General features: G+C 39.2%; 2 protein-coding genes across 4 annotated transcripts in view; one reads left to right on the top strand and one right to left on the bottom strand.

Annotated features, from left to right (window-relative positions):
- The window catches only part of KCNJ6 (potassium inwardly rectifying channel subfamily J member 6), a 150,924-nt gene extending 115,251 nt beyond the window's left edge, over positions 1-35,673 (top strand). For both annotated transcript variants that reach the window (XM_072341145.1, XM_072341135.1), the window contains one exon: positions 32,433-35,673. In XM_072341145.1, the coding sequence (XP_072197246.1) occupies positions 32,433-32,758 (326 nt within the window). In that variant the 3' untranslated portion in view covers positions 32,759-35,673. The remainder of the gene's footprint in view (positions 1-32,432) is intronic.
- A 25,412-nt stretch (positions 35,674-61,085) lies between these two features.
- DYRK1A (dual specificity tyrosine phosphorylation regulated kinase 1A) lies at positions 61,086-143,243 on the bottom strand. 2 transcript variants are annotated; one of them, XM_072349965.1, is made up of 12 exons: positions 142,533-143,243; positions 115,596-115,674; positions 85,851-86,050; positions 74,681-74,773; positions 73,563-73,751; positions 73,239-73,386; positions 69,640-69,926; positions 67,993-68,139; positions 67,473-67,613; positions 66,892-67,198; positions 66,464-66,588; positions 61,086-65,855 (listed from the first exon to the last, which is right to left on the bottom strand). In XM_072349965.1, exons 2-12 carry the CDS (start codon positions 115,603-115,605, stop codon positions 65,232-65,234), a joined length of 2,271 nt encoding a protein of 756 aa, XP_072206066.1. In that variant the 5' UTR covers positions 115,606-115,674; positions 142,533-143,243; the 3' UTR covers positions 61,086-65,231. The 2 variants fall into 2 exon arrangements, with proteins under 2 accessions (XP_072206066.1, XP_072206077.1); XM_072349976.1 differs by lacking the exon at positions 142,533-143,243 and adding an exon at positions 142,145-142,473.
- Between the last annotated feature and the right edge of the window lie 936 nt (positions 143,244-144,179).

Raw genomic sequence — 144,179 nt, 5'->3', positions numbered from 1 at the left:
GCTGTGTTGAATAATATTGATTCGTAGCTGAGAATATGCTCTATCAAATAAAGCAATAACGCTCTTTGTATCATTTGTAGTTTCCATGGAAATATTCAGGAGGCATTACTTTCAGAGCAATCTCTGTAAATGGCATCTCACTGAAAATATGTGAAAGATCAAAACACAGTATACTCTGTATGCATACTTCTGAGGTACATCAAATGTAGTTTGGTTGTCTTGAGCCTTTTCACTATTTAACCTTCCCATCCCTACCTCCTCTTGAACCTTGCACACTTACACTGCCCTCTGTTCCCTCCTTTGCTGCTCTAATATTGATATAGTGATCCCATCTTCCACTCCGTCATTATCAGCTTCCACCAATGAGGTCTATATCTCAGACTGTTTGAGCTGACAAGATTATGTAAATATTCTAGAATAATTGTGGAATAAGCCCATAGTAATAGAAAGACTGGATGTAACTATTTGCAAACCCACCGAAGCTGCCCAGGATAAAGGTGTTTCCCTGACACATTTTCAGCTGCTCCATTTCATTCTCTTGGGGACATCTCTTTAGCATGCAGCTGCACGAGATATGAGGGGAGGAAATCATAAAATACCACTTAACTGCATCATCAAGAATAGTAATGTCATAATTACTAGTACAGTTTCTGTTTGAGTGGTAGTCCGTATGCATTGGATTACTCCTGCTGAAGATGCAACCAGACCAACATTCTACCATAAGTAGACATTTTCTTTTTTTTTTTTTCCTACGGATTTTTTTTAATTTATTTACATTCTTGCAAATATTGAAAGAAAATTTAGGCCATCATATATTCAGTTTTCCTTCGTACACCAAATGTAAAGTGAGAGCAGCAAGAGAAGCTGCTTAATGCAGAAATCTCCAGCACACTACTCATCATACCTTTTATTTCTGCTGGAAGTCATGGGATAGAAAAATACTGGCAATTAAGCTAAGAAACAGTGTTCTTAGCTATAGCAGCAGCATCACTCAGTATCACTTTGCATGCATCAAACACAGATGGGTAGCATTATCTTCTGTACATCAGAAAAGGTCACTCCAAATTCTGACCACATAAGAAAATTCTTTCTAAAATTTCAGAGCTTCTCTACTCTTACATTTCTCCTTTTAGTGAGAAGTAACATAGTGCAAAGTGCTAAATATGAACATTTGCTATTATTTTTATCAAATATTGTTATTATTCTGTTGAAAGTTCTATTGAGAAAATGATATCACTTTATATAACAGTTTCCACCTTAAGGGATTCAAGAGCTCAGCTACTTCTAGTATAAAACATAACTGCTTATGTAGCATCATGTAAACTTTGCACTGTGTGTTATGAGAGAAAATGAAGAATAAAAGATCTTAGGAAAGGAAATGAAAATTAATAGCCAAATCAAAATTTAGAATATCAAATCAAGGACACTCAAATTCCCCTTGGAAGCATCACTATAGTTTCTGAGATACAAAATGGAGTAGATATGCCTGCCAAGGAAGATATCAAAATGTCAGCCAAAAAAAATAACACTAAACCTTTACTATTCACATTAATTCTACCATAAGGGTTATTCTGAGGGCAGAAGATTCATAAAGGCAGTTCCAACAAAATGTGATGTCAATCTGACTCCTTCATATTGTATCAGCTAGAACTGAAAATAACAGTGGTTTTATAAATGTTATCGATCCTTTCAATATGCAGCTTTCCTTATTTGTTTACTCAACAATCCTTCTGTGTTCAAAGGATAACACTCTCACAAAGGTTCACTCTTATGGCCTTCTTAATACCAACACACATATCTCAAGCACCCAAAAAGGAAATGGTGAGTGAGCGTATCTGAACTTGTTCTGTAGTACTCATAGCAGATACGTTACTGCAACCCCAACCACAACAGCTGGTGACTCAGCTGAAGATGCAGCATCTCACACTTCTAATTTTGGTGGGCCTTGCGGCTACTCCTCAAGGTGGAGTGAGATCAGCTCTGCATAGCCCTAAACAGTGAAGTACGTTGAGCTGTTGTGAAGCAAATGACGATCCTTCAGTGGGGGGGGCAAAAGTCCAACCAAAAATAACCCCATCTAAAGGACATATCCATTACTTCCAGCTTTTACAGACACTGTTCTGCTTCCCACTTTGCTAATAGCAGGTAAGAGAGCAGAAAGATGCAAAAATCAATACAATTCAGCAATAACAAAAATAACATCCACCTTTAATAGGGAAGTGGTTTCTGAGGCACTTTTGCATCTTTTAGTGTCAGAATACAGCTGTGGCATTGAAACAGCAGGATTCCACCATCCTTTCCCTCCTTATGGGATAGCTACAACACTACATGTAAATCTACTAGTGGAAAAGAGCAAGACCAATGCACCAATCTCAGTTCCTCAACATTTGAAATCTGCCATTGAAAACACTTGGTTTATATTAAAGTGCCGTCACTACTTTCATACATACATATACATATCATTTATTTACTTACTTATTTATTCTGGAGATCAATTAAGGTATTTGTTAGACTATGCAGTTTTATTGCAGTGGAATTTAAGAAAATAATTTTTATCCTTTGATCCATGAAAAGGGAACACAGAGGCTCAAAGATCTTCAGCCCTGTCTCCCCTAAATAGTATGCACAAAAGTTTGGATCTGAAGGATTATGTATTTCCCTCAAATTTATAAAAGAAATGAGAAACCTGGTCTAGTGGGAGGTGACCCTGCCTACTGCATGGGGGATGGAACTAGGTGATCTTAAAGGTTCCTTCCAACATAAATGGTCCTATGATTCTGTGATTAAGTCTACAATTAACCAATTTTATGGCAAATTAATTGCCACCTTTCCTACAATAGACTTGACCGTTTTAAGCCTTTTTCTCCAAGTGAAGTCTGTTTTTAAGGGAGATCTAATAAACATAAAAGAACCTGACGCTTGAAAAATAATAATAATAGTAATAAAGATGATACTTTCAGAGTTCAAATTCTAATACAAAGGAAAAAAGAAAAAAAAAAAAAAGAATAAGAATAAAAATAAAAAAAAAAAAAGAACAAAAAAGAAAAAAAAAAAAAAAAAAAAAAAAAACAAGATAAAATCATTGCAAATCATTTGAAACTGAGGAGGTGAATTGGGACAGTGAGATAAATGAGATGGGGGAGAAACCAAGAGGGAGAAACAGAAAAATTCAGAGGAATTTTCAAAAAGGAGAGGGAGAAATAAGAGTGTCCCTAACAGCCTTGGTGTTAATGTGGTTTCTGAATTGTAAACAATGGGGTTTAAAATCTAAATTTGCATTAAATTACAAAATAATAATAATTTTAATAACATTTTTTGTCTCAGAAAAGTATTACAAAGGATTTCAACCTACTTTAGCTAGAAAGACCTTCAAAGCTGGTGGAGTTGTGTCCGGCCAGTAGGGTGCACTAGATGACACTCTGGGAATTCCCTCTGTGCATAAAAGCAAAACATGAAACACTATCAAAGAAAATAATAATAATAATAAATAAATAAATAAATAGTACATTTATGATTGTCAAGAAAATAAGCTACAAAGCTAGGCATAGAACTTCAGGCTTATATAGAAAATTTTATGAATAAAGTTGTGATAGGGTGCATTTATAATTCTAATACACGGGCTGCTTGAGAGCAGTATTTGCAGAATGGCTCATCCATACATAAACAAACACGCTTTCCAGCTGTGGAAAATCTGTGCAGAAAACAATAAAATGTTCACACTGATGGTTATTTATATAGTAAATGATGCTATCGACTAGACAAACATTGTATAAAGCTGATACCACTCTCCACTACAGCCCCTTTGATTGACCAGTTTATTGTCTTTTTGCTTTCACTCTACTGAATTGCAAAATTTACCTCTTATCCTTGCCCAGTCCTAACATAAACCTCCCTTTGATATGTATGTTAGCAGATCCAACCTTTCAAAACATCTCAGCAGACTTTGCACTCTCTCTCTCTGAATAAACCTTGCTCAGGTTACAGTTTTGCACCAGAATTTCTTATTGCTCTTCCAAGAAGAGATGCTTATGCTCTCAAATTACTTCTTAAGGGGATGTAGATGAAAGGCAGAAAAGGAATCAGGATTTCTCACACCCAAGTGTTTCTGCAAGGCAACTGGTTAGAGTAGATTAGATTTTTGTGCTCCAGGATGCAACAAACATACATTGACTGACATGCAGTTTAAACAGGTTTAAGAATAAACGGCTTCAATTTACACTGTATCATCACCGTTTCAGGAATGGTTAGAACACAACAGCATTTCAGCTCTTAGGCTGTATTTTTTTTTCTCTCTGTTTTAGTATCGTTTGGGTGATAGGTGTTAGGCTTAGACACCTGAGTTCACCTACACCTCTACCTCATTTCCCTAGCATTTGCCAGCAGTCTCTTTCACATATGTTCCTTGCTTGTCTTTACACTTTTTTTTTAATTCTACCAATATTTTTTATTGTTATTAATTTTAACAGAGAGAGTTAGGGTAATTAGCAGAAGGTATTGCGGTCATGAGCTGGAGCTCTGAATGCTCGCACAGAATATCACTCCAATTTCATTGCAAAGTTTCTTTTCAGGAAGCTTGCTGAAGGTGAAGGTGAAATACAAGACTTAAATGGAGCAGTTACAATTTCACAGTAGGAGTCAAAACAACACACAAGATGACAAGAAGTCAAGGAGCAGAATTCATGAGAAAAAAAAAAGTGAAATTTGGAGCAAGTGCCTATATCAGTTTCAGGGATGGAGGGGAGAAGGAATTACATGTTTTCTCTAGCAGATTTGTTCACTGAATAATGAAACTATACAAACATTTTACATAGTTTGATAACCACCTATTAACCGTCCTTTATGTCTTTCTTACCAATTCATTGCTCAGTTCTTCACAACAGCAGCTGCTCCCTCACCCCTAAACCCTTAGATATTCAGATTCAAACAGTAAGTCAGACACTAAAAAGTAAGCTACCTAAAAGGCAGGTTTCAGATCCTGCTATATTGAAGTAATAAATAAATCCTTATCACAAATTAGATATTATTAAAAAATAATAATAATCTGCATTGAACACAAGTCAAACTTTCAACAGAAGACCTTCCTTTTGCACATTGTACTCTTGCAAACTGCATTAAGGAACAAGAAAGGGGCAAATTCCAAGTTCTGTGCATGCTCTCATAGACCTCCACTGTCAGCACTGTTCCTTTCCTAGCAGTGTCTAGCAGAAATTGACGCATACTACTTTTTTTGCACTCATTATTCTTTCTTAATTATGAGCCTGTAACAATTATGATCTTCTTGGACAGAGGAATTACAGGATCACAAAACTGTGGTGTAACACTGGCCATGCTGCTGCATTTCTAGAAGAAGGGCAATTAACGATGACACTTTCAGCAAATCTTCAAGCAACACTGTATTGCAGTATTTGAACAGAAAAGCAAGGAACCTGCAACTGTGTCCAGATGTGGAGTTCTCAGTACAAGAGAGACATGGACCTGTCAAAGTGCATCTGAAGGAGAGACACGAAAATGGTCTAAGAGATGAAATGCATCTCCTATGAGAACAGGCTGAGAGAGCTGGGACTGTTCAGCCTGGAGAAGAGAAGGCACCAGGGAGACACAAAAGCAGCCTTTCTGTATCTAAAGGGGGTCTATGAGAAAGAAAGGAACAGACTTTTTAGCATGGTCTGTTGGGATAGGACAAAGGGAATTAGTTTCAAACTAAAAGAGGGAAGATTTAGATTGGATATAAGGAAGAAGATTTTTACAGTAAGAGTGGTGAGACACTGGTACAGGTTGCCCATAGAGGTGGCAGATGCCCCATCCGTGGAGACCACTCAAGGTCAGGCTACATGGGGTTCTGAGCACCTGATGGAGCTGTAGGTGTCCCTGTTTGTGGCATAGAAGTTGGACCAGCAGGCCTTTACGTCCCTTCCAAGTCAAACAACTCTATGATTCTATGATGCTGTGGAGTTCTTGGGTCTCCAGACCAGTATCAGACCCCAAAGTATGTGCATCAGGGGACTAAGCAAGCATGTGATGAGCTGCACTGTACTGCATTTGATGTCCCCTGTGTCCTCAAATCTTGACCAGAAAGATCTCTGCTTGCTGAAAAATAAATAAATAAATAAATGAAAGGTGATGCTAGACAAAGAGCAAAAGAGCACAGCAGCCATTCAGCCATTTATTTGGGTCAAAGAATTCCCAAAACAAAATTAGCTGACTGAACACCCCTCGTGCTTCCAAAGAGTGGAGACATCATTTCTGAATGTTCCTAAGAATTGCTTCAGTACTATGAAGAGCCTTCTGCATTTTTGAGCACATTTAAAGATAATGGCTATTAATTTGTGCTTGTTCAGATTGTCCATTTGGCCTTGGAATTATGTAAATGAGAAGTCAGCACAGAAGCAGATGATTTGGAAAAGAAATAGCATAACTATCATTTCTAATTTTAGAGTTTTACTTTTGATCATCTGAGGTAGTTATCAACTGGAAAACAAAGGCTGCTAAGCACCATGATGAAATCCTAGGCACACACTGATTTGAATTAGGGCAGTATCTCAACCCTGGAACTTTTTCTGGAGTGAACTGATTCTTTCATGTTGATCACCTTGTTCTCTTGTGTTTGATCTCCAGATATGAAGCATATTTAAGTAGTCTGTGGCAAAGTCTGATTTTGCCTATACCCCTAAAAGGATTTTTTGCTTTTCCCTTTGGTGCCTATTTATTCCCAGCTGTATAATATTGTTTTCTCTTGTTCAGTCTCACTGAATTATAACAAAGAATAAATGTGTTACATTACATCTCTTGACAACAGTAAGATCACTTTAAATTTATAGATGTTTATATCAGTTTGTGATGGATGTGAGCCAATTGGTTATTCAACAGAAAGTTTTCACATAATTGAATAGAGTGGTAACTGCAAAGTCCTAAAAGACCAATGAACAAGCAGGGCTGATTTGGAAAAAAAATAAAAGAAAAGAAAAGAAAAAGAAAAATATTTCTTCCTTTGACAACATGCATGACTGCCAGGCAAGCCATGTTCACTTTTCTTGTACTCCTCTCCAGATCTACTGCAATGCTAAAAGAGATAGAAAAGGAGAAAACATATTTTAAGAATGATGGCAGCCACTATGACAACGAATGTGAAAGGCAGAAAGAGCTTGTGTGATCAGCCTTGTGGTTATGCTTGCTCTCTCATTCCTGCCATTCCTGAGGGAATAATAAAATTTCCTGAGGGGAAATAATAAAATAAAATAAAATAAAATAAAATAAAATAAAATAAAATAAAATAAAATAAAATAAAATAAAATAAAATAAAATAAAATAAAATAAAATAAAATAAAATAAAATAAAATAAAATAAAATAAAATAAAATAAAATAGAAATAAAAGCTTTCCAAGATTTCTGTTCTTTCAGATTTGGACAATTTTCATTTGCTGGTATTTCTGTGGAATGGAATACTTTTGTTTAAAAATATAGGATTCTAATAAAAAGAGAGTTACTGAATATATTCCAGATATTCCATTCTAACAACTCATTCCAACAAAGAAAATTGATTTAAGAAATATTCAAAATGTGAAAATGCATTAAATATCCAAGAAATTTATTTATCAGAAGCCTCTTTATGATTTCTGAGAGACAATAAAAATGTAGTTAATGACAATACTTAGAGGGAATGTTTGGATCAGCTCCACTGATGAGAAATAAATAGTGGGAAGGGTGAGACACGCTCCAGGGGATTTCCTGTCCTGCAAATGATGCCAGGCTGTAGCTTTCCAATCTCTTCCCAGCAGTTCGCTGCCACAAAGCCAGGAACTGTACAAATAGGTTCCCAAGACAGAACTGATTATCACTATATCTTACACACTGGGTACTAGAGGAGGGCAGTGTCATGCAGTTATGACAGTGTGAATGTCATCCTCTGTCATAGCAAGAGAAGGGAGCACTGAAGCCATGTTATCTACTTCAGGACTGCTCACAGCAATGGTCAAATTAAGGGATACAAAGATCCAGGGATTTGGCACTGAATTTATACCTGCTAATAAAAAGTGCTGGAAAAGCTGGCACATCCTTGACATCACCAAAGTTATGATAAGTATAAAAGAAAAAAAAAAAAAGGCAACATGAGGAAGGAAGCTGTCAAACACATCTGCTTACCTCAGCCCTCAGGTGCAGGTTTCCCCAGGAGGTGAATGGGCTCAGGTTCACACATACAGCGAATGTTGCTGACCGTACTAAATTCACTGAAGTAAAATGAATAAAAGTCTCTATTAGGTACAGTGCTAAGCAATTTATTAAACTACAGCTTTTAGCACAGGCTGTTAGAAAAGTGGATGGCACACTCTGAAATAAGTCCTTATCACAAAGAAAGCCCACTGCTTACTGAGCTGTGTTAGTGAAAATACACACAGCAGCTTGAGGAAAGTAATTGGTCTTCTCTATTTAGCTACTGGGATGCCATCTCTGGTATTCTTTGTCCTGTTCAAGATTCTCCAGTACAAGAAAGACTTGGACATACTGGGGCAAGTTCAGAATAGGGCCACCAAGATGGTGGGGAGCCTGAGTACAGAATATAGAATCATAGAATCATTAAGCTTGGAAAAGACTTCAAAGATCATTTAGTCTAACTGTTGACCCATCACTACCATGTCCACTAAACATGTCCCCTACGTCTGTATATTTCTTGACACACTCCAGAGTTGGTGAGTGTGTCTTCCTTCCTTCCTTCCTTCCTTCCTTCCTTCCTTCCTTCCTTCCTTCCTTCCTTCCTTCCTTCCTTCCTTCCTTCCTTCCTTCCTTCCTTCCTTCCTTCCTTCCTTCCTTCCTTCCTTCCTTCCTCTCTCTCCCTTTCTTTCTTTCTTTCTTTCTTTCTTTCTTTCTTTCTTTCTTTCTTTCTTTCTTTCTTTCTTTCTTTCTTTCTTTCTTTCTTTCTTTCTTTCTTTCTTTCTTTCTTTCTTTCTTTCTTTCTTTCTTTCTTTCTTTCTTTCTTTCTTTCTCTTTCTCTCTTTCTCTCTTTCTCTCTTTCTCTCTTTCTCTCTTTCTCTCTTTCTCTCTTTCTCTCTTTCTTTTCTCAGACTTCTGCCTGGTCAAAAACCTTCTCTGAGCACACTACCCATGTCTACACAGCTGTGAAGTGAATGAGGTTTAGCTTTGGCAGTCTGAGGAAAATGTCTTTCTCCTACTACAGATCAAGAGCAGGATCTCCTGGGAGGAGAAAAGCCAGCATCTATCTTTGCATCACAGCAGTTTTATACTTCACCAGCACCTAATTAATCATGTTCAGTGCTTTTCATGTGACATTTGTGGATCTGGCCTATGATATACACTCTTACTGCAGCAACTCAAGCTTTTCCACATCTTTCTGCAGTGTATTCCATTTAGAGATGAAGGCTGTAAGAAGCATGAGAGTTCTGTGTAAAGGCCAATGCAAAATATTCATTTGCAGCACTTCCATTAAAATTTGCAGTGTGAAAAAGGGCAGGAAGTAGGGCCAGCAACAATGTACATCATCCTTCAGGGAGACATCAGAGAAGCAGATGCAGAAAGATTACAAGCCCATCATTCACAAATGGCCTTCTGCACCTCTTTCCTTGAAGAAGAACAAATGGTCCAAATTTTACAATGAAATTGTTGGGATTTTTTTCTTTCTGTAGCAAAGAATAATGAGGCAATGGCCTAACTCATTTCAAAAACAAAATAGATCCAGGAGTAATTTTCCAACTTGGAAATGAATTAGGAACAGTTGAATGAAAATTCCACGTTTGTGCTCCAAGACTACAGTGGTGCTCAGTCTCAACTTTAAAACTCTCACTTCAGGGGTTGAACACAGCTACAATAGAGTTTTAAAACCATGTTAAATTAGTAAAAACCCAGAGACAGAAAAACACACAAAATTAATATTAACCTTACCACATTTACACTCCTTTATGCTTGGAGGAGATATAAAACGGTAAAAGAAAATTCAAAAGCCATCAGTGATAGAAATTCAGTGCAGAAATACCCCTTACTAATGTGTATCAAATATTTATCATACAAACTTGAGCCTGTTCCAAAGTTCCACCAAGTTCATGGAGTAGGTCTCAGTCTCTGGTGGCCTTTGAATTAGGACCCCAAAGGAATAAACTGAGCCGTGCGATGTCCGTCAGTTCTCTAATGGCCTCAAAGAAGAAGCAATTAATACTCCACTTAAAAGATAAATGAAAGATTAAAAGCAGATAAATCTTTATAATCTAGATTAAGTGCCCATATGAAAACTTTGGTCTATTAAAAGGGGACATTATGACACTCAAGAACACCATACTTATGGGAGGAATGGTGCTTTCAGGCAGGATATTTTCCCTGCAGGCACTCTGCTTTGAAACAATCCTACAGTCACTCTGTTCTCCACAGTCACTTTTCTTTCTGCATATGCGTGGAACAAGCTGTTCTACAAAGACAGCCTGAACAAATCTTGAATATTTTATCATACAAACTGTTCACAGTAAATACAAACACTACTACATATGAAAACACTTGATCCATGAAAGTACACCTTACCCTATCTCCCTTTTCTTATGTACCCAAATACCTCCTACCAAGCTTTCCATCTGCCATACACAGTTCAGTACATAATCTGTTGAAAGAAAAAAAAAAAAAAAAAAAAAAAAAAAGAAAGAAACCAAGAGCCAAAATCTCACCAGATATTGCAGGCCCATTAAAAGATGTGCTAATGATTTCATTTAAATTATAACAGAACTAGAATAGAGAGCTACAGACTCTTGTAAACACACACAGCTCTCAAGGCTGATCCCCTTTACGGCAGCCAAGACCAAGATTAGATCCCTCCTGAAACTCTTTTCTTTACATTAGATAAGTATCATACCAAGTAGAACAAAAGAACATTAAGAATAAAATTTAAATTTAAAGAATAAATAATTTTTAAATAATTAAATAATTTTTTAAAATTTAGATTTAAGAATAAAACCAAAACACCTCCAGGAGTTTCCATGGAACCCTTTTTTTTCTTCATAAAGCCCTTCTCACTTCAGCAGCAAGGAGGTTCCTTGGTCACAAAACTTGTTTAAGATATAAGGCCATGTTCCTCATCTCCTCCTCCTTTTTTTATATATCCTTTTTTTTTTTTTTTTTTTTTTTTGTGTGTGTTAAGGATCCAACTGGCCAAACAATCTGTACATTTCAAAATAGTCCTCTGGTTAACAGTGTGTTCCCAACAGCCCAATCTGTGATGCTAAAAAGACAGCAGACAAGACTTTTTGATGACTGCAAAGCAACCAAAATAAAATACACAGGGAAAAAAAAAAAAAAAAAAGCAATCATTTATATCCATAAATGCATACAGCACCTTCCACCTGAGCACAGCAGAGTGGAAAGTATGTGCTGTGGTCTTATGTTCCCATATTCTCTGGCTTTATGCAATGCATCATTGTGACATAGAAAACCATATGGAGGTCACACAAAATGACCACACGTACCTTTCAGGGGATATTTTTCAGTAATGAAAATCTCTAGTGATGCAGTATCAGCAGCCACCTAAATGTGAACAAGTATAAGCTATCTTCACTGCTGCAAGGGGATTTGTGTGACTGAGAAAGACTGGTTGATGAGGAATTACAGGAAAGTGGCTCTTGGCACTTGACAGGCACTTAAGCATCAGTTAGAAGTGATATCTTTAACTTTTTTGGGCAAAGCCACATCTAATCCACTAGTACAGTTAAAGTATACATATCCAAAACATGTGGTTGAAAATATAGGCAAAATATTAAGTTAAGTATCAATGTCCGTCCCTGAGAATGATGAGAAAGCTGCTCAACTAAATTGGCTACTGGTACATGCTGTTTATTCTGCTGTCTCAGCAGTTATTTATGCCAAGCCTACCTCAGAGCCCACAAATCTTGGAATAATAAAGACAGATTAAAAATTCACAACTCAAAACCAAATAAAAAAATACCCAGTGTTCTTTAGGCCACATAAGAGCTACTGCTCAGAATGTTTGATTGATGCATGAGAGACTGTTCAGTGTATTAGTGTCAAAAGATACCCAGCTCAGAGAGTTTCCTTGCCATGCTGCAGTTACTCAAAGATTGATGGCTTGGAACCTGAGAGGAAAGAGTTTAGATACTGAGCAAGGCAGGGTATAGCAGTACTGGTATGAGAATAAAGGCTCAAATTGTCAAGCTCTCTAGTTCTGGTTTGCCTCTCAGCAGTTTATTCAATAGAACATCGCTGTACTCAGCACAGATCCGTGGTAGCACATTGTGTTCCTCCCCAGGCAATTGTGAGGAAATGAGGACAACAAGAAATGTGAGCTGTCCCACAGGGGTGAGACCCCACAGAGGATCAGGCAGTTCCAAGACAGCTGGGTCTGCCCCTGACTGTGATCTGGTAGGGTACCACCCTACCACATGAATAACAGCTCAGCCCCCACACAGGACTCTCTTTCCAGTTCAGTATGGCCACTTCTATAGGGGCTCTGGTGATGTCAGGCAAGCCAAGATACTTTTTCTTATCCATCCCACTCCTGAGCCAGCAGGGAAAGGAGAGCAAGAAAAGGAGTCTGGTTGTACTGCCATCATCTGCTAAGCATGAACTGAGCCAGCTTATTAGGGTGTCTCTGGGAGCCATAGAAGACTGTGTAATCCTGAGGTTGCTTCATTTTAAACCACTGAACAAGGAATATCCTCATTTCCCTGAGAAAGCCTGCACCAGGTTATCACTGGCCACTTCAGACGGATATCTTTCAGGTAAAAACAGTACAATACATACCAGAATGCTTTATCTCCATTACTCTAGCTATGCAGGATTCAAGAAGAAAATGACAAAACCATTTTTAAATAATCTAATATTTAATTGAAGGATGGATGTAACTTACATAAATGGGCAAAATATGTAACACACCCATATGCTGTTTAACAACAGGACAAGAAAATAGCATTGAGCACTGGCAGAAGATTAGCATTTAGTGTATAACTGATGCTATGAAAATAAACATTGCAGGTTAATGCATAAGCCCTTATTAGCATTTACAATATGTTTAAGTACATCACCACGTGGCATAATGCCTTCATCATGAAATGCTTTAGCATCACACAACAGTTGAATAATGAACCATGCTGATACAAGGAAGGTATTCCAAGCGAGTGGTGCTAATGTGAAGCAATAGTATTTTCAATATACTCCTTGTAATTACAGTGATCTCATTCTAGAAAACATTGTAAAAGTAAAATCTGTGCTGGGGTAGTAACCTTCTGCACCCCAGACTATAAAAGCTTCAGCTTTCACCACCATGAGTCTGAAGGGTTGGTGCTAAAGGGATCCTGAAAGTAATTGTAATCTGACAAGGAGAAAAACAAAATTTTCCCAAGGGATTCTTAAAAAACACTGAGTTTATAACGGTGCAATAAATAGCAGGGACGTGCCTGGGCAGAGGCCACTCCAATGTATGTGATCACTGAAATCCCAAGCAAAGTGAAAAATGAGTAGCAAGGTCTTCTAACTCATTTGTGGATTGAGAAAAGTGGAGGAATTCATGCAAATCAAAACATACTCGCTAAAGCAGAACATCTTGTGTGCTCAGAGGATGAGCTGTAACCATTCCGGCTACAGCTCAGGGTCAACGAGCTTCTCCACTCAGAGGGAAGATCTGCATTCCAAAACGTGATGTAAAGAATCAAGAGCAGAGAGCATTTTATGGTAAATTTCTATCAGCTTTAAATTGTTTAAGTTTCTACTCCAAGGAGGAAAGCAAAAAGTTTTATTGTGGAAAAGGTTTCCTTACAAGACACACCAAAAAAAAATTAGTTCAGAATGGTATTGTTGTGAGCTTCTATGCTATGAACTGCTACTCAAAAGGCACCTCTTTGTATCAAAATGGTAAAACTCCCAATATGAACCACAGAATCATGGCATGGCTTAGGTTGGAAGGAACCTTAAAGTGTGAGAATACCCTGAGTTTACTTAAGTCAGCTGAAAGATTGACATGGCTTTGAGTGAAGACCAACCACACCATTACAAGGGCTCATTACTTTTTCATAATCACTATGCTGAGATTTTATTGAATCTAGAACACAAAATATTACACTAAATCTATCTCAAATGCCATATTGATTAGCTTTTCAGTGCAGGTTTTCTACTTCCAGCCCTCTTTCTCCAGCTTAGTGTAAATGAATGCAAGACCAAGGGGTAGAAAAGGTACCATGTGAATGGATCAGAAAGTAGATCTCCAGCATTACAGACAGGCAGACACTAGTATGGCTGAATGAAAGAGCAACTCTTTCTCACTGCATCCTTTGCATCTTTGTCTCTACATCTGAAAAAGGGAGCACACAATTCCCCTAGACTATATCTGCACTACGCAGTAACAACTCGTTTTTTAAGCTATTTGCATGGATGTGAACGATTACAGAGAAGACATATCAACAGAGAATAAAACCCTGCATCTAATGTTGATAATGCACTTAATAGTAACATCCCCACTTTCCTGGAAGAGAACATTAAACCTGTTCAAAACACAGTATTTTTTTTCCAAATGATAGTATTTCTTACCTCCTACATCGTATCTACCTTAATCATCTGACTCCCACATAACTGGCTCAACTTCAATGACAGTCTCCTCTACTTGTTTAAAAGTCATGTTATTTCCACTGCCATCAAACAGGCAAGATTTTCAAGTGAAGTTATTAAGTTTCTAATACAAGGAATATTGTGTAGGTGCTACTAAAGTAGGCACTTAGGAATAAAAAAGAGATTCTCCCCTTCCAACAGAGGGTTGGATTTTCCTAGGAGAGGAGTAGCCTTCATTTATTAGGTTTTGGCTGTCTCCAAAGAAGAGAAGCCTGTGTCCCTTTGTCATCCCAGTGATCTACTCCTGGTAACAGCAGAAAAAAACGGGAGCCCTTTCCTCTGAGGATGAAGAACAGAAAAATACTACATCATTTTAATCAGATTACTTTCACCTGAAGACCTAAACATTAAAGACAATGGGCAGCATACAAACCCAGCTTTCTCCTGGAGGTTCCATAATGCCAGTCCATCAGCCTGTATGCAAACTAGAGTCCAAGTGAACCTGATTTGTCAGAGCAAAGAGCAATTAGATCTGACTCACACTCTTTATTTCCACCCAGCTACCAAGTTGTTCATACAGGACACAGTAAAATAATTCTGGAATAATCCCTGAGGAAGTGCAAATGAAAAATCTCTTCAGTTCTGGCCTACAGCTTTTCACCTCGAGCTTTGTGTCTGTGCTGTCAGCACCACAGACTTTAATCAACTTTACTGAGCTGTAACTAGTTTTATACCCACCCCCACATGTAAGAACAGACTTTGTCGAAAGACACCAATTTATTAATTTTGTGACGCTGAGTTGAACTGAGAGCTGCGAAATTAATCTCAAACCAATTATGTGTTTTGTGAGAGCTTCAGTTTCTTTTCCACACAGCTCTCTCAGCAGCCATTGAATCACCACAAGTCTTCATTTGCTGAATCCAACCTCCCTGAAGTTTCACTTCATTACCTGTCTGTTCCCCTAGATCTTTCATCTCTGCTCAGTCCCTCTGAAATCAGCAGGAGGAGTAGACAGAGGGATGTTCCAGCCACTGCAATATGAAAGGTTTATGAAAATTGTGTTATGCAGCACCTACACTATTAATGAACAAAATCCTCCTGGCTCAGTCTTAAAACTTGCATTGTTTCAAAACCTGTCAGATCCCTTTAAAAAAAAATTACAGCCTTCGTTCAGCTCAAGATTATGCTTGACAGTGTGTCAGTTCAACGTGCAGGCATCTGTCATGCCCTGACAAGGAGAGAAATAGAAAATAATAGACAATGGGAAAAATGAAGTTTTCTTATCTTCTTCCACTGTCCTCCCTTACGACAGATTCACCTCTCGGGGCACAGTATCACATCCATCTGGGGTTCACCTGAACTGAATACCTCAAAATGCTGAATCATACATCTGTGCTATTCTGTCATCCAGATTTCCCAGTGCTGTCTCCCTTCACACATGCCTTTTCTGGCTGCTCTCGCAAACAGAAGTCCTTTCGTAAGTGATGCTTTTCCCAGGAAGAAGTGTTCCTTGTCGATCTCATTACTCTCTACCCAGGGAGCTCATTTTTGTCCCATTCTCAGGCAGATCCCTGTTGTTTCAGTGCCTGAAGACTTTATGCAACACCACTGAAATGTATCAGAAGTGGTCACTCCCATCCCTGCACCAAGGGAAACATGTCAGATGCCATGGCTGCTATTCTGCATTTCTATCAAAAAGACAAGGTCAAAATTTTTTGTCTTGCTCTTCAAATGAAAACTACTGAGTTTTAGGAACATATTCAGTCATTGCTGCGGTCTGTTCTCCATTCTCTTGCTTTTGTTAAAGCAGAAAATTTCCAGCTCGACTGTTCTTACCCAAGATGGAAGTAGTCCACAGTTACTCTGTTCTCAAGTAATGACTGTCTTGAAAATACGCACATTTTTATTCTTGCTGTGCAGATCAAATGACAGGTCCCATGCTTCTGTGCAGGGAAATGGACTTCCCAGAGGCAAGCACAGGCAGGCCTGGAGGTACAAATCTCTCCTCACGAAAGAAACAGTGGGATGTTTAACAGAAAGAGACAGTGCACAAATTGGTTTCTCTGTGGCATATTCTGCTGTCTGCATGACAAACACAAAATGAAAGACTCACCTGATATCCCTGTATTTATACTCACTGAGCACACACAGTACAAATGCAAGGCTTAGGCAGATGTACCAGATGATGTGCAGATAGCATTTGTGTGACATACAGCACCATTGGAGGGTTCACAATCATTTTAGAGGAGACAATGTTTTTCCTGCTCATCATTAGCTTCAGGTAGGTTGTTGCTTCAGATAAATGTGTGTGGGTATAGGCTTAATGGAGCCTGTCCTATCCTCATGCTGCATTTATCTGTAATGGAGGAGAACCAACAGTTGTGCTTTAGACCTGTTCACATCTTCAGCTTTGGACTAGTTTCACTGAGTTCATTCAAGCTGGACTTGGTCTTTGTAGGTCACTTTCAAGTGACCTCTCCTCTCTTCTCCTCTCCTCTCCTCTCCTCTCCTTTCCTCTCCTCTCCTCTCCTCTCCTCTCCTCTCCTCTCCTCTCCTCTCCTCTCCTCTCCTCTCCTCTCCTCTCCTCTCCTCTCCTCTCCTCTCCTCTCCTCTCCTCTCCTCTCCTCTCCTCTCCTCTCCTCTCCTCTCCTCTCCTCTCCTCTCCTCTCCTCTCCTCTCCTCTCCTCTCCTCTCCTCTCCCTCCTCCTCTTCTCTGCTCTGCTCCCCTCCTCTTCTATTCCATTCCATTCCATTCCTTCAGCTAAAAATCAGCAACAGCAACTTTCTCCACTTATGAAGTAAATTACCAGTCTGAAAAAGAAGACATGGTTGCCTGTCTAGCCATCTGTATTATACCAGAATTAAGTTGCAGGAAGTTTTAAGCATGGCTAAATGATGGCACCAAGTTGTAACAGTAACCAATTTGGTTGCCTATTCACTGTTGTTACTTTTTGTAGATGCCCTGCTCAGATTGGTTTACTGTGAACTTGTGTTTTATCAGAATGCTGAGGCAAACAGAGAGCAGCTTTGTGAATACAATCAGCCCGTTTCAGTGTCTCTCCCTGAGCTGGAGTCAAACTGACTTAAGAGAGAAGATTAAAACTGGCCAGCTAAAGTTGTTACTGCTCCCTGCCAGCCTCCTCTTTCTGACAAACATTGTCTCAGCTGGGGTTGCTTTAATGCACATCATCTCTCCTGCACCCTGTGGTTTTCCAAATCTTTACAAGACCTTCCAAAAACCATGGGTTGAATCATGTAAGAGCAGAGTTATTAAGCGGGTGCATTGCTGGATGTGGTAGATGTTTCAGCACACAGCACTAACCTTTAGACTCCGTACAGTGGATGTGTAGATGCTACCCCTGATCAGCATCACCTCACTGATCCCAGAGCTTAACTCAGTGCAGCATGCATCAAGCATTGACAGGTGCCAGAGTGCCGAGTGGGTATTTGCTGTTTAGTCAGCACAGCTAAGAGAAAAAGGGAAAGAGTTGCAAGGAATAATTTATCTGTTGCTATTTTCCTGCCTTTTTCCAAATATGTAGTCAAAAATTACATGGGCACACATTTACTCTACATTGGATAGAGGAGGAAAAACATGGCAATTTACTTCTTGGAGGCTTTCAGCACTCATGCAGTCCTGGAATTATCTGCTCTATCAGTAGCCTCTAAAATGTTTATTTGTACTCCAAATTGGGTATATGACTACTTCTATCGCCTCAGTTCTTCCCCAGTAGCATTTGCTCCAGACGTACCAGGGCTCAAGGATGACTTCTTAGGGCTGACCCATACTGTCCATCAGTTCCTTGGAATAGGGGAAAAACTCCAGCAATGGGAGAAGATTTCTGTAGTGGTTTTTTGCACCACTGAAGCAGTACAATGCAGAATTAACATGTTGAAGGATCTAGTCCATTAACTTTTAAAATTAGCCTACCAAGGGAGATGGAAGCAGTTGTGAGAAAACAAGACATTTAAAGCTTCTTGCAAATCCAAACTGTCCTCCTCTAAATCATCATACCTCAGTAGTTATATTTGTAACTTTATCTCTTAAATATGATAATGTAAAAAGGCTGCAAAGTGAATTTCTCTGTGCAGCTGCCATCTTAATCTTCATCTATATCCTGTTAGCAACAGAGCTGCAAGCTACAGCATTATTCAGGAGTTATGCCGAATCAGGGTCCTGATTATGCTCCTTCTTTTGAGATGTTTGCTCACAGCAATTTAGTTCAGGATACAACAATAAGCTAAACAGCAGGCCAGCCTGATCTGGTATGAATGTGGCACCGTATGTGATAGAAATCAGTTGAGATATTGTTGCTAGGTATCGCAAAAAAGCTCATGAAGCAGAATTATACCTTTTTGTGCACTAAGGGACATATGGGACTCAAGTTGATGGCCTTGAAGGTCTATTGATGATTCCGGGGTTCTATGATATGTGCAACTCAGGTCATGACACCCTCCTTATCTTGGGATGATTTCATTTGAATGAGCTCTTTTGTCGTCCTTGCCTATGTATTATGACTGATTGATTCACAGATATTCCTAGTATTCAGCAGTCACATGAAAAACTGGGGAACGTTCCCAAAGCCTGGAGTTCCTGAAGCACAGTGCCATTCCTATGGAGAAATCATGTCCTATCTGGACTTAAATCCACTCCATTCCAAAAGCCAAAATACAGCATGAAGTTACTTGTTTTTTGGGATGCTTAGATCAGACCTTTACTTTGGATTGGAAAGCCTGTAGAAATGGCACCACTGATAAGCACAAAGGTATATATTACAGCTAGAGCTGTCAGTTCACTAGAGGACTGCATCATATTCCTCTTTTTCATTATCAGTTGGGAACATGAGCAAGATATTAATCAGCTTCCTCTTCCCTCATGGACACACTTCAGTACGCAAACAACCTGGCCATGTTCACAATGGGATTTGTTAAATGAAAACCTTCAGTCTTAACCAAATTTTAAGGAATACTCTGTGAATTACAGGGCCTGAAACCCAGACATGGAAGCAGCAAATGATTAGCTGTGCTTCTATCCCTGTACTGGCCTTTGAGAATATGACAGGCTTTTTTACATGCCTGGTGAAGTCAGAGCAACCATTTTGCTCTGTGATTAACAATGTGTAAAGCCACAGTTTCAAATTATTTCAGCTTTTCAATGATTATAGGAATACTTACAAGACTGATGGTTGGACCACATACTGCTAAAAGCTATCATTTACTAGGGGACTTTCTTGCAGCCAAGTTGTGTAATTCTACCCCAATAAACTGTGCAGAATAGGAATTATGATTTGTGCTACAGCATTTCCACAAAGTAGAAATGAAGTGAAACTTTCTGCACTACAAATGTTTTTGTGGAGGGCAGCAAGTGTGGGAAAAGGCAGGAAATGCCATCAAACATTTCTAAATGTGTTGAACACAAACATTTCCATGCCATGATGGCACAGTGGCATTTTGCTCACTGTCATCTGATTTAATCCCATCGTAGACTTTGGTGTTCTGGGGTGGCTTGTGGTGCATTCTCACCACATGCTTTAAATAGCCTGATCTATGACTCTAGAATTCACATTCCTTGCCTGGATCCATCTCATCAGGCTTCTGCATCCAAAACAATCACCTCCTCAGTTCTGCCATTTATACAATTCTCTGCTTAAAGCAAAGGGAAGAAATGGTATTTTAAAAGAGTCTGAGCTCTGCTGAGTATCCAGAAATGAGCAGAAGTTTGCTTTGTGTTGAAATGACAGGATCAGAAAAAGAATGCTGTTCCAAAACATTAACCCTTCATGAAAACTGCTTTGGTGCTTCAGCCAAAAACATCGTCCTAGTCCACATCAAAGGACAGCAGATATCCTGCATGTCCCCACATGGCTGTCAAAACATGTGTATTCTCACTACAGCAGTATTTCTTTACTATACACCCTCCTGGAGGCCTTGGAGTTCACTGCCTCAGTTTTCTCATTTGTAAAACAAAAGCAATGTTTTCCCTTCCTTTGAGACTTTCAGATAAAAGGTCATTGAAAATAATATCCAAATGCTACTACTTCTTACTGTTTCTGAGCCTCAATAATTCATTCCCTTCTGAGCTTCTGGGTTGTAATGCAAATTGACTGGTGTATTACATTCGTCACTTGTCTTATTGTATTTGCATTGGCCTCCATTTTCAGTAAAATCAGAATAAAACGTGATTTTAAAATTGATAGGAAACACAGGCAGCAAATCATCCTGGTTGTACCAAGAAAATAACATCTAATGCTCTAAGCATATACACACAGCTTGTGCCTGTTCTGCAGTGACTTCTTCAGGAAATGTTTGGGCTTGGACTTCAGATTCAACAGTCAGGAGCTCAGCCTGAGGTGGTGATGAGCACCTACCCACATCAAGGCCCAGATCCACAGTGGTACTCAGAAGAGAGGCAAGAGAAAGGAGCCAAGATGGCACTAGTAAAGTACCATCTATTCCAGGAGAAGGACTTTGCTTCTTTTATCTCTCTTTTAAAAAGTAAAGCTCTTCCTGGAGTATGAAGTGAAAGCAGTTGCACTGTACTTCATTAGACATCCAGGGAAAGCGTTCATCATGGAGTGAAGGGAGAGAAGGACACAGCATAGGTCTGGTTAGACACAGCATTCCTCCATTTCTTTCTTAAACTCCCCAACACATGTCCCTTTTTCTAGCCTGCTTTATCTCCAAACTCTTTCATTTTCCTCCCAGGTTTTGTGGTTTACATTTTTTAAAGGAAGCATAAGTGGGTTTAACATCATTCCTGTGCTCCCCTAGTACCCAAATCAGGTTCACTGCAAGTGTAAGGAGTGAAGGGGTCAGTAGGTTTTTACAAGGACTGTGCTAAATGTTATTTCTCTTTTCCATCCTAGAGGTTAAACATCTCTTAGGTACTCAGTAAGAGCCCAGGGCTTATGGCTCACGAACAGGCATCTACTTTGTTGCTTGGGTCTTAGGAAGGATCATATGGATGTCTGTAACTAGAGATGTGAGTCATGTCTGCAGTCTGGAACATCAGTACCTTGGTGGAAGCTGTTCCTGATTTGAACTTCTTCTGAGATTAGAATCTGGCTTTGTGTTTTCCACTCGCTGAAGCATACGTTTTTTTAAAGCTTCATGTTAAGCACTCGTACAAGACATCAGAGATTAAACTCTTTAGTCAGCAAGGCCCAGGCTTTATTTTTTTCCCTTTTGCCACTGAAACTCAGAGCCTGTTCTAGCTTATTTTTGGGAGGCAGGACATGATCAGAGTGAAGGATGTCCAGTTTCAGCCAAGCACTCATTATACAAACCATATATCAGTGAAGTGCTCCAAATTAGCAGTGGTCTGGCAGCAGTAAAAAAAAGCTGCAAGAAGGAGACTGTGTAATTGTGCTTGTCATGAAGAAGAATATAGTCTGCAGCTGGTGCACAGAAATGCCTCAAATCTATATGGGAGTCAGAAGAAAATTGAGTAGGCTGATAACCTCTAGCTCAACTAGAAGTTAGCAAGATTCCTCCTCCAACTACTACATTCCTGCCACAAACACACGCCATCCTGCTGATACGTCAGCTGCCTGCCTGCCCAAACATTTCAAAAAGATCTTTGGCAATAACCTCTTAACAACATCTTCCAGGCATTGCATGTTTTTCTTCATTTAGATATATGCATACAACATAATCCTTGTGAGCTATCTCTTCTGGTAAGAGAGTGCCACCTCATGACTGCTAGAGAGGAATGAAACAACCCACAGAGGTAAAGCAGAAAGCATTCATGTGCCCATGATCAGGGAGGGCTGCAATAGCCCATCCTCTCTTTTCCTATCAGCTTTCATACAGCAGCACAGCATCCTGAGGCAAGTATCCCTTGCCAAAGATGTGCTTTGCAACCATTGTTCTCACAGAAAAAGCTTAGTATCTTTGCTCAACACCAAGCCTAACCTCAGCATTAGACAAAATTTAATCCCTCAGTAGAACCATGTGAAATTATGCAGGCCATTAGACCAGGTGCTTCAAAAGCCTGTTCACTATTTTGATCCTGCCCTGCAGGATTTTAGGTACCTCTCCTCTGAGAACAGCAAAATTTTGGGTGCAAACACCATCTTCTCCTTACTTGCTCAGACAGCTTACCCATTCCTAGGCATCTCTTCTCAAGCTCACTAATTTCCCTGTCCTGACACAACTAACTTTTCTCAGTAGCTTAGATAAATATACTTTAGACTATGGAGAATTTTTGTGGCAGTAGAAAGTCCTAAGGACTCTTCATTTCTTCCATAAATGAGGTATGAAAGTTAAAGAAACTACATTTTTCATGCTCCATCATCAGTTTGAAATATTTGCCCCAAAATCAGGCAAAGCACTTGGATTGATCTGTCTGCGCCTCACTCAGAGACGGTTTAAATATTTAAAACACGTGAACAGGGAATGGAGCAAAATACCCTTTTGCTGGGTTCTGCTTTATTTTAAAATCCTTTTAAATGAATTCAGGCACTGAGGAAAGTGCTGGATTGAAAACCCTGGAGCCTGAAATGTATGGTTCCTGCTTTTTTTTCCCAGAATAAAAGTATCAGGAGAGTAGTACCAAAGCTTCCCTAAAATCCTAGTTTTACTGCTGCTATCCTCCTTTATTGGACTCAATGCTAAATTCTAGGCAGTAATTAAAGATCTGATTCAGCTCCATCCTTGCCATCTCTAACAAAACCAAAGCAATTAAAGCCAAATGAAATATTAATTTTTCTAAAACGATTATTGATCTTCTAGCAGGTACCTTAATAGCACCTATTACAAGACAGGATGCCACACTGCTAAAATATGGATACAGGTTTTGACATAACTTGAATATTAAACAGTGCTTCAGAAGTGAAAGGTTTTGCATCTCATTCCCTAAGGCAGCCAGTTTTTGCTCAGGACTGCAGTTCAAAATATGCTGCTAAAGTTGACAGATATCCGACATTATTAACCTGAAAGCATCAACTTATCTTATGTCTCATCCTATGAACTGAAGAAAAAATAGAAAAAAATCAAAATGCACTTGAGATTCAGTGGGAGGATTTTAACAGCACAGATGATTTTCTTCACATAACAGCCAGAAGGGCAAATAACAGCAAAAGTTCATCAAAAATCTGGACTGCTTTCAGTCTGGGATCGGTTGTTTCCTTTGTTATGATAATGGTAACAACTGAATCCATATATATAATTTAAGCCTTAATTAAAAATCATCATTATTACAGGTGAATTTTTAAGGTTAACTTATTTGACAGTTTCCCTCTAAAAGATTCTTAGAGAGGAGATAACCTGTCCTAAATAATAGTATGAACAACAGCTTAATTGCTTTAGCTCTTTCCCATGGTGTAAATGAAAAGACTGAAGGTCCATATTAACAAAACTAACTCGGGTGTTTCTCCTCCTCCTCCTGAAGCAAACACATTAGCTCGTTATTTGCTTGCTTACTTACAGTAGGAACAAGAAAGCAGTTGTGCTGTTATTAACCAGAGTGCAGAGCTGGACCATTCCAGCTTTCTGTTCCTCATATCCCCATTCCCATTTGGCTTTCTCATGTATGTGTGACAGTTCCTGTGGTGCTGTCAAGAGCCAGAGCTTTCTTCTGAGCACCTCTGAATCTGTACAAGTCCTGTTGGGACTCTTTCTGGTAAAATACAAATCAAAATTACCGTCTCTGAAACTGAGATATTTTTAGGAAATTGATTTCTTCAAGCTGTCTCTGCTAAAAGCAAGTACCACCTACCCATGTTTAGCTTATTTTCCAGCCCACCTAAAAGGATGCACTGTTACAAAACCACTCAGTCAATCCTACCAGCAAATTTTGTTGCTTACCAAAAATCCAAGTGATGTTTAATCATTTATTTTTTCTTTTCTTTCTTTCTTTCTTTTTCTTCTTCTTTTTTATTTTTTTTTTTTTAATGATGCATTTACAGACATCAGATCTCACCAACATCTGCCTGGCAGGAACAAGTGCTTTACCCCAACCTCTCTTTCATCTCCTCCTCCTACTTCACAACAGCTAAACCAGGCTTCAGCAATGCCATTAGCCACAAATCTAGAAACAGCCACCAAATACTTCATGGGTGACTCATATTTTGCTGTCAAAAAGCTAGTGATCTTTCTTGTTTCCTACATTTTACAGCATACCAAGCTGCGTGCTCACACTGTTTTGTCTGTAATCCTGGGTTCAGAAACATTTCCACAGTAAAATGTGACATTTTTATAAAAAGCTCTAAGTCGCTAATCTTTAGCACAGAGCAAAGAGTGGATGTCCTATTCTTTTTTAAGTACCATTCTAAGAAGAGAAACAAAAAACATCCAGACACATAAACTGAAATTATATGTTTAAGAAGTCTGTGTTGCAAGAGGTGAGAAAGTTCACTTACATTTTAACAGAATTCTTGTCTTGCAGGCATGACAGCACAAATGTGCAGCAAGTACAAGCCATTATAAAAATGCTGTTTTCACAGAAATCACCATTCTTACTGTAGTTTTTTTTTTTTATTATCATTACTATTTTTCTCAGCCATCCCTTGGCATAATGGCATAATTTTTATTTTCTTTCCTGGGATCTATATCCATCCCATATCCATCTTCTACCTCCCCAGCAAGGGGTGGAGAGACAGGAACCCTCAGTTGAGGAAGTGATCTCATTCAGTTCTCGAGTCTTTGCAGATCAGTGAGGAACATGAGGTAGTCTACCTCTTTGTTCCCCAAGATGAGTAATGCAACAGCTCAGACAGTGGCTTCTTCAGCTTCCTGTTATCCAAATCTAGCTTTTCCTAGTGTCCTTTGAGAGATGAGAACAGGGGACTCAGAGTTCTTAGAGGAAGAGAGACTCCCTTTTGCTTCTCCCAGCCAGAGGCCACACTGCAGGTAACCAGCTGTGGCATGGCATCGCAACACACTGGCAGAATGATGCTTGAGTGGGATCTCCTCTCCTATAGAATCATTTTTGGTAGGGAGGGACTTCAAAGCCCACAGAAAAGGAAAGCCGTGGGCAGGGCAGCTGCCCACCAGCTCAGACTGCCTAGGGCCCCATCCAACCTGGCCTTGAGTGTCTCCACAGATGGAGCATCTTGACAAGAAAGGTGCTCCAGCCCTCTGATCATCTTTGTTGCACTCCTCTGGACCCAACATCTTCCTTGTGCTGGGGGCCTCAGGCCTGGGCTCAGTATTCCAAATGAGGCCTCATGAGGGCAGAGTAGGAGGGAGAAATCTGAGATCTATCTTTGCCATGCATTTTTCCCCATGGTTAGATGCTGCATTATTTGATATACCGAATTTCCCAGATTCAGTCAGCAGAAAAAAATGCAATCATCGTCCATTTGAAAAGACACGGCTGAAAAAAATGATTTAAATTCATACATATCAGGAAGCTTGATTTGCTGGGCATGGCCTGAATATAAGGCTAAATGAAGGTTAAATATTGGCTGAATGGTAATTGTACTGTGTCTCTGAGAAGCTGTTTATTGAGAATGTATGCGGGTACTGTAGCTAAAAATGGCAGCACATTTGGAGACCGACTGGGATAATCTTTTCTACCTTCCTCAGACTAAGCTACATGTAACCAGAAAGCAAGGAATTAGACACAAAATATTCAGTAAATTTCATGTACTCATTGATCCTTGCAGGTCCCTTCCAAATCAAGATATCCTATGATATAATTCTTTATAATTCTTGAAAGGAGAAATATTAACTAAGTTAAATATTTTGAATGGAGCATTTAACCATTGGAAAATATCGTCTCAGTGGCAATGAAATCTCTGCCAGGGGAAACAAATGTGTGCATTTTTTTAATATTTTGAAAAAGACCAAAATATGGTCATCTTATACTAATTTGTGTTCCATTAATACATCAATTTTGGAAAAGTCAGAATGAAAGCAGGATGCTTTGACTGATCCAAGATGAACTGCGTATAGAATTTAGAATCAAGGAATCTCTCTTTGTAGTACACTGCTGGTACTTAATAAACACAGGAGCATTGTTCAAGCACAAGCACAGAAAGTCACTGTGCCATTCCAGAGTTTAAGAGATAAGGTGAGCATTCATCTAGTTACCTCAATATCGATGCCATCAAGGTGTTTAAGCAAAATACACCCATTTTCTGACCTGTGCAGAAGGTGAGGTGTGAAAGTTGGCTCTGATGCTGTGAGTCAGAATCCCCTTTTTCTTCATAACTCCTACAGCAATAGTGTCATCATGAGTGCTGTTATAGAGGTTACAGAAAATAATCTCCAGGAGTAGAGAATTATATAATGTTTGTGTTTGGTTGTAAAAGGTTCTTGCTTTACAAATGAACTTTTAGACAAAGTAAATTGAAATCTCTACAGGAATACTCAGAAGAGGATGTTACAACTAAAGAGAGGCTGAAGTTAGTGTGCTCCCACACACACCTGGAAGTCTCAGCTTCCAGCTGAGACATTGTACAAAATTCACTACTCACATGAAAGAGCAAAACTCTCCTTACCCCAGAAATGGGGATACCCTACGGCCTTCTGTGGCCACTCCACTCTTCTGTTGCTGAGATCTCACTCTGGGCTGAATCGTGAAGCAAACTTTCCATGCAAAGACTGAATCTGGTTCAATCTTTTGCAGCAGGAAGCCTGCTTCAGAGGAAATCCACATTAAGTTGGACCTTACAATCCATTTGACATTGTGACCATCAGCCAAGATGATGCAGTCAAAAATTGGCTGCAATAATTGCAACCTCCCCCATTTCATTTAATCATGTCTCTTACAAGATATTTTTTATCACAGGAGCAGAATTTGAAAATAAAATGTTCTGTTGTCTTGAAAACTACCCCAAATAGCACAAAAGCTGAGGGAGGCTGATCCCATGGTTAATCTGCAGTACACTGACCAAGAGCTGAACAACACAGATTTTTAGACCAAATGTATATTTGACTCTGATTCTTATTCCTCTAACGTTTTATTACTCCCATCGCAAAGTGAAATAATACATGGCAAGTGTACATGACACAACAAATCATTGCATAAGTGATCACAAAATCTTAAATTAAGAGTGCTGTGAGGATAGGCACCAAGTCACTCTGGGTTACCACAGCAAACCTTTATACCACTGCGAGACAGTGGCAAGCAAAAGCCTAAATAGCAGCAGACAGCACAAACAGTCTGTAACCTCAAAATAAATGCACAGGGCAACTTTACAAGAGTAATGAATGTGGAGGTGTCATCAATTTTGTCATTAACTATAGGCAGTCAAAGGTGGGGTTATAACCTTGCCCTCATATCAGCAACAGCTTTGAGGGAATTATTTTGTCATTCTCATAGACTCTCTTGCAAATAATAAGCTTGATAAAACCTCACATCCTAGCTGCAAGAAAAATTACTGATGGGATGCACAGAAACTGAGCCAGTCCATGGAATCATAGAATCACCAAGGTTGGAAAAGACCTCTAAGATCATCCAGTCCAACCATCCACCTATCACCAGTATTCCCCACTAAACTGTGTCCCTCAGTACAATAGGTGTCCCTGCCTATAGCAGGAGGTTGGAACTGGATGATCTTAAAGGTCCCTACCAACCCAAATCGTTCTATGATTCTATTATAAATACACAGCATCCACACCCTGGAATAGATACCTTGGGGCCACAGCTGTGTGTCAACTTTAAGGTGGTCAGAAAGATGCTCAGCAGGCCACCTTCTGCTCACAAGACACTCCTCACTTCGCAGAGCAGCTCAAGGCTCCGTGCTGTTCGGCTCCTTACCTGTTGAACAAGAATAATAAGCACTTAGGGAATAAATGAAATGTTAGGTGAATTGGCTGTATGGTAATAGGATTATCCAAAATAGTAACTAACGTCTGATTTCAGATACATGGAACTAATCCCAGCTCTGTCAGCAGGATCTTTTTGTTCCTGTTAGAAAGCTAAACTGTGAAAATGCTGCAGTGTTAGCTTATATACTTAAAAAACAAAAAACAAAAAATCTCCTTCACCAAAACCCATAATTTATTTTGCCGTCTATAATGTAAAAGGACCAAAATTCAGTTGTGACATTCTGCATAGTTCTGACCCAGGAAATGAGACAAGGAATGGTATCCACAACAGTGCAATTCTTTCAGGATAAAATGGCAGTTTTTATGACTGTGGCTACAGCTCACCAAGTTATAACTGCATTACGCATAATTAAATAATAACCATCATAATAATGTAATATGGCTATTAATTTTACTTCAGAGGTAATTTGCCCAACAACACTTAGTTATGATGTTGCAGCCCGTGTAAACATAAAATAGAAAGACCAAAACACTGTTATTAAGTAAGACCTAAGAGAAAACTACCACATATACTAGGGCCAATTATTTGAGTTTAGAGGAGTGAGAGAGCCAAGGGGAACCATCAGGTCAGCTCACAGTGTGCTGAAAGACCAACATGCAGCTAGATGAACAGGTGCAAGATAAAGCCCACAGCAGTGCAACCTAATCCTGCTTCTGCCTTTCTAGAGTGCCAGGGAGCTGAGACAGATGGAGCAGGAGGCTGTGGAGCTTCTTCACAAGGATTTACGGGGCTGGCAGCTGCCCCACACAACCGAGATTGTCCTTCGGTCACCACCAGGCACCTGGGCTTCACTTGACACCCCTCAGCTATGGGGACTTAGCAGGGCCTGAGCATCCAGTCTCAAGGTCTTCACTGGACTGCAATGCTCCTGCTTGAACAGACCGCTCCCTCCAGTCAGAGTTTTAATTAATCTAAGATGAATTATTCGAGTCTTCTAATTTCTCTGCCAATTTTGAAGAAGTCCAATTAATGCTGAGCTAAGAGGCTCCAAAATTTCCTTATCCAGTTTTCATCTGCCCAGAAGGGATCCAGTTGAAGTGAAACACTAGTCAAAATGTCAAACCACAGTTATTTTTAAAGCCATTGTACAGCAGATCTCTGGCTACACGTAAACCAAATGATTTCTGACTAAACCACACAATACTTGTAAACCCGAAGTCCTAAACACCCTCACACAAAATGTAGCCTCATCCATAAACTTCAGAATTTAGAGCAAACAATGAGAGCCACATTTCTTTTTTTAGGACAATTTAAAACGATAATGTAAAATTAAAAATGTATGTATTAGACAAAATATGATAGAGGAACAAGTTTATGGAACCCTGGGCCAGCATAGACACAAGCTGGTAACCCCATGAAATATAGCCTTGCAGTAATCTTTCTGTTCTGCCTCCAGATGCCTGCAGGTTCACTGGCAATCACTTCAAGGGTCTCTGCAACTGTGGGACATTTTATTCTGGAATCACTGTGGTCCACTCAGAGACTTTTTAATGTATCAGCAATCTAAGCCTTTAAAGTCTTTTCACATACACACACACCTTGACAGATTCAGTTTTTTCTTGATTTGAAATTGTTTGCTTCAGAAGTCCTGATTTGTTCATTCCGGCTCTGAAATTATTTTGTCTAGCTACAGAAAATGAACAGGTATTAAATCTCTGTGGGAATGGAAGACTAAATTAAAATGCAGAGATGGATCAAAATTTCAAATTCAGCTAGATTTTAATGAACAGTAACTCAAGCATATTTTGATTAATCTTCTTGACTTCTGCAGAAAATTGCTCCCTTCTTTTCCAGTGGTCAAATTAATGTTTCCTAAGCAAAACAGCAGGAACAGTGTGTACTTGGTTAGAACGCAGGAAAGTAATACTCTTTTGAAGGCACTTCGGTATTTTTTAATTTAATCTTATTGCCTTTTTAATGAAACTTTCAGATTTGCTGCTCATTTTAAAGTTAAATTTCTCCAGTAAAGGAATTAAACACATAAGTGTCAGGGATGACACGCTCCATCAGGACAACCCATCCAGGTGTAACTGGTCTCATCATGCCAAAGAATCTGATTGGAAGCCAGACCAGAGACAGATCTGAGACAACAGGAATACATCAGTACTGGCTGCTCCCAGCCCTCTCTGCCTCCAGTCTGGTGATGCCACCATCTCTGAAGCAGGGAGGTCCTATCAAACATCTATTCCAGATTTCTGCACAGGGACATTACTAGTGGGCATGGTGATGATAGGTTGATGGGTGGACTGGATGACCTTAGAGGTCTTTTCCAATCTTAACAATTCTATGAAAGGAAATGGTGCTTTGGGAAGGTGCTGCACATCTAGCGCATTTGTCTCTTGTGTAGTGCTCTGTGAGCTGTCAAGCTCCTCTGTTGTTTTGTGTGGAAGATGATCTCCTTTAGTCTAAAAATCTTACAGGAAATCTCGCAATGAACAATTTTGTCATATGACATCCGGTGTCACTTCTTCCTTCACACCTCTGAAATGAACAGTAAAATGGTAAGATTTTTATATTTCTGCTTGTGTGTTACTTGAGAAGTGAAATGCAAATATGACCTATGCTGCAAAAGCAAGAAAAATGAAGGCCTGAGTAGCCCAGCCAGGGAAACAGAAGACTGGTAAGCATAGCAGAAGTATGTTTGCTTTTCTAGCAAGTAGAAAAAGTGAGACAGTTTTCATGCTAAAGCTTCAGTCACCACTCCTGAGTGTCTGTGATGCGGAGAGAAGTACTGGAGAAGTACCACAGCATGGGAAAAGCCAGCAAATAATTTTGTAAATGTAACAGTATAAATGCAAAAGTTTGAGTACCAAGCACAGCAGCTTTCACCTGTCAGAAATGAGTTACCTTAGACTAAAGAAAAGGTTCAAGAGAATAAGGGGAGAATTATCAAGAGCAGTTAGTACAGTCCTGAAAAAGATCAGAAACATTAAGCTATCCACGTTTGCTCTTCTTGAAACTCTCCATGTCACATCATACAGTAGAGAAACATCCATTTCCATAGGATGTCATTTGTACTCCCAGAATGAAAGATTTTGTTCTTCTAAATAGCTGATGTGTTGGAGACTTATCTGGAGATTATATATCAGTATTTAATAAGTATTTGGCATACAGCATTTAGCTGAGGTTTGCTTAGGAATACGTAGCTAATAATGTACAAATAATTAAAGTCATCACACCCTCTCCATGTAAACACATTTTGTTGGGAATATGCATTTGCTTCATAAACTCCTTTCTCCTTATCTTTTTCCTAGTCTGCTGAGTTTCCACTTCCATTACTGAGCAACAGCATTTTATTGTTTCCCTGAGTATTCTGCTTCAGATGGGACATGTTCTCCAAGTCACAGCTCCCCACCACATCCAGACTTTTTTCAGCCAGAGGACACCCTGAATTAGACCCTGAACTCAGAATTATCTCTATGTCTCTTAATGCAATCTAGTAAATTACAGATTTGTTGCACTACAGCAGTTCCCAGAGCGATGTTCAGCAGAGCTGTGAAAGGAAGGTAACAAAGAAGATAGCCCCCCTAATCTAAATTCAACCCCACACACTATTACAACATTCCCCAGGAACTCTGCTGTTGTTTGTACAGCCCTAAAGTCAAAGTAGAGTAATTAAAAGGTGAATCCCTTGGGAAACCAAGCCAACCTGTGGATCATAAGCTCAGGACTTAGCTCCAAAAGAGAAAAGATTTTACGGAAGTTCCTCAGCTTTGGCAACTGCTGAGTGTGGTGATGTGGGTTTGTTACACAAGTCATCTGTCAGGGAACAAAAGGGTCACAAAAGGAAATCATACACATTCTCAACAAGCAGTCTGAAACTCAGCAGTAGGTGAGCCATTCACTGATTAAACACAGGAAGAAGAACTGCATTTAATAAAGAATATTAAGACTTTGGTCACGGATGTACTGTGTGCTAATATACATACACATAGAAGAAGGCTACACACCATAAAATTACTTTCTAAGCTAAACCTCGTGTGAGGTCAAGCCTATTACTTTTCTGGCATGTGTCATTTTACATACACTTCTCCGCCTATTTGAAAAAATAATTAAGGTTTTGGGAAAGCAGTGGGTTGTTATAACAGCATTTCTTCCTTCTCTGTTACAGGAATGACATGCCAAGCTCGAAGTTCATATGTTACAAGTGAGATCCTATGGGGTTATCGATTCACCCCTGTCCTCACTCTGGAGGATGGATTTTACGAAGTTGACTACAATAGTTTTCATGAAACATATGAGACCAACACCCCAGTTTACAGTGCCAAAGAGCTGGCAGAGATGGCCAGCCGAGCAGAACTGCCCCTGACTTGGTCTGTTTCCAGCAAGCTGGACCAGCATGCTGAGCTGGAAACTGAAGAGGAAGAGAAGAATCAAGAAGACCAAAATGAAAGAAATGGTGATGTGGCAAACCTAGAGAATGAGTCCAAAGTGTAGAACCAGAGGTGTAAGGGCCACATGACCTTCCTTATCTTTTCCCTTTATGTTCCCGTTTTATTTCTTCCACATGCTTTTATTTTTCTTCCTTGTCATTATTCATTCTGGGAAAATAAATACTTCAGATGCGAAATATCTACCTGCCCAGTTCAAACTCAAGAGTTTCACAGACTAAGCTAAGATGTAGGTTAAAGCTGCAATACCCATTACTTTCACTGGAATCTCCATCCCCACCCTGATAAGGACTACTGGCTTCCTCTGCACTTCTCTGAGTTCAGACCTCCAGGTTTCTTCAAAGTATCAAAAAAGCCAATGGAATACAAACAAGGTAAATAAAAAGGAGAGACTAATTGATGTTCATCAAAGCAATGGGCCTTGGATCCAGGATTTTTTTATGCATTTCAGGACAGCTTTGCAAACTGGATGACAAGCCTCTGTAAAATGGGCCTTGCAGCTTTAAGAGAATGGTGAGCAGAGGGATCTGCACCCCAACATGATACTGTACATATGCCTTATGTAATTACTTTCTCTTTACATTTAGTAATAAACAACGCATGTACAAAAGTACTGTAGTAAAGAACTTCTAAATAATGTACATAGATGTGTAATTTACATAGGTTTAGAAAACGAGTTCTAGAAATATTGGGATGCAAAAACATGCTACCCTTTGAGTAAGCTCTTCTAATATCCAGAGTGTCATATTGATTCCCCCCATATATCTACGGCTCTTTTAGTGCATGACATCCTTCTTCAGCATACCAGACTGGCAGCTATTTTAGAGTACCTCACTGTTTCCCAAACAGGTCATTTTATTGACTCTAAAAAGCCATAAGTCTGGGAGAGGGCAGGGTAGAAAAATTGTAACATACTTACTGATATACTGTGAAAATGTTTACAAACAAGGCAAATCATTCCTGGGTATTTTCTCAGCAGTTGGACCTAAATTTAGACTGTGGCAAACAAGAATTTCCTGCATACTCCTAATCTAGCAAGCATGTTTCATGCGGAGGTACCAGCCTTTATGTGCAATATCTAGGGAAGCACCTCCCTTCTCCCCAGTCAAACCATGGGATTTCAATTAAGTAGTTCGATGCACGAACAGCACAGGCCTCTGGAAACCAAGTGGGCCTGTTGTGTGCAGATAGCAACTACCAGGCCAGGAAGGAAACAGCTGACGCTGCATTGGAAGAATTTCACTTGCCAGCAGCACCGGTGCTTAATGGGTCCCAAAAAATCACAAAATGCATGCCATCTTTGGGTGACAGGCTTCAACAGGGCTTCTCAGAAAAACACACAGATCCTGCCACCTCTGCTCAGGAGAGGGGGGTCCCTACATCAGCTCCTTGGCTGCCATAAACCACTACAAATCCTGTATACCCTAACATAATGACTTCAGAATTGACGGGGCAGGGTCAGCTTGCATAGCTCACACTCCAATGACTGCATCCAGAGCAGAGCCAACCCACTCGGTGGGTCATGCCAGGCCTGGGTGTGCTAAATGCCACATGCTCAGCACAGGTCATGTTGCTCTCAGTTGGCTTTCTCTAGGCCCATCCACTACTACATTTCTGTCAGTGAAGGAAAGGGAAGCTGCAGCCTTCATTTGTTGTGTTTTTCTGTTTTTGTTGCTTTTTTTTACTCTTATACCTGCCTACTCTGGAAAGAAGGAGCACATTGAAGGGAGTCCAAAGCATCTTTTGTACAGAAACATTTACACTGAAATTGAAAGAATTTTTATTTATTTATTTATTTTAAAAAAGAAACCCTCAGGAGAAACTCAGTGGGCAAGTGGAAATTTTGCACTGTGATATAGCTTTCACTTCAAGTAATTACCTATTTCTTGCTGAAACAACCGCCCCTTGAAAATTTTCACCAGGTGTGGCTAATCCATGGAGTTGTGCAGGTCTTCCCGCTGTGCTTAATGCCAAGGAGGAAGAGCAAGGGGTGGGGATAGGTTTGCACGCTGGGGATGGTTAATGCAGGCTGGATAGGAAGTCTTGCTTCAGCTCTGAGCATCTTTTCTAAAGGCTTCCACAGAGCAGGATGATACAAGCAACGGTTCAGAATGGCTGATTTTATCAACTCTGTAAAGGTTATTTACACTGAGGTTTCACGAGATACAACTCCTTTTGCTGCAGACATTTTAAAGCTTGGTCATTTGCCCAGAATAAGAACAAGTCAAGTCCTCCTGTTGACCCATCACAACCCATCTGTAATGTCACCTAGCACTTGTAAGGCAGGATCACCTCAAAGCTCTGCTGGAGGACAGAAGCTCTACAGCAGAGAACCTAGTGATAGCATATGGGTAGCCAAGAGCCTATCTGTGTCAGTCTGCAGTCCTGGCAAAAGGTGCATGAGCTGAAAGCAAACCATTCCTCTGAGGATAAACCTGCTTTTTGCTCTTGGAATATACTGGGCCCCTCCATAACTCATTGCTGCAGTTTAAGAAAAGTTTGTGTTACTTAGAACAGCAGCTCAGGGCCCTATTGAAACCTTTTTTGTGTCCTTTAGCACAAAAAAAAATAGACTTTAAGCCACTGGGGCATGCGCATGTGTAAGCTATATTTTTGTGAATAGGGCACTTCAAGCTTAAGGTGTGTGTGTTTGTCTTTTTCTCTCTCCCCTTCTGTATTTTATTGTCTTTGGTATTCATGTAGCACGGACTGTAAAGTTTATGAAATCTCATTTTTGTAACATAAGCTTAAAAAAATAGAAGCCTCCAAAGCTTTCAATGGGGAAGCTTCACGTAAACTTTGTACTAGAATGTCCCTATCAAACACCTCTATTTTTCTACAATGATTGATTAATCAGTTTACCAATGTATTTTGTGTCAATGATTTCAACTGAACTGGTAAAAAGACAATTAAGAATTGAATGCTGTTAATTAACAATGGATTTTCAAGCCGTATATGCTGAGTGGCGTTTTCATTATAACAACCTGAGAATTTCATCACCTGACCCTAAACAATATCCTATGAAATATCAGTGCCCTACGGGAATATTGTTGGCAAATCACATTTAAGGAACATTAGTAACGCAATATTTTTATTTAATTGGCTACAGAATTTATAGAGATCCATTATGTCTCCATATACTTCACTAATACATGTTTGATGTCTTTGTCTCAGTGTATCTTGTAATTTGCAGGATCAAAAGAATTTCCAGAGATAAATGTAGACTTTCAGTCATCTACTTCAGCACTCATTTCCTTCTGCAAACAAAAATGCTGCAGATATTCATACAGACTTCATGCACAGAAGTCTTCACTGCAGAGTCATCTCTTGCTTCCTCTCACTCTCTCTAGATCTTTGTTCTACAGAACTACAGCCATTGATGTGAGACATCCCAACAAATGTAACTTTGCTTGTCAAACGTGAAATGTCTGCTTCTGTGAATGGCCTTGCTATAAGCTTGTATGTCTCTATGCCCGCAGCACACACAGAGCAGACTACACAGCCCTGAGTTAGCAGAGCTCTGAACATATTTTGCCACATGGAGGAAGGAGGTGTTATGCCATAGAAGGGTTCCCAGCAGGCAGATGCTAAATCAAGCAGTACAGTGTGCTTGCAAAAAGGGAAAATGCTTGGTGGACTGTTTGAAGTTACCTCATGACAGGCTCTGGATTTACATACCCAGCTTTCGTGCACAGAGGTGCCTAGTTCTGGCATTGCCCGTACTCTGCTGAAGGTAAAGAAGAAGCTGAGGCCTTCTAAAAACAGGGAATAAATCCATCTTCTTTTCAACAGCGGGGCACAAGTTTCTGTTTTGCTCAACTGTGTGGCATTAGACTACTGAGGAAAGGGAAGACCTATCATCTACATCTCCCAAGAAACAAACATAGCCATAATAATAACAAGATTCCCAACACTCACACCAAGGTCAGATGGATATTTGAATTCTTTTGCTAGACCAAAGAAACTTTAAATCCTTCCTTCCATAAATTTGTAACGAAAGGATGGAAAATTCCTCAGTCCCTATGAGGCTCTATCCTATTGACTAGGGCAATCCCCGGCTGCGTGGCAGATACAGGTACAACCCTCATGCTAGAGGAGACACACAATTCACTTGTCTCACCTTGTCCAGGAGTCAGCTGTTCTCTGCAGTGGTGCATCACCACAGCCTTTGCCTACGCTTCCGAATGTGAGTAGTTTGCATGTCTCCTGGGGCCCCAAATCCAGCAAGGTCTGGGCTTGATACGTTCTGAACACCACTTTCTCAAGCAGCCTTCCTGGGAGCTGGAAGAAAGCCAAGTCATTTTATGTCACACCAGCTTCACTGTGAGACTGGTGCAGAGCTGAAAGCATGTTCTGCCTAGAATGGATGGATGTACTACCTTCGTGGCAGAAATAGGGGCTACCTGGGATTTCCAGCTTGTGGAGATCCGAATGGTGAATTTCTACCACTTGCTCTAAATACTTGAAATTGAAGTGAATTAGAGGCTTAAAGCTGAAAACGACAATGAGAGGGTAGGACATTTCTTCAGCTAACAGCATAGATTCTCACTGAGAAACATCCACTTCTTACTATTGCTGTAATTTCTGTCTGCCAAAATCTGCTTCTTTTCGGAATATCAGCCCCGTTAACAACCACATTACCTCATTCAGATACTACTTCGGCTATAAATCAGACCTAACTAAACAAGAACAAACATTGGCTTCTCTTACACACTTGTTCCTTCAGCTCATAAATGTGTTGTTTGGAAATGACTTGGAAAGCAGCATTCCACTATCCAATTCATAAGGACAAGACAGGAAATCTATTTATTACTTACAATAAATGATTGTCTTTTACGCTTCCTGAGTTAATTTTAAACTTCTGCGATTAGCCCGTTGGACAGGAGGGGTGTTGCTGCACATTCTAGAGTACATTACATTTTGTGTATTTGGTTCAACATTACTTCCACTCATTTCCATTTTCTCAGCTTCCCTGGATTTTCAGAAACCTTAATCTTGTGGTAGCTTCAGTGTAACAGAGTATGTGTTTCACACTTGCCATTCTTCCATTTATTGCCCACAAGCCGATGCTGTAATGCAGTTTCGTGTAGAAAGCACACAGAAATCATACGCAAAGATAGTATTCCAAAGAGACCTGCGTATCTTGCTACTTCATCTCAAGTGTGAGATCTGTTTTCTATTTCAAGCGAATTCACAAGTATAAACCACAGCTCTTCTTTCATCCCCTCTAACACGTGTCATCCATACAGTATAAAAATTCGGGACTTGCAGATAATACCAGCTGCTTTGAGGTTTCTTTCTTGGAGTAAAACTGTAAGAACCCTCCCCAACTTCTTTTTATTTTTAATTCTTCTTCTTTTTCTTCTTTTTATTTTAGAAAGCAGCAGGAGATCAAATCTACTGCTATTGATCTTGTGTACCCCACTGGAAATTACGAGCACCATCTTGCTATCAGTTTGCACTGAAATCTCCTCAAACTATTATAAGTAGTCACTTGCACTAGCATTTCTGGAAGTTTTAAACTGGAAGGACTGGTGGAGAGTTGTTACTTCACTAGTTTCCCCCATGTGCTTTTCAAGCTTGGACTGGAGTCCTCTGCATTTCTTCCAGCTCAGGCAGGAACACATGGTGACACATGAGCACAAAACCTCTCAGCCACCCACACTGCCTGCTTCCCCACCATAGAAACCTGAAGGACCCAAATTTCTCCCTGAAATATTAAAGGATGAACAATGTGGTGGATGAGGTGGTACTTCAGGAAGGATGGCAGTGCAGCATAGAGTGCTGGATCCACTTCATTGGATCCACTTTGATCCACATCAGGCAGAACCTTCTGCTGAGCTGAAGAAGTGGAGATGAACCATTGCACCATTAGCAGAGCTCATCAAATACCAAAGAAATCTTCCCAAGAACATAACTCTAATCAAATAAAACTCACAGTAAAATAATAATAATAATGATAATTGTAATAATAATAATAATAATAATTCTGGAAAAAAATTAAGATACCTTACTAAGAAATCTCTAATCTGAAAATATCAGTAATATTGGAGTTGGGGAACACAACCTGCTACATTTTGAAATCATGGTAATGCATCAAGCTCAGACCATAACAGAAGTCACTTTACTATCTCAGAAATATCTTTGGTTTAAGTGGATGGGATGCTACAGCTAATTTCCTAAGTCTCTAAATGTATTTTTCAGCAATGTTGAACGTATATCAGTTCTTACCAAAATCAGTATAAATGAGGAGGCATCTCTGGAAAATAAAAAAAGAAAGGAAAAAAAAGAGAGACCATCTGCTGAGATGAATGTATGAGAACTTTGTGCTGCCTTTTGTTCCAGCTTTTGGGCTCCCTAGGAGATGATGGAGTCAGGCAAGGTCTTTCATCTCAGTGATGTGCCATTAGCATCAAATACATGCCAAAGCCTTAAGAGAGCCACAGGAAGAGCATTTAGAACCTTCCATTTTGCAGTAGGTTTTAGGCACATGTTTTTAGGCAAATTAGGTATCACTAAAGCACTGCCAAATGTGATAAAGTACAGTGTGACTCTCACAAAGGCAGTTTACTAGAAAAGGTGTTAAGGCGCAGCAGTGAGGCAAGAAAAGTAAGCTGCAGTTTGCAGTCATCCTGCAGCTTCTGTAGGGAAAGCTGTAGTTCACCTGTTAGCAGATGGGTCAGCAATCCTTCCTCATTTCTAATGAGTTCATCTTTAGAACAACAGAAAATAATCTGTGTTTTTTAGAAAGTTAATGCTTTTTAATCAAAAGGCTGAAGATGTTCATAGCAAATACGAAAGGTCCCTGGAAAGGGAATGGAAGAAATACAAATAAGTATAAAGTCTACAGAAGAAACCTAAGAAAAGTATTGGCCAATGGGAAGGAATCACATGTTGAAAACTAAGTGATACTACTGGCCATTTTTTTATTTTTTATACATGCACATCTATTTTTTTTTTCACATTCAGGCACTTACGTATATATAAAAATAAAAAATATCTGTCATAAAGCAATGTATAACCAAAACCACAGCTTTTAAAGCTTCACGATTTTTTAAACTACTCATCTCATCAAAATGAAATCTGTATAATGAGAAAAGACAAGGGAAAGAATTCATCACTTGAATCACATTTAGCACTTGCTTCCTGAGAAATACAATATACAAGCAAATGACAATATTCCTTTTAAACTTACTGAATTCAAAAGAAAGAGGGAAAACATTCTATGAAAAAAAAAAAAAATCAAGACTTTGTTTAGGATCTTTGGCCTTCATTTATGTGACAAGGAAGAAATCAGCTGTGTGCTGATGTACTTACAGTATTGATTCTAGAAAAGCTTTTAGCCCTTGGAGATATTAAATCAGAATGAACATCATAAAAAATCCCCTAAAGATCACATAATATGAAAACCATTACATCACGACTTCTACATTACTATTACTAATAAGTCAAACTTTGCTTTGTCTCATTTGCCAGAGAAGAAATGGAAGGAAAGAAAAACTGCAAAGAAATTTTCCTGAACAATGGCAGAGAGACGTGGTTTAATTTCAAATACTTAAGATTTTCCTTTTCCTTTCTTAATGACAGTGTATTCTCTCTTTGTGTCAACACTCAGATTTGCTAAAAACAAATGAAAATCCTATGGCCACAAAAAAAAAAAAAAAAAAGACCTCTCAAAAAGAAGCCATTAGAACTAGATCAAAACAGTAAACTACTTCATAGAAAAATCTTGTGAATCTTAAAAAAAGACTTCTTGATAAATTATCTTTTCACAGTTCTTTCCCCTTGCACTTCCAAAACAGCACAGCAAAGCATTCAGATACTGGAACAAAATGTTTTGTTCAGGTTGATATTTTCTGGAAATAGGTTAAAAAAAAAAAAAAAAAAAAGATTTTTGACATCTTCGCAGATAATGAACAAATTCAGATCATCACATTAATGTCCATTTACCTAAAGATGATTAAGTAAGAGATTTTTAAAAGCAAAAATAAAACAGTGCTGGAGATATCTAGCAGTGCAGTAATCTACCATCGTCTTTACCCTTGCAATATGAGTCAGTTATTGCTATGACTTCAATTACAGATAAAATAAAGCTGTTCCCAATATGCCATTCTGAACATTTCCAGAGAAACTGACTCGTGAAAGGTTCATACCAAAATGTCATGGGCCCACCTGGGATTTGGTAACTGTAGACTCAACTTTCTTCTCTAACTGACTCTAACAATTTTTTTTTAATCTCAGATGATCTCAAATATGGAACTGCAAAAGCACTACCCAGATCTCCTTCCTCCCTCTACGGTTTCTGCCCATCAGGTTATGAATTCTCAGTTCAATCTGTTGTGAACTCACAAAAGCTCTTAACTATACGTATCTCTTTTATATATATATCTTACATACACAGAGGGGAAGAGGTGAGTTGAAAAACTGTGCATTATTACCACCAAATTCACACTGAAAAACAAAGTAATTTGCTGAAATCGTAGCTGTGCCTGAGAAAGTGTCCACCTGAAATAACTGAATAGCTGATGAAGAAATGAATGATTAATACATCATCAGAGCTGACAGCCTGTGAGCAGCAGGTTGAAAGGAGAAGGTTACCTGAATGTAGATACAGAAACACCCAGGTGTTCCAGAAATCACACCTCTGATTCACATCCAAAACACCAGAAAGAATGAGCAGCTTGCAAATGGAAGAACGCAAATTAATATTATTTTTAGATAAACATGACTGAATATTTTGACTTAATTGCTTCACCAGTAGCTAAAAATTAGCTCTCAAATCTGAAATATAATTTCCAGTAGAGTAAGAAATGCTACTGTAGTCAGAACTTCAGCTGCGTGCTGTCAGTGGAAACTTTATTCAGTGAATAAACTGAAGTGAAAACTGTCCCACATCTCTTCTTTTCAAGACACCCGTAACCTTCAAAAGTGTTGCACTCCTGCTACTAAGCAAAATAAACAGCTAAAGAGCTTTTGTCCAAAGCACTTCAAGGCATGGCTGTGTTGTTTTATTGAAATATCAAACAATTCTTGTCTGCATTTCTGCATGTCATTCTGCAGTTTTGTAGAATGTTAGATTATGATTTAATTTAAGATTTAAATGATAACACAATTGAGTTAGTAAATAAGAAATGTATATCTACCCTAAAATAATTACATATAATGTTACGAATAAATCAGTAACATTGCATAAGTGCATGCAGCACAAATCATCCTAGCCAGTAAATAAAGAGAAATCAGGAAAACAACCTTTAGGAAGTGCAATTACCTGCTTGTTCTCATAATCACATCTACTTTGTTATTCTGTCAGTAAGAGAAGATAGGAGGTAGGTATGAAAAAGTGATAGTTTGGCTTATTAGCCTACCTTTAAGTCTTCATTATTTCCCTAGAAATAAATTCAATACACCTGTGAATGGATAACGATGAAAGCATATTTGCTAAGGAAACACAAGAAAATTTTGTATTCAGACAACTAATTTAATTTTTAAATAATATATATGAGAAATTACTGTTAAAGGAAAACTATTGACCTAATTTAATTTTTAATTTAATTTTTTTTTAAAAAAAAAGAAGGATGCTAATAAATAAATTCCTCTGAAACAAAAAAACAACTTTGAACATTGTCTTGACTTTATTTGCTCATGTTTAATCCACTCAAGTACAAGTGCACAGCCGGGTATTGGCTGGAGCTTAGTAAAGACCTGGAGTCCTTAGTTCATAGCCTGGAGTTCAGGCTCCATTTTTCCATCTTTGGTTTTCCAGAGTACTTCTTGTACAATTCTACAATTCCAGGACCCAAGAAAAATAAATAAAATAATAATAATAATAATAATAATAATAATAATAATAATAATAATAATAATAATAATAATGTGCTTTGAATACAGAGTTTCACAGTTGTACAGTATTAACTGAACTTGGGATGGGTAGAAGTGGATCTGTGTTTTCTTCCTTGTCCCAGACCAAACAGTAGCTTTATGAGCTTGCATTCACCTGTAGGTGGTGTACCTACAAGGCTCTGCACTTGGAGAAATGATGGATGTACAGCAGGTGTAGACAAGTCAGTATCTTGTTTCAGCCTCAAACCTGGAAGCAGGCCGTAGCTGAATGCTTTAGTTGACTCACATTCTACTCACCTCAGCAGAAGGCAAACTACATTCCTTGGCAGCAAATTTCACTTAACTCTTGGTTTATCTGGCAATTGTTTCATCAGAAAATCAGTAAAATTCTGAATAAATCTGTTTTATTTGCCTTCAATATCTCTTTCATCTGGCCTGCAGATAGGAGCAGAACTCATACAACTCAAACACAGAGCATGCAGCACCTTAGGCTCCTAATGACCTCTTTGTGCAACACGTGTAGGCATACATCAAACATTACTTTCATGGCACTACAGGACTGTGTACAAATGCTCATCTGAAAACTGAGGATACTCAGTCACAGAAATGGTCTGTCATGAATCTATGCAAAAATTGATGCGTGTTCAGATCACATCTCTTCTGTAAGCATAGTTCTTCACCGTTAGCCACTAAGATCACACTATAGCAGAAGTTGGTTATCTTAACACACTATATTTTAAAAGGTAAGATAATTTTCAATAGTTCTTAAGCTTCTAAATTACTAAGACAGATATGAAAGTTCAGCTTCCAGTCATTTTCCTAGGAAGAGTTTTGTTATTGCTGCTAGAGTACTTGAAATTAAACAATGTTTTGTCAGATAATAGGACAATAGGATGAAGATATTTTCTACAACTTGTATTTCAGTGGAGTTCTGTTTTATGTGGGAAAGACAGCTAATAAACTGCAAACAAAGAATTTCAATGAATGGATTCGGTGGGTAATTATCTGCGTCTTTGAGACATTTTGAAACTCCTTTTCAGCCCTTCCAGTTTCTAGTGGCTCTTTCCCACATTATGTAAGAATGTATTTTCCTTCATGCCTTCTCTAAGTATTACAAAGCTAAATTACCGTGTAATATACTATAATCAGATTTCAAATCAATGGGTATTCATCTGAACGTGTTTCATATTTAAGCTGACCTTAATTTTTGAGGAATTCTGCTTCCCCATTGGCAACTCAGTTTTCTGCACTCTGTCCATTTTCTCATCAGTCTTTTTCCTCTACAAACTCTGGTCACCCGTTTCACTACATACCAAGGTAAACTGTTTCTTGTTGTTCAAGTTCTTCAACATCTGTTTCTTCAGCAAAGCCAATAATAACTAACTCTAGCTCAACCTTACCTGATTTTTATAAAGAAAGTGGAATAAATCAAAATCTAAAGCGATCTAAATTCTGAGCAGTTGCCAAAAAATGATTCCAAGCAATCAAAATAATCTTCGAATTACACCCCTAGGTATTTTAGCTTAACTTTCTCAGTCTCAATTATAAAATGAGAAGCAGCAGCTAAATATGAAGAGAAAATAAAACAATGTAGCAGTATTGTTAAGTAAGGCTTCAGTATCAGCAAACATGGGAAACATCCAGAACTACGGCTTTTGTAACCATCGCAAAACAAATAAATAAATAAATAGCAGAAGCTGCAAGGAGGAATATTAAAGCTATACATAAAACCACAGTGTTGCTATTTTTGGAGGGCTGTTTTCCAGGGCTACGGAGAAATGCAAGGAAGACTTTCAATAATTTACCACTAAATTCATAACACACCAAAAAGAAAAAAAAAAAAGGCACTTAAATATAAATCTACTTTAAATTTATGGGCCATTGATCTCTGTCTTAGTGAAGCTGACCCTAGGGACAGACACCTGAGAACTGGAATGGAGAGGCAGATTACAGAGATTTACAAGTAGACGGCTAATGAATATTTGTTAAGGATGGATCAGGATAGCGATAAGAACAGGTAGAGAAGGGACAGAGGCACAGTTAATTCCCACAGAACCTTCTGGAGGAACATAAGGTATAAATCTGTAGAAATGCTGAAGAAGTGGATTCAAGCGGGAGGTCTGTGTGGTCAGGAGACCTTGCAGAAGAAAGCCAGTGGAAGGGAGAACTTGAAATGATGGTTCAGTGTTTCAGTGGCCCAACGAGAGACAGCAAAGATGATACACCATTCAGATTTCCTTGCAAAGCCATCTCCCCAATTCCCAGTGATGGTGCACCTGCCCAAGTGAGAGGGTGGGACAAGATGGGAAAGAGAAGGATGCCAGCCACTGCAAACAGCACATTCAGTGCATCTAGAGAAGAACAGAAGGAAGATGGGCAAGAACATTCATGATTCTTGCTTTTCATACGAGAGCATGAAGACTTCAAGGTACTATATCATTGAATATCCCCTCTGGATTGAATATTCAGGCTGAATGATTGGTTTCAAAGTTTTTAATATAAAAAAAAAAAATCAGAAATTGAATAAGAATAGATATGTAAATTAAATGTACCTAAAGGAGCAAAGTAGACAAAAAAAGCAAACCTGGGAATATGAATCAGCAAAATACGTACCAGCACCCTCACCTGATCTCTAATATACATTTTCTTCTTCTTAAGTTGTTAAATAACTGAAAATCTGTTTCTATGATTTTATTTTGTTATGGAAACAAAGAAGAGGAGAAATAGAGTTATCTATGATTCAGTCTCCTGCTGCTATTAAAAAGAATATTCAGATAAAGTTTTACAATATGTCAGTAGATTATTACTCCCTGTGTGCCACACTTTACATCACATTAGATAACTTCAGTAAAAGGAACAATAGTAGCAAAAAAAAAGTAATCTAAGTCATCAGAGAAAATTAGTACCTTGTACAAAACTGAGTAAAATGTTGATGCTATACAAAATAATCGCAAAAGAATACAACCTTCACTGCTATACAGAATGATCACAACAATGCAACTTCCAAACAGCATGCATATTCTACTGCTGTAACGTGCAGCAATTATGCTGATCATGTTTTGTTGGAATGCACTGGAATCAAAACAAGACAGTAACCTTTTTATCAACATTCGCATTGTTTCAGGACTTTTTTTTTAAATAAGAGTTGAAGGCATTGTGCCATCAGTTTAGGAAATTTTGTCTTTAGGCAAAGGAACGGCGGCACTTCCTTAAGGTCGTGGGTGTATACAAATACCTTTCCCAAATTAGAGTCTATGGGCGCTATTGGAGCTACTCAGCACATTGCGGGATCATCTCAAAACCATCTGATTTTGTAAATGACCTATGGTTGAATGCCATTTAACATGATGGGCTGTAAAGCAGTTATATTTACCCCTCATTGAACAGTAATAACTAGGGCACATGAGTAACCATATAAAAATACCAGCCTAAGTCCAAGGTGCTCAACACAGTGTCTGCATGAAGCATTACTGTCCAAGAGATGAGCTAAGGGAGTCACACCTCCTTCCAGGTGAGGGATGGTCTTATGCAATGACCAGCAGCCAGCATCATCATTATACCCAGTCTAAATCTCCCCTGTTCTAGTCTGAAACCGTTTCTCCTTGTCCTATCACAAAAGAGTCTGTCCCCATCTTTCTTATATCCCTCCTGACAGGTCACACTAAGGTCTCCCCAGACCCTTCTCATCTCCAAGCCAAACAGCTCCAGCTCTTTCAGCCTGTCCTTGTGGGAGATGTTCCTTCTCATGAACCATTTTTGTGGCCCTTAACACTCAGTTAAACCAGCCTCAATTAAGACTTCCACCGAGCCTGCGCTGCTTTATTTTTTTTCTATTTCTTGTCCAAACTCAATGACTGGAAAAAAAAAATAAAAATAAAAATAAAAAATGGTTCCTACTCACTACAAATTATAATTGCACTAGAAATGCAGATGGATTTCAAAGGATATTTTTATTTATTTGTTTGTTTATTGGCTAGAACTGATTTTTTACTTTCTTTGAGCTGTAACCACTCTGCTTTCTTCCTCTCACGTTCCACTCTTGAGTGATATGTACAAGTGTTCCATGCTGGATCAGATGTAATTTTGCTGCAGTCATCTGATACAGCAGTTCAGCTATTTCTGTAAGACTTTTCCTCTGGTATGGATTTTGGTTAGTTCCACTGTTCTGACTGCTTATGGACCTCCAATGCTCCAACTCCAGAAACTTACATTTTATGTTCCATTACTCCACCAACATGACCGAGAAATCGCCCCTGCAAACATATCTTACTATTTTTACAGATCCTTCTAATAGCATTACGTTCTCAGATTTCTTCCATTGGCTGCTGTGGGATTTTTTCAATGTCTCATTATTATTAATAGCTGTCCATCCCTCATGTCTCTTAACTCAAATTGACTTTCAGTTATTTCTGTGTTGACAGTTGCAGCCTCTGCACTTTATCCAACCGTGTGCATCTTCCTTTCTTGAATTATGTTCTCCTGAAACATCTCAGACTGAGTTTTAACTTTTATTTCTCTGCCCCTAGAAATACAGCACAAATTCTACCTTCACTGCATTCTAGCCAAAGGCTTTTAAATTCCTTGTCGAGTATCAAAATGTGCTTTCAGTAATATCCTTTCACAGAAAGAGTACAAAATTTCACTTCTTTGCAACGTCAATTTGTGCCTGTAAGTGATTGCATTTAGGGAAAAAAAAAAAAAAAAGTGAAGAACTGTAATTGGAAGAATGCAAGACAATGTCACAATGCACAAAGATTAACCAGAGGCTGGCAGTGCCACAGGTGCATATGGGAAGGGAGCTGCATACACATGACTTTACTCTCCACTGCCATGACCAGAGACAGGTGTTGCCAATGTAATGGGGAGGATGAAAAGGCCACGCAGCTGAAGAAACTTCATTCCCTTCTCTACAAACCCACATTTGAGAAAAATTCTGTCTTTCTTCTAAGCTAATACTTGAGGAGAGACAGCATCAAATGCAAGAGAAATGTAATGGATAAAGTATAGGCCTGTTTCAGCAGACTGCGACAAAATAGATTTTTGGAACAACTTTAAATGATATTTAAAAAAAAAATTAAAAAAATCAATGCTGTGGCATGAGTTTTAATTGGCTTTAACTTTTCTAGTCAAAATGCAATGCATGAGGCCCGTTACAATGTGGATAGTTTTGCTTCTAAACATAGTGTCGGAATGCAGTGAATGAGGGGGCAGGTTGCAGGCCAACACGGACGCAGCCAAATGAAATAGCCGCTCCATCCATGCTGCAAAATCAAACACATGCAGAGCAGCAGCTATAATTAGGCATGGACAAACATATTTTCAGAATCTACTTTAATTCCAATTAAAGTACCACTTTTCAAGTACGCCGCTCTACCAAATTAGACTGAAACCTGTTTCAGATGGTTATGAAGAGTTTGTTACATTTTCACATTTTGTTTTTCTTTTTTTTTTTTTTTTCTAAACAAAAGGCAAAACAAATCAGTAGAAATGTGCGTGCTTAGATCTGCTTTTTCCTGGTTCTCCTATTACCCCTTCTAAATCCTCCTCTCTCATTCGGATTTTGAAACATGCCTTCTTGAACTCACAGCTGTGAGAGTTTGGCCCACATTCAACAAAAGGGTACAAGAAGCTTTTTATGTAATACAAGGGAAGCCAAATGCGGATTCAGTGATGAAGGAGAAGGTTGCAGGACAGGCAGGCTTTGAGAAAGCCCGTACATGGTCACAGAAAGGATCCTCATAGTCTTGTCCCTAACTATAGCAAGCACCGAACTTTCAAAGAGATCAGCTACAGCAGAAAGCAACACAGGCAGCTCTTTGTACCAAGAAGTAGCAAGGAAGTTCTCTCCTAACTTTCAGGGATTTGGTCTGATGAGTGTCTATAAGGCTGAGGGTTCATTTTCCTCATAATTATCCATTATTCCTTTTTATTAACCATTATCCCTATGTTATCTAACACTTTCTCTTCATTCCTTGGTTTCAGTTAAAGTTAGGGGAAGGAGTTAAATGGGCTTAGCAGTATGAAGGATAGAAAAGCTTTGACTTTATCATTCTCAATTGCAATTCAATTTTTCAGGAAAATAATTTCATATTATTTGACCATATGAATCAACAGGTGAACAAAAGTTTCTGCTAAGTCACACGGAGGTATACTTTATGCTTTTTGCTCCTTCTTGTTAAATAAGCAGCCCGTGTCTTTTCAACCCCCCTACATGAGAGTTTTCCACTCCCTCCACCCTTTCTTCACGCTCCTCTGATTCCTTCCCACTGGATCTTTGTGCTGAGCTGCAGATAGCCAAATGCACACAGCATGCTGTTGGGTGGCTTCTCCAGCTTGGTGAGGTGCCTCTCAGGTTCCTCACTGCTTCCATGAACTTTGCCCAAGTTTATCACCATGCATCCTCTATAGGATTTGCCACTGTTTTCCTCACCTTGTTTCCTGATGTCTAGTAAGGACACAGGACACACCTTCTGTGTGTCACCTCAGATATTGTTCCTGCATTCATTCACTTTGCTGTAACTTCCATCCTCTAAAATAGCATCATACTTTCTTTCCCTGCCCCAGGCTCCCGCTGAGTGCCTCCTTAACAGAGGAAACCATGTAAGCAGATGACTTTGGTTCTCTTTTACACAGCCACAGTTACACAGACAGCAGGAACCATTCAGTTCCCTTTGCTTTAAAGATGATGGAGTAGAACAAAAGACTTACACTTCCCTGTCAAGAACAATGTGATATTGCTTTTCATCTAAACTAATGTAAACAACATTTAAGCAAATTAAAATGTAGAGTAGATACATTGTGTTCTCTCACTTCTCGCGTTTTTGTGGTTTTTCAGGTTTTTTTTTATTTATTTAATTATTTTTTGCCAAGATCAGGCAATGCTAAGGAAAGGAATCCTCTGTGGAGAAGGAGCAAAATGGTGGTCAGAGAAGGAGAAAGACTTCCAGCTCCGTCGTCATGAGAAAAAAGCTGTGAATGCTGAAATCTGATCTGGGTAGAACAGTTCTTCTGGAGTGATCACAGCACTTTTCATTACATTTTCTTACTGTGTTATCACCTTTGTTACCATCCTTAATCCATGAGGACCAGCAGCACTTATAAGCAGCTAAATGAGAGCATAAGTTTCATGTGACAGTTGAAGTAAAGTATAGATTTATTTTGTTGTTGGTCAGCCATGTTGTTCATTGTACAGACTGTTCTTAACAGTAAGTTAATAATCAAATTACTATTTCTGCTCACGGAAATTACAAATTACATTTTACCAAGATATTCAAGGCTGCTTCACCAAAACTGCCTCTAGGTGGCACATTGGGTAAGATTAGAAGAGCCAGTAGGGAAGAAAAAGCCAGCGTGTTTAAATTAACTTGTATGTGCCAAGTGAATATAATTGTATTACCAGTATGTACATGGGGAAAAAAAACACATTGGTGTTTGTCTAACTCGATAGCTTCTGTTTAAAGAAATGTTTTAATATCATTCTGAAATAACTTTTAATATTTGTCCAGGAAAAAAAAAAAAAAAAAAAAAAAAAAAAAAAAAAAAAAAAGAAAGAAAAGCCACAAAACACAAAATGCCATAAAAGTTATTTCATTTTACAGTAAAATAGATGGTGCTTGATGGAGATAGGACTATGTAAACTATCCCTGTGGTAAGCTCCTATTTCTAGCCACTAATTCCAATTATCTCTAACTATTACATTTCTCAAATCAGCAATTACAACTCATCTCCAATTAGAAAGACTAAATTCCCAATGTTTTCTGCTTTAAGAAAAACACTTTCTCCAGACATGCTTTGCAACCATTTCTATCCATCTAGCCAAAAGTTCTAGAGCCAAAAAACAGATACTGAAACTAGGAAAAGCTCTTACTGAAACTAAATTTCCTATGCTTTACTTTCTGAAAGAGGTAAAGAACAGCAAGACATAAAAATCTCCACATCGTTTCTTTTATCCAGGAAAACTCATGATGACCTGGCATAGATTGAGCAGACTGAAGGTTTCCAGTGGCCAGAACCATACGCAAAATCTTGTCAGAAAAGAGGAGGTTGTGTTATGTTTGCTACATTCAGTGCTCATGCAACTGGTACTTGGAAGAGAGTAAAATCTCCTGAGATTAATGTCTAAAATGATATCATCTCACTGCAGGGTACTCTGGTTTTACAGCTGACTTCCACATAGTAAAAAGAAGCTAGAGCAAAGAACTATGGCACAACAAGCCCTTCACTCCTCACACTACTAAAACCATTAATTATTATAAACATCAATAGGAACATCAACAATGATCAGGCAGATTCACTTTCAGGAAGAACAACGATTAGTTATGCTCATTTTATTAGGGCATAGAAAGGTGAGGGAGAAGAACAAAATGGATTTCCCACAGATGTAAACAGGTTTTGATGAGAGACACAACATGTACAAAATCGTGTGAATAATTAGAACTGAGTAAATGTCAGAGAGTCCTTTCAACACTGACTCAAGATCAGAGCAGAAAGGTTGCTTCAGATGAGATGAGGCCACTTAGGTCTCTTCTCAAGCATCTGAGCAATCAGACTTCCCAAAGGTGCTCTTGGAAATCAAGTTTTATGGACATGTGCTCAGTGATTGCACTAACACTCAGATTACCAAGGAATACATCTCAGCATCCTCAGGCACGAGGTCTTGTCACACAGGCAGGACCAAAACCCTCAGGCACTTCAAGAGACAAAGACTGAAAAGAAGAAAAGTGTGGGCAGCGACAGGACAGGCTCCACTTTAAATCTCTCTGATTCATAGGCTGCCTCAGGTCTTCAAGGTTAAGAAAGCTGCCATGACTTATTTCACTGGTGATAGGCCATACAATTCTATGTGATTTCCATATCTCACTTAATATGTACAGCATGCTTTCCTGAAAGCTGTTCTTTTGAATGAAAGAAGGGTATCAAAGGAGGAAGCTGGAAGGCAGAAAGAACTAATGACAGGTATACCATCAACCACGGAATGCATGAATACAGCTTTGCGCTGACAATTCATAACTTATACAAGAAAATTAACTCAAGGCCATGCCCACGTCCCTCTGTTGCAGCCCCTTTCCCTGCCCCCCAGCTGCCCCTCCCCTGGCACAGCTCCATGCCGTTCCCTCAGGCCCTACCAGTGTCTCTTTGAGGAGCTGCAGCCATCATCAGGCCTCCCTTCAGCTCCCCTGCTCTGTGCTGAGCACACCAAGGGGCCTCAGCTGCCCCTCACACACCTTTCCCTCAGAGCATTCCCCATTTTTGAAGCCCTCCTTTGGACATCATGTTATTTATTTTCCTCACAGGTGCTCACTAACAGATTCCCAAACACATTAAAATCATTTCTGTTGATTAATTTGAAGAACTGGAGTTACCAAATTCATCTCGTGCTTCCAACTCACCTTCCAAAACTCACAGCGACGAGGTCCCGAATTTAGATTTTTATCATTACTGTATCATGTCGTGCTCTGCTCCTATTACTTGCACTTCCTGCAGCATACAAAAAGTGACTATCTTCCCTTGGTTAACTTTATAAACCTCAAAGTAGTTCACAGTTTCCAGGCCTCACATAATCATTCTCCCCTAAATTTTACCACTGATGTTTTTTCACGTATCATTACTCTCCTTTTACGTTCTTTGCCACTTTTCATGCTGCATCACACGTTAAATATTTTCCCTTTAAGTTCTTGTGCAGCTTATTCCATTACTAATAGCACATTCAAGTGCTTGCTTTGAAAGTATAATTAACGCCATTTAAGGTCTCCATCATGTTTATGTTGACCCTTTGATTCCTTAAGGAAGTAATCATAATAACAACATAGAAGCAAGAAAAAAATGTGTTATGGCTGTTCACTATAGCTAGGTTGTGAAGTTTCTAGTAAAACATTCCCAGAATTCTTGGGTTAATGCCTTTGTATTTACATTCTCCTAACAGAATTTACCAGTCTGAGAACATGACGTTAAATGTTTTATAAATATTGTATGTCTCTCAGAGAATCACAGAATGGTAGGGGTTGGAAGGGATCTCTGGAGATCAGCAAGTCCAACCCCCTTGTGAAAGCAGGTCCTCTATAGCAAGTCACACAGGAAAGCATACAAAAGGGTCTTTGATTTCTCCAGAGAAGTAGACTCCACAGCCTCTCTGGTCAGCATGTCCCAGTGCTCTGTAACCCTCACATTAAGGAAGTTCTTCCTCATATTCTAGTTTGTGCCCGTGGCCCCTTGTTCTATCATTGGGTAATACTGAAGAGGGCCTGACTCCATCCACTTGATTCCCACACTTCAGATATTCATAGACATTGATAGGATCTCCTCTCAACCTTCTCATCTCCAGACTGAACAGTCCCAGATCTCAGCCTTCCCTTGTGTGCGAGGTGCTCCAGGCCCCTCATCATCTCTGTCACCTTCAACTGAACCCTTTACAGTAGGTCCCTCTCTTTCCTGAACTGAAGAATTTAGAACTGAAGACAGTATTCCAGAAGTGCCCTCACTGGGGCAGGGCAGAGGGGGGGGATCAATTCCCTCGACCTACTGGCCATCCTCTTTTTAATGTACCTCAGGATTCCACTGGCCACCTTGATCACAAAGGCACACTGCTGACCAACCTGTTGCCTGCCAGGACACCCAGGTCCTCCTCTCCAGAGCTCCTCTCCAGCAGGTCAGCCCCTAATCGGTAGTGATGCATGCAGTTAATCCTCCCCAGCAGTAGGACTCGACACTTGCTCTTGTTGAACCTCATCAAATTCCTCTCCACCCATCTCCCCACCTTGTCCAGGTCCCACTGAATGCAACACAGCTTTCTGGTGTATCAGTCACTTCACATCATCAGCAAACTTGCCGAGAGTGGGCTCTATCCCATTGTTCAGGTCACCAATGAAAATGCTGAACAAGACCAGATCCAGCACCAACATCTGGGGAACACCGCCTTTAGCTGGACTCTGCTAATCAGCCAGTTCTCAGCTCAGTTCACTGTCCTCTCATCTATCCAGCACTTCCTAAACTTTACCTGCAAGAATGTTGTAGGAGACAGTGTCAAACATCCTTGCTTAAGTCAAGATACACAACATTCTCTACTCTCCCCCCACTTACCCAGCCTGTGATGACATCGTAGTAAGCTACCAGATTTGTTGAGCATAATTTTTCACTTGGCAGTGCCACACTGACTACTCCTGACAATCTTCTTCTCCTCCAGTTGCTTGGAGATGACATCCAGAATACGCTGTTCCATCCCCTTTCCAGAGACAGAGGTAAGCTGGCTGGCCTGTAGTTCCCCTGCTCCTCCTTGCTGTCCTTTTTGAAGACTAGTGACATTGGAATTCCTCCTGTTCTTAGGCATCTCTCCCATTCTCCAAGACCTTTCAAAGATGACAGAGTGGGCCACCACTTCTGTCAGCTTTCTCAGCACTACATCCATCAAGGGCCCTTGGATTTGTGTGAGATCAATTTGACTAGAAGGTCTCTAAGTAGATCCTCCACAACCAAGGAAAGGCCCCAGACTTATCTTCAGGGACCGGGATCCCCAAGGAGCAGTCTTAGAAGTAAAGACTGAAGCAAAGAATGGGTTCAGTATCTGCCTATTCAATGTCACCCCTTACCCCAGGGTATCCAATCCATTCAGCAACAGACCCATATTTTCTGTAGTCTTCCTTTTTGCTATTGAGATATTTAAAGAAGCCTTTCTTGTCCTTGACCTTCCTCAACAAATTTAATTCCAAGTAAGCCTTAGCTTTCCTTGTGGTATCTCTGCATGCCCTGACAAGATCCCTATATTCCTCCCAGGTGAGCAGAACCCTTCTCCACATTCCCTATTCTTCTTCCATTCACATTCTTCTTCCATTTCAGTTTTTCCATGAGCTCCTTGCTCACCCACGCAGACCTCCTGTCACCTTTGCCTGATTTCTTACTCATAGGGATGCTCAAATACCACCATAATGTGGTCCCTATAAAAAGACCGTGATCAGATAGTTCATGATGATATTGAATATTGTAATGATAGGAAGTTAGTATGAATTTAATTTTTCAGTGTCTGACGTTACTATTGACGCATTCTTTTCTTCTTCAACTAATAACTTGCATACCTAGTACACTTTTAAAAACATTAAAGAAGAAAAAAAAGCTGTTGGTAAGACTTCATGAAATGGATACCCACCCCGATGTAAATTGGTTACTTGCCCTCAGACTCCCTAGAGATAAATCTGGACACATCTAAACTACACAGCACAATCTCCAGCCGTCTTCACCATTTTGCCTGTGACACAGACAAACAAAAGAGCAAAGTGCTCCTTGTAGAGAATACCTGGAATTTTCCATCCCTACACAGTGACCTATACCCAGTAATAGCTCCCAGCTTGAGTTCATATGCCTTTACTTTCCCTCCCATTGTGCTAGGCTGCACTTACTCTCTTCTTTGCATCCTCTGCCAGTCCAAATGGATCTTGAATTCCTTGCAATTAATAAGGGAATTTTAAAGCCTGGAGTTCCAAGTGCCTCTTGTTTCTTTTCTTTTCCCTGTTCTGAAATCAAATGAAAGATATGGTATGGTAGTATACCTCTTTGAACTCACTGTGGTAAGGGGAAGGTGGAATTCCACATCTCTCAAACATCAGCTGAATGTTTTATTTGAGAAAGAAACATTCACTAGTGATATCAGACCTTTACTCTCCATGTTCTTCAGTCTCCAAATTAGTAAGTATAAACATGTCTTCTATCTTGTGGACATTTGCATTCTGCATCTTCAGAATCAGCTCCTCAATATAGGCAACAGATAGGAATGGATTTAACAGAAGAGAAAAAACATGACAATAGCTTTGAGTTATCAAAGTGACAAAGAAGTAGTGTTCATCATTAGAGGAGAAGGCTCCTAGGAGACCTTTCAACATCTAAAGGGGGCTGTAAGAAAGAAGGGGACACCGTATAGCAGGGTCTACTGCGGTAGAACAAGGGTACATGGTTTCAAAATAAAAGAGGGGAGATTCAGCTTGGAGATAAGGAAGAAGTATTTTACAGTTAGGGTAATGAGGCATTGGCACAGGTTGCCCAGAAAGGCAGTAGATGCCCCATCCCTGGAGACACTCAAGGTCAAGCTGGATTGGACTCTGAGCACCTGGTGTAGCTGTGGGTGTCCCTGTTCATGACCAGATGGCCTTTAAGAGTTCCTCCCAACTCAAATAATTCTGTAATTATCGGCACTTTCTTTGTGCCTCAGCACTTAATGCGCGTATTTTATTCCCTTCTCTGTGTACTGAAACAAACTCTTTGCTTGAATGTTTAGCAAGGAGAGATGCAAAAACATGGGAAGAAAAAAGAGGGAAATATAATAATAATTATTATTATAAAAAAGAAAAAAAGTGAGAGAGGAAGAGAGAATAAAATGGAAAGTGCAAATATGTAAAGAAATTACAGACATTAAAATAGCATAAGGTGGCCAAAAAACAGTGCAAGAAATTAGTAAGAACATGAAAGGCATCAAAAGAATGAAACATAAATGCAAGCTGTAAGCAGATGTAAAAAGAACAGAAAAGAAGTGAAAGTAAAATGACAATGGAGCGGAAAAAAAAATGATACCAAAGAAAAAGTGAGGGAAATGAAAGAGCTGAATACCAAAGAGAAAGAAGGGAATAGACCTGAAAGGTGTTTGGAGCAAAGATGGAAAGGGGAAGGGAGAAACCCGAAAAGCATTGAAACTGGGATCTGAAAACAAAACAAACACCTGAAAAGAATTGAAAGTAAAGTGGGGAAGAGAGAGGAAAGACACAGGAAGCACTGAACAGAGGGAGAGGATGTGAAAAAGAGAAAAGCAGAGATAAATCAGTGAAAATAAAGGGAGAAAAGGAAGTGGGAGAGAGCAAGAAAAACAGAAGCAGAAAAGATAGGTAGTGAAAACAGGTCAAAAACAGTGAAAAACAATAAAGAGGGAAAGAAAAAAAAAAACATCACCTGAAAGGCTGAGAAGGAAATGGAAAACTCAGTGTGAGAAAGCTAAAGTGGGACAAAGAATGGAAAGCACCAGAAAGAAAAGGGGAACCTGAAAAACTTGAGAGAAAGTCAAGGGAGGAAAAAGTGGGGAGAAGGAGGGAGTAGTGGGGCGGGGAGTGGAGGCCTGAAAGCATTTAAAACAAATGGGACAGGTGGAGCAAAGCAAGTAGGGAATGCACAGCAGGAAAGTGGAAAAGGCAGTAAAAATAGGGAAAGGAAATAACAGAGGCAAAAGAAAGCCACCAAAAAAACAACTCACGATCATAAATACAGAAAAAGTAAGAGAAGCAGCAGGGGGAAAGTCAGGAAAAAAAAAAATAAAGTGTGGGGAAAAGGAAAATCAGGAGAAAAATTAAAAGATGGGAAGAGGGAGAAACAAAAAAAGCAAGAAGGGCAGGATTTGGATGGGAATATGGAAATGGGAGTGAAGAGAAGGAGAAAGAAGAGAAACTCAGGTGGGGAAGAAGGAGAGGAAGCAAAGGCCGTGCAGTGTTTCCATTTCTGAAAAGGGAAATTAGTACAGTTTCTAATGAAAAAAAATGACGGAGATCTTAAAATGATTTCAGTCAAAATTAGCATGCTTACCAATCTGAAATAACTCAGACCGAGAGTTCTAACATTCCCCATAAGCAAGCCCTGGATGTGACATCTCTGATATTCAAAGCTCAGGCCCCAGAGAGATTTCTGTTTCTGTTTGCTGAGGTTCAATCAGGACACAAACCTTCCTAGCACTGCTGTTTCTTTCGACGTGACTTCAATTTGCACAACAGATTGAAGCTCTAATGTTTCTGCTTTCTGCATTTCTTTTGTTCACAAAGGTCTCTTCACAAACACACAGAAAAGTATTAACTCAGTGTACTGATTTTCCTAATTTTGAGGCAGCCTACACAGAGCAAGCATGCTATTCCAGTATGGAACAAACTAGAGGGTAGCAATTTCCTTGGGAGAAATGCTAAATTGGTGCACAAAAAATAGTGTTAAAATTACTTCATTAAGAAAAGCCAGCATTTTATGCAGCCTGGAGACCAATTCAGGTAACAATAAAAACATCTCAGTGCTCTGGCAAGGTGAAGCAAGAAGGAATCCCATAGGTACTGATGTGTGCTGGCCCTGGATTGGGAAAGAGGTGGGAATGAAGCTTTTGAACACTACATTCCTTCTGCTCATTCTTGACTGTAAGGGCTCTGAATGGTGTTTTCTTCAAGTGCATAACACGAAAGAGTTTGTCGCAGAGAAAATGTAGAACAGTTCAGGGTGTCTCCATTCAGCACTAGGCTGTCTTCCTGCCTGCGAAATACTCTTTATCATTACCCTTGAAGTCTCAAAAAGATTAACCTCATCTATCAACTGTTGGCATTTTATGCTGGGAAGCACATTGTGCTGAATGCCACAGGGTGGCAGGAAAGCCTCCAGGAAAAGTGGCACAGAAGCACTGCAAGAGGTTGTGTGGAAGAGATTTCTACTGGCAAGAGATGCTAAGGAAGACACTATGGGTGGAGAGGTTTTCTGCTTTACATCTTCAGTTTGTTGCTGTGGGACAAACTCACTCCATTTTGTCATTCCTCATTTTCCCATCGCTAACCAATCTGTTGTCTTTTGGTGGTCAGCAGCTCACATGAACCTTTCCTTACCCCTTCATTTACTTTTTTAGAGACTACTCTGTGGATTGCCTTGAAAATTATGCCAATTTCCTTTATATACACGCTACAGAAAGTCAGCTCAGCATTAGCAAAGCCAGAACTTCTTATAAATATCTAAAAGGAAAGCTACAAAGCCCTGTCTTCAAAACTATGTTACTCCCATACCACTCCCTCAGGCAGTAAGAACTGGCTGACACTGTGCAGAAAAATTGAAGGGAAAGCGTGATGCAGATGTGTTAAAACAACAAGCATGTCCTACAGTCAAACACTGCAACTTTCAAGCCCTTTAACAAAATAAAATGAAGCAATCTTTTAGACTCAGACTGTTTTGTTTTCCAGGAGGAATAAACATCTCTTGCTCCATCAGCAAAACAGTGCCTTCCCAGAAACTGTTCACCATGGACTCCAGAAGGTGAACGTAGCAATGAAGAATCCAAATGGCTGATGTACTGAAGAGAACATGGCATATGTTATGAAAAGCATTCATACTGGAGACCAATACATTTCTAAAAGAGGCTGCAGCATTGCCTGAATATAGATGACAACTCCATGAGGTTTGCCTGTTTGCAGGCAAAACAATAACATTTTTGCTCTCTGTTAACTGAGCAGTTTTAAATTAAGCCTGACATCTAAGAGGCCATGCTCTAAAACAATATAATGCCCTTACAACTGAAACATATGCCAAGACGTCACAACAACTGCATTCCACACTGGAGTTTGCACCAGCGAGAAGCAGGAATTCCTATCAAAGCTGTTCCTATGACATACTCAGAGCTGGACACTGACTTACTTACCAGAGATGAGAAGTGCCTCTTGTGAAGATACACAGGAAAGATAGAAGAAGATTCCAGCATACTACAGAAGAAGTTTAATTGCATTGCCTTGTTGATCTATAGCCACATTACATTATATCACCCAGAAAGCATGATGTATTTGTGTGGGTTTCTCTGCACTGGCTCTACTGAAATTCAGACCAACCTGTCCTGAGATATATCTGCTCTTTAGAGTTCTTAGAATTTCCTTTAGGAATTTCCTTTAGAAAGCCAAACTCTTCAATGCACTCTTTCTGAAAAGACTCAAGACATTTTTACAATAAGGGTATTTGTCTTATCAGCAGTGTTACTAGCCTTAATTTCCTCCACCCCTGCACCACTCCCCTTCCCCTCTCCCCCCAAAAATAAAACAAAAAAATACTTTTGATCAATCAAAAATACTGGGGCCCTTTTCCTTGCACATTATTTTCACATCTGAGCTTTGCAGCTTTGCACTATGACAGTTTATCACTATTCAATTGTGATGCTTTGCCCTGTTCTTCACTGGGGAAAAATTGCTTGTCATGAAACAGAAGAGGTCCTGCCTTTGGAATAAGAGTCACTGTGGATCCAGCTTACAAACACCTTTAGGATATAAAAATGAATACTGAGAGATCCTGTGTCCTTTCTACTCCAAGGCAACATTCAAACTTTATTCTTAAGGGTCTCTGGGGCTCTCACTTCCTCTCTCACCCTGCTGAACGCACCTTCAAGACTTAATAGACAATCACTCACTCAACAACATACAATGCTTAAGTGCTTTACTTCTCCTACAGTCCTAAAGCTCTTTTTAAATTCTAGTGTGGTCTGCTCCTTGTAAGGTCTCACTCAGCTCTACTTTCAGCCCATTTTTAAATGTATATGGCTCAGCCTTAGCTAGTGAATAGATGAAAATATCACTGGATGCCTACATGTTGACAATCCGCTTTTTCCCATTACTGCTGGCTTCTGCTGATCTGTTCAGTCCAATGTATTCTCATTTGCTCCGCTGTCAAAAACTAAAAGCTCCTTCTTCAATTTAGCCTTTCCTAATTGCAACGAACTCATCTCATCTTACATTTCTGCTCCCTTGCAAACTTGCAATTTTATTACAGTTTGGATTCAAACCTACCTTGAAATAAATGCATACCTACATTTTGGACTTTTCTCGCTTTAATTGCAGGAATCCATCTTTTTGTGAAAAAAGGTATTATCCATTCAAAGCAGAAGTGTTCATCTTCACTCAATGTGGCCTTGAAGTTTTTCATTTAGGTTCCATCATATGCTCTCCTTGGACCAGGACCACATAAAATACAATCTCAGTCTCAGGTCTGCACAATTACACTTTAGCTAAGGGTATTTCTCATCCTTCCCTGTGGTGTTATTCATCTTGTTTAGATTCCCTTCCACAGAACAACCACCAGTTCCAACCCTTATTCTCTACTAAATCAAATCCCTGCCAAAGACTCAATTTCACTCCATTATCTCTGAACACTGATTGATGTGATTAAATTCTTCCCTTCAGCTGAGGAGCCTCAAGTGCACAATTTTAATGACTGCTTCTGTCTGGCTCATGAAATATACTACATTCTTGTATCAAGGACTGTCACAGTGACTGTTTTGTGATTGAACTCTGTAATGTTCTGTAACATCTAGCATAAAACAGGATAAACAACAGAAACTGCATATCCTCTCCGGTCTAGGTAGGTCATATCTATATTTGATAAGGCTAATACGGAGAACTGTTGAAATAGAAACAAGGCATCTTAATCCACAGGAAACAAATAGTTAAGCTACCACTGCGAGGTGGAGAAATAAATCCTGATTTCAAACCTTTCAACAAGAAGTTGCTCCTACAGAATGCAAAATAAGAAAACCGAGGGACATACAACAGGAAACTGCAATTTGGCAAGGCATCTTTCTTTGCTTGACAGGCATAAGACATAGCACAATTCTAATATCCACTCTTCTAAATAAAAATGTATCACTTGTCACAGTCATGCTGCATCACATACAAACTATCCTCATGAGATCAATGCTCAGCAATAACTCTACTTTGCAGTCAGTTATTCGTGCCATTTTGACTGGAAAGATGCTTTTGTACTAGTCAGAAGTTCCATATAACAATCCTACTGAAATATATTTGATCTATAAATCTGCACAGAATGCATTAAACACCCTGTGTCAAAAGGTTATCGATTTAGATTGCTTCCTCGTTATAAAAAGGGATGCTTCTGATGGGTTTTGACAAGAATTATCTTTGAAGGCATTTAAGATTTTTCAAGAATAAAATATAAGCTTATTGATGGTTTAATAAAAACAATGGCAGAATGATAAACAATGAATACAAGTCACATCTATAGGTGAATCCAACCCTTCCGTAAACCAGTCCCATTCAGACATCTTTATACTTACAGGATGGAAGACTACATCCTGGAAGAGCAGCAGTTCTGAAAAGGACTTAGGAACCATGATGGATAATCAACTAAATTTACAATCTTTTAATGCAAATAACTGAGACTGAAAGATTTAAAAATGCAATCCTTGGAGGTATAAACAAACAAGCAAAGATATAAACTGAAAGGTTCAAGAATGTACCTGCACATACTACACGCACACAGCAATACCGAAATTACTACCAGAATGCTGTATGCAGTTCTCATGTCCACACTTTAGAATGAATTTTAAAACATCTGAATTTTCGGAAGAGCCGTAAAAGCTTTTACAGTTAGAGATTTCATCTACATAGGTTATTAAAGTTAACATATTTTTAATGTGAATAAAGTGTAAGAGTTTTAAACTAGAGTAGTTATTAGTTGTTCTAATAGGCAGCTAGCTATGTGGTGGCCAGCAGCTGTAACTAAACAGTTCCAAAACCGAAGGAGGACTAAGAGAGTATGGAAAATGAACTAGCCGAATCACTCGAGAGACATGGAGAAATCCTCACATTTGCAGAACCTACATGAAAACTGGCGTGTTTTTGGTTGGTTTTCTTTTTTTTTTCTTTTTTTCTTTTTTTTAAAGTATGTTCTACTGCACCCAGAAGATACAGGCTCCATGATGTAGAAATAACTAGATTGAATCCTAGGGATAATGGCATGCCAGTCAGAATATTTCATTACCATGGTCACTTCTGGCCTTAAAATCAGCTAGTCTTGTATTAGGTAGAAAGCTGCAGTGCATATAAGAACATTCAAACTAACAGATGATAATATAAACAACTCAAACTACAAATACAGTCAAACAGAATCAAGCAGAGCTGTGTTCATACATCATTGATTTGTATACCTTGCTGTTTCAATTAAAAACTCGAAATTATCCATTATGCCTCCAACTTTTACTTTCATATTTTTAAGTCTGTTTCAATGTATCTGATATTTACATATTATAGTATAATCATACCTACCATACCATGGCTTGGAGTAGGTTAATTGCATAGGAAGATTTACTATGTTTACATTTTTTTTCTTAAATTACTCTTTTTTTTTTGTTTGTTTGTTTTTTGTTTTTTCAAAAAGCACAGTAAAGAGTCTGAGGACAAATTATTCAACTGTTTATCATACATAAGACTGCATGACTATAATACAAAGGGCTTGTCTTTTTCATTTAACGTTACAATATACACAGCAAGTCCGGACTAGATCTTACAATCTGAACACAGGTATTTAACCTTTTCCATGCTGTTTATGTTTACAATGCACAGAAGTCCTGTAACCAAACTGTGTAGTAAAGCACACAAAACTGGACTGTAACATAACACAGTATGCAGAAGCACTGGATTTTGTGGTTTCTTCTTTATGTAGTTAGTTTGTTTTTTTTTTAACTGCTTCATTTTTTGGCGCTTGCTAAGGTGTGGCAACCCGTGCACACAAAAATACCCAGATTTCATATCACCCTTATATTCCTAGACAGCAGTAAGTACTGGATTCCTTTTTATATTGCTGAACTCAGTATCCTTTTTTTTTTCTTTTTTAAGGTGACAGCTTTCCAATCCCTGTAAACTTCTCTGAATCACTGAGTTTAAGAAGAAAGGAAAACAATCAGGAAAAAAAACAACCCACTTTCATCCACAGGGTTGACACGTCAATAGAAAAGAAATATGGATCACTTGATAAAAAAGTCGTGATTTACAAAAAAAAAAAGGTAATCCCAAGTTCTCATGTACATGGTATTCAGCTGCTGTGCTGCTACTGCAAGTATAAAAAAGTCCACCTTGTAGTCTGAAATAAAAATTACTGAGCCACATGGAACTGATCAGTGTGAACTCTGGAATTTCTGCTGAATTAACTTTTAAAAGGGCTTACTGGCAGAGGTAGATCACTGCTTCTGTACTTCTGTAATATATAATGGGCAAAGAGTGTTAATCTGGGATGGGCAATCACTGAATCACTCTTATTCTTCCAGATGTTTTTCACCACGCTTTTGCTTCTAATATTAATAAATCTCTGACTGGGCCCATAAATTTTGCAACTGCCAAGCTGACTGTGTTATATTAAGGCAGCATTACCCAAAAATTAGGCACCTGTTAAATACAGTCTGCTAACCTCAGGTCTCATGTGAGTGTTTTGCTTTACTCAGACTATTATTTTGGACCTGTTCATGCAATCAAGGTCTTGCCTTCAAGTTTACAATTATGTTAATAAGGAATACAAGAATCAAACTGCTGGTTTCATAGCTTCTGGATCTAGCGTCCCTTTTACCTTCAGAAGCCTGAACACGTTTATAATGTAACAGATGTTATAGTCTTGAAGTAGATGTCGATCTATTATGTTCAGTACACAGATTGCTGCAAATGTATTGGCTATGAATTCAACAACAGTTCCAGTTTTGTTTAAGCAATAGTACAGCCATAATTTTCAACTGACATTTAAAAATGGTCTAGTTACACCTTGTGTCAAAGTGCAGAACTGCTACATTATTGGTTACAGACATCTATGTGCTATAAAAACAGCTTTGGTACAATAAATTATCAAAAAAGAAAATAAATTTTTGTAAAATTCACAGCATAATTGTGAGGCAAAAAAGCAGTCACATAAAATTCTGCATTTTTAAAAATGTTCAGGATGAACAGAAGACGTCTTTGTGCAGAAGTAATGGTGGAGAAACCACGTGCCAAGAAAAAGCAAAAGAAAAAAGTAAAAAGCGGGAAGGGACACAGTTGTAGCTATTTCCATCAAACGCAAACCACTACTCCTGTGACCTTCAACCAATAAGGAAGTCAACTTTATGACACACGCAAAGTGACCTTGCAATACCTTACAATAAGTGGGTCACAAAAGTCTATTTTAAAAGAAAGGCCTCTTGAATTACCCATTCTCTGTGTTTTCAGCATTAAGGACCGTCTGCAAAAGCATGTCCAAAAGTGATTGCATCTGAAATGGTAGGCTCTTCTAACTTAAGAGTCCAAATCCATAAGGCCAAAGGTTATCCCAAAGACCACCACTTAGACCTCCCCACGACTGGCCAGGACCGACCCGTTGATTGCTTCTCAGTGCACCTTAGTTATGAAACCAGTCATATTTCAACACTAACTGACTGCGGTCTCCAAAATATGAGACACGCAGAATCCCATTACAATTGCTGCTTTGATCCTCAGTAGATTCAGATAAGGAGAGTTCTGATCACCGCCACTTATCATGCTTAATGTGCCTTACAAACTCCATTACAACCATCCCTTTTTACAACTGAAGAATATATAATTTGTGTAATCTGAAGGTCCCTCTTTCTTACAGTACTGCATTTCTGTGCCCATGTTTGTTTGGGGAACTAAAAAAAAATATATTTATATTATTCACTCCTCTCCCACCCAAAAATTTCAAAGGGCCTTTTTGTAAATCATGTGCAATGCCATTAAAAAGAAACTAGTTTGCAACTACAGCTAACATTTGAACAATAATCCCTGTTGAATGAGTCTGAAAATGGGAGGAAAAAAAAAAAGAAGAAAAAACCCTCTTTCTTCCATCCCCCTCCCCGCCCCCAAGAAAAAAAAAAAAGCTAACTAATGACTAGGTTGTGGCAAGTTAAAATGGGGGAAGCAAAAGGTGAACACTACTACGCTATCTGTTAAGGTGGGTCCGGACATGGCTCTTAAAAAAACAAAACAAACCAAAAAAAAACTTCATTGTCCCTTTGCAATCTTTTCAAGTCTAAAAAAATAGTCAGCTTTGCCCTCCTGTAGCGGTTCAGTGAGTTTATCTCCTTCTGATTCAAGCAGCTTTGCACTTTGTTTTTGGAAAAACACCACTTCTATAAAAACACACAAGAAACAAACTTAGTTTCAGTTTAGTCACGAGCTAGCCACAGGACTTTGCTGAACACAAACTCCTGTCATGGGAGACTCTTCTCTATCAATCCCTTGCCTCATTGCAAGGTGTCCTTCAGTCATGTAATGAGCAGGACCTGTATTAGCAGAAAACTGGTACGTTGGATGTCCAGCTATGCCAGTTTCTTGGCGCGGATTAGAGTAGACTGTTAAATTCATGTCCATAGCTCCATTTTGTCCAAAGTCCAAGGTATTAGCAGCCACTGGGCGGTTCTGATAGGCCTGATTGCCTTGGTTACCAGTAGAGGAGGAAGATGTAGAGGAAGAAGTAGTTGAGGAAGACAGGGATGTCATGGAGTGGTGACTGTGGCCCACCTCCATAGAATCCTGGGTGGAGGAGCTGTTTGTTGGAGAATTGTAGACCCTTGGCCTGGTCCGGCTACCCAAGGCTTGCTGTCCATGATGATGGTGGTGGTGGTGGTGATGATGGTGGTGGTGAGAGCTATTTCCGTGATGATGATGTAATGCATTCTGTTGTTGAGGGGTTACATGGAAGGTGGTTTCTTGAACTGGATGGTTTTCAACGGTGACCTGTGTGGGAGCTTCAGTGGCTGTCCAACCAATTGGAGGAGGAAACTGTTGTCGAACCTACGTTAACAGGAAAAACAAATAGCAAAATGATTATTCATTTCTAATACACATTTCTATGTGTATATACACATATGTCTATACACATATAACCTTATAAATATAAATTTGCATTCTGAACTTTTTTTTTTTTCCAAACAATAAAAGTATGCCCAATACATGACCTCACTGACAAATTAAAGTAAGCCAGATCTAGAAACACATCAATTTGTTGAATGAGTTAAATCGTCTCCATGGGAGAAAAAGAAACTGTCAGCTGCAAAGTAGTATGTATGACCTTTTTTGGCTTCCATGGGCCTCTCCAGGAGCTGCAGTAGAGCTTCTGACCCACTCTTGGTGCATATCCTGCCCTCCTCTGCTCAGACCTTGGCACCAGCAGAGCTGTTTCTTTCTATGGTTAGTCATTCCTTTCTTTTTAAGCCAGATGGAGCTTGCTCTTATCTAACATGGGTCAGCTCCTGGATTTTTCCCAGAGGACACCTGTGCATCCACCCTCCACTCATGACATGAATCCTTGTCATGTAAACCTAGTACAATTAGTTTCAGGGATTCAGCACTCTCAGAAAAAATATATACATCAAACAGACAAAAGCTCTACTTCAGCATACCTGTGGGCTGTGTGTTTCACAATCCATAGCTTGAACAGCAGCAGTGAAGTGTCCACCACTATGTCGATGCTGGTGTGTGGGGTCTGACCGTGCCCTTCCACTGTTGCTTGTTCCAGAAGATCCACCTATAAAAATCATAGCAACGCAACAAGAGAGAAAATTTATGGAAGGCTGCAAACAATGACAGCATATAGATTTGAACTGATTTGAAGACAGGACCTATGATTTACACAGTTGTGTAAATCTGCTCCTTTTTTTTTTGTTGTTAAAGCAGTTTCCTGTTCTAGATAATAAATAAATGCTTTCGATGACTGTGACTGACATAATTTTTTCTGAATTACAACAGTGATATGACTTTTATCTGCGAACGTCTCCTTTGATGTGATTCAGAAATATAATTTTCTGTTCCATTAAGGGGAAATCCTCACCTGAGCTTGAAGATGTACTAGAGGTGGTTCCTGAAGACTGTGACTGCTCCATGGCAGGACTTGTAGACACACTGTTGCTTGTGTTGGTACCTTCGTCTGCTGTTTTCTTAAAGAAACTATGCTGTAGGGCATAATAAGGTTGAATTCGTGTCTTAGGGTCATAATCAAGCATCCTTAAGATGAGGTCTTTGAACTTCAAGTAGTCAGCTACAGTATGACCCGATTCCCCAGCACGACGTCCACCTGGTCCTCCTGTTTCAACTCCTAGTATATTGTGAAGTTTACGAGTTCCAGGTGGTTTGTATTCCTGTTGGAAAGCCAAGTCACATATATTAAGCCACTTCAATTCATAGTTTAATTTTGTCATAAAATAAGTCAGTCAAATCAAAGTAAGAAATTATTCAGTACTATGTAAATTGTCACTTAATTACCCTGTCTTATGACACCGAACAATGATAATAAACAATACAGTCATGTTTTTGGTAAGATAAGGTAAAACAAAGTAACATAACTTCTTTTTTATTATTATTTTTATTTTTTTAAGTTATTTTCTGTTTTTTCATCCTGATTACGTAACTTACCCTTTTTCCATCTTTGGTCTTCTTCAAGTTCCAAGTGCCATCTGGCAACTTCTCAAAGAACTTTCTTGCTTTTGGTGCTTGGTCAAGGATATGGGCAGGCGGTATCCCCAAAACTTCCACTATCTTATTCATTTGATCCACCTGTTCCACATGAAGAATATTCATGAATAACATGAGACATATAGCTGAGCAATGCAGTAAGAGTCCAATACTCTATATAATCACATGAAAAGCAAATGTTAACTATCCGTACACATTAAGTTGAGAACTAATTGCAAGTTTAAGAAAAATACAATATTAACTAAACAAATTAGCGAATAAGGAATTGGGGAGGGGAAGGGTACCCAGAAACAGAATATATTATATGTTAGAGTTCTAACAAAAGGCATTGCTATCATTGATGCTTTCTGATCTTAGAATTATTAGTATTTCCTAATTTATGTGTAATAAGACAGATTAATATCACAGTGAGAAAGAACCAAAAAAATCAAATTACATGTACTGTGTAATAGCTGCATACCTCATTTGCGCCACTGAAAAGGGGCTCTCCAGTGTGCATCTCAACTAAAATACACCCAAGGGACCACATATCAATTGCAAGATCATAAGGCATTCCCAGTAGCACCTCTGGTGATCGATAGAAACGACTCTGGATATATTGGTATATCTGAAATAAAACAATTTAAAATAATACACAGCATTCAAAGAGCACTATTCTGTATTACAAAATGGAATTACCATAGAATACACTTCCACAGTAGGGAAAGCAAAGACAAGGTTTCAGTAATACTAAAACTACACTATAAATCTATAAAAATACTTAGATGTTAATTCTTAAGAAAATACTAACTTTTGGTTATTAAAAAAAAAAAAAAAAAGGCAGATTCATTCATGATGACAACATTTTACACTTTATGGTTGACAAAGGTAATCTCATGCAATTACAGCTAACTATACAACAAAACTTTGGTCTGCTTACACCAAGAGAAAAGCTATTCTATGAGTTACATGAGAATTACACAGCATTCTGACAAAACTTGTGGTTTAAAAGAAAAAAAAATAAAAATAAAAGTCACAGTTTTGTTGTGATGAAATCAGATGAAATTACCAGGTGATTCCACATGGAACAAAAAGCTACACCCTCAACTATCCTGCTCATTTCACAAGACAGAAAATTCTATCTTAATCCTAGACGAAAAGCTTCTTTTTAAAAAGATTCGGAAGTCAGACTTCTGCCTACAGCAGTTTTTCCTACTTCTCTAGCTAACAATTTGTTTTCAATGCCAACGACTAATACTAAGGTATCCCAAATAGAAGTGGTCACTCACACTGCCAGACAGGATTCACTCAACCAGAACAGTCTGTACTCTCTTCTGAACTAGACTACACACTGCACATTGAACAGTGCATTCTGATGAAGTTTTTAGTGAGTTCACAGTACAAATCAAACATTTGAGCAATGTTATCCTTCTCTCCATCCCATCCCTCCACCACCCCCTCCCCAAAAACAAGCATCTTTGGCAGCCAAGCAGAATTGTTTATGGACTTAATGGCTGTTGTATATATTTTAACATTTCTTAAAGTAAATAAAGAACTATACCAGAAAGATCATCATCAAAGCATAGTAACAACAGGACACAACTACAATTTTTTTTATTTTTTTTTTCATAATTAATATTATAGGTCTATCCTAATCTAAAAAAAAAAAAAAGTGCCCCTTTGCCCTAGAAAAGCTTTGCACGTCTTTACTCATATTTATACCACAATTGTGGAATAAGAAGATAATAAAAAAGCATATTTAAGAGCAGAGAGCACTGCAGACTTCTACAATCAAGTGCCGATGCATTCTGCATTATAAAAATATTACCAGAGAGAAGAAAAAGATGGAGCGTTTATCTACTATGGCATTGAAATTGCTATCTAAAGCTCCTAATGCCTGCCAATATCCAACACCCTATTCAATAATTAATTAGATTAAATTAAATTGATTTAATTTAATAAAATATTTATTAATAATTCAATAATAATTAATTCAATAATTAATAATTCAATAATTAAGTCATCATTACTAAAGTTTGAATTAGTTATCAAGTACTATGACTTTCAAATATTATGTTTATCATGTGTATCCAGTAACAGTGCAATCGGAATATTTACCAATACTTACCCTCTGCCCAAGTTGACAAGAACTGCCAAAATCAACAATCTTGATGGCGCTTCGTTTGGGGTTACAGAGCAAGATATTCTCAGGTTTTAGGTCACAGTGAATGATACTAAGTTCAGGAGTCGCCAGAAAAAGCAGTGCAGTGCACATTTGCTGTGCAAATTTTCTTGTCAGATTCAGTGAGACACCTCTGAAGTTGGTGTTCCGCAATAAGTCATACAGATTGTAGGACAGCATTTCGAAGACTAAGCAGAGATGGTTTCGGAACATGAAGTGGCGCTTCAAATGCACTTAAAAAAAAATAATAATAATAATAATTAACGCATGTGCTGTGTGATTAAGTATTACATACAAATTATGAGACAATGCTAAATTGTGCTGACCTGCAAGTAAGATAATACTGTTAAATTTGTTCCCTGACATACAGTTATTTAATTACATACTGGAAATAATACAAGTTTCTGCTAGGTGCCTAGGTTTGGATGGCTTTCATTCACGCAGCTGAAGTGTCCTCAGGTGTAACTCAGTAAAGCTATATTAACAAAAAATGATTTTAAAAGGTAGGGGATTAAAAAAAAAAAAGCCAGAATAATTAAAAACATACCATAAGATTACTGCAATTTGTAAATCATGACTTCAATAGATTTATTAATATAATTAAACAGAATCCCAAAGGCACTAAACTCACCCAGGCATAATCTCGAATAATGAAAGGAACAAACACAATCTGAATCTAATCAATTTGTTTCATGAAATACACAAAAAATTCATCTTTTTAGAGGGAAGCGGAGTTTACCAGGTTTTTAAGTAATCAAGTTGGTTGTCACAAGAAAACTGAAATATGAAGAAATATTTCAGCTCTAAGATAAATAGCAATACAGTTTTCTCTTTGTCATAATAAAATCTTGAACCAATGTTAGTACAATCAGAATTCAGACTTGCAGATAAGGTATTTACTTGGTGTCCTAAATAATTTTATTATATGCCAGTTCTTCGTTCATCTATTATGATTTACCTGTAATGATACCATTTACTTCCATCCCACAGAATCACAGAATTGTAGGCACTGGAAGGGACTTTAAGAGATCACTGCATCCAATCCCCTGTTAAAGCAGGTACCTTACAATAGGTTGCACAGGTAGGCATCCAGATGGGTTTTTTATATGTCCATAGGAGACTCCACAAATACTCTGGGCAGCCTGTCCCAGTGCTCTATCACCCCTACCATAAAGAAGTTCTTCCTCATGTTAGTACAGAACTTCCCGTGTTCAAGTTTTAGGCCACAGCACTCTGTCCTTTCACTACACACTGCCGAGAAGAGCCTAACTTCATCCATTTGCCTCTCACCTCCCTTTAGGTATTTATGAACATTAAACAGATCCCGATGCTAATTCTTATAACACTGCATTACCTAGATCTTTTGTACTTTTTCATTCTTAATATGTTTCCAATAACCTCCTACCTTAAAGGCAACAGCATCTGTCCAGGTTCTTGTGGCCTTCCTTCACCTTATTCCAGCCCCTTCCATACCCAACCTAAGTTTGCTGGACCTTCCAAATTAGCAAGAAACACCACCCACTCCAACTGATTTCTAATTACCAGCATGTTACTTGTTCAGCTGTACTACATGCAACTGCTATACAGCTCAAATAGCCAGGATAAGTGCTGAACTGCCAGATGTTTCCTGCAATGGAGACATTACATTTAAATGTTTCTCCTCTACTCTGCCACCACAGAACTTAAATACCTTAAAGCATTCCTACACTTGCATTAGATTTGAAAGAAACAAGCTACTAGGGGAGTCATGGCAGACATATCAACAGTTACACCCTACATCATTAAAAACTGAGCTAAAAATGCAGCCCTCTCCTGATTTAATTAAATTCATTCTAAAATCTACATTTTTCAGCACCTCATACATGGCAGTATTTGTAGTGCTTTCTGCCTTGCTCAAACACTCTGTGTCAAGCAGCTGAGAGTCTATGCACAGATGAACTATCTCTATGCCCTACACGCCTACTACAAAAAAATATGTTAAAAGTTTCAGTAAATCTTGTTGCAAAAAATAGGTTTAAAAGTTTTTGTTCCTATATTTACAAATATTGTACAGTGAAGCACCAAGAGACCTCAGTTTTCACAACACATGTAATACATGGCATGCGTCCAAAACATGATCTATTTGGGGTCATTTATTTAATTTTTATTAATGCTGTCATGTTTATTAAATACTGTGGAACCACTCGAATACACCTTAAGAGATTCAGAAACCAACTTGATACAAGCCTAAAGCTACTGAAATCAGTTGTGCTTGTCTAAGCAAAAGGTGTATATTCAAAACTATTGGAACTTCTTTCTTTTTGTTCTTTCTTAAAATAATGCTCTATATTAAACCATATTCAGTGAGGCCACACTGTGAGATTAGGTGAATTTTTGGTCAATCTCATGTGGTATTACAGACTTACTAAAAAATTCATATTTCAAGAGCTTATTTGGTGATGGCTATATTGTTTTCATTTGCTGTGTATTAATCTGAAACTGGTCCTTCCTTTCTTGTTCTTGAAGCACCTTTTTAAAGAAGGAAGGTATGAAATACAAATTTTCTTTCATATAAGCATATTCCTAATAAATTTCAAATACCTTCAAAACTCTTAAACTGCATACATAAATTGTATTAAGATAATAATATATAAAATCTTAAAATGTAACCAAACAGTCATCAGACAATTTAACGTGTGTACTACCATTACTTCAAAAATTCCTTTCTGGATTACAGAAATATTAGAAATATTAGTATTTCAGCTTCTACAAAGATAAAGGATATTTAAAAACAAAGTTTCAGGGTTTTCTTCAATTATTCTTTCTCACAGTTCTTCATCTCGCCTTACAACATGCTTTCTTTCCATCATATTTTTGCCAAATTCTTCACTCCAGAGGATAGGATTTAATAAACTTTTTACTTGAGCTGACTTAATTTCATTCTTACAATACAGTTCAAGTAGCATATTAATAACAACCTCAGGGAACAGCATGCCAATCTACAGGAACAGAATTAAAAGCCCTGGAAATACTTTCTGAGATCTCAATGGGCAAACGTTTAAAAAATTATCTCAATTTTGTTAAACAAGACTTTAAGCTTTTTAAACATGCAAAAATAAAGAAATAATTATCAAGGTAGCCATAAAACTACTGCTTCATGTTAAACACACATCCTTTTATCCACGAAGTTCCCCAGATAACTTAAAACATATTAAAAGTAGTGGAAAGACGCAAAGTAATACAGCTTCTGTAAAACAGTTGATCCACAGGAACTTGTTTTAGAGTCCATATCATTAAAAAAATTCCACAGAAGGTCTGAATGTTACAGACCAAATAGCAAGTTGGTTATTCCAAAGCATTTCATATATTTTTCTCCTGAATCTGGTCCCACTGCAAAATGACATCTTGATTATGCAAAGTAATTTACATTGAATATGACTATTAAAAGTTGGGCTTTTTTTTTTTCATTTTGTTGGCATCAAAAGCATTAGTTGCAGCATCATGCGCTATATGGCAAAATAAAACATATTCAGTTTGATTATATAAAAATAAAACTATTTGAATACCTATATAGTACTTCATCTCAGTGTCATGTTTGTTCATAAGCTCAAGCAGTCGCACTTCAATCTGGGCTTGGTTTAAGAAAGCTTTCTTGTTTTTTATTATTTTGATAGCCACCCACTCCTGTTCCACTCGATCATAAGCTTTTACAACCTGAAAGACAAAAGCCGAATCCATAAGAATAACGTGTCAACTTGAGTTTTCAAAATTCAGCAAAAAACAGGATTATGAGCAGAATTCCAAAATGAATAGGTATGCTACATCAAGTGACATGTATATAATTGTTCACATGAATTAGGGGTTGTACTGCTGATAGATATATTTGTTACCTGTCCAAAGGATCCTTTGCCTATTAAAGAGTCAATTTCATAACGATCCATCCACTTCTCCCCATTTTTTACAATATAGTCATAGTTGTCATCATCATAGCCATCATTGTAAACTTTTCGCTCCTTTTTGTGACTGGAATCATCTCCTTGGCCCTGTTGATGCCGCCGTTTTTTTTTTGCATAGTAAACCTGAAGTAAGTAATGAAAAGTATATTGCTTAAGTGAGCACCTTTTAAAACATCTATTCACAGAAATTGCTTTTATTGTAATCACCATGCACCCCACCCTGAGATTTTTGAAATATGACTTGGTAAGCTGAAAGATACAGTTCTCTAGACACATTCATAAACATTTCTAAGATGAGCAAAAAAAACATTTGTGCCACTCTTTGTTTCTTTACCAAACATCAGGAAAACTTTTTCTTTACAAAACAATAGAAAATCATATCCAGGATAAAAAAAAAATCTTATTGGCTGGACTCCTGCAAGGAGGATCGTGACATCAATGATTTCAAATGAGACCTGCAGAAAGGAACTTCTTTTCTCATCTCTTCGCAAGCCTTGTAAAACTTAAATGTTTGATGACTAATCAGAAGGAAAAGAAAATAACAGTATTTCCTTGAGATAAATTTCCAATATTTTTTTAAGAATTTAACATCTTTTAGGTGTGTTTTCAGAACTTGCAAGGAATCAGGCTTATAAACATAAGTATCCCAATACTTCATTACCTTTGAAAATACACAGTTTTCTAGAGCCAACTCTATTTAAAAAAAATTTAGCCATTTTCAAATAAACCTTCACTGGCAGAGAAAGAAATTAAATACCAATATCACTCAAGGGGGAAAAAATTAGACCAGATTGTTTCTTTTTCCTTTACTCCACATAGAGGAACAAACTATTTTTTCGGGGACATGATACAACAGGGTATTAATATACTTGTTCTTTGCAGTCACTTCAGATTTAATCAAAATAACTTACAAAGAACTTTATCCCGCAAGACAAATCCAAAATAATGCCAATAGAGAACATGCTATGAATCACAGAAAATACACTTAATAAATTATTTCAAACAAAAACTTCCTATCAACAATATATTACAGAGACAGCTGGACTCATTACCTCATTAATATGCTTGTATGTTTTAATCAAATCTACGGAGAGTTTCCTCAAAGGAGCAGTAGCTGGATCACGGAAAGTTTGGGGCATCCGCCTCTGTAACATGACAATATAAGATATATTAGAAAGAAAAGGATTTCAATTATACAAATATACATTCCTCCACCAAATCAAGATATTCATCACAGAAGTGAGCTACTTCAATGTAACATCTTCTTTAAGATGACACACACAAAAAGAAAAACAAATAAGAAATCAAAGAAAATAACATTTAGTCCAGTTACTTCTAAACATATTTCCTAATCAATCAATATCCAAATGCAAACCCCTCCTCAGTATACATAACTGGTTTAATCCCTACAGTCTTTCCCTTAGTTAAAAATACAGCTTATTTGATTACACAGATTCAAGCTGATGTTACAGCTCTACCTTCATGGCTGATATATGAGCTATATTTGATGTTTAGCTGCATTAAAATCTCAAATGGAAGTTAGTAACTGCTGAAGAACTGCAGCAGTTTGCCACATTAAAACAACATCACATTCCAAATCAAGAAACTCGGGTACACTATGCTACACAATATCAAGTTTAAAAAAAGAATTTAAAACCAAAGAAATCTAAAGTGTGCCTATGAAAACAATACCAACTTTTTAAGTTTAATAACATCCCAGAAAAGATGTGTACGCTGCTCAGTTGTGTTCCCTAATACTGATTACTTCTCAAACATGAACATCTTCAACAGCAGGGCATTTTTTTATATTAGTGTCCTAAAGCAGTAAGATTTCTGTGTGACACACTTATTCATATGCCTCTTATTTCTTTGCACACATGTCCCATATAGCCTCTGGATCTACCACTCAACTGCCATTGCTCCTTAGGATTTGTGTTAAGTCTTAGAAGACAGTGTTCCTGAAAAAGATTCCAAGTTCCAATTGGTAAGATAGAAGTGACTGTTATCACCAGATAAAACAGAAAAAAACTAATTCACAAACCATGCCATTTGGCTAAAGCTGACTTAACTGTTCAGCGTATACTTATTTAAACAGCACATATGTACCACAAGACAAACTGTCAACTTCTCTGTCTCACACAGTGTGTTGGATGGGGAGCTGGGAGACAGACTGAGAGTTTAGCCAGTGCGACTGGTCCCAAAGCTTGACTTTCCCCATTCCCTCTCTTCTCACTGACACCAAACCCCACAGAAAGTTCAACCATCCACAGAAAAGCTTGTTCCACATGTTAAAGCCCCTTTCACTTCCTTACTCAGTGCTAAGAGGGCCGCCACACTAAGCTGTACAATTCTCATCTTGCGTCATCTGATCTCACATCAGCAAATATGCTCATAACCCTCTTCACTTCCAGTTGCTTAATCTCATCTGCTGCCTCCCATTACAGCTGGACTGATACTCACCCTCCTGCAGAGCTAGGCAAAGAGCACAAGCCATCAACAAAAATAATGAAACTTGATAATATGTAAGTATTGTGTGCCTCCGGTGGCGCAGCGGTAGAATTCCCGTTTGCAACACCAGGGGGCCCGGGTTCGAATCCCCCCCTGTGGAGCAGGGGGTAGAAGTGCCGCTCTGCTACACAGAGGGCTCGAATCCCGGGAGTTGGACTCGATGATCTCTAAGGTCCCTTCCAACTCGCACGATACTATGATACTATGATACTATGATTGCTAAGCTAATAAAGGAACTGGAAAAGCATAATCACTTCTCTTGTCTTTTACAGTATTACTTAATACTTAGGACTGTGGCTGTACAAATAAATAGCTCTTCCTCATACACCCCTCACTCCTCATGATGACCAAACAAATTATATTTATATTTTTAATTTAATTAATTTAATTAACTTCAAAAAGTTCTCACCAACAGAAGCATTAAAGACAGCCTGTGTATCTGAAATTTTTGGATATCTGAAATTGGATCTGAACCCAGACACCCAAACAACCATACTAGAAAGGTTAGCTCACGCTCTCTCATGGACAGGCAGGCTCAGAAATAACTTATGAAAACAAAAGAAGCAGACAGAGAGCAAGAGACTGAGAAAGTTTGTGAATGAACTGAAGAGAATGCAAAAAAAGCCAAGAAGCTGCCAGTAACCACCGTGCATCTGCAAAGACCAGGACTCCCAACTGCTACAGTCTCAGTAGGGCTTGAACTGCAATTCAGAGCTCTGATGTACACTTCTCAGAATGCATCTACATAGCATTTTTACACCCATGTGAGACTGCTGACTTTAAGCCTTTCAGATTAGAGACAGTTTCTCAGATACAGCATAATAAACTTAAATTTCCTCCATGGAATTTTGACCCAAGTCACATTCTAGATGCTTACACTAATCAATCACTCACCTCTGGATATGCCCCCTACCATCACATTCCTTCCAGCAGGTTTATTAGATTAATTCCTCCTTAATTCTTTTTTACTTCAAGCACATGACCATTTTGTAAATATCAGGAAGGTGTTTTAACGTTTTCTAAACAAACAATTTGACATTTCCACAATGTTTTTGTTTCTTCCTCTCATCTGTCCAACAGATTTTAATCATTAAACAAATCACAAAACAAGTCCTAACCATAACCAACACTATTAAAAGCTTTTCAAATGCAAGAATTCCCTTTAATTTCTGAATTTGACTTTCTGGCACACAAGACATTGACTTTGAATTTCTGGCACACAAATACTTGCAGAGACTTCTGTCTGACCGAGGGTGATATGACAAGTCCCTGTTACTGCAGGTTATGGCTTTAGGAGATAGCATATGCACAGAAGAACTCAACAGTTCAGATTAACTATTCAGACATAAGATTGCTCTTATTTGGAAAAGGAATTTGTGGGATAAGTGTTCATGTTTATTTTCTAATTTAGAAATCAAATTTCCTTTCTTAAGAAAGTTTGGAGTGAGAGAGGAGAGAGGTTTGACCATTTTTTCCTTCCTTGTTATACTGAAAAATCTGTAACATTTCCTTCTTCTTCTAGGATTCTTCTTCAGACTCTTGCTCCCTCCCTTTCTGATATAATGTAGATTATGAAACAAAGTGGTCATTATTCAACTTACATAGTAACACCTTCTTTTTTTTTTTAATCATTAAGGTAATACCATTTTCCCTCTTGGCTTTGGAGAACTTTCAATAACAGAAAACAAAAAAAACCACCACCCATTTTTGCAAACCCCAGTCTCTATCTGGTGGCCAGACAGCAACATTGCAACCTCAGACCTTCCCAAAGATTAAATCAAAAGGTATTTCAAGATGAAGTAACTATTCTCATTACAATTTGTGTGTCAGTACAGGCCCATCACATTTTGACTGGTCTACACTGATGCCTTCATAGCATCAGCACAGCTACCTGGGATAAAGCACGATGAAAATTAAATTGCAAGTAAGGACCTGAAACTCCATTTTCTTTCAATTAACTCTTGAGAAGCAACTTATAACTAGCAAAAACAAGGAAGAATCAAATAAACACATTAAAAAAAAAAAAAAAAAAAAAAGGCAGCCAAGAATCCTGTTTATGTGTATTTACCACATTTAAAACAAATCATACTTTAAAGAAACTGTGACCATTAACTCACATATATTACTTTAACTAGCACAGCGTTTGAGGCTTGCTTCATGAATGAATGAACAGATCACTTGAACTCTCTATATACAATTTATCTCTCTTTAGGCATTGGCTTTATTATCCAAAAACAGATGGCACAGTTCCTTGTAAAATACATGTTATTTTGATTAAGAGAAATTATGAACAAGTATCTATGTTCTGTTATTTGAATGCTTGTTGCTTGTCTACTAGCTATCTATGCTCTGTTACTTGAAATGTAGATACTGAAACAAAAAAAATAGATCTGCTTCTATCCATATTCAAAGGAGGGAAAAAAGAGAGGGACTGTTGTTACCTATCAAACAAGATTCATTTTATTAACAAAACAAATAATGAACATTTTATATTATAAAGATTACAATAGGAATTCTTTTTAAAAGTTATGACCTACGTATTAAAAAACTGAACAGACTGGTCTCACCTACTGTAACACCAGCTATTTAAAACTCTTCTTGCATCACAATAATATAAGATAGGAAGTCGGCGCTAATCCCTTATATGGCAGACAGCCATATAAAAGATGTTGTCTCCAGAATAGTAGAATAGCTCAGGTTGGAAAAGACCTTCAAGATCATTGAGTCCAAACACAACCTAACCATACTACCCTAACTAACAACCCTCTGCTAAATCATGTCCCTGAGCACCACATCCAAACGGTTCTTAAACACATCCAGGGATGGTGACTCCCTTGAGAACCTATTCCAGTGTTTAACTACCCTTTCTGTAAGAAAGTGTTTCCTAACATCCAACCTAAACTTACCTTGGTGCAACTTGAGGCCATTTCCCCTTGTCCTGTCACCTGTCACCAGAAAGAAGAGACCAATCCCACTCTCTGTAACCACCTTCCAGATACTGGAATAGAGCAATGAGGTCTCCCCCCAGCCTCCTTTCCCCAGTTCCTTCATTCTCTCCTCATACGGCATATTCTCCAAGCCCTTCACAAGCCTTGTTGCCCATCTTTGGCCCTGCTCCAGCACCTCAATGTCCTTTCGGTATTGAGGTGCCCAAAACTGAACACAGTACTCAAGCTGCGGCCTCACCAGGGCCAAGTACAGGGGCGGGATTACTTCCCTAGTCCTGCTCAGAGGGTCAACAAAAGTTGACATAACACAAGCCATAGTAACAGTTCTCTGTAGAATGAAGCAAACTTCAAAATATTAGCAAAATGACTTAAGAAAACAAAAGCACATGCTACAGAACCAGAGATACACTGACTGTACTCAGAGCTTGAGCTACCTACAGGTAGGGACATAATTTTTCAGTCACTGAATCATGATCTGTGGGTACTGCCACCCTTTTCTGGCTTCCTTCCCCAGATTTTCACTCAGCTTGCTGTGTAAAAGTAATAGTAAGGAGCAGGTCTAAGTTAAGCTATATGCTATAAGTTAAATAATTCTTTAAAAGTGGCAGGCAAACAAGTATCATCTTCCAACACTTTATCCTGCCTGATTCAGCCCAATCATTTTCAAAAGAATAAAACAGAGGGTGCTGAAAGAATAAAAGAAATTGAAAAGAAAAAAACACATCAAAGTTCTTGTTGCCAGAGCATAAACATATTCCTCCAAAAATATCTAAGGCAGAGGGAAATATTTTTACTGAAATGAAATCCATGCTCACATTCATTACAGGGTCTGATGTCTCGCCATCATTAATTAGGCTAATGATTAGGTAGCTGGAATAATTAAGAATTTACTACTACCTGCTACAACAAATTAATTTTCCAGTTATATCACTGTAATCAATAAAATCTCTGACCAACAATTCGGTCAGCAAAACCTAGAAATTTGCAGGTGATAAGTGATCTTAGATGCATTCAGAGAGATGTTCAGCCACCAGCCTGACCTTTGAATTCCAGGTGCTTTGTGAAAACTCAACTGTTGGAATTTGTTACCAAATTCTGCCTAGAAATCTCACCTCAACTTCCTTATCAAGTGAATCAATTTTGTAATCTTTTGTAATTCATAGAAAAAAAAAGTTTCAAGCAGCCAGAATATCCATGAAGAAAAATGTTAGCATAGCACAAAATAAATGCTTGTCAGAGGATGTGAAAACTTCTAAGCTCCTTTCTTACATTAACATCAGGCTACAATGAACTCTCAAGATAAAGTCAGTTGAGACAGAACAGAGAAATATTACTGCTCGTTTCTGTTCAAGAGAAAGGCCTCAGATCTCAGCTTTTCTATTCACTCCAGGCCACATCCTCTCCCTGATTTCTCAAAGTGGGCTCTGGTACTTGTCAGAGAAGTAAGACCACACAACCCCATCCCGCAGGCAGGCCCAACACTCTGTGAATCACTGAGTGAGAGTAAACCTCTACCATCCAGCAATTCTGAGGAAACAAGAGCCTTAAGCCTGACTGACTACTGGAGGATGAATGGAGGGTGAGAAGGGGGACAGAACTGAACTGAATTTAAAACCTTGTAAATAAATGGAAAACCAAAGCAGCCTGGTTGGCTTTGAAGTATCTTCCAGTTATTTGCTCCCCAATAATGACAAGTAAGTTTTGGCCACCATAACTATCAGGCAATAGGTTCAAGAAGGGATCATGTAAACATTTCAATGGTAACATAACTTAAAAAAATACATAAATACATAATTTAAACATAAATTGCAATTACTGTTTCCTAACCTGTAAACTGTGTGATTGTGAATGACTCATAAAATACCAGAATATGGTCTGCAAGCCATTACAAATCAAAACACAAGCAGGACAGTGGGGGAATAAAAACAACTAATTAACATTCAAGGCCTTGCTTCCTCACTTTTTGGTTACAAATGGAAATCATCATGGGAACTCGAACAAGATAATACTCCTCCAAAAAAAAAAGGGAGCCGGTCCTCAGAAAAGTGATAGATAGTCAAAAAGAACTGGGAAAAAAAAGTCAACATAAGGGAGAACATTTTCGCTATTCATCAAAATGACATTGTTTACAGAAAGTGACGCTGTTCTAAATGCTAGAAGTTAAGAGCTCGTTTAAGCAACTTACAAGCATTATCCTTATGTATCTACTAGCAGCCTGACGTTCATTTCATAGAATTGTTAAGGTTGGAAAAGACCTCTACAATCACCTAGTCCGAGAGTTGACCTGTTCCTAGCACACCCACTGCCCACATCCCTCAGTGCCACATCCACACGGCTCTTGAACACCTGCAGAGATGGTGACTGCACCACCTCCCTGGGCACCTGTGCCACTGCATCACATCTCCTCCTGAGAAGGAATTTTTCCTAATATCCAACCTGAACTTCCCCTTGTACATAAGGCCATTCCCTCTCATCCTGTCTCTGTTACCTGGAAGAACTGCCGCATTCCATCTTGCTACAACCTCCTCTCAGGTGGTTGTAGAGAGCATTGATATCTTCCCTGAGCCTCCTCTTCTCCAGACTGAACAACCCCAGTTCCCTCAGCTGCTGTGCACCCCAGTAACAGCACTCCCAACGCCAGGCAGGGTGAAGAGGAGAGCTGGTGGTATTTTTTCCTTTCTCTCTCTCTTAGGAAAGCAGAGTTTGAGGTTTTGCTTACAATAAACAGGATATCCAGCCTGTTTGGCTAAATTAAAGCATTGGGTGCTTCTTAACTTTTTTCTTTCTCCTTATCCCTTTAAAATACTGCCTCAGAGAGGTCAGATACTTCTCTTTTAAGTACAGAATATTAAACAAGAGAAAACATTAGCTTTTCTGTCTGATACTTTTACATCAACACAACATGAAAGTGTTTTCCCTCTTTATATGAGGGAAACTCGGTTTTATAGACTTCAAGAGGCAGCAGAGTGCTCAGCTTGGACAGCAGCCACCAGCTCGGAGTGCTGGACGTTGAAGCAACCAGAATGATGTGTCTCGGCAGCCCTCATCCCACACACATCCAGGGGAGGTGTGTGGGATACTCAGCAGCAGACAGCCGCAATGAATTTGAGCACAGCCCCTTGTCCCCAGAGGGAGCAGAACACCTCACTCTGCATCTCTTTCCTCAGGATGGAACAGGAGGCTTTTCACTCCCTCTGCAACCCAGAAGTGGAAATACACAGGAAAACAGTGTCTGTTCAGGCTTTGCTAAAGTGGGGAGGTCCGATCAGACCGAAAGCTTTGGTTTAATGACATCTCACCACTTTGGAACTGCACTGGAAGCTGATCCAGGCACCTTCACTTTACAGGGCTGTTTTTGTGAATGGCTTTGGTCTGTCTCCAGTTCTAGCTGGGTAGAAAATAAGCCATGCTTTGTTGTGCCTAAAAAGAATATCATTTATTACCTATTTATTATCTATTTTAATATCTCCTTGCTCTATAAAATGTCAGGATCACAAAAACTGAGACTTTATCACCCTAGGTTTTATTTCCAATCCAGTCATTTTTGTCTGGACAGGAGCAACACACTCTGCTTAAGAAGTTCAACAATTGTAGCAGTAAACAATCCACCCTTTTTAACACTTGTATTCTTGATTTCTTCGATTAAAGATTGACTAAGATGCCCTGTAAATCATTTCACACATTTTTAATTAGTAAGAATGGAGTTTATTTGAAGCACGAAATATTCAGAAGATTTGAGGGAAGACATTCCTTGCAAAGACTGTTCCCAGCCTGAGCAGCTCCCAGCCATGCAGTTCTCCCCTCCGGCCAGCAGATGGTGGCTGGAGCTCGGGAAATAATTTTGCCCGGCTCTCAGCCTGGCCAGCAACAGCATCGGCCCTAGGAGACTCCTGCTTTCCTAACCACGGGGCTGTGGCACTGGGGTAGTCCCGATACGCTCTCATGATCAAAGGAGCGGGAAGCTCTCTGTCCATCTCCGCCCGTCAAGTGTACCCAAATAAGCTGCACTGGTCAAACTGCCAGCACCAAAGCAGTCCCAAGTGTCTGGTGTGCTGATGGCCTCTGTTACATTAGGAAGTTCTGGGAAAGGGAAGCTGAAACCTAACTTCTTGTCTGTCCAAGCGAATGCAAGACACTGTATTAAAAAGTTGGAGTCTTTACCAATTATGCTTCCTCCATCTGCCAAAGGTCACCTTTCCATTCTGCTTTCATTTATGGTGATTAGATGCATCTATTTAGTCCACTACAATGGAGATTCAGCCCCTTCCTTAGTTAAAGCAGAACAATTATTCTTTATGCACACAAGTCAAATTCTTAAGATCACACCTGCTGCCCAAGTTAGAAACCATGATTTCCTTAGGCAGATGTACTTCAAAACATACATGGTATGCTAACTTATGCTGCTCAAGAGTTCACCATCACTAGAAGGATAGTTTGATGTTACAGGCTTTAATAACAGGCACACACTTAACAAAAAGAACTAAGGGCTGATGTTGGGATTCCAACAGAGAAACAAGGCAACAGGAAGACTGTTCAGACAGTGACCTCTGTGAGAGATTTTCCGAACATACATATACAAGGCAGAACTGCTTTTATGAAGGACAGAGAAACAAGTTGCAGCACATTCAAGGCAATACCTTGAATAAAAAGCAGTTCCTGTACAAATGCCATAGAGAAACAATCTGCAAGACGTATGTATCATGCAGGCATGAAAAACTAGATATTATGCAGAATTCATCCTGAACAAAAGGCAAGCTGATAGTGGTGTCCACAGCAAGGGAGAAACTTAAGACTGCACAAAACCTTCCCCAATGGAGGCCCCTGGTTTGTATAGAAGGATATAAGAATAAATATCAGGTTTTAATAATGATGAACTAGAACTGACAGCTAGACATCTACAAAAGCGCTGCAAGAAACAAGGAATGAAATTTTGCTCACGCAGAGACAAGGTGTAGAGCAGATGATCTGAGTCACGAGTATAAAGATGTTAACTGAATTTGGTTTCGCAGATGAATGCAAGCAGAAATACCATGCAAAGGCAAAAAGACAGTAAGACTTGCCAGTAGGCCAACAGAGAACCTTCACGTCAACCTGGAAACTACCAATCCAAAGTCATTATGTGAAGTATAAAAACATAGAAGGGGTAAGAATCATAAAAAACAAGAAGCAGAAGATTTCAAAAAGTTTCCCATAGTTTAAGTTAACAGAACGAAAAGCAGCCAAGAGGACAAACAAGTAGACTCAGGGCTGCTTAAGCAAAGAGCTATGAAGACTTCAGCTATGTAGTTACAGTAAAATATTAAGTCTCAAGCTACAGTGAAGGAAAAAAAAAAAAGAAAATGGAACTGGGGAAAAAAAAACCACACTAATTCTAAAATGATATTAATGTTACAAAGACAGGTTTATTGCCCATATCAGGAGGTGGCCAGCTGTTCATTTCTCCATATGTTTAACCTCTGAGAACCAACCAAAACTTCTTGCTTGTATTCATATACTCCTCTTGGTAGGCTACATTCTTTGGTCAACAAACTGAAAGCTGTTCTTCAGATTCCTATTGTTCATCTACCATTTAAAAACCATTGCCATCACAAACAGCAAGAGATGGTGATGCTTCCTAAAGTTCCTTGAGCTTGCTTTTTTGGATAAACAACAACTAAGTGTTAATACGCACTAAAGCTCATAGATGTGACACCAGATTATAATACTTAGGTAAGTACCCTGGAATGGTTTAAGGAACATAAAAAAAACTTCTTAATTGGCAGACTGGTTCACTAACTTCATTGTGGAGGTTTTGGCCTTTAGCCTAAAAAAAGCCTCATAAAATATTTTTGCAGATTTCTTAAGATAATACTATTTTATATGATCAGATCTATTCTTCCTATTGGATGGCTTACATGAAAACAAAAACATTCTTTGCCAGTTCCATTCACTTCTTCATTCTTCACAGAGCCCTCATCAATACAAATCTCCAAATCTTAGGATCAAATATCTCGGCACTTTGAATACTCTAATCTTTTTCTGCATAAGCTCCTTCTGACAGAGCAATACCAACAGAGCATCTGTTGGTGGTACTATAGATTTTCTACTGAAGACAGGTCGAAGCAGACCTAAACCTTGTGGCAACAAAAGACTTCAATCTCCACCTTCTTTAAGTGAAACACGTCCCATTAGACTGCATCAACTTTTGAAACTATTATTTAGAGACCTCCTGGATTTTAACACTTTCAAACTCATCCGTGTTGAAGTCTTGACTACTGAGCTGTGCCTCTTCAAAGAAAGCAACAGACTTATCTTCTGCATGGGAAGAGAGTACCAGAAACACTGACCATAATAGCTCAAAAGCATCCACAGACATTACTCCTTACTCTGCTCACTTTAACTGATAGTAGTAGAATCCCAGTGATAAGTAATTTGCCTTTCCTAATATTGTGTTTAGTACAAAACCTGTACATTCCAAATGCACTAGCTAGTGACTCTGCACCAAAACACTCATCATTAAAACAGCCACATTCTAGCATCAAACAGCGTTGGGAAAAAAAGGAAAAAAAAGAACAACTATTAGACTCTTTCCAACTTGATTTGAATGATCTCGTACTCCCCTCTTATCTCAAAAATAGAATAATCACAATAAATATGTACCAGATATTTGAAAACAACTTCCAGAGAAATATCTGTCCATTCATTCTTGAACCATGTGCCTCAATCTTGTAATTTATACATCTGTACTGTACTTAGAGAAAGAATGTCTACATCTAAAATAACTTACCTGGTTTGTTAGAGGTTGCTGAATCCGGTCAGTGTACGATGAGGCAGAAACCTGTTGGTCATTTATGTTCTGCTGCCGACGATCACTGTACTGCTGATGCGAATGGGACATCTGTCCAGCCATCTGAAGGCCAGCAGCATGGAATGAAAACGATGGTGCAAGCCGAACAGATGAAGGTTTGCATGCTGAAGTCTCTCCTCCTAGAAAAATAATGGGAGTTTTTAATGCAAAGCTAATGGATTTAAAATATTTACCTGAGTTAGTCTCTACCTCCAAGCCTACAGAGCATACAACAAACTAATAGTTTCATCATTTTAATATGCCAAAGTTTTCATAAACAATTGACCCAGAATTCATTCTCATATAAAGATTACCTAGCTGAATTACCTCCTTCCATTTCAGTTGTGACAAGTTATTCGTTAATCATTTATTCATATTTATCCTTAACATCCCATTTCTAATGCCTTTTTCTGTATGTACTAACACAACTGGAATTTGAGAAGAGTTATTTTCAAACATACAAATCTTGAGTGTGGATATCCAAGAAAGACAAAATAGCGTTCAGGTTCTGTCATTTACGGTCATTAACAGCAACTTTTTGAACTGATGATGCCAAAGAAACAACTTGTGCCCAGCTTCATCTGCTCATCTTCTCTGGTCTCAGTGGCTACAGTTTCCTACAAATATAGTTTGCTCACTAATCTACATTTTGAACTTCCAATGCACAACGTGCTTCAACTCAGCTTACTGGCTCCAACTGTTGAATTTCATGGAACTACAGTTAGCAAGTATGCAACTTCAATTAATTCCTTTTGGGAAGGTGAAATCAGACTGCAAGAAGCAAACGCAAAGCAAGAGACAAACAAAATGTCTGGTGTCAAGTTGCAGAAGAAAGGCAAACTGCATGGCCAGAGTATTATATTCCGTAGCATACTTAAAAATGCCAGATCCCACAGGCACAGAAACTGCCTTCAACTGGGATGGATCCAACATCTCTCAACTGTTACTTCAGATATGTCAGATGGCATTTAATTGATTCATAGTCATCTTGTATCTTTACTGTTCTCTAGCAGCAGAGGACAAAATGCAAGTACAATTCAGTCTTCTTTGTTAATTAAAGTTTAGCATGTTCCACATGTAACACCTATCCTTTTGCTTTATGCTGACTATGTCAGAGGGGAAAATTTGTCTAAATGGGTACCATACTGGCACAACATAAGAGAGAACACGATGGGACAAGCAGTCAGGCATACTGAAACCACTACTGCCACTCAAAGAATATGAGTGGAAATTCAATCTAAAATCTAGAAGCATAATTATGGGTAAGGATTAAATTTAGAAGCGAGATGTGAGATAAGCAAACTCTTTAACCAGCAAGGGAAACCTCCACTGCATTTATGATCACAAAATCTGTAAGAGAATATAATCAGCACAAAACAGTAGACGAACATCTCATGTCAATTTGACTTTCTTAAAAATAACTGGCTATTCAGTTTGCCACTTGTTCTAAGTTAACAACAAAAAAAAAGAAATACTGAAAATGATAGCATGTCATTGACTTGGCAACTATTAGGGAAGTAAAAGAACTACATGGGATGGAATCAAACATTATTTTAAATTAAGACTGTTTTTGTCATGGAAGCTTCATAGTGTTCCACAAGGCCACACGCAAGGTGCTGCGCCTGAAGTGTGATCGTCCCATGCACAAACACAAGCTAGCAAAGTAATGGATTTAAAGCAGCCCTGGGGAGGAGGACTTGGGGGGTGTTGGTTGATGGGATACCAAAAAAAAAAAGCTAACAGCATGGAGTTCTCATTTATACTCTGAATCCACAGTACCTTCTGGCACACATGAAAGACCACATCATTCAGAGAATACACTGAAGAATGCATTGGACGCAGCATTTTGTTTTCTTTTTTTCTGTTTTTTGGTTTTCTTTTAAAAGAAGGAGAGAGGGAAAATAGAAATGTAAAATTATCCCTCAAAAGAACACTTATTTTATGCTTGAAACTTTCCAAGCAGGAACATCCTTTCTCCTCCTGACTCCACTAGTACGATGATACAGCTTCAGTTTTCTACATCTTCCAAACTGAAGACAGTCAGATGGATCAAGTCTGTTAATTCAAAAGCAGCAGCTCAGCAAGAAGAATTTCATGATTAATGAGAAGGCAACTGAACTGCAGAATCACAGAGGAAGTTTCTCAAAGAAACAGTCTGACAATGTACTCATTCAATTTAATTTTTCTTTTTTGGACATTCAATGTCTAACAAGCAGTTACCTATTTGCTTGGTGATAAGCTATACACAAACAGTGACATCAGCATATCCCAATCAAAAAGTTTCTCACTGTGAACAATTTTATAAGTCACTGTTGTATGTTAGAAACGTACATCATTTCTGCAGAGCAACACTTAAATATGAGAGCTTGCCTACAGTCTGATGACTGGAAGTCTAGTAGACAAGTAGACAGGTGGAAATTGGCTAGTTAGTACAGTGTGTTCTTATGCCAAAGAGAGAGGCGTTTTAATAGTCCCTGTCAATACAATGGTATTCAACCATTAAAAATCCTGCAATAAGCAAGAATCATTTGGGTCATAAGTTTAAGAACTGGAATTGCTGGCTCCAAAAGATCAGTAGCCAAGTAATTTCTACCTTTACAAATTCTAACTGTCACTGAAATGGAGACACAGAAGTTCACAGGTTTCTCTTCCTGAAACCAGTCCTAGCTATCAGCAAAAAACAAGTATGTCCAGGATATGACTCTTGACGAAACACCTGACCTCATCAGATTTCAGACTTTGTTCCATGATACTTGCAATCTTTCCATGGGACAACAAACCCCAAGAGCAACTCACAACATGTCATTGTGAGCCAAGAAGTAGCCAGTAGCATTAGGAAGAAGTGAAGAATAAGGATAGAACAGGAATCTTAACCTCTGGTGTTAGGCTGAGTTGTCACTCACAGAAGTAGAGGCATTTGTGTAAGGTTGATGTTCAAAAAACATATGGTGGCCAAACTTCTGGAGCTCCAGATATTTACAGAATTAACCAATCTACTGACACCATGAGGGTACTAGATTCCAAAGGAGCTCATACACTTACTACAGGATACAAATAGGTAAAGAACAAGCCCTATTCAATCATCAGTTTCCAATCACTATCCTGAAATGGCTACACTTCAGCATGCATCTTGGGAAGGAAACAAAATGACAAGAAAGGAAAAAGCAGGCTTTAAAGGAAGACGCTGCAGACCAGCAGTGGGTAGAACTATCTTAAGAATGAGTTTTAAATAATGCGTTAGGTCAGAGAATGGCAAAAGATATGTATTTGAAAAGTCAAATTATGTGTTTGCCTACGACAAAGACTAGATCAGAACTTGTTGTGACAGTAAGGTTCAACTACAGAATGCATCTCTCATTTCCAGGCCAGGTTGGATGAGGCCCTGGGCAGGAGGCTGGTGGCCCTGCCTGTGGTGGAATGGGGGGAGTGTGTGGGGAGGTGGAGATTAATGATTCCTGAGGTCCCTCCCAACCCAAGCCATTCTATGAATCACTTCAGCCTGGAGGGCATATTTCCTACGGTTATGAACGTAACAGCTCTTTGAAGTGAAGCTATTCTGAGTACCCTACTTCATTACTGATGTTCCATATCCCATAACATAAGGTAAATGCAAATAATGAGAGCAAACTTTCTGTCTTTTGTAAATTTACTGTTTCTGGAAAGTTAAAATTGAGACAGAAGTGAGCATTAAAAAAAAACGCAAGGCCACTGTACAAGCAAACCGCTGTAATGATAACCAGAAGAAAACAATTAAAAGGGGATAGATAGCATAAATGTGATAATAGATAAAACCTAAATTATGACCTCAGACAGGGGGTTCATGACTCAGAACAACCTGAAAATACAGATACTGCATAAATGGACTGGCCTAACACATGGAAGAAGGTAAATCTCATTTCTTCGAAGAAGCACTTGAGCATGGTAGAAAGGGAATGAGGTCAAGAATATATTTCCTTATTTAGAGAGGAAGGAAAATAATTTCTTTATTCAAATCGGGTTCATTTCAAATGACTTCTCCAATTATCAAATAAATTAGTAAATGAAAAGAAAAAAAACATTTGGAATGGTAGTTACTGAATACATGAACTACAACTGATTTAGTACAGGAGAAAAAATGATACCATTTTATATATTTTTTAAAAATTCAATACACTTTCAAAATTAAATTGTCTAACTCACCTACAGAGTTTAGAATGTGTTCTTATAATTTTGACATCTTTGTAACTCATATCCACGTTAGCTCCTCATCAGAAGTGTCTAACACATCCAAGTGGTGTTTTAGACTGCATTGCTGTTACTGTCCTTTTGAAATAAAACAATGCTCAAACATCTGTCAACTGACTGTTAAGAGTTGCAGGAGTGCTCTGTGTGCCACCCCAAGAGTGGAACACCGTCTCTAAAACAGAACACACCAAGTAGGTCAGTAAGTACTGACTTTTAAATCAGTTTTCTAAAACATTGTTTGTTTTGCTCTTTTAACTTTGGTGTCTAAGAACACAAAGACTTCACCCAAAGTTTTCCATATGGCTGGGTCATTGTGAGGTCTACGCTCTAGACGGGCTGTCCCACATCTAACAGAACTGGAAATCATGACAGAACCTTTCCCAAGATCGTTACTTAGGCTACATGCAGAATGTATCATGCATACTTTCTGCCTTTAAAGAATGCCCAGAGATTAAATATCAAATTCATATCATAATAAAAAGTTTTGTATATTCAGTGTTTCGTGTTCCTTTTCCAAACGTGGAATGTGGTCAAATATAAGCCTAGAAGAAGTGCTATGTTTAATGCTGAAAACAATTACATACTATACAGACAATTCTGGACTCCAACCATGCTAGAGCTAAATCTCCAGAGATGCAAAGTGCCAAATAAGCACCATCAAAAAGGTCAAGAGAGCAATCCATGTATACACTCAGATTTGTTAGGTCTGGGAATAAGTTCATCCTTATCAAATGGTTATTGTTCCCGTGTGCCTTCATGAACACCTGTGTCCTTTGACAGGCACTGTTAAATACAGAGAGGTTGTCAGACCAGCTAACAGCCTACTGACAAATTATAGATACCCTGACACCCCAACCCAGGTGCATAGTTACATTGTAATTATAGCACAAGTGCAGAAGAGAATAGAGCACCTTTCCCGCAAGGTGAGGCTGAAGGAGCCAGGATTGTTCAGACTGGAGAAGGCTCAGAAGGACCTCGTAAGTGTCTAAATACCCGAAGGGAGGCCAATATGAAGACCAGGAGAACCAGGCTCTATTACAGTGGCATCCAGTGCCAGAGCAAGAGGCAGTGGGCTCCAACTGAAACACAAGAAGCTCTGTTCAACCATCAGGACACACTTCTGTGCTGTGTGGGTGATGAAACTCTGGCACAGGTTACCCACAGAGGCTGCAGAATCCTCTCCTTGGAGATCTTCGAAAACTGCCTGAACACGAGCCCGGGAAACCTTCTCACAGCAGCCTTATACTTTGGCTATTTCTTTTGAACCTCACAGTTCCAAGGTTCCCACTTCTTTGTTCAATTAAGCTCTAAGAATTTCTTACTGTATCCATAAAATAAAGACTGGTAAAGAATGACACAACTTACCTGACAGAAAATACAGAACTAAATTGGAAGCAGTAGAGATACTGCCTGGGGAGTGGGCAGCTTCCTGGACTGTTGGGTCATTTAGTTTTGCAACATGAATCTTCTGAACACGTTTCTCTGCAAAACTTGCCCTATTTCACTCTCTCTTCTCTGTTCTACAGCATTTACCCCATGAAGATCCTGACAGTCCTTTTACCTCCTCTGCCTTCTGCATCATCTTCCCTTTTCCAATTCTATCTCTACTATCTACTATTTGGGTAATTCAGCAATGTGCTGAGGTATTCCAACTCAGTGGTAAGTTCACAGTTGAATGAGAACATGCTAGAAAACATGAGAGAATAAAAGTGTGAATCGTATCATTCACCACAATCAGTAGTCTCATTTCCACATTCCGAGTTCAAGAGCTTGTGGGTCTACACCACAGCCCAAATGTGGCAGTTCTCAGTAGTGCATACGACTGGTTCACATTTCAAACCTGTTCATTTCCAATCTCTGCAGTGCCATCACAAGTCAAGGACTCCATCCCAGTGAGTGACAAAAGAGCCATCAGTTTCCTCAAAGGGAATGCTATACGAGTTGACAAACTGTACAACACTACTTCTTCATGTAATTTTATTTATTTATTTATTGGGGCGGGGGGGCAGAAAGAGTACAAAATTAATCCTACTGCAAAACTCTGTTCAACCTTGGTCTTCAAAATCCATGCTTGGAAAAGTTCTCTACTAATAATCATCACCTCAGCTATCATTCAACGCACCTCTTAGGGCAGAAAAAGGGAGGAGACTGACCTCTGTGCTTCTTTAACAGTCAACAACCTCTGCACAGTTAGCACATCCCAAAAGAGGCAGTGAGCAATTAGCAATAGAGACAAATCCCTGGATCTTGAGAACTCCCTGTTCCAATGAACCCCCACATTTAAGAAGAGTCAGACTACCTAGGTCTGCCAAAGCATAATAAATGTCAAGCACTTGGGATTTTGTAGTCCATATCAATCATTTTTAAGCAATAAGCAAATGCCAACCTGAACTCTAAGTGAACTACTGCTTTGCTGAAATGCTGTTCTGCCTATTGTCCTCATGCAGTACATTTAAAACAACCACATGAGAATTCGAGGGTACACAAATTTAACTCAGCTTGCTGCGGAATGAGGAAGGCTGTGAGAGAACCCAATGAACAAAGGAAAATTACCTGCAGCAGCAACTACAGAACAAACAACTTCGTTATAAATATCCTTCCTCTGGAGTAGCTATATTATTGTGGAGGAATTATATTATTAAGAATGGCTCCTTCAGAAGCTATTCTACAATAACTATTCAGTCAACTTCCCTGTACAGAAATACTAAATGCTACCTTTGGTCAAAGCAAAATTAAGTCCTAAACTTAGAAGCAAGAACATTATTGAATCCTGTTTGCAATGCTCCCAGGCCACAGAATGTTCTTGCTTGCACTCTTCCCTAATGGAGTAAGCTGTAGAGAAGACGAAGCATTTAGGAGGGGACCTCTGAGTGCCATCTTTCCCAACAACTTGCAGACCTTTGACACAACACATCTGCCACATGCCTGAACAATTTGGCAGAAGGAGCAAGAAAGAAAAGCCAGAAGCAGCTTCATTAATTGTTCTGAAAGTGTCATGTACGCCCTGGCTATCCTCAGGACACCTACAGCAGGAATTACATGCAAATACTGTTGCTTTTGCACCTGTACTTCTAGGGGACACCATCTCTATTCTGCTGTAGAAATGCTGTGGCTAAGACCTGTGACTGGAAGAGACTGTGGTACACACCTCTACTCCACCACCTCAAAAGTCTGGTACCATCAAACTAGGACTATGTTCACAATGCTCTCAATAATGCTCCCACAACAAGAGAAGGAAACTTCTAAAACTCACAAATATAAAATTCTTTAAATGGAAGACAACAGAGAAGCTTAGGGTTTAATCCACTGGCAACACTATAAATCTGCTTCAATTACTTTGAGTAAATTGCTAAGAATTTTAGAACAAAGGAAATTACGTGAAAGGGAAATTACTTTTATAAAAAAGAAGCCCAAGACCACCAAAATTCTCAGCTAAAACTTGCAGGAAACATTAGCATGCTAGCCTCAACCACCAAAACCCTAAGCTCCATGACTCTATGAGAACTCTGCTTTGCAACGTCCATTCTTGAGAAGTAGGGTGCCTAAGAAGATACATTTGAGAAAGTCTTGCAACTCCACAAGCAAGAATGGAACCTGCATGTGCAGGCCTCCACAACCACCAGAAGCTTGCACGTAGGTATGCACTCAACTAAAGAATATGAAAATTGAAGAAGTTAGGGAACAACAGAACACTTCCACAGTTTTAACTGTGCCTCTATGTAAACCAATTATGATACTATCTAGCTACACTAATAACCTGTTTAGTTTAAAAGAGAGAAAGAAAGTAATGCTGGCTGGATATGTTGCTATACCGCAGATTTTATTTTCACTGTATTTAATATAATACCATAGAACCACAGAACAGCTTGGGTTAGAAAGGAACTCTCAAAGTCCACCCACCTTGTGCAGGGCTGCCATCCACCAAATCCCCACAGCTTCATCCAACCTGACCTAAGACTGTGCCCCAAGTATTATTATTTCTATCTGCAAACATATTCTATATATATCGACATTGGTTCTATACCCACATAATTTGTATTTTCATCTCGCAGTATTCTTATGATACTGAATTTTATTTTATCTAAAGAAAAACAAGGAGAGGCAGGTTAAAGACAAAACTTTTCATGGTGTTAAATTTCCGATTTTGTATAAATAGAAAGACTTCTATGAAGACCAGGAACGGACACTAGAAGGCAGATCTGTTTTACAGAGCTCTACAGAGGAGAAGCTTAATAGGAAGTTTCAAAAAGGAAAAGTAAACCAAACAAGGTCTGAAAGATGCTCATTTCTGTTCATAAACAAAACAGAGCAAGAAGGGGGTTCTTGTTTCATATTGGTCTAAGAAGCACAGCTCTTCCAAACAATGGAGCACCAACATTGGAATTCCTCCACATATCAAACCAAAGTTCCATTCAAAATCAGCACCCCGTCCGACAGTGATCAACAGCAGTCACCCAGGAAGACAGCAACAGAGCAAGCATACAGCAATACGTGCCAGGCGTGTTCTTCTAGTCTCCAATTCAGGAGTTACGTAAAGCCAAATCCTCGTTATTAACATAATATACTTCACTCATTCTTTCCCTCTATGGATTTGATGAAATTTTTTTTTGCATTTCAGCATCTCTAGAACATCCTTTGGCAAAAGGCACTGTAGCTTTCTCAGAGCAACACCTTACTCATTAAGCAACACCTTCTCGTTGCTTGTTACAAACCTGCTATTTTCATCTGATGCTTCTGCTGAATAGTAAAAAAAAAAAAAAAAAAAAAAAGGAACAGTCTGCAATGATACTGACATGAGGAAATGAATGAGAAGCTTCAGTCCAGCAATTTTGTTTATTCTGTTACTGGGGGTCTGGTTCATTGCTTTTAAGCTCCCTTTATACCACATGCCTTCATGCGATCCCTCAAAGATAGGATAATCTAGTATTTAGAGAAGACACATTCTGTACCATGTACCTCTATATACATGGGTATATTTCATATTTAAGCTTTTATTTTTTTATAACATGCATGTTCACCAGAAGTTCTCCTACCATATTACAATGCTGTCCAACACTCCATCATGAATGTGTAGCTTGAGAAACGCTGGTCAAATCCAAGTAGTCTGGGCTGATGATTCAGCCCAATATGGTATTTTAATTGTGCCAAATGAAGTACACAAATCAGAACAGCTAAGCAATCAATGCTTTATTAATTATTAATTTAAAATATTTTAAAAGACTAACATTTGCTTTAAAAATGGGAAAGAAGATTTATTAAAATCTTCAAAACAGCAAATATTCATTTTTGAGAGAACAAATGTCGATGAAGAGCCAGGCTTAAGGTTCTCATCTTTTTTTTTCCCCTTCCATAAACCTATGTTTAAAATTTCATGCAATTATCTCTACTGTTATACAGTTTATAAGTTTCTTAATTTAATTACAACCTCGTCATTTAAATAACATGGCCATAAAGAGAATGGAGAATGGCTTCATGAGGTGAAACGTCCACATCTGTGTATCAGTTCCCAGCATAGCCCATGAAGAACAGACACGGATACAAAAATGCCACTTACAAGGAGTTCTGACAAATTCAGTAAGTAAAAAAGTGAAAGGGAGAATGCTTCGTAAGTCGCAGTAACCTTGTAATATGGACAACAGCAACTCAGTGACAAAGTTTAAAACAACATGGTTGTATGAAGCCACTCCATTAAACACACTACAAAAGAACCTCTACACTCACATTCCAGAAACCCTCTAAAGCCATTCACACAATTACATTACATCTTGGATTTTTTGCTTCTTAAAAGCACTAGGAAACACCAAATACAGCTGAAAAATTAAAACAAAGCCCCACCAAAATAAAAACTTGATTTAATCCCAGGTCACTCTGACAGCAAGCTCTGGTCTTCGTGGTAAGTTGACTTGGAAATGACTGCAGACTATTGCTCATCTGAAGCAATGCTCTCACACGCTTTCAGCCAACTCTAAGCATTACATCATGAGAATGCTGCATGTTCTCTTGGTATTTAAGAGCCAATTAATCAGAATTTATGAAAATCAAATATTTTGCGTGCGGATGTTTTCAATTAAATATATGGCACAAAGAAAAAACTGTCGCCAAGTTGTAGCACTTCTGGCAACATTTCAACTCCAGCTGAACTCAAGGGCAACCAGATCTGCTGACAACAGGGATATGTCACAAATACGCCAGCAAGAGTAATTTCCTCCATTACTGCTAAGTGGTACGAAGCCTCACATGTGTATTAATACCTATGTGGGGGAAGAAGAAAAACAAACAAACAAAGACTACAGAATATATGTAGATGGATTTACTACATTAAATAACGCACTTGCTATGCCGGGCAGGAGGGATGTGAGCATTTGTGTGCAGAAAGGCCGCAGCTTGCCCAGCTGAGGAACCCTGAGAGAGGGTTCACCCTGGGAAGAGCAGGACTGAAGGCAAACTAACCCGGGGTCAAATGGGAGAAGGGCAGGTTTGGAAAGCTGACCTCAACAACAAGAAAATGCTTTAAAATTAGACTTCCTTAGGTTCTTAGGCAGGAACGACACAGAAACCGAAGAAACCCAGACCCTACTGTTATTGCTGATGGGTCTTTTTTGCGAGGAAAATAAAATTTAAAAAAAACGTGAACACACCGTTTTTTAAAGGCAAGCGTGTGTTCCAGAAATAGCTGGTTCTATATTCACACCGTCCACAGATACGTATCTCGGGAACATGGGCTACCGCGTTTCAGAGAATGCTGGCACTAAGCTGCCCGATGGACGCTCCCCGAGACAGCTGCCTGCGCAGACACGGCTATCTATCGCGACGTAAGGCGCTTTAACTGAAGGGAGAGAGAGAAGAAAGAAGCGGGGAAGCGCAGTGCCAGCGCTCTTCCATCCGCACAGCGCTGGCGGTGAAGCCTTATTTTCCATTACCCGGTGCTGGTACATGCCTACAGCACAACACGTGCCCACGCACAGGTGCACACCGGGACGCGCGCACACACCCAGCGCCGAACGCCCCGTTCCCGCCCTCAGACCCGCTCCCGCCCGTTGCACAATGCAGAGAGCGGCGCGCAGAAACCGCCGGAACCCCAGCAACAGCGGGCAATTAGCATAGCCTACCACGGCGGCGCCGCCAGCTGATTGGAAGAGGCGGCCGGCAGGCTGGCCAATCAGGCGGGGCTATGCAAATCGCATCCCGCAGTTGCCAGGGCAGAGCTGCCGGCTATTGTCCAATCCGAAAACAAGCAATAAACAAGCCCCGAAATTGAGCTTTGTCACATTTTCAAGTTGTTGTTAACACTTTCAAGTTGAAAGCGAAATTTGCTGCGTCTACAGGGGATTAGAGGCATGTTCTACATTTCGCCCCGCAGCAAGGGCAGGGCCGCGCAGTCACGATACGAGGGGATTAGGGCTGAGAGCTGCGGCGGGATTCGAACTTGCGGCGTCACGGCGGGCCGGCCGGGGGGCGCCCCTCAGAGCCGGGGGTCAGGCAGGCAGCGCTCGGGCGCTCCCGAGTGCGAGATTCCCCCTTAAAAAGGGCTTCAGGGGGCTTTTCCGCTACTGTGACACCTGGAAGGGGGGGGGGGGGGGGGAAGTTCCCTTTCGGTGTGCAGTCAGATCCCCTGATACAATGGTAAGGCTGATGATAAGCTGTATCAGCTGGCGCGGGTTGCTTCCAGCGCAGGATCCTCTTCTCACGGCCACCACATTTCTGTTTATATTTTAGGAGGAAAAAGACTAAAAGACAGAATCTCCTTAACCGTTTACCTCACTGGCAGATCTTAAATAAATGAGTTTCAGTTCATTTGACTAAGCAGAACCACCAGGTTAAGACTAACTGTAGGAAAAATGCATGTTGTAAGGAGAGCAAGCCCATTTCTTCCCTCAGCTACAAAAACTGAGAAAACATGAGAAGTCGGAGAGAATGCCTGCAGTTCAGTGCCTGCATGCAGCAGAGGATACACACAGAGCACCACAGGCCCTGACCACCAGCACCCCTCAGCTTGCTTTCCACACACACACACACACACACACACAGATTTATGCAGTCGGAAAACTGCCATCGCTCAGTGCACTCAAAATGAAGTGCCCAGCGCAACGCCCGACCGATGTATCCTGCAGTCACTGCCTCTCCTCAGTGGGGGAAGGCAGCTGCGCAGCCCTGCTCTGCTGCCTGCTACACGCACCAGCCTCCCTCAAAGCCACCCAAGGACAGTGACACCATTCCACCCGGCCACCAACCAAACCCAGGGCACCACCGAAGGGCGGAGGGCTCCCTGTTTTCTTTGTCAGTTGCTCTGACATGCAAAACTTTGCAGCTATTAACTACAGAATCTGCAGTTAACATATATATATATAAATAAATAAAAAGCAGTGCTGAAAATGTAGGCTCCAGAGACGGAGTCTGACAGTTTTGTTGGCTCCCTCATCCCAAAAATTTAACAAATTCTTTTCAAACACATTAGCGGTAGTAAAATTACTATTTCCTTATATGTCCAAAATACATAAAATTGCCTTAGTATGTGCACCATCCCCTCTGACACATGCAAAAAATCATGTCAATCTGTTCTGCATCTTGTTTCAGCTTTTTAAACTAAATTTGTGCTTTTTGATTTATGCCCATCTAGCAGCACACCCTGTACTGCACAGCAGCAGCAAGCATTACAGTGTTATCTGACCATCGGCTTACAAGATTTTCCAAGCAATCCATCCTTGGCCAATACCTTGCAGCAGTAATCCTGCTAGTCTGCTCAACTGTCCTCTCCAAGTAATACTTTTATCAGCAGTTAAGTAAGAGTTCCTTGTTATTTGTGCAGCGTCTTTTTTTTTCCCCACTTCCAAAAAGAAGACAAATAACATTACTTAAATCTTCAGTTTAGAGTGCAAAACTGAAGACTGAACATAAATTACCTGCTGCATGGCAACACGGCAAGCTGCAGACCTGTGCGTGAGGTGAAAAACACAAAAATGCTGCACCTAAGCAATGCCTATAGCTAGCATGAAGCCCAATGCCTAAACTTCATGTTTTAGACTTAATGTGCATTTCCAGCTGAGCACAATGGAAAGTTAGCATAAATATGTGAATAATTTTTAAAGCCCTCCTTTAATCTACAGTGCAAGCACATATATATTAAAATAGGAATCTTTTCCTACTCACAAAAACCATCAAGGGAAATAGAATAATTCAAGTCATTTCCCATTTGTAGTTACTGAGACACAAGATATATTTAAACAGTTGGTACAGAAAAAATGGAAAGCATCTACCATATCAATGTACAGCTAGCATGCCAAACCATTAATGTAAGAGCTAAACAAGAGATGAATACATCATGTGCAATAGTCTCACATGATATAAATTATTCAATACCTGACCAAAGAAAACAGCTTTCAGGAGAGAGGGGGAGGATCTGAAAATACTTTTGTAGTTTGAATAAATACAGTCCTAACAACTGATGCAAAATAATCTTTTACGGAGAAGAAAAACCTTCCTAGCTCTACAGCACAGTTAAATAACCATATTTAACGAGTAGGTTTCACTTTGTACAGGCCAAAAAATTGTATTTTTACAGTAAGTTTTACTTTAAATGCCTTTCAGAATTTACTCTATGACTCCTTCTCCCACTGGCAGGATTCGGACAATGCGCTGTCATATGGACATTGCAAACCTCCCTGCTTTCCTAGTTTCAAATTGGCTACGAGACGCTCTATTTAGGATTGCTATGCTGACCAAAAACAAACACACAAACTAACGACCAACAGTAACTGCAACATAATTAAGTGATTATGTCAAACAAAAGCACTTTGTAGATTTATGATACACTGAAAACTGAGTGACAATTTGAATTAAAAAAGGGAAAGAAATATGTAGAGAAATAGATATATAGATACATAGTTTGATTAAGGGGAATCTATCACTGTAAGTACCTTAGGTCACGGCTGATTTCCTCTATCACCTTAAAATAGTTTATTTCACCCAAACAGAAGTTTAGAGTGCAGTCCTGGCCACCAGCAAAGCAGTTATTTTGCTTTTGAGATGGCATGCTATTTTCACACTGAGTAACAGAAATTCTGCTCAGTTTTCTAAAAAATGAATACTTAAAAATTCATAAGCATGCAGTCCATCTTAATCCAAAGTTTATAAAAATAATAAAATACAAAAGGGCTTTTTTTTTCTTTTTCTTTTTTTTTTAACTTATTTTAGTGCAGACTGGGAGCACCAGCACTTCTTTTTATAAAATATTTACAAGTTTTAGATTTGTAACTAAATCATTTTTCTGCTGTGTTTTCAATAACTTGATAACTGATATTCTGAGACTGGCATTTTAAAATAGATGTCTCAAGTCAATCCATGCTTCCTGACAAACTGCATTCAGATTTCTTACATAGTTCCCAAGTAAAAAGCTCTAATGATTCCGTATTTAGTTATGGAAAAATACAACTAAAATCAGAAATAAAACTCAGTTTTCACAAGTGTGGTGAGACCTCACAATTCCAAAGTGTTTATTTTAAAGACTAATTTCCTACCTTTGTAACTTCTGTATTTGGTATACACACTTTTATGTAATTACTTCTTTTGATTTGTCTCATTCAAATCTCTATTCCTCTTCCTTTAGGATAATACTGTAACCGAAGAAAAATAGTATTCAAGCATAACTCACTTTTTCTTTAGATCCTGATCCTACAAACATGAGATGAGTTGACTCTTTCCAAAGAGTAGATAACAACAGGACAAGGGGAAATGGTTTTAAGTTGAAGGAGGGAAGGTTTAGGTTGGGTGTCAGGGGGAAGTTATTTACTATGAGAGCAGTGAGGTGCTGGCACAGGCTGACCTGAGAGGTTGTGGATGCCCCATCCCTGGAGGTGTTCAAGGCCAGTTTGGGTGGGGCCCTGGGCAGCCTGGTCTAGCATTAAATGTGGAGGTTGGCAGCCCTACATGTAGCAGGGCTTGGAGATTCCCTTTGAGGAATCCCTTTGATTCTATGATCTAGTATAAACTAAGCAGTGTGTACTTATTTAAAGGGGAAAAAAAGTTAAGTTTCCCTTTTTCACACCAATGAGAACAGCACTACCCAAACACCAGAGCTGTACAAACTGATACAACTTCAAATTTTGTCTACATTTTCATCTCAATGTATCGATAACTCTTACTTCAAAATCTCTAAGCACAGGATAGAGTTCATGCTTACTATGACATGGCTCTTCCTCCCCACAAAGCTCCAACTTTCTCCTCTAGGGGCATTATGGAAGATGCATAAACCAAAGATATTGTGTTCCTGTTGTCCTGCTTAAAGCTGTAGCACTTCAGCTTTTCCCTCTGCTGCTCTCTGAGTGGTTTTATATGGCAGTTCTCAGAACAAGCTAACAGAGCAGCCCATCAGATACACTGGCAGCATCAACACTGGCCACCAGAAACGACCTCTTTCTTAAGGGAGTGCAAAAATGATCATTCCATCATCCCCTGAAGGACATCTAAACTACACCCAAAAAAACCTGACCAAGTGGTTAGACAGCATTTTGCATTTGGTTTTTGTGGGGTTGTTTTTTTTTGCTCCCACAGAGTTGCAGAGGAAGAAAAACGTTTCACCTAAGGAATGAGTCTTGAGCGTTTGAAGGAAAGGGGATTATGTAAAAATATTACCGGTACGTAAACACTGAACTCCAAACAGATGAGCAGTTCTCCAAGGTTCAGCTAATGGCTACCTTCTGTAGAAAAATCATCAGAAGTTCAGTCTGTAGCATTAACGCTAACAAAGCTCTGACCCCTGCAGGCTTTTAATCCTTACAGAGTTTTAAACACAACTGCGCCAGTGGTCTGGTCAGAGTACTCTTCCAGTTCCTAAGTACATACTGGACATTCACAGGCAGCAGACAACTGTATTGTAACACAGAAATCCCCTAACATATCATTTCACCTGGAGTCTAGGAATTGCAGGTAAAGAAAAGGATTGATATGCAATACCTTTGCCTTGAAAAGTTAGGTGCCAATGCATATTGAAGTTTCAGTGTCATTCTCTACAAGAGAATAAAACAATTATAGCTGAATAAGAAACTACGAGATCTTGTTACTTAAAAAAATAAAAAATAAAAACAAAAATTAGCAAAACAAAATAAACCACCATCTTTCTAATTCCTTTCTAACAGGAAACTTTCTAATCCAAGAAGTACTGCAGTAAGGCACGTTATCTCTTCAGCTATGCATACCATGCTCTGTGGAATGAATGGGCATATATAACCATTTGCTGACAAAACATTCAGCTCCTTGGATGGCAGGCAGCTACCACATGAGAGGACTCTGGTAAATGTGCTCTTGGAGACGTGCATCTTTAACAACTCCTTTAGCAAGCAGGTGTTCAGGTAAAGGGGAAGCAGTTTGAAGCACCTGCCTTCTCATGGCTGAAAAAAAATCAGGCATCAGACTGCTGGCTATATTAATATTTTGTAGGAAAAGATGCTTGGAAAGGGGCGCAGAAGGATCGGAAATAAGGTTACAAAACAATCTTCAAAGTAATAGGACTTTCTGTTACTACGGTGATTAATTTTTTTGGGGGGAAATATAATCAAAGCCTAGTATCTGTCATCTAGAAGACATCTTCAAAGGCAAATGAGACCTGGGTAACTTAGTACCCCCAGCCAGTACACTGCCATTGAGCAAATCTTTTGCCAAGTGCATGTAAAGAGTTGAAAATCCTTACCAGGGAAAAAAGAAAAAGAAAGAATCATAGAATCATAGAATTATCCAGGTTGGAATAGACCTTGAAGATCATCAAGTCCAACCGCAGCCTAACCAGTACCCCATCTCTAAAAAAAAAAAAAAAAAAAAAAAAAAAACACCAACCTCTGCTAAATCATATCCCTGAGTACCACATCCAAACGGCTCTTAAACACATCCAGGGATGGCGATTCAACCACCTCCCTGGGGAGCCTATTCCAGTACCTAACCAAAGAAAAACAACTGTGCAATATTGTTATCGTGCTCCAAAGCCAATGGGGGAAAAAAAAGGAAGTTGGTGCAAAATGAGCAGAAAAAAATCCAAACCACCTGCTACTGCTTTGTAGCATCAGCCATTATGCCAAGCAGCAGCAACACATGAAGCTGATACATTTGCCAAAGCATCTGGGTCGAAAGCAGTGCGGTGTTGTTCACTGGCATCGCTGTACTAGCCAGCACAAAACTGTTTCAAAATGTCAGTCAGACTCAGTCAGGCTCTTGAAAACTTCTGTAGGACCTTGCAGAAGCACTGTACTTATTAACAACTTCACAAACTCCCATTTCGTTCAAACAGAAGACATTACAGAGAAGTTGCCCTTTTTCTCTCTTCCCCTCCACCACAAAAGAGTAAGTGGAGGTTTCTTATGCAAAATGTCTAGGAACTAAAAGAGAGTGGACAGAAATGACAGAACTACCTTTGCCATCATTTGTGAGAAGAAACACTGTACTCTTCAGACCGGGACTGTACTGGTTGAACTGGGTAGCCAATAATCCTGTGTTTCAAGATGTCAGCAACAGCTAAACTTTATGCTACAAAAGTACAGCTGGGCAGAGACTGATGATGGGCAGACAGTATTACAAGGATTTAAGACAGAGACAACATTCCTTAGATGTAATTATTTCACTGTGGGTTGCACAACTGTAGAGAAGACAAACAGTAATACAACCTGAACTGTCTACCTACATAAGCATGTCCCAAAGTCATCCTCTTGAGCATAAAACACAAATTCCTACCAACAATGAAATCCCCAGTCAGCTCCACTTCTATAGATTCTAAAGGGAAGTGAAGACCTCTGCAGTGAACCAGTAACCACATTCATATTTAGACACAGCATGGTGTTTTCTATATACACAGAAACTGTCATCAAGTTAGCCCAGTTTCACTAAAAAGACTGAAATTTTGTTCACACGCTGTTTATCTTAAAAGAGGTCCAACCCTACCATACTCACAGATATGATGTTATGGTGAAAGTTTCTTGAATCCTCAACAGGCCCGAAAAACATGGGGGACATCTTGCAAGAGAAAGGGAGATTAACCTGCTGACCACAAAGCAGAACAGATTTGCTCATGGGCACAGTGCCCACAAATGATTAGGAGGCAACTACTCCTTCTGAACAGAAAGATGAAGAGAGTTATCAGTCTGCTTGATTCTGAGACCGGAAATAGTGATGTGTGGAAAGTTATCACACATCCATAGTTGTACAAACAAAACTTCCCCAAAGTTCTTAAATAGGCATACAAATATATGCATATATGTCCACACTTCCAGTGATTTTCCAAGGCATTTCTTCTTTTTCAAGAACTGATCAACTCTCGCAGATAGTTCATATTTCTGAATGAACTTTGATAAGGAAAGAAAGGTCCTATTAAATCCAGAGGGTATGATACACGTCTGTATACCCAATATTCAATGAAAATTCGGCTGATTCATTAGATAAGTGATCATGAATCTAATCTTGAATGGAAACCAAATCCCTCTAAGTAGCCTGCTACATGGACTTGCTTATAAGACACCAATTCACTTTTCTCTAAATTGATCAAAAGGCTTAAATAAGAGGGAGATAAACCATCTTCCTAATGGCTTACTGCAGCTTCTTGGAAAGACAAAGCTATTGGTAACCTGTTTTCAAGGATAAGGTGGATTTTTGATGGCTAAAATATATTGCTAGAATTTTTTTATTTTTTTATTTTTTTTAAGGGGGGAGGGGGCAGGAATGTGATTCTAAGTAAAATAAAACTGTATTAAAAAGCTCTTAAAACATAAACAGGATGTAAAAAAAAGAGCACAGCACGAATACCGTTCTCTCCTCTTAACAATTTCTATCCTTTCTTAATACATTTGTTGTTTTTTTTAATTAAACAGGCTACAGATGCACAGCTACAGGAAACCAGCTATTCCCAAGCTTTCTTAATATGGACTTGAGCTGAATACCTGGATCTGGAGTGAACGACTTCAAATACAGAGACGTCACTGTAGATCTGGCAGCGTTTTTAACCCAAATCTTTGCTGTAGACGAAGTTAGCTCCCAAATTCTATTTAAAGAAACTGCCTTCTATTGAAAAAGTGGAATATTCAGCTAGCTACATTTTGGTGGCACTTTTTCTGAACAGAGTGTCAGAATTTTTGCAGTTGGATGGCAGCCGATAGTGTTTGGATTTCTCCCAAGAAAGAATGAAGTTTCACTACTTGCCTTCCCCTGGAGCTCCACATGCCTCCAGACATAAAGAGGAAAAAAACAAACAAACAAAAAACATAACAACTAATTTTTGCCTTTCTCAAGATACAAACAGTTGCTGCCTGGAGCCTTTTGCTACCAATATATTTGCAGGAATACAAAGTTGAACACAGCATTCTAAACAAAAGCTGCAGAATCCACCAATTGATTTAAGTGTGAAATTGCTTCTTTTCCTGAGGAAAATCTTTTATTCAGAAGAAAAGTCATGAAGACCCATAAAGTTCATAAACTCAGCCTAAGCCACAGAATAACTCTGCAGATGAAAGCTATCAGAAGACGGAGGGAAACAAAAACAAATACAACACAAAAATAAGACAAAATTAAAAAAAAATAAAATTAAGAACAGAAATCTTGCAGGAAAGTAACACAAAATTCTCTCAGGCTTTGTAATTGAGAATGAAGCAAAGGCGTATTTCTGCACCTCCAGGTCAAAAACAAACAAACAAAAAAGGTTATATTCATATAAATATTTATATCCCTTCTATATATACACAGCAAAAGGTATAAGAACAGCATTTTCTTTGTTTTGACCAAGAAATATCCTTCCAAGATAAGTCCAAAGGGAAAGAAAAAAAAGAGAGTTCTACTAGTCTTTTAAGGACTAGTAGGTAATAGTGGACTTCATAGTTTCACATACGGAGAACTAACAGCTGCGTACATCTATACTAGTGCATTCAGTTGGGCTAAGGAAGGTTCCCAAGAACAGGACTAAAATCTGCATACGTAGTATCTGTTCCAACTAACACTCTTCCCCAGAAACTGTTGGGGGACATGCAGCAGTCACCATGTTCCAGGAACTATTCCCAACATGCAGCTCTTAGGCAGCCACCCAGTTTTACAGGCCGGGACAGTTAACTCACACAGATGTGCGCTGTTCCATGTGATCAACTTCAGTGACTGGGAACGTTCAATTTACTAACAGAGAAGTGGGCAATTTTGTCTGTAAAACGTTATTCTCAAACCTCTTCTGGCTACATCTGCTCTTGCACCTCTTTTGGCATACTTTACAGATACTGTGTCTTGATTTTCTGAGAAAATCTCCTTCCAAACAGTGAAAATGGCAAGGGGGAAAAAAAAGAGAAAAAAACCAGAACAGGTTCAAGTGTGAATGCTTTTTATACTTTTAGTTTAGTTTATCAAAAAAAAAAAAAAAACAAACATCAGGGTGCAAAGATGGAAGGAAGACATGCCAGAAGCTATCATTTTAAACTGCCCTGTTTGCTTGAAGACTTGCACCAAATCAATCTGATTCATAGAATCACAGAATAGCTCAGGTTGGAAAAGACCTGAAAGATCACTGAGTCCAACCACAACCATACTACCCTAACTAACAACCCTCTGCTAAATCATGTCCCTGAGCACCACATCCAAACGGTTCTTAAACACATCCCAGGATGGTGACTCAACCACCTCCCTCAGGAACCTATTCCAGTGCTTAACAACCTGTAAAAAAAGTTTTTCCTGATATCCAACCTAAACTTACCCTGGCACAGCTAAAGGCTATTTCCCCTCATCCTGTCACCTGCACCAGAGAGACCAACCCCCCACTCTCTCTGTAACCACCTTTCAGATATTGGAAGAGAGCAACAAGGTCTCTCCCCAGCCTCCTTTTCCCCAGACTGAACAGCCCAGTTCCTTCAGTCTCTCCTCATTGGGCACATTCTCCAAGCCCTTCACAAGCCTTGTTGTTCTTCTTTGGACCTGCTCCAGCACCTCCATGTCCATTCTGTACTGAGGTGCCCAAAACTGAACACAGTACTCAAGGTGAGGTGTACCAATGCTGAGTTAATGGGCAAAAGATGCTTGCTCCAAAGGAAGCTAATGCTCTAATCAAACAACTGCACAGAGAGATCAAAGAGCAAGAACAAACAGTTAATAATGAGGACAGCCAAGCACTGAATATATACATGCACACTACATACCTACTTCACAAACTAGTATTAAGTTCTACTCCATAAGACTACCTTGTATTTTTTCAGTTATTTGCCAGAATCATCTGAACAGCAGAATCAAAGTTCTCCACTGACATCTCAATGTGGCAATTTTTAAAAACCACATTTCAGAGACGTGAACATTCAGCTCAAAAGAAACACTTGATTTGGTACAACATCTTCTGAGAGTAAACACCCCATATGATACCGGAATATCATTTTACTCAGAGAAGTCTCCAAGAATTACTCAGCGCTGTATACCAATTACTTAATTTTACAACAGAGAAGTTTAGAAATGTATAACTTAATTTCAAGAAACAAGAGAAAATAGATGACAAATGGTTTTTTTTGTTTGTTTGGTTTGGTTTGTTTGGTTGGTTTTTTACAACCTTGAAGGAGTTATCATATTGCTCACTTTAAAACGCAACTTAAGATTAAGAAATATCACCTGAAAGAAAATTATAAATCAAAGTATGATGGAGAACTGTTATTTTGATGCAGACGGTTTGATAAACTTTACTAAGTGAAATATTTCAAACAGCAAACCCAGCTTTGTATTCCAAGGTAGCACAACCCTCTTTGCCAGTGGATAGTAAATATGTTTACCTAGTTTCGCTTATTAAGAGCACTGATGTAATATACGCAAGCCAAGATTCATGAAGATATCTCTTATCATTCTCACATTTGGCCCATTTTGCATAAGGAGATCTGATCATTTATGAGACATTAGTGGATTGTCAGAATTTGCACTAATATAAGACAGATAAAAGCATATATAGTATATCAGTAGTATATAAAAACTTGCAGTGTCAATTCACACCATCTAGACATATGCAGTGTCCCTTGCTAAGATGAACAGAACTACCTACACTAAGCTAGCGTTCAGAACAGAATAATCCATCAAAATATGTTTGTATTCAGCCCACTTATTGTACTTCTGTAATTGCCGCAGTCTGTAGAGAGATCTACATGTATCATCAGAAATGGTTATTTACTTCACTGGAATGGTGAAAAAGCAATGAACTGTGGGCAGTAATCACACCGTTATAATGCTTCTTCTCTACTCAAATGCTTTACTACCTGCATAACCAAATAAAACATTGCTTTTGTCCACAAACCAGGTAAGAATTAAAATCAATTTCACCTACCTTTGTAAACCTGATCCTTCTACAGTAATTCCTGGAGGGCACATACCTTGATCCTCCTTATATTCAGGAGGTCGTGTAAACAAGTGCAATGTATTGACCTCAAATAGGCAAGATGCACAAGTACAAGAATTCTTAAGATGTTACAAAGAATTCTGCAAGACAAGGTGATAGCATTGGATTGCACACCAAACTTTATGTCAGATTCAGAAGACAATGAAATATAATTCAGTTAATTTCTTTTTTTTTTTTTTTTCTGCTTTAAGGTTTGCTGTATTTCTCTTGAAAGATAACATAAGAATATAGAAAAACATTATAGCAAAAGCTATAACCTTGAGAGACCCCATAGGAGCTATTTGTATTACAAGCAAAATCTTAAAGACCAGGGAGATGGGGAAAAAAAACAGAACAAAACAAAAAAGGGAAGAACTAACAGGCACTGATAAATTGCCATGGCTAAGGACAGGCAAGGTAGAAATCAAGAGCAAATCTCTCTTCCATGTCTGAAAGAGAATTGCTGCCACCTATTTTATCTTTATAACAAATATGGTGGAGAACTGTCCCTGACAGCACTACAAAAAGATCTTCAGAGATATTTAAGTACTTAACTCACAGAAATGTCAATGGAAATTACATGCAAGTATCAATGAGTGCTGGACATCAGAAACAAGGCCACAGAATGTCATTTCAGCTGATCAATATACGTTGTGCTGCAAATTACCCACTAACTCCACTGCCAGGATAACTGAAAGGTCAAACCAACACATTTCATGTCTCACCACCATTCACAAAAACAGATGATTGTTTCCTCTTCCTTATTTAATCATTGTTTGTAACAATTTATCAACTAATATATTAAAAAAGCTTCAAGATGAAAATGTGAAAATAAAAACATTCTCAGATTCAAGCTATTTTCCAGGTTTTATTATTTTCCTAGTACAGAAAGTTTTAACTAGACCACCTAACTGACATTAGAATTGCATCTAGTGACATAAAACATCTGATAAGTATGTCCTTAAGTTGTCTTACAGAAACATCCAAGTTGACAGGCATAGATTATTAATTTCATGTTAAGACGTAGACTTCACCATAAAATGTAGTGAAAGGAATACCTATGCACACCTAGACAAAAACCTCCATAATCAGTTTTAGTATACTATTTTGGTTCCACAAGCTGAAATTATACCAGCTTGACACAACAGCTATGCATCAGGTTGTCAGAATGTGTGTGGTCACTGCTCTCTGAAATAACAGTGAATATAAATGTACAAATAACCATATATCAAGAGATGAACCGAATAGGAAGCAGCACACTGAGTACTACCAGAGAAAGAACAGTTTTTAAGAAGTCACAATGTCCAATTTCAGCAAGACTTGTGAACAGTATTTACATAGTTCTTGTACCCTACTTGATAAAGTAGCATCAACAGAATCCTTATTAAATAACTATCAAGTGTTACTAAGAACATGCTTTTAAGAGAGCCACCCTACGGCCTCTCTCACTCTGTCTTCAAGCCTAACCCCCAAAGAATATAACTGTTCTGAGACAGAGAAAGAGGGCATTTACAACTGAGTGCATAATTTATACTATAGGATGCACTAAGGAATTGGAGAAGTGCACATTTAATTTACTGTTAAGGCATGTCTAGTGCTACAGCCAGTTGAAACTGACAAACTGAGGGTATTCTGTCTCCACAGACAGCAAATCCAAATAAACCCACTGCTGTGCGCAGGTACCAATGAAAGATTTCAACCCAAGGATGTAGTTTACGAAAACAAGACTCTGGTCATGATTCCTAGAAAGCTGTGAAGGGCAAGTTCCTGAACGAGTATTGTTCTGTGCTGAGTTCAAGGAAAGAAGCTTCCTCTGTACAGAAACTGCTGCTATTCCTGCAAAAGGCTACACTTCATCTCAGAGCCCGTGCACCACTCCTAATGTCACTCAGAAGTCACCCAAGCCACATACACAGCATCACTCCATGACAGATTGCTACTCCAAGCACACAAAACATGACAGAAAAGCTCTGCCTGTTACACAGCATGAGGTGTAGGACACAAATGCTCGCACCTGAGCCAGAAAGCCTATTTGATCCATCACAATGCTCAGAGAATATTAACAGCTCTAAATGCAGTCCTAGCCATCCCATTATTGTGTTACTCATGAGAACTTCTGCTTTTCATTCACACAGTGAACACTCCAACACCACGTGTGCTTTTTCACTCTAGCTACCCATCTAATGAATTTAAGGGCCCTAGAAGGACTTTAAATTCATAGTATTATGTTCACTTGAGACTTTGGACATTCCCAGTGGGCCAATCAAAAACTCCAGAAAAAGGTTAACACTTCTTAAACGTGTAACAATTTGTATAATGGTTAAGATTATATTTCTTAATCTGAATTTGAACTTTCATTCAAAAAACAAATATTTGCTCAAGTCTAAATGAGTTTTTGCTATTATAAATAAGTCACAGAAACAAACTTCAGCCTCACAAAATTGCTGCAGAAGTTCAACTCCTCATTACCAAAACGATAACTATCACTTAATTTTTCTTGAACGATATCTCAAAGAGTTGTTTTTGTGTGTTGGTTTTGTTTGTTTTTTTTTTTCCCAAAAAAGACAACCACATAAATCAGGACACAATATGAGTATTATTAATTTTCCAGTACACTGAAACAATAGACTTTTATTTGAAGCATTACACAGCACTGTAAGGCTTTTGAAAGTGCAAACTTGCCCTGACTCTCCTACCTCTTGATGGCCCACCATGTTGCCATCTCAGCTCCACCAAGACAGGACAGGGAGGGCTGGTGACAGCAGCTGGAATTCTGCGTGCCTCCCTTTCCCCGCAGCCCTAAGGAAGTCAGCTGCTGCTGGCTGCTGCCATCCAAGGCCTCCAGAGCCTCGCGGAGCATTCACATCAACATCACTCCTATCTTTCTGCCTAAGGAAGCATTTCAATTAATTCTACTACAAAGTGCACATTAAAGTTCCAGGGATGGAAAGCACAACACTACTAACACAACTTTCCAGGGGAATTTAAACTTATCAAAGTTGCTCCCTCTTAAGAGGAAGCAAATTAAATAAAAATCGAGACCTCTAATGCTGTCCTATTTCAGATGCTTTGGCCTACTCCTCAACAAGTCAAGCAGCATTCTCTACGAGACCATACTTCCATGACAAAATTCAGAAATGGGTAAAAAGACTTTACTGTCATTTCTTTCCTCTCCAGCGGGGAGTGAGGCTGAAAGACTACATCTTTAATATCACAGGTACTAAGTACTTTTGGAGGAGGGGAAAACTTACTTATTTTCTAAATAGGCAACTTCTTTTTAAATATGGATGCAGGAGTCTAACTTTAGCTATCTATGTTTTCACATTTCTGATCTCAGGTAGAGAAAGTGGAGCATTAATCTAGTCTCTTGACTTCAAGGTTATCATTCATTGAGGTCAATGACTCCATCTCAGAAAAGCAGAACTTCCACTTTCTGTATGATAACTGTTGCTTTTCAGTAGGCAATAGCATTCAGCTCACCACTGACTGCTTTCTCACAAGTGCTGGCAGAAAACTAACAGCCAGAAAGACAGCACAAACAGCTCCTGCTGGGGGAGTTACCTATGTAAAAATAGTGGTTAACCCTAAAAGCATTCAGATTCATGCAACGTGTTATCTGTATTTAAAACTAATACTGCTAATAAGCAACCCTGTCTCTTACATTATTTTCTTGGCATCTTCCTTTTGGAGGATGAAATGAAAATATGCACAGTCAAGCCCTGAACAGCCAGGAAAAAATGCCTGTAAGGACAAAGTTAAGCATGTGACAAAACTACTGACAGAATCAGTACAACTGGAATGAAAGCACAGAACCAGCTCACACTGCACTTCAGTACAGAATTATATCATGGGCCAAGCATCTGCCCCCTTTTAATCCAATTCTGGTTTTATGCCAACACCACATACATCTCACAAAAGAGACTCCAGGTATGCAGTTACCTAAGTGGAAGCACAGATAATGCATCCATCATTTCTACAAAATTCAGCAAAATGCAGGTATGTGATAAAAAGGTGAAACCCTAATAAGTTTCTGGAATTTCCTGGTAAATGTTAAGATAGCTCCAAACAAACGATAGCAGATCTACCTAACTGTCTCTGTGATAACGTAAAACAGATGAACTTCAAAACACAGAGCAGTGACAGTGGACCTGTTTTTCTTCTGACTACACAACAATAGGGTTTGGGGGTTCTTTCTGTGATTTTGTTTTACTCGTTTGTTTTTCTAGTCACACAAAGTATTCTTTAAAACAGCCATAAGTTCAATGAAATCTGTGGTAAGAATATCATGAGTAAGATGAGACACAACTCTTAGTTTTCATTCCATTCTAACATAAAACGAACACCCAATTACTTGCAAAGGCTCAACCCAACCTAAGAACTTCCCAGAAGTCTTTACTCTGCATTTGTTACATCTTCATACTCCACTGAAGATAAATCTGATAACAGTTCCCCTGCTTCCATGCTGCTCTCAGCGTTCAGAACAATGCTGTTCAGTGGTTCTGTGGAACGTCTAGATCAGTATGAAATCCCTCGTGTTTTAATGCAGAACTCATCATCATCAAAGAAAAGTTCCTGACATGCAGCCACTTTTCTTTCCCTTCTACTTTCAAGAACAACACTTCTCCAACATTAACTGCTAACCAGTTACTCAGCATGTGGCATGAAGGACAGGATCCTTCTGAACACTTACTTCTAGTTTAGTAGATCTACACTGGTCTCCCTTACACACTCAACTGAAATGTGAGTCTTCTCGCAAAGGTCAAGCAAGAAGGCTCTTCAGAAACTTAAGGATCAGACAGTTTATTATTCCTACATACATATTACTACATCACAATTAACAAGAAAAAAAAAAACCGAAGCCAGAAAGTCACTTGTTTTAAACCCAATCATCCTTATAGAGGTAACCTCCACTCCACCCCAAAAAAAGAGAGGGGAGCAACAACAGTAAAAACAACCACAGTGTCCTACTCTGTTTAGCAGGTGCAGGACAAGATGTAGCAATCAATTGCAAAACACACTTCCAAACAAGATCAATCTGTCTTGTAACTACACAAATGATCCCAAATTTCATGTCACTTTCCAGACAGATAAGGTGATACTCAATGAACTAAAGATTTGTTTTTGTTTTTCACCCTACACAGGCTTCCATTCAGCCAAAGGCAGCTTAGAAATTATCAAGCATCTCTGAAACCCTAGATCAGTCACTCTCGGAAGCCAAGTTGTGTTAAGAAAGTAAAAGGAATCATCCTCAGTAACCACAAAACATTTCAATTTCTGGCCTGAGCTTTCACGAGCTACTTTGAACTTGAGACCAGTATCAGCAGAGTCATCATATGACTCCTGCTGTTACTGTATTAGAGAATAATTACAGGATATTTTTCTCATTCTGAGGCATGCAAATCACATTTATTCTCAGAAACCCAGCATACAAGTATTGGCTCTCCCAGTCAACACAAAGTTGCAAACAAATCTCACTCATCCAATTTCAGTGACTTTTGGTTAGGTACTACTGCTTTTTACTCTGTATCTATCATGAGACTTCTAAACAAAGAGTTTGGGCTTTAAAAGATAAGAGTTCCTAATTAGAACATTCTATTCAAAAATCCTGCATACACTTCTATTCTTTAAGCTTGTAGTTCTACAAGCTCATCACCATCAGGAATCCTGACCAACACAGAAAGCATACATATAAAAATACCAAACTTAATTCTCTGAAACAGTGTAAGGTACTTAAGCTACTGTTTTGTACTGTCATATCTCCATTCAGTTGTGGCACGAATGCTTTTAAACTTTCAAACCACTGTCTTAATACTTAAGTTGGGCTATATTTTCATCTACACAGCAATAACCAAATGACCTAGAAACTAATCAGTTGCTACGACGGTCTACTTGATAGAGCTCCATGAGTTTTAAAGGACACAAAGATTCAATTTTAAGACTTCAAATGCTATTCCTCTATATATACATACGTATATTTAGAACAAATGAAATATCAGCTCTTTGGAATATTTTTCCTTCCTCCTCTTTGCCATGCTGCATTTTGTAATTCTTTAGGCCCAGTTTTACTTGAGCTATCAACACGCAACTTACACGCGTTCAACTGAAATGAACAAATGCTTAGTTTTCACAGAATGAAATATCCACTTACAGCATCTTGGCCTTAATCCAACATACTCCATGTAAATATACCCCGTAAAGCTGTTTAAGCATGAACAGCTGATGCAACTGAAAACTGTCAATCAAGAGATGATCTGCACGCATACGTAAATGTATCTAGCCCCTCTCCCAGCCTCAAGGATTCAAAGGTTTTAAAGCAGAGCCAGCAAATGAAAGATTTGTCACAGGCCTCCAAATATAAGCAATGCATACTTCTCTGACTTAAATAAAGGTACGTGGGTATGAACTGCACCAATCTTCTTGTAAAACCTAACTTTCATTCTACTTCTGCTTATTGTGATTTTTCACATCAAAATGTTTTCACAAGAAAACAGTACCACTAAAAACAAGTATTTTAACTCAGCCTATGCTTGGGACTTAAAGTATTTTGTTTGGGATTAAAAAAAAAGGAAGAACTTCCTAAAACGTAAATTCTAAGAATGTCTAATGAGTAGAAGATTTTCAAAGATTTTATCCTTGTTTCTTGAGAAATTTTACAGTAGCTGAACATAAGGATGTGATTAGGCATAATGAACTCCAAGTTTTTGTTTGGTGTGGATCTATAACATTTCTTTAAAGAAATAAAAAAGATTGAAATAGTACATCACTAACCAGGTGACATACCTGTTGGTAACTGGGCACCATTAAAGTGGTGTAATTACAAGCAAGAAAAGACTAAAACCAGTCAATACCACTTAGTCAATATTCTTAAGAGCAAACTCTTCTTTCATGAAACTTTGAACACAATATTTCCATTCAGAAGAACCACTTTCTTTCCTGGTCAGTTGCAAAAAGTTTCAAAGGGCAAAGAAATACATTTAAAGAGTTCTGCGGGTTCTTAAATATTCTACTAAGTTTGGAATGATAATTTTGGAGTTATAGAGAAAGGAATGGAAACAGAAAATAGATCAAGAACATCCAAGACTTTCCTTTACGAAAGCTCTTGAAAATAAGCTCACCTGTATGCATCGTCTTCTTTCAAGTCTCATATCATCCTGTGGGGTTGCGGGGACATGGGGAGTCCAGCAGGAAACAACACTGCAAAAATTAAGAAAAAAAAGAAATGTAAATAAAAACAATAAGTTATCTCAACAAATGTCAACCTCTGTTCTGCTGGATTCACATGTTCAGTTTCAGCCCTAGGTATCAGGCAGAGCCACAGATGTAAGACAAGGAAGTTCACACAGAAAATGAAGTTCTCCGACATTGAAAGCAGAGGGGAATATTACCAAGTCCTTCTGACAAAAGTTCAAGGATTGACTTAAATTTTCAACTTGTCATTCAACATTTCTGAAAATTGAGGTCATCAAAAAAGTTTTCAAATCTCCCAAACTGAAACTCAGAACAAAGTCTATAAAAATTGTGGGATTTTGCCATACCTAAAGGCTAAAAAAAATGTAAGTGCACACAAATCTATAACGTAGAAGCCTATTTTCTCCACATATCTCATGTGACATTCATTTAGGTTCACCTTAAATTACATTAATAATGCTCAGAACAATAAAATTATAACTTTCTATGGAACAAGTAGATATAAAAGGTTTTTATAACCCTATCAAAAGAATCACGGAGATTGTGAAATGGAAAAAAAAAAAAAAAAAAGAGAATAAAATCACTCTACGAACAACCCCTGGTCAAAGCAGTTCTCAGTTATTTGCTTTTCACATGTTTTGAAATGCAATATCATCATCATGTAGAACCTAAGCAAATATCAAAAACTTTTACTAATGACTGAGAATTTCAGCAAACTACTCAATCAGATTATTGTCCAGATTATTTATAAACGCCTGATATACATAACTCTATTAAAGTGTTTCTAGCCTAAAATACACTCAGATAGTGCAAGTAAAAAATGTTGCAGTTCATATTTATTTCTTGATCAACCAGAATCGTTTAAGTACTGCACCTACCATAGGCCCAGCCACCCCACAGACTTTAGACACAAGCTAAAGGAGGTGGTGGTAAGACAACATTGTTGCAGCAGTTGAATTGTTATTTGGTGAGCAGGTGGTTTTTTGCTGTCACTTCTCCAAACCAGAGAAAGGGGAAAACAAAAGCTTACCATCTCCCATTACAAATTAACACCTTAGTCTTCCAAAACTGAAATTCCACGGATACATCAAATGTCACTGTCAACCTGTGTCAAGCTGTGACCTTGGTGAGGTTGATAAGTACTGTCTGAGGCAGGCATGCCCAACCCACGGGCCACATGTGGCCTGGCCCAGCTCACAATGCAGCCACACTCCCTGCCCTGTGCCATCATGGCACTGATTCCCAACCTGTTCCCTCAGCACCCAACAATGGTGCATTATGAACCCCATCCACACCAAAACCAGGGCTCAGGGTAAAGTGCAGTGCCAGCTCAAGTAATGGCCAATAAGTTTACTTATTTTGATACATTGGCCTGTGAACAGCAAAAAAATATGGAATCATGCTTTCAGATATGACAAAGGAATGTGAGAATAGGTTCAAAACTTGCCAAAAACTAATCCGTGTTTTACTTGCAACTGCACTTTCAGTCAAATACATTACTTGTGAATTCTCAAATGAAATATATAGAGCTGCAATTCAAAATCTGTTCATGTCTCTTTACCAGATTTTCATAAGCCCTCTTCTACCAGAGAAAAATATCCCTTGCTTCACCATCATACCTTACTCATATCATTGCTTTTGGCAGTACGTACATTTGTGAACAACTATCTTCAGGGATGAAGCACAGGAAGAATAAAATTTCATCAAAAAATCTCTACTGAACACCTTGAGAACTCAGTAAAAATTGCAATTGCTGCCACTGAACCAGACTGATGTGCTAGTTTCACAAAAACAAGGTCACATATCCCACTAGTTTTACATTTCACCACTCTCAGTGAAGAAACTCCCCCCCAACATTTAATCTCAATCTTTCCTCCTTTAGTTTAAAACCATTCCCTCTTGTCCTACCATTTTCTGCCCATGTAAAAAAGTTGATTTCCCTCACGTTTATAAATTCCCCTTAAATAAAGAGGTCTCCCCGCAGTTTTCTCTTCCTCACAATGAAGACCAGTCCCCCCATCCTGTCTTCATAGGAGTGGTGCTTCAGTCCACTGATCATCTTTATGGTCTCCTCTGCACCCTCTTCAAAAGCTCTACTCCTTCTTGTGCTGGAGGCCCCAGATCTAGACACAGTACTCCAGATGAGGCCTTATGAGGGCAGAGTAAAGGAGGACACAACCACCTCCCTGTCCCTGCTGGCCACCCATCTTCTGATGGAGCCCAGGATACCGTTGGCCTTCTGGGCTGCAAGCACACACTGCTGGCTCATGTTAAGTTTTTCATCTATCAGGACCCCCTTAGGTCTTTCTCGAGGAATCCTTCTCCCAGTCTGTATACACAGCTGAGACTGTGCCCATCCAAGTTCAACACCTTGCACTTTGCTTTGTTAAACCTCATTAGGTTCACACAGGTCCACTTTCTGAGTTTATCAAGGTCCTTCTTTATGGAATCCTTTCCTTCTGCAATAGTTTCAAATACTGAAACTGTCCATTTAGTTCTAACTACCAACAATCATAGTCTGAACAAAGTTAGCCAATTTTCAGCCAAAACAGACTGTCAAGCATTCATACAAGTGTCTTCTGTCAGTTCTACAATGGTGGACTCCAAAAGAAGCCCAGTAGCACATCTCCAGTGCTTTCCAAGAGCATAGCATATTACCAAAATGATGGCAACACTAGCAACACATAGTGGGGTTGTCATGGCCAAACAAATTTACAGAGTGACAGAATCATGGACTATCCCAAGCTGGAAGGACTCACAAGGATCGCACGGTAGCCCCAGCTCCACACAGGACTACTGACAATTAAGCCATACACCTGAGAGCACTTTCCAAACACTTCTTAATCTTTAGCAGCTTGGTGCCTTGAAGGCTTCCCTGGGGAGCCTGTGTCAGTGCCCAACAACCCTCTGGTTAAGAACCTCTTCCTAATGCCCTATCTGAACCTGCCCTGAGGCAGCCTCATGCTTTTCCCTGGGGTCTTGTTGCTGTGACCAGAGAGAGCTCAGTGCCTCAGTCTCCATTCTTCTGAAGAAGCCAAGGACTGCAATGGTCATCATTCAGCCTTCTCTCCCCTGGGCTGAACAAACCAAGGGACCTCAGCGATTCTTCATATAACTTGCCATGCAAACTTACTATTCTGAACTATGAGAAAAGGAAATCATTTGATAAGAACATGCTGTCCACTGAACAGAGAATTTCAAGCTATAGTTAAACAACTTCAAATCACACGTAGTTTATATTGTCACAGCAATAAAGCAACTTTATACATATGGGAAGCACTGCCTTTTATAGACAGTCTATTACTCTAGAATGTTTTTAGTTCACTTTAGATACTAACTCTAAGTACCCACCTTGCAAAGGATTTGTAAAGATATTTTTAAAAAAGAAAGAAAAACCAAACTGGAGAGGTATCACAAGGAGATCCAAATCATTTTTTTTTTCCAAGACTGATTCAAAGCTTCAGGCAATAAGAAAAAGTTGCTGAAGTAACTATGAAGTCATTAACAGCTCACAGAAGGGAAGGAGTACATCCTCCCACTTCATAGCTAACCGGCAGAATGTTCCCATCACAAAGCAATGCCTATTTCCCCAACCTGCTTACAAGCACAAAACAATTCCCACATTCTGAAGAGCTGGATGACTATTGCAGAAGCACAAAATGATGAGGAGCAGAAGGCAGCTGTCTATCACAGTGCCATACTCTTGGAATTGATCTAGAAAGTAATTCTAAAACATTAGCCAAAACAAACAAACAAACAAAAATTAGAATGAGTGATATCAACATCACAGACACACCATCAGAGGGTAACATTTTATATTATTTTATCCTTCATAAAAAGATACAACGCAATAGCAGATAATCACCACACATTTAAATTCAATTATTGAGCGTCTTCTATTGTATCTCTGCATTAATGAGTTCTTAAAGCCAAAAGGCCTCTTAAAGAGCCCGTACAAGTTTCAGGTAATCATAAATCAATGGTAAGAGTAAGCAAGAACAAATCCCACTCATCAAACAACCTGCAAAACCATTACTAGATTACTAAAGGAAAATAATAACACATCTATTGGGCTTCAAGAATCCAGCTTGACCTACTTACTGGTACAAAAAAGATGCAAATTGGAATTAAAGAATGGAGGAAGGAAGAGATGACAAGAAAGGTGTAAAAAAGCAAATTATTTAAAGTGATATAGCAAAAGAAAAGTATTTCACCTAGAGAGAGTAGTTCTTAGAAATCAACTGTGTATGAAACTACCATGCTAAAATTGTACTCCAAGCTTATTTCCTGTTTTACTTGCTGTCACTTTCTAGTCTTCATCTGTCCTTACCAAAACAATGTTCTCTCTTTATCTCTTCAAAATACAGATGATGGGATTACTACCTTTCCAAAGCACTTCCACATTCATCAATAATTTTAAGTGTGGAGTTCAGTTTTACTACAAAATGCTTAGTTAAATTAGTCAAAGATGCTGAGTATGTCTTATATCAGATGACACTCTACCATTGTAAAGATGGCAACTATGAAATATACAAAGCTTGTGTCTTTGACTTTTCTTAATTCTGTAAGCTGAGGCTGTCTATTAGCATTTTTAATGTCATTGTGAGTTATTCCACCATATTCCTTACCAGCATTTCCTCCTTCTTTCAAGACACTCAAAAGTCAACTTACTTGCCAGTAGGCTCACTGTAAACCAAAGTTGGTTTCAGAACCATCTTACATACAGAAACCTAATGAAGTGCAAAAAACATCAGTAACATCTCTCAAGAGGTTTCATCATCCTTCCTCACTTTTTTTTTTTTTTTTTTTTTTGTGTGTGTTTGCCTGGTTATCAAACTAGATCATGAGTTTCTGCAAATGGGGACAATTTTATAACATAAGAACACAAGAGAGATCCAGTTCAGCAGGAGAGTCTTTCATGTATTTATTATTTGATAAACCTAAAATAATCCTAATATATTGAATATTTAGTTCATAAAATTTATATTAAAGCATCCAGTTTAAAGATTGTTCCAGACAGTACAAATATGTAAAGTGTTAAAGGCAACAAACACAAATACCTTCAAAATAAAGGCCACACTGTCACCACAACTTGGGTTTAATTTTAAGCACCCATATAGCATTCCTTCACAATAAATTTAAATCAGAGTTTTCAGAATATCAACAACAGAACGCATGAGAGTGTGAATTAAAAGGAAAGTCAGCTGGGTAGGATTCTACTTCTTACATGTTACTAATTAAAACTTTGTACACAGATTTATTATCCTTATTTGGTTATCACTGTGCTGTTATAAGTTTCTGTATGGCACTTTTAGTGAAGAACTGTAAGACTGTGCTAACTAAACACAACTACATTCTGACATCTTTTTCCTCTCTGAAGAGGTTATTAAGTATTATTTTAGAAGTTACAAGAAGTACCAGAGAAATCTCTGACATTCACTGCTGTAAGAGGTGAACAGAATTCAGGTCTCTGGCCTTCAGTAAATGCAAGCCTGTTGCTAGAAACATAAAACAAAAATACTTTCTTTAAAAGCAAAAAAATACTTATTTATGGGTAAAATTATCCTGAACTATATAATTACTGAAATGATCGAGATGATTAACATATTGGGATATAATGGAGAAAGACACACATACAGCTGCATAATAACGATTTATTAAGCTTTTGTTAACCTGCATCTCAGTAGCCTACTCTTTAAAGTACATGTGGGAAATAAGTGATGCTGCTCAATATAAGACATCAAGAAAATCATTCAACAAAATGAACAGAATTGGCAAATTATTTAAAATAGTTCACATTTTGTTGTGCAATAAAATCAACACTATTTTTTTATTAAAAAATAAATTCCATTGTTGTTAATAATTATCAGCTTCTAAGACTGGTTCCCAGAGACACACAATTGAGAAACTTCCAAACCACTGTTCTTAAAGCACCTAGCACATACATTGCATTTTGTTAGTAAGTAAAAATCCCATCAGTTGGACAAACCAATACACATCTGGTCAAACACGTAAGATGATGTGTAGCACAAACTGGAACATAGGAGGCTCTGTCTGAGCACCAGGCAGCACTTCTATGCTGTACAGGTGACAGAGCACTGGCACAGGCTGCCCAGAAGCCATGGAGTCTCCTCCTTTGGGATCCTTCCAAACCCAATTGAATGTGGTCCTGGGCACCTTGCTCTGGGTGTCCCTGATGGAGCTGAGGTTGGGCTAGATGGACATAGGAGCCCCTTCCCAATTCAGTCATTATGGGGGTTCTGTGAAATCTTGTGAAATTATAGTGACAACAGGAAAGGTACGGTAATGCAATTTAATTGTTGTGCATTGTTGAAGTTAAATAGTACAGTCTGAATGGTATCTCCAGTCCTCCAGACATCAACACAGTTCCTCAGTTAAGTAGTTATCTTCTGATATCTTTAACATGTTAATTAGAAAAAAGAAATTCAACAGCTGCAGTGTTATGGGAAGAGATCTTTATGGTACATGGCTGGCTTTCAAGCCAGTACGAGAAGGCCAAAACAATGCAAGCCTAGTTTATACTAAACTTCATTAACATAGCATTTGTGCCAAGAGCTTGTGTTATCCTTTTTACTACCAAAGAGTTTCCAATGCATACTGCTGAACTAGATTAGTTTCTAGATAAACATTTTTTTTATTAGACACTCGTGAAGCAATTACATCCAAACCAAAACATACGTACCATCCTTATGCTACTATACTGTACAGCTATGATTGTCAGTGCTCTAAAAAGAACTAGTTCCTCTAAAGAGAAAATGATGTGAATGACTAGTTCCACTCATGCTAAATTTACATTGTGTGATGCAAGAACCCATCCTTTAAGTGTGAAAGCATGTGCAAACAGCTTTACTGAAATCACAAAGTTTCTCACCCAAATTCAAATCTGGCAAAGGCAGAACTACAGTTGCAGCTCAGCAAGAATTTCTTTTTCCTAGCAGTACTGCTCAAGCAGTCTGCATCCTTTCCTCTGCTACCTGCTTGGATGAGAGTGCTACTACTACAGAATCAACTCAGCAAGCAGCAATGATGCAGGTAGAAAACAAGGTGAAGCAGGAAGAAAAAAAGACCATCATTTTTAACTCAATTCTCTAACCAGTTCTCTAACCCAATTCACTAGAGACACACAGCACAACTGCAGCAGCAACCTGCCAGCAGGAACAAACAGCTGGGACAGAAAGGGGTTTCCTAAGCCACCACTGCTGACAAAATACTCAACACTGAAGTGCACCTAATGTTATTACAGAAAGACCTGGAATGGTGTCACATCAAGTGAGACTTCAGATTGCAACATGGATCTCCAAAACAGCTGACTTATAACATGCACATGGTTTGGTTTTTTAGCCCAACCTCTTTATGAAAAAAATGTACCCCTCTTTGAACTGAGCAGAGCAAACCTTACAGTTGATCCATAGAGCCAGACAACAGAGGGTTTTCTTTAAAAAAAATTGTTTGCTCATGCAAACTGTGGAATAAAGCCTGTTTTAAGGAGCATTAAGGTGACGCACAACAGGAGAAGAGGAAAAAAGAAAAAAACACACACTAAATAAAGTTCAATTACCTTAAATTTATTTAGATAATTTGTATATGCTTATTTCCTTATTCCTTTTCTAGAATCACAAACCTATAATACTTACCACTTTACTGACCATACAAGGAACCACAGAGTGGGAAGTAACTTTCTATCTATTTAATATTGTCAAGAAAAATGGATATTGTTAAATTTAACCATTTTAGAACAGCTAAGTCATGCCACTATTTACATTCCCCTCCCTCATCTGAAAGCAAAGAGATGCTACAGTAGGAGCTGCCAATCCCCTGCAGTGTCACTGAAACATTCACAGTAGTTTGATGTCATTTAATTCCTATAAGCACGTACTTTCTTCATGTGAACACATACATCCCACCTATGACTCCCTTAACAGGTGACATCTTATATACAGATGAATATATATATATGTATTTCTCTTAGAAATAGAGTCATTTTAGTTAACAAGTTACTCATAAAATAAACAGTAGCATGCGACTGAAGCTGTAACTCAAGGCAGAGTATCTATGAGGGCTATAAACCGGTTTAGCCCATTTAATTTGCTCCCAGAGTTGTGAAATGCTTCTCAGAGCAGAGATTTTTCCACAGATGTCCTCAAAAACATCGATCATTTCATTTACAAAAACTGTTCCCGCTCCTTCTAGTTGAGAAAATAGCTTCAAAACTGAAAAGTAAAACACATGCCACTACAGATTTTCATTCATCAGTTTACAACTTCAGGTCTAAAGTAAGTGTCTCGAGACAGTGTACTATTCTTCTTGTCTACTGATCATTAACTTCCATTTTCTCTCATCCTTCTATTTACAAAACAGACTACCTACTGCTTAGAGACTTGGCCAAAGAGGAGTGCTCAGATGCATCAACTTCAACTTAACCTCTCCTAGAGCTGGGACAAGAAGTAACACGTACTGAAATGCTTTTACCTCTCAAAATCCACATGAACTCAGAGCTACAATATACAAACAAAAATATTACGATACATTCAAAATAGTCCAGCTTTGAAAGTGATCCATCCTTACCAAAACTCACGTGTTACTTGGTTTTGACATAACTCATCCCTTGTTTTAATTTTTTTTTTTTCTTTTTCCTTTCTAATTCTGCCCTAAAGCATGAAAAACTCCCTGTCGTGTCACAATGTACATGTGATAGAATATGGAAATTCATATGTTATAATCATGTTTTAATAAACATTCCTGTAATAGAATTGGTTATAAATAGATAAAGTAGAACTACTGTAAAATCTGACTCAGACCACAACGAGCTCTGTTAAAAATACTTTATATACTTAATAAATTATCTGTACAGCATGTCTAAATGAAATAATCTTAATTTCTCCACTTCAACTGTAGCAGCACAAAGTTTTTTGCCTTAATTTCAAAGGCAATCTAAAGTTATACACTTCAAGTACGTTTGTAACAGCCTATATGTTCGTTGCCCTGACCTGATACAGTAAGACCCACTGTGTTGAAGGCTTCCAAAATATTTTACTACATGGAGACAGGCCCACCAATAGCATCTGAAATCAGACAAACAGACCAACTGTAGTCCTGTAAATAGATAGGGCTTTTATAAGACTTTGGTTAAGTGGTTTGTTCAAGCAATATACAGGCTTGTGTGCTTTTTAAATACTCTTTAAACTTTATAAATGCATCATGGTATAACTGCTGGTCAACTGATCCTCATATGGGGGCTCCCATTGACAGCTGCAATGCCACAATCTAATTTTACCTTTCATTATCTCGGAGTTTCAGACTGTACATGTATATATAAACGTACAGCTAGGTGCCTTTTCTTCAAATGTTAACCACATGCCTGGATCTTAAAACAGATCTTATCTCCAGAGTCCCTGCATCTTCATTTCACATTTCTGATAGAAAAGTGATAATAAAGAATTAGCACTGATATACTTTCCACTTTAATATAATATTTACCTTGTCAAGTTCCCAGTTTAGGTTGGAAAACTGAAGCCTGTATATTTTTGCCTTGTATAACAACAAACTAAATGAAAATATTTAGTTCTCAAACTGAAATCTGAATTTTCCTTAACGTATCTGTCAAACTTCAACCATTAAGATGGGTTTTCCCATGGATGCTTGTTCAGGTATGTTTCTGAGACACTTGAACTAAAAGGAACAGAAAAAGGAAGAGATTTCTTCAGTTAAAAATATATTTTACCCATTTACAGAACTCTATGTAAAACTCTAAAATAAATTTCTAGGTCTTAAAATAAATAATTAAAATCAACAAGTTATACATATCATAAACCTTCCCAACAAGGCTACAGTCCACTCATTCGTTCTGATGGCAAATTCACTGCTGACTGTGAAAAAGATCACACCAACCATTACTGAGAGCACAGTTACTGAAGAAGGCCAGCAATAGATGAGAGGGTAGCCTCAGCTCTTAACTTTCTCTCTTTTTTAATTTCTTTTTTTCTTCTCTCAGGGAAATGAACAAGACACTCTGTCTTAACATCAGGGCGACGATTTTTCTGCAGGACAAGTTCTGAAGCTTCACATTCATATTAAAAGAGTCAAACCGAGTACTTCATGGACAAGGTAGACACCACCTCTCCATAAGGAGGACAGGGGCTGATTAACAGGTTTACAACAGAAACCAAAGCAGTTTTGGCTCACAAACACAAAATTAACTTTAAACACGTTCTTCAGAAGAGAAGGATACCTTATTTCTTTTTGCAAAACTCAATCTCAGCAACTTACTGTTCTTTCTAGAAATCCCAAGAACAGTACTGAAACAGAAATGTAACAGGCATTTTGCTCTTTCCCTCCCCTCCATTCACCCAAGTCAAAAAAACTGAAGTTATATTAAGTTTGTGGACAACACAGCACTGGGAGGAACTGCTGACGCCCTCAAGGGTAGAGAGGCCTTGCAGAGAGATCTCAGCAGGCCAGAGGGATGGGCAATTACCAACAGAGCGAAGTTTAACAAGAACAAGCACCAGTGACAGGAGAACCCTGGATCTATGTACAGACTGGGGGAGAGGCAGCTGGGGGTCAGGGAAAGGGTCTACACCAGAAGGCGGTGGGCATGGAACAGGCTGCACAGGGCTGTGGGCACGGCCCCCAGTGCTGGAATTCAAGGAGAGTTTGAACCCTTCTCATAGACACAAGGTGTGAATTTCAGGTGGTCCTGTATGGAAGCCAGAACTAGACCTGATCTTTCTGGATTCCTTCCAAATTGGAATATTCTATGACTCAAAAAAGAGGGGGAATCCCTTATTTCTGAAACTACACGTACCATGACTGCTCTTTCAGCTCTAGCTTGGAAATCTAAAAACAAGCTCCATTACCTGCCAGTCATGTCAATACAGACAGACCATATTTTAACATCTTTTTCAATATGCTTTCAAATAGCAATTCAAATGAAGTTCAATATCATTGAAAATAAACTAACAGTGGCCAAGGTCAGGCTTCATGACAACCAGATGCACTTAAAAATTATAATGAATAAACTGAGTTATTTCATTAAAATAAGAATTCTTAAGCTGCAGTTCCACAAAAGCCAAAGCTTTTGATTTGGCTTCGGTGGCTACAATTACATCCCCACCCTCCTTGTCCTCAGCCATTCAGTGCAGGCCCATCTCTTACACCACTTCTGGCACCTGCCCCAGTCTTGCTGAGTCATTTCCGCAATCTAGCATGATGTAAAATAATCACCTTTTCTGATAAGTTTCCGGCTGACTTTATACACACCAGAGCCCAAACTTCCAGCTTAAAAATCTACACAGCAAACAAAAACCTAACAGACCTCTCCAGTACATGCGAACATCTAATACGTTTATACTCTGCATACTAATACTTGATCAGAGAAAACTTTTTGCATCAATTCTCTGATGCTCAGAACCTTCGAAACTGACAGCTCATATGTCAGGACCACAAGTCCAGGTACTTGGTAGAGGATGCGAGCAGCCAAGCTATAGAACAGGGCTGGGATAAGAGATGGGGTATTCTACTCGCAGAGGGAGCACATCATCATCAAAGGTGTTCGTGTGACACAAAACAGAACTGTGATCCTTGCCTAAAAAGCCCATCACCTAAACAAATCAAGTTTATGCATAGAAAAGCAAAAATGGAGAGCTCGCAAACTTCACCTGCCTATAATTACATTCACCGCATATATGATGAATACAGTACAGGAGAAGTAAAGAACAGGCTAGGTAAAGCATTTTAGGTAGTACTTGCCAAATTGCTACACAGCAGCTTGAAAACCATAGTTAGCACCTGGTTTGATATCAACAGTTAGAGACCCTACCTCTACTTCAAGAACACAAGTGATATGTTTACCGTCTTTTCTATATATAGCTTGTGTCTGTCATAATAGTCAACATAAATAAACTTGAAGAAATAAATTTAATCAGGCATGCCAACCACAAACTTCTCTGATAGCAAAGTGAGAAAAAAAGAAGAAAGACTTCATCACAGCATCCATACTACTCAGCTTTTGGTGTTCCAGCCTAAATACCTACAGGGACATCCACAATATGCCTTAAGTTCCAACTCAGGCTCAATTTAACCAGTGCCACAGCAAAGAAGATATTTGAACTCTAAAGCAAAATTGCTTCTATTTCAGATTACTGCAACATTAGGGAATGTTCCATTAATAGGGAACATTATTCCCGCCAAACTAGAGATACCAAGTTAGAGGAGCTAAATAGAAACCCTGTTTCCAGAACTGAAGATACTTTAAACTTAAGCACCACAGCATGTTCCTTACAAACTGTACCTCACACAGACACTCAAATAACATTTCGAAAAATATCAGAGTACTTGTAATTTTGCCATATAAACTAACAAACACCAAAACATATAATTTATTAAAGACCTTCAGAAAATTCATTTTACTATAAAACTTACTTAGTATAAAAGCTCTTAGCAAATAATTAACAGGTAAGTTGCAAACACTCTTACAAGCTACTCACAATCCCTACATTTTAGTTACACGTCATTCAGCACTCCTAACTTGGTGGTTGTATCTTTTCACAACAGAATATTATCCAGGAGCCATTTCCCATAAAAGGCACAAGCGCTGCTTGAATCCCAGAATTTTTCTTTTTTGCTCTTCCTTTAAGGTAGATAAGCACACTAGACACTGGATTGGATAGTCATGTTTCCTTTTCTTGCCCTGTCCCATTATTCTTTGATTCTTTCTTGTACAACAGCACTGATTGAAATGGATCCCATGGACAGTCACCAAGAACATGTGAAATGTCAGGTACCTGTAGGTTCTCATGCAAAGCGAGAAATGAGTTTGTATTCTTGTTGAATGGAGAACATGCTAAAGTGAGGTCCGTTTATAGATCATGCATGTCCTCTTACAACTGAGGTCTCAATGATGAAACTCCCAACACTCTCTGCATGCTCTCTGTTCAAACAGCCTCCGTTTTAAACAGTTCTCACAGATTTCTATAATAGCTTAGATGCCTAACTCCAGAACGAAGTTATGAGACGGAACTAATTCTGTCACAGGCATCTTAAAGAAGAACACCATTTACTCTTAAATCAGAAGAGATATCTTCCAGTGATAGCTTGGATGGTTTCCTAAAGAGTGTATGAGCTATTAATGCTCTATCCCTGGAAACACAGCATTGGGTGCTTAGAGAACAATTTTGGATCTACAGGTGAAATTATGCCTTTCGGCTGAGATGATCCAACAGGCTGCCAGCAGCAGGGAAGGCAGCTCCACTCCCTGTTTCTCAGGTGCACAGTTGTATGCCCTATTCCTTGTGAAAGCTTCACTGTTTATTCACACTATTGTACAACAAGATAACACAACAATCCAACCAAAAACCCTTCACATCTTTATCAGGTTCATTTCCCGTTTCAGTTCAGCAAAAAGCAAGAAAAACTTAAAGCTACAACAAAAGATGGAATAGGCCTTCCTGCTGCAAAAACACGTTAGTTCAGTTCATGCCCCATTACCTAACTTCACACAAGTGCATGGCTTCACATGCTGATGAAACTCAAAAGAAAGGCTCACGTCACAGGCAAGACTCATCTTCCTGGCGCTCTTCCACTTCATGACGAAACAGTTCAGGTAGCTAAACTAGTAGTAAAGTTCTTACCTTTGTATATATCATTAGGCTTTTGCTCTTAGCTTCTTAAACTAGCCCAGCATGAAAAAGTAAAGCAAAGGTGCCAACAAAGAGCAATTGCAAGTAACGTAAGAAAAGGGGAAAACGCAGACACAGTTCCTTTCAATCTACTTTAGGCTGCTGTCAAATCAGTTCCATCATATAACCCATTCTAACTTCTGATTGCTGGTTCCCCTTAACACCCAGGCACTTTGTTGCCACAAAGACAGCCCCACGTACATCAGAGGATGTAGATGAATTATTCCCCCCCCTCTCCTAAGTCAGCTTTGAAAGTAGGAAGTTACCTCATGAGCGTAATACTTGAGTTACAGTAATCTACCACACCTAAAACATCACAAGGCGCTACAAAACTATGGTAAAACGAAGGCTAAGTCAACAAAAAAAAAATGCACAAATGGATTTTCCCTTCTTTGTTCCTTCAGTGTAATGAATAAATAAACATGAATAAATAAATGATTCCAAATTTACCTCACATCATTCACTCCATAACTACGGCCCCATTTATTAGAACACAGACCACTGCCAGCTCCAAAATATAAGAAGCTACTAATCATACTAACAATTATTTTCAACTTAACATAACTCAGTATGGTTAAATTCCATCTGCAGTTCTTTTACCATGGCCTTATTCCCCAGTTAAGGAATCACTGACCTAGAAAACTCTCATTGAGGAAGGAGATGAATTAACAAACTTCAGTAAATTGTCACATAATCTATTGGTGAGGTCAAAATACTTATTTTTCAGAATTAAAACTCTGAGGTCTCGTTTTAGTATTTTGCTGCAGCCTCCATCCCTTCCATTAAACATAGTTTAGATATATCCAAAGGATACGCTCTACCACATAGGTTACAAGCAGCAAATGCTTGGTGAGTTTTAACTGATACGATAAACCATTAAGAAGAATTCGAATACCCCATTCAAGTGGTATATGCGTATGTATGTGAATGCATGCCCACGTTAAAAGAAAAGCCAGTGCAGAGAACAGGTACACATCAGCTAACAAAAACTTCACTGGGCTACATTCATTATAGACATTTCATCTAATACTCATGGTAGGTCTACATCCCTATAAAATATGACTGCAGGTAGCTCATTGGAGACTCCAGAAAGCTTGGTGGGCCAGATAAAAATCATTTCTGCTATTAAATAAATAGATAAATAAGTAAATAAATAAAATCAACCACCATTAAGCTCAGAACATTTAATCATAATCTAATTAAACTTCTTCGAATTTCAGTCACTAACTCCTCACCAAGCCCTCACCTTTCAGTCAAGCTAAGGAATGCCCCGCAAATAGACCAAAGGTCAAGAAACTGTGATACCCTTTCATCAAACTTAAAGAACTGCCAACTAGCATTAGAACAGTATCATTTCCTGCCTACTGATAACAAAAACAAGGACATTCTAGTGTGGAGAATGTTTTACGAATCTAGCAAAAGGTGCAGTGACCTCATCATAAGATAGCAACTTCTCTCCCTTCCTCTCTTCCCCCTTCCCATTCTCTCACTCTTCCTCTTCCCCTCTCTCAACTCACAACAAACATGAGAGCCTGCTTTTGCTCAGATGACAGCAAAAGAAGGCTAAGGCAAGGAAGAAGCATATGGGAGGGCCATGGGGGACATTCTCCCCACATTCCTCCCTTTCCCAATCTAAAACCAATTGATCCAGAAGAAAACCAACTTCAATCAGGCCTACTAACCTGGTTTCACAAACAAGTACACACGTTATTTGAATAAATATGTAAAATTTTAGTATAATAAAGGTTTAAAGAATTCAGAAACTTGTAATTTTTAATGTTTTTTGATAGCAGCCATATGAAAAAAGTGCAAAAAAAAAAAAAAAATCTCCCATTAATATAAAAGCCCAGAAAACCTCTCATAGAAGCCCTCCAGATGAAACTTATTGAATTATGCTTTTTGAAGTCTAAATGTCAAATAGAAGTTGTTGAAACTTTGGGTTTATCTATGGCAATATTTGGGAACTCCAGCAGTTCTAGCACCCTAATACAAAGCAGGAATTGATAAAGCTAATGCTCTCCACAACACTAACATTGATAAAATGATCCATTTATATAACTCCAAAAGAAATACTGAGATTTCACCTCTTTCTGATCACTTAGTAGTATCTCCACAAATGTCAGAAGTTGCAAACATTTTGTCCAGAGGAGTCTGGTTTGCTGAAGCACAAAGACAGACAAAGTAGGAAGCTCTGAAATGCACAATAATAAACCCAAAGGAATTCCAGAAAAATGAGAAACTAGGTTTTATGAGAAGTGCAATGGATTGTTGAAGAAGGAAGGGGGATGTCAGTCACTCAACACTGCGGTATCTAAATCATTATTTGACTGAGGAACCTCAACTAATCCTAGGAACTGAGCAACGCTTATAAACTGAGCAATGTTTATCTTATGCAAGAAGTCTCGTGCCATGAAAAAAACATGCATAAAACAAGCACAGGGAACTCAGTTTACTTAAAAGTAGACTGGAACAAAACCAAGAACAGAACAGAAAATGGATGGGGTTTAAAAAAATAAATAAATAAATAAATAAATCAAAGACAAATCACTGAAGAGGCATAACAGTTATGACTAATACTTTTATTTATGAACCAAGTAGGAACCAAACTAAGTTTCCAAAGGCAACTACTGTAATCCAGAAAAGAGTTTGCTTATTAGCACGTACATCCTGATAGTAGGCTGCTTTCTACCCTGACTTAGAGCAGTTGCCCTAACAAAACAAACATTTGCAAGCTCAGGGAGTTTTAGTGCTTCCTCGTGTAAGAATGCAAAAGTTAAGCTGTTGTACACCAGAGTTAGTGGGCAGAAAGCATGCCTTGCATACAGCAGACTTCAGGTCCAGTCTACTTAAAAAAAGCAAGGGAAATGGGAAGAAAACTTTTTTCCCACGTTACAAAGAACTGCATTATCTGATCTTCCACATTTCTACCTGAATTAACTTTGGATTATTAAGATGCAGATGAAATCACAGCTCAGATATTAAAGAATCAATACTGTTACCTATTTTCTCAACTAACAGGTGAACGGTTAGCAACAAAATTTCAACAACTCAAACAAGAATATTAAAAATCTGAATATACAGAGTGAAACAACAGCATAATCCCAGCAGCACAGGTCATATATTTAAGAGGACAAGCAAGCATGGAATTTCCAAAGGAACTGTTTGTTTGATACATAGTCAGAACCTTTTGTAACATCAGGAGAAGCATTTTTTCATGTCTCCAATGTACAGTGGAACCAAAAAATCTAAGCTTCTGTACTCCCTGATTTCCTTTTGACAACAATAAGTTCAGTTCATACTCTATACAGAGAGCTGAAAATACAAATTTAATTAGAACGTTAACTTCAGAGACTTCAGTTCATCTTTCAGCTTGTCCAAGTAGGAACAACCCATATCTTGGGTGGACATACCTATTATATTGCAGTATAGAATTCAAGTAAAAAAATTGGAAGGACACATGATTGAGAAGAAATCAATACGCTGCACTGCTTTGTGATAATATTTGGGGGAAAGAAAGGCAAATAAAACTTAAAACTTTTAAAGAAAAGCTCCTGAGAAACCAAAAGTTGAAGTGTTGCTTCCTTTCCAAAGTGATGCTCTCATGACAGGCAAGTGAAAACAAAAGAGAAAGCAAGAAGGATGAGAGAACACCAAGTGAGGAAGAAAGAGAAAAAGAGGACCTTAAGAGTAAAGCACTAAAAAAGGATGCAAGATGATAAGGGCATAAGCACAAGTCAGAAAAGAAAAAGGACTACGTGAGGGAGAAAGAATCTGAGTCAGAGTAGAAGCAAAAGAAACTGCAAGAAAACAGCTGAAATAACAAAGTAGTCATGAGGGTTACAGCAAGAACTTGTTATCAAGAAAGGCTGTTAGTTTTCATGCAGACTAGAGCATACGCAAGCAGGACAGCATCAGAGTGGGAATAAGCACATCAGTTTCAGATAGAAAGAGAAAGTTGGAGAGGAAGAGTGTAAGAGAAGCGGGGCGGGGAGGGCGTATAGTGTGTATGTGCGTGTCTGTCTGTCAGACATAGCAGCGATTTACTACAGGAGGGGTGGCAAAAACTCCTCAGAATGATGTTCTCCATTAAGTAACCAAGCTATCAAAGCCAGCTAACCAACCCCTGCCACTCTTAGGCACCCTGCTCCTGTCCACCCACACAACCCGTTCCATTATCTTGTCAAATGTCTCAGCAGCAGCACAGTATACTAGGCCTAGGAACCAATCTGACTGAAAAGTAACCTGATTCTCCACCCCCACACACACCCAAATGTTATATATATAAAATTATGTATTTCAGCCAACTCTGTTTCCAAGTCTGATTCACTGGTTGGTCTTATAAACAGCTGTGCCAACACAAAGCAGGTGGGAACAAGCCGCCAGAATCTGAAGAGAGGGGGAACTGCTTAAGCTGCAGTTGCCTTCAGAGAACTGCTTGTTGCACACTTTGCCTTAGAAACTACTCTCAATAATCTAACCCAAAGTGCTTCAATGGCAGTACTTATTACAGCAGGATCAGTTTGCTAACACTTATGACATGAAAACAACGCATCATACATCATCAGATTTAAGTACTGTTCACGTCCCACATCCCTTCTAAATTAAACATTAGAACAAAAAGATGTGCTTTTCATAGTTACGCTTATTTATCTGTTCTTTCAGATTTGGTATTGGTACTCTTGAGGGAGAGCAAGGTAGGAGAGGAAGGTAGGGAGATAATCAATACTGTCTGTGTTTTCTTCTGAATGTAATGTTCTTCATGGTGCTGCCCTTCAGCATTCTCTAACACTAAAATAACACACCAGTGTACTGTCTTGTTCCACGTCAGGAGACTCAACTGATCCAGATGAGAAAGACATAATTAAGTATTCCTGAACTTTGCCCAAATTCACAGTATAGTACCAAAAGACCAATAGCTTCAATCTTTATTAGCTTCTGTCATTTGATTCCTCCTCTCTGCCACCACTACCAAGCAATGCTCCAAGATGTTGAGACAAGTCTGTTCAGCTGGAACTGGAATAGGTTATTACTGTGGAAGAGTCATGACTAAGACACAAAGCCAACTCTGCCTCCCAAAAGCCAACCAAACCAGAGCACGCAGAAGCATGGTTTACACAACTATTACACACCTGCACAAGTAACCCACCATTCTCCAGACTGCTCACTCTCAATCAGCTGACCCACAAAACCATGAACTCAGTCCTTTCAGATGCAGTAGTAACCTGTTAGGTCAAGTAACAGAGATGGCATATTACCTGCTAATGAAACAGTTCCATTTATAAAAACTGTGCAAATACCACATATGACTCCTTCTCCTATGTGAGCTTCTGTAAGTTTCATAAAATCAAAGACTAAGAACTTAAGAAACATTTGAATTAAGATGGGCACAACATACAGCTGTCTGATTTGGCAATACAGTCTACTTCCATAGTCAAATTCTGTTTTGTTCATTGAGCAGACAGACATGAGGAGAGTGGCACACAGAAAACAAGGTTACACAGTACATGCCAGCTATACAATAAGTGATACTATTACTGAAACACTTCACCGGTTCTTCCAGAAACTGAAGGATGTGTACCAAATAGGGCAAGAGACTGAAAGTAAAATCAGATTCATTATTTTTCTTAACCCACACAACCTTCTTCAAGTAAAAAAAAGCAAAAAAGAAAACCATGAGCTCCAACTCTAATGCTCTCAAATTTCCCAATAGATCCTAAGCTCCAGGGGCAGACCACTATCTGGAAATGCTGAGTCACTCTCCTGCCTTAAGAGACTGCTTCTGTAAGTTACAAAGCACTCAGAATATAAATTCAAGACAAATGCAACTGTAACTGCTTAGCATCCTGCTGTTAAGACATAAAATGTCTAAACTCCTAACCTCAGCTCCACCCTTTGCATCACAGTATAACTTTGGGCAAGACACTTCACCTTCATCTCGTTTTCATCTCCCTTGCTAAAAAATACCTGTGACTAAACTGCTTATCTCCTGTTAGCAAGACAAAAAGCGCTTTCTGTATACGCAAGGCATACAGCAACAACAACAAAAGTTGAAGGTTTTCCTTGCATCAGTCTTGGTATTAATTTTCCTGCATATTAGATCCTAATCACTTAAGAAACATCTCTTCCATGTGACACTAAGAAAAGGTTGAATGAAACAAGAATGAATCAAGACACGCAAAGCAAGAAGTAGTCCTTCCATTTCTGTCACTGAGTTTTTGACTCACTTTGGGAATCTTTATGGAAACAGTTGAGTCAAAGACAGCTCCACAGATGCTCACACGATTAAAACATAAGGAGAAATACCATGATTACAACACATGGGATACAATGTGTGCCTGTTTCCTCAAATGCACAAAGAACCTGGCACTGCCACAGTGGCTGCTTATAGGTTCTGTAATGACTAAACCATAGCTTAGAAATTATACTTTGAGCCCACTGTATGCTTGCTAAAAATGCAACCTGAGCTTGTCTCACCTCATACCACAGATCTCAAGTTGTTTTGTCTCATGCAAACAAAATTTTCCTCTAACATACAAAGATTAAAGCTAAGATCAAAGAAGTAGCCATAGTCCAGAGAAAGAGAATGAAAGCAAAGCATGTAAAAAACTGCATAAAGGAAAATGTTAAGGACAAACTTTTCATATACATTTAAACTCTCCACTCATATTCAAACTCTTGTTTGAATTACATTATTCTCACATCTCAATGAAGTCTGGTAGAAACTACAGTACCCAAAATCTCAAGAAAAGAGCGAAGACGATAGTATGGTGAAACATTTCAGGTATCCAGGGCTAAGAGGGGACTTTTGAAGGAAAAAAAGAACAAGTGGTGATAAAAGTACATAAAGTGATAACTGACACAAGGAAGGTCATTTAAGTCCACCCTTTCAGAAGAGATTTATCTCCTTAGATGTATTTTAAACAAGCACCAAGAAAGTCAGATCTTTTTATTTCCATCTGCTACTTAAATAAAAGCCGCACGCCCTAAAAATTCTTAGTTTATAGGAAAACAAATCACAGACGTCTTACTGATCTTTTCTAATGCTGCTAAGTGCAAAGCACCACAGGTATAGTGACAGTTTCAAAAGACCTGTTAAAACCATGACTATGTCACATACCTACATCCCCTTCCCTCACATGCAGAACACTTGAGATAAATGTTCTTACATACGACTATGTACATTTCACCTTGATATTTCACTTCTATGTAAGCAGCAGCAAAACTGAAACAAACATACTTTAAAAATACTTCAGTTGACTTAGAAGAACATTTTTTTTTTTATAAATTTTGCAAAATAGATGATGATTTCCAAACACAGTACTTGAAACTTGTGAACTAAAGGTTGCCCTTTTTGTGAGCTTGACTGAATGATGTAACACCATAGAGATACACACATGAAGGTTCTGATGGGCAAAAAGACTGAAAGTGGACTCACATGGAGTGATATGGAGCCCACAAATCACAGCTGTGTTAAATACACAAGGGAAAATGCCATTTAACAAACTCTACAAAGCCAGGAAAGAAACCCTCTAGTAAGGGCATCAGTCTTCATTCATGATTCCCACTCACATCTCCAGGTTATAAAACTTCACACCATCATTAAACTTTTGTACAATCAACCTACAATCACTCACAGCTTTCTGTATTTGCATGAAGAAACAGTGACCAAACCACAACCGCGCGCATTTGCACAACACTTGTCATCAGAATGCTATACAGAAGAACATCATGAATGAACAGGTATGCCCCTTAAAAGTCATGGAATCAAATGAAGAAAGAAGTCATATTAACTTCATATACAAAACAAAATGGAAATCTGATCCCAGCAAAGGTCTCTTAGTGGTACAACAGTGCAAAACCAAACAGTTTTAACTACATCCTTATGCTATACCATTCAACCATAGTTTTTAACACTGTATCACATGTACTTTTTCCAGCCAGCCTTCAATGTAAATGCATCATTTATGATGCTGTCTCTAGTAGACACAGCTCACAGAAGATGTTACTCACTTAGAAACTAGGCTTGTAACACACTGTGTATATTAAAAATAATAAGCTATCAGGGAAAGTTTGAGGAGATGTAAGGGTCATTCAATACGAAGCTGCGCTAACTGCATTGTGAAGTGCCCTCTCCCCAGAACTGCACCTACCAGCACCTTTGATTTCAGAGGAAAGAAGAATGTGTGATAAGTTTGCAGCCTTAGCATACACAGAACTTGACTTGAGCAAAAACCTGACTTGAGTGGGAAGACACAGACAGATAGACAAACATGTTGATGTTCAACATTTGTGGTAGTGCTCATTTTCCTGCATAAGGCCTGCCATAAAAATCCCAGCTTTTGAAGGCACCCTGTGACACTGACGGGAAAGTTACCCCAAATACAAGAAACACAGGACTTACAAACAACATACACTCAACTGTGTTATCCCAGAAGCATAGCCTACTATTCGTAGGATGTATTCTCTACAGAAAGGCAATCTCCCAAGATCTTCCAGCAACAATCTCTTCTTGCAACATTAGCAAAGACATCAATACATTTTAAACACTAACTTGCAATTTTTGGCAAACCATTAAATTAATGCCTCCCTATCCACAAATTAGAAAGAATAACAGAAAGAAATCAGAACCAGACATGATCCAAGAGAGTTACTAAGAGCTTTCCAGATCAATTGGATTTTGAAAGAGAGTGCATTAAAAACTTATTTGCCTGCAATCAAACACACGCCCTACATGTACCGCATTTATAAATCTTGTAAAATCATATTTTAAAACAAGAATACATATGGTTATATATTTATAAGGCAATATTATTTCTTCTGTTAAGGAAGTGGATGCACTCTGATCGGCTCCTCAGCACTGTTCCACTGGCAAAGAGAATCAAAAGCAATCAGTAATTTACATAGCTCACTGTAACACAAACGAAGATTTGAGCACGCAGAGATGGACAGGGTCCCAAAACGCCAACCTGTGTTTGAAGCCAGAAAGCCAAACACTGACGAGCAATAAGTTCTCAGGTCACCAGGATTTAAAAGTTTCTTTTAAAAGTTTTACAGACACGTTGGACTTAATCACTAAAATATATTGATTTTTGCTAATGTCAGCTGACATTGTACTGGTTGGATTTTTTGAGTTACTTATCAAAAATTCACCCTGAATGTTTTCAACTATGTTTTGAAAGAATAACTCTGCCATCAGAAACCAATTTGTACATTTCCATTACTCTTATTTCACTATCCAAACAGTTATTAAAGCGACACGGGAAACTTTTCAACGCATAGACATATTAATACATTATTAACCTTTCCTTCAACTGACTCAAAACTCAGTTTACCTTTATTTGCCACCGGGGAAAAAGAAAAATAAATAAATAAATAACTAGAAAGCTTTCAAACTTTACGTAAGGCAAATTGAAAGCTTAGTTTCTCACAGCTGGAACAAAACACTGACACTTAACAAAGTTGATTTCACTTTCAGTTACACAGTTTCACTTTCAGGTACTAAGTGCTACAGATCCTAGAAACAGTGCAAGGAGTACGTTAACCACTAAGTGCCAGCTTATGCTACTTTAATTACAAAAACACTTTCACTGCTTTTGAATTTAAGAAATGCTATACACACAGACGAAATTAAACTGATTATGTCCGTCACACAAGTCAACTGAAGTAGCTACCTAGGCTTCATAAGCTCCATAGTATTTATACCACATGGACTTAGGAAAGCTGACTGGGAAATACCTCCTGCATCTGCCAAGCCCTCCAGTCAAAAGGAAAGGAGCTAAAACCCAAATACAGCTGAAGCAGGTATATGCTGAAGACGCACCCTAATGTAAAAAATACATCTGTACCAGCAAAAGCAATTGAGCTATTTTTTCATACATGTTTATCAAACTGAATCAAAAGTGAACATTTATATCTTGCAAAACTGTTAGACAAACTGGTGATTGGGTCAGTGCAATTCTATGGGCATACTGAGTCACCTCAAAGAGATTACTAATCACATATCAAATACATCTTTCTGGAAGGAACAATTGTTTCTAAAGATGCTCTTCTCCCCCCTCCCCCCCCCCCCCCCACACACACACACACCACTGTGCTTTTAAAATATGAATAGACCATAACTCCCAGAACTTTCCTCTTGAAGAATCCACCAAAGTGAGGAAGCAAAATGAGAGCATTCCTCTTTCCAAAGTATTCTTGACTTTCTTCACCAGTCTTGAGTTTACAAGGAAAGACACGTTGGATAGTCTCAGATCAAAAAAAAAGAAGTCCACTAATCAGTCAAGTCTATTTAGTAGAACTGTTACTACATGTTGGGGGGGGGGGGGGGGGGAAGTTTCCTAAACTCGTGCTGGAAAAGGAAAAGATATGAAATTGTAAAGCAAGTTAACAAATAATCTATTGTATTCAGTTATAAAGACAACAGCAGCAATTCTCTGTAAATAATCCTATTCTACAACAAGGTCTATTTACAAAAGGATTTCAGTAGTGATACAAGGTTTCCACGCTTCCATAAAACAAAGGTATCGGGAAAACTTTTGACTTCACTTTAGAAAGCAGTTGTCCAAATGGCATTAAAAATGACTGCGGATAGACTAACCAAGAACATCAGGTGTAACAACTTTAACCCAGCCTACAGGACTACAGGTTAAAAAGCACCTGATATAAAGCCACTTCAAGAGGAACACTGAATAGAGAACCTAATTATAGCAACAGAACTTGCTCCTTTGCTAAGAGTCACCACCCATTTCAGTTCAGATAAGACTACAGAATGCCATCACAGCAAATAAGGATTAGTTCTTCGTGAGTTTTATTAACTGGTCTTCTTGCACACAACCACACAAGCAGGTGTTTCATACACATTAGCATAACCTATCCAGGACTTTCACACTTGGTAAAGCACTGACTAACTTATCTGAACTAAAATGACAAAAACTCACAGTAAATTCATTAAGGCAAAGCCTAACAATATAGTTAACCCCGACCGATCTCTTTCCAAGGCCCTACTGGAATCAAGATGTGACATACATGCTAGCAACTACGTCCTAGTTAAACACAATGTTAAAACCAAAGTTTTTACTTGATGCCAGTCGTGTTTTTCTCCATTGCATAAACCATCTACCAGCGTGTAGGAAGTTATTTATGGCCATCATATGCTAACTCCTAGTCCGTTCAAAGCCCACATGCTTTAAAAATTGATAAATTCCTGATTACTACATCCTTATTTTACACAAGGAAGATTATCCACTATCCATAAATTGACACTGAAATGGAGAACACTTGGCTGCTATTAGGTAAAATTATCCTTCTTGCTGCTTCCCCATAACTGTCCAACACTGGGGGAAGGGATTCCAATGACAGATTCCAAATAGACCTGAATATTGATACAGGAACTGGAATACTCCAACAAACTTTCTTACCTACTGGCCTGTAAACAATATTAAACAACCCCAATGTGTGCAAACACAACAATTTAAGAGAATGGACAGCATCCTTTTTGCGATTTAAGAAGACTGCACTATTGGACAGCTCAGTCAAAAACATTCAGGAAATACGACTGAAACTCCGTAAGCTTCATAAACTTTTATTCAATTTTTAATTCGTAGAACAAATGTAAATCCAACGTATGCACTCTACTTCGGACCACGAATGAAAAGGCTTTGGTTCTAAATATTTTGTATAAGCAAAAAACATTAAGCGCAGCCTACAAAAGTAGTCTACGTATATACACACACAGAGAGTTCACAAGATACAGGTAGATAATAGTTATAAATACTAGCTCGTATTCAGAGTTATCTTCAGTGTTAGCATTCTAATTCTATAAAGTATAATTAATTTTCCAAAAATATCCAACCTACAGATGCTGGGGGGAGTACAGATAAGGAGAAACAAGTTCTACCAAAACTTCTTCAGGCTACGTTATTCCAGTGTGGTAAGTTACACGCTGCTCAGTTACTCACAGATAATAAAGTACCGCTACAAACAAAACATTAGTTTATTCATCCTCAGACATTACTGATAAATTCTTCAGCTCTACCAATATAATGAGAAAACAAGCTGTTAACTTATCCAGATCCCCTACAAGGCTGAAAGCCATGTAAAAGCTACTGTGTGCACCTACTGGCAAAAGTTACCTGCACGCTCCCATTGGGACTACAACAGTAGGTTGTCCAAGACATTCCTGTTGATTTATTTCATAGTCAGATATTCTGCCTTTGTTAATTTTAATTTTAAAGAACAATGAATGATTATTTCCACCGATGACTGTGGAGTAACAGGAGAACTAAGTAACAGCAGCAATCTAGACACATGATCAAAGGACCCCTACATGGCCTTTGGGCAGACTAAACTCTAAACTTCAAAGCCGATCGAAACTCAAAAATGCACCAATTTCGAAATTCCAAATTACAGCAGTTCTAATTGTGTTTTCCGATTTGGTGGCAACGGGAGGGAACGCCACTCCGGAGAAAAAGAAAACCCTATACATCAGAGGAGGTCTCTGGCACCTCCAGCAGCACAAAGCTCCATTCCTACTGGGCTGCAGCCAGCTACTGACACCCCGCAGGTCCCCGCGCGCTGCTCAGCCGCCGCTCCCCGCGCTCCCCAGCGCAGCCCGATGACAGCGGCCTCCCTCAGGTACTCCTGCCCCGGCCTCAACTCTCCCCGACCCCTGCAGAAGGTGCGGGCAGAGCCACAACAGGTGCCCGCCGCGCTGACGGCCCCGTTCCTGCCGCCCTCCTCTCCCCGCTCCCAGGCCGGGCCGAGACCCCGCTCCCGCCCACCGCAGGGCGTTGCGCATCAGAGCGAGAAGAACCGGGCGAACTCTCTTCCTTCGTCCCCGCTCCCGTGGCCCGGCTCGCTCGCAGCCCGGTAGCCTCTTCCAGACAGCGACAAGAAAAGGGCCGCAGAGGCCGCAGCCGCTGCCCCGGCCTGTCCCATTAGGGGGCGGCGGAGGAGAGGGCGGGGAAGAAGGACAGCCCCGAAGCCCGCAGCGGCTCCGCGCCCCGCCAGCGCCGGGCAGCGGCCCGCCGGGCCCCGCGCTCTCCCCGCCGCCTCTCTCTAAGATGGCAGCGGCGCTGCCCCCTGCGCTGCGCCCCCTTCGACCGCGCCGGGCCGGGAGGTGGCACCCGCCGGTCCCGCTGCGCAGCGCCCCGCCGCCGGCTTACTCACCGTACGAGCCCCGCGCTCCGGCCCGGCTCCTCCCGGCAGCGGCCTCTCCTTCTCCTTTCCTCTCCTGCTGGTGCGGCGGGCAGAGCGAGGAGCGAGCGCTTCTTCTTCTTCCCCCGGCCTCGGCCCGGGGCCCCGGCGCGGCGGCGCCTCCCTCTTGCGCGCTCCGCAGTCCGTCCGGCCGCCCCGCCGCGCTCGGGCCCGCACGGCCGGCGGCGGTGCCGGTGCCGATCGCAGGGTCTGCCCGCTGCGCGCCTTCTTCTCCGGGCGGCGGGGAGAATAGGGGGGGGGAGCCCGGCCCGGCCCGGCGGGCGGATCCGCGGCGCTTCCTGGCCGGGCTGGATTTTCTATCGCTCACAAAATGGCGCGCGTTCCAAACCTGCGCAGCGCCCGGCGGCGGCAACGGCGGGGCCCGGCCTCGCCTCGGCTCGGTGAGGTGCGGCGGTCGACGGCGGCCTGAGCCCCGGCCTGGCAGCGCGGGGACAGCGGCGGGCGGGCGGCGAGAGCGGGCGGGGGGAGGGGGAAGAGGAGGAGGTGGTGGAGAAGGAGGGGGTGGGGGGAAAGCGCAGCGCTGTACCGAGCCCCCGGGAACTCCTCGCTCCCTCCCTCCCTCCCTCCCCCGCCTGCCAGCCTCTACCTCCTCCCACCCCACCCGCTCCTCCTCCTCCCTCCCGGAGCGGCTCTGCGCCGGCACCGCTCCCTCACAGCGCACCGCAGCGCGGGGTGAATTTCCGGCAGACCCTCAGGGACGAATTATTGCCCTTTTTGGATATATACGTATACGTGTATATAGAAAATTGAAGGTGTTCTTCTGTTTTTTCGTCTTTCGGAGGGGAAGCGGGGAAGGGGAAAATAAAAATAAGAAAATAAATTAAAAGAAAACCGCCACCACGGTTCGGGCGGGAAAGGGTTCGGGTTTTTTTGGTTGTTTGGGGTTTTTTGGTTGTTTTTTTTTTTGGGGGGGGGGGGGGAGGAGGTGGAAGGGGTAGGTTTTAAAAAAAAAAAAAAAGGCGAACCGACAAAATGGCGGCGGGGCGAGCTCGTCGCTGTGGCAACTGTCCGTCAGGGCGCCCTGCTGCCCCACCCCGCCCGGGCGAGCGGGAGGGAGACGGCGCTGACGTGGGGAAGGAAAGAGCGAGCGACGGGTAAAGGGCGGGGCTGCCGTCGCCCGGCAACCGCTGCTTCCCCGCCTTCCCTCGGTGACGCTGTGACGCTGGCCGTGTGGGCCGCGCCGCTGCCGGCTGGGATGGCCTCGTCTTGCCGGGCCCCGGGGCGTGAGGAAGGGAGGGAGAGGCGGGGACGCTGCCCGCCACAACTGTGGCGCCTCCCCGGCCTGCAGGGGGCGCCGGCAGCGCGAAGGGGGCGCGGGTTGTGTCGCCCCCCGGCGGGTGTCTCGGGGCTCGGGCGGGCTGAGCTCCTTCCCGCTTTAAAAATGACCCGTTCCGCTCATTTATAAGGCGTTGAGGAGCTGGCGCTGTGGTGAGCTCTGTGAAGGGAGCCACGGGTTCCTGTGGGGAGGCTGCTTCCCCAAGAGTTGGTGTGTACGGCTGCCCTAAATGTGCACTGGAGTCTGGTTTGTTGGTTTTTCATTTGTTTCTGGAATGCCCGCAAAGATCAGAAAGCAGAGGATGGCCTTTATCTTACTTTTTA

Source organism: Excalfactoria chinensis, chromosome 1, assembly GCF_039878825.1.
Source record: "Excalfactoria chinensis isolate bCotChi1 chromosome 1, bCotChi1.hap2, whole genome shotgun sequence".
Taxonomy (NCBI): Eukaryota; Metazoa; Chordata; class Aves; order Galliformes; family Phasianidae; genus Excalfactoria; species Excalfactoria chinensis.
This window is presented reverse-complemented; position numbering and strand designations above follow the sequence as displayed.

What these genes read in the sequence shown, in the direction of transcription:
- DYRK1A (XM_072349965.1), bottom strand. An exon ending in GCAAAGGATCCTTTGGACAG is followed by an intron (nt 73,387 to 73,562) that starts GTAACAAATATA and finishes TTTGTCTTTCAG; the next exon opens with GTTGTAAAAGCTTATGATCG. An exon ending in GTGAAACACACAGCCCACAG is followed by an intron (nt 65,856 to 66,463) that starts GTATGCTGAAGT and finishes CTGTTAACGTAG; the next exon opens with GTTCGACAACAGTTTCCTCC.